The sequence below is a fragment of the Pieris rapae genome, chromosome 19, assembly GCF_905147795.1.
Source record: "Pieris rapae chromosome 19, ilPieRapa1.1, whole genome shotgun sequence".
Lineage (NCBI taxonomy): Eukaryota > Metazoa > Arthropoda > Insecta > Lepidoptera > Pieridae > Pieris > Pieris rapae.
Genome location: NC_059527.1, coordinates 5,813,361 through 5,957,539, shown reverse-complemented (window position 1 = coordinate 5,957,539; position 144,179 = coordinate 5,813,361). Strand labels below are relative to the sequence as shown.

The following is a 144,179-nucleotide window of genomic DNA, read 5'->3' as shown; positions in this document are numbered from 1 at the left end:
AAAAAAGTGTGACGGAGAGTTTATTGCCAATTCTTCTCTTCTACGCCCTTGATTTGAGAACTGACAGTAAATTAAAAATTAGAAGCATTTCATATACACTTCTGATTTAGACGTTCATGAGTGTTCATTATGCTATCTATATGAATAAATGATTTTGAATTTGATTTTTCTTTCACCATACGAGCATACAATCTATAGACAAATTGTACTGTCGTGAAGAGAACCATCTCGAAGGTGATAGTCACGTTCTAAGACTCTAAGTCAGCACTAATCTATAGTAGATCAACTCTGGTTTCTTCATAAGATAAAACTATTTCTATTCTAAGGAGATCTTATCAGAGCACAGCGTTCTGACAAGCCACTAAATTTTATTTTAACTTTTCGAACCTATTTAAAAATTTAACTCCTTACAATTCCGAACTAAAGAAATGAATAGTTTAATAAGTATTTTTTATCTGTAATAGCATTAAGTTTATGTATTCTTTATGTAAATACATGAATACCAGACATAGATAAAAAATAACTTGCCAAAATTAACATATGAGAATATTTTTTAAACAATTTAATTCGATTAGAGACCTAGTTTACAGCGGTCTGCTTTCTTAGTTCTTAGAACATTAGGTGAGTAAAATTGTAATTATGTATAGCAATTTGTGTAATTTCTATAGATCAGGTAAGGCGGCTCACCTGATCTTAAGTGATACTGCCCTTGAACACTTACAATGCTATGGGCTCGTGAGTGCGTTGCCGGCCTTTGAGAAATTGTTGCACCATAGTTGCTCCCCTCAAACTTTAAAATCGATTTTTGTTTAGTTTTTTGTAATTGTTTATTTTTTGTAATGTTTGTTTTGTTCATAAATTTTTTCGATATAAAATATATAAATATTTTGTATGTGCTCTAAATGAATGTCATGTTTGCCTCTAATTGCTTGTCACATTAAAAATTGTATTTTGTGTTTGTTTTTACCAATGTATCAGTGTGCCGAGCGTTGGCAAACTTTATCAATACATAAAAAAAACCCTAAGTGGAATTGGTTAAGTAATACTTAATGTTAGAAAACTGACATACACAATTTTTTTTATAGTATTTTTACTTACTTTTTTTTAGAAATCTCGCTACTGGCCTTGAAGGCCTTTACTGCTCAGCTCGGGCTGTTTTGGTACGGACCTGTCTCTTTTCATTACACCGTAAACACATGTTAAAAATAGACGAAAGGATGCAATTAAATTTACTTTATACCCATATGATTGACAATATTAACACAAGTTGAACTGTGTCAAAAACAAGAATGTTACAGGTTCCGGTTGAAAAATAGTTAAAACAAAAAACAATCGAGTCAAAGATTGATTTGTGAAGGCCACACTGTTATTATTGTATGTAATTTGAATTTTAAAAACAATATAACAATTACTCAAATTGAATGTTTTTTTAATGACGCGTTATATTGTTTGACAATTTATCTAATTCATAAATATTAATATTTTCAGCAAATGAGCTGCGATTAAAAATATTTCAATATTTTATAATAGTTATGTTTATTATTCTTTTGTTTGTTTGTGACATACATAACATATTAAATTATATAAAATATAACTGTACTTTTAACTGAATTAAAAGAACTTTAAAAATGTAGGTACTTAGTGCGACTTGCGTTTTCTGTCAAAATCATAAAATTTTAAATATGTTAATTCGTGTATCTATCTCAATCAAAGGTACCCCAATTTTGCGTCTCTTTCAATATGCCCACATTCGTCGCAGATTTCAGACAAAATGCATTACCCATTACACGAACCCGGGGTAAATATTCTTAATTTTTTAGGTTAAGTTTTTTATAAGTAGGTACATTAAAATTAATCATCTACATAGCACTACCGCGCTATAGTTGTACTGTGTCTTAATTATTTCTTAATTTAAAATGGAGAAGTCAGCTCCATAATACAATTTTCAGTGCTAACTTAATATACTTGAGGTTGAATTCCTTTTTTAAACGCTTCGTTGCTATTGGCTGATTCAACGCTTAAAAAGCTTTGACGCCCCTTCACAGCCCCTGCCCTTTTAATCTTTTTATAGATACCGTTTTTTATCAACATTAAAAAGCTCGTAGGGGAGTGAGTACATATCTTATACTTAACTACATAGCGTAAAATAATACGTATATAAATACATATGAACTAGAAGTTATAATTTTCGTTCATAAATACAATAGTTTTTATAACACACTTTCTAATAAAAGTGCTCTAATTGTTTACGATAATTCCCAATCATAAAAGTGAAAGCGACATAATAGTTAATAAACAAACATAAAAATCGCATTACCGTATTAACTGAATAGGAAAACAATCTCATTTGCCTGCGTTCCCTTTTATAGGCAATAACACAAAAACATCTAGATTTATAACAATAACGGCGCGCCCTGACTTATTTTTTTATTATTAATATCGCATAAACAATAACTTAATAACTTGATCCCCACCCACAGTAGGTCGTTTCGTATTGGTTCTGGTAAAAATAGGCTGTGGGGGTGAGAACGAGATAGATGTATCGCTGTCTTCTTCTCGCACTAGAAAACTCGACGCCGTCTATGTAGAATACTTATCGATGTTTGGGGCATAAAAATTGACAGATTTTTTTCAGTTCATTGTGAGAAGTGGCTTAGATCACACGTAGTCCTGACACTCCCGCGTTGACTTGTCTTAAAAAGAATTGTCTATCGTAGTGTTTTATAGTGAAGTTACTGTTTGATGAAAACAATTTGTGTGTGATTTATATTTGCTGTATTATAAGGGGAAGGTAAGGAACTGTTTATTCACTATTTTTATATGTACGAGTGTGATTTATTAGAGTATTAAGTATTTTAGGATCAACTAAATATCTAAAAATGTTGTATAAAACAATATATATAATAATTTAAATATGAGTAAGCAGTGAGAAAACGTGATCAAGTAATTTTCAATTTTTTACGACATTTTGCAATTTAAGCAAAACATTATTACATAATAAGAGGTTGCGAAATTTCACCTACTTTTAATAATTATGCCTATACAATATTTACAATTCTAAGAATTTTTAATTGTTTATAATACTTATACAATTTTGTTGTGTACAATACTTATAGTTATTGTAATGCTTAGCTATATAATATTTCATATAATAATTCATATCTACTGTAGGTAATGGAATACCCAGTGAGGAGTGTTTCTTGTCAATCAACTCAATTCAAATGCTAACTACTACAATTGAGGTCATATAACATTGTAGGAAGACTATCCCCAAACCTATACCACTAGATGTAATTTAGTATTAATATAATGACTCCAATCTCGTCTTAACATTAGTATTATGATAATACCTACTGGTTTTTTGAAAAACATAATGTTAGTAAGAAATATGGTATCTATGAACAATATCTATGACTAATAAGGATAGATTATTGATACAAAGTTTAATTTTTTTTTTGTTAACAGGTATGCTAAGTTGTGCATCCCCCGCCGGCATGCCGCCAGCACCGCATACGCATACATCTTCGTGGGGCAACATTTTACAACAGCCTCCTATCATTGTAAGTACAATGTTATTATTCTTTCAGCTACAATACTTCATGATGCTTTTTTTAATAGAAATAAAATACATTAGACACGTTTGACTAAAATGTATGATAGACAAAATTTAATTTAATTTCAAAGAAAACCACGAAATTCTTTTAAAATAAACATTATCATTAGTAAAGGTTCTTCAAAAACGATCAACAAATGTTCTACATTGTTTTAAACGATAATTTTATGGCTATTTGTCAATTAATAACATGTAATTAGTCACTTCAAAGAAAGGCCGATGTCGTTGAAATCAAATAAATGCGGCAGTTTTTAGATGCTTAATTAAGATCTCATTAGTTGTCAAGTGACCCGCATTATTTAATTACTTATAAGATAAGTAACCACACAAACAACTGGTTAGGACAATATAAAAATTATTTAAATCTCTAAAACATTCTTTTGTTTTAGAAATCAGAACCAATGGAAGACGGAAGCTTCGCCAAGGAACAAACCAGCGGCTTCTACTCAGAAGGTTTTCATAGTGCATCACCTTCATCTTCAAGCAAGGATTCCAACGGACACTCACCAAGAAGTGTTGGAAGCGGTGGAGAACCTGCATCATTCTACGACACCATGACACTCAAGGCCAAGGCTAATCTCGGTATGCATTTGGATGCTTATCGTAATGGATTGCCTTACAGTTTACTCACCCCTCCTGGTTTTGAGAATCGCGTAGCTGATGAACGCGGAGCTTCACCAAGCTATGAGGCATCGTATTCACCAAGGACATTACCTCACCCTGTCCACGTATCAACACCAATATCGCGGGCAGACGCTACTCCACCAAAATCACCAAGAACACCTTCCTCACCTGACAGAGATCATGAAAGAAAAACATTCGATCGCTTCCAAGATTCTGGATTTGATGGTATGGGCCAAAATAAAAATGACGAGGAAGGTAGAGAAGGTTCTGGATTCGAAGATGACTTCGATGATGAACCCGGCTTGCGTGTCCCTGCTGTTAACTCTCATGGTAAAGTAAAAACTTTCAAATGCAAACAGTGTGAATTTGTAGCCGTCACAAAACTGAGTTTTTGGGAACATAGTAAAGAGCACATTAAGCCAGAGAAAATGCTAACTTGCAGAAAATGCCCTTTTGTCACGGAATATAAGCACCATTTGGAATATCATATGAGGAATCACTTGGGATCAAAACCCTTTCAATGTTCGCAATGCTCTTATTCCTGTGTGAACAAATCCATGCTGAACTCACATCTGAAATCACACTCAAATATATACCAATACCGTTGTGCCGATTGTAACTATGCGACAAAATACTGTCACTCTCTTAAACTACATTTACGGAAATATAAACACAGCCCAGCTATGGTGCTAAATTTAGACGGGACGCCCAACCCTCTCCCAATTATCGACGTATACGGCACCCGTCGTGGACCAAAACAAAAGCCATTAACTAAAATGTTCGAACAACAACCGTGCAGCAACAATCAGTCGCAACATCCACCACCGACGCATTCTCTATTTGGCAATCATTTCCCTGTCAATTTACCATACCTACCACCACTACTACCTCCATCTTTTCTGTTCCCACCAAATAACAACTATGAACAGAGAACTTCACCCAACTTGCCTGAACCAATGGAGATGAGACAGTCTATTTCACCGCAATCAATTCTACAACAGCGTTTGTCATATTCCGAACGCCCGTCGGAGACCAACCCGTCTCCTCCGCCAGCGAAATCTCCAGCTACCTCTCCCCAGACGCCCACATCTCAAACGAACACTCAAGCACAAGGAAACGGTGCTCTGGACTTAACTAACACTAAAACTAGTGAAGCCGGGTCCCCGCCACCAGCAGAGCGCCCAACGCCATTAACACCTACCACGGCTTTGAAAAATCGTCGAAAAGGCCGCGCATTTAAGTTGCAACCGGCAGCGTTAAGACTTCAACATGAAGATAATAAAATGGACGCTGAAGGATCAGATGCAGAATCGGAAGCCTCAAATGAAGTTCCATCTTCCTCCGCCCACAATGCGTATACCTGCCAGTATTGTGACATTACATTCGGCGATCTCACTATGCACACAATACATATGGGATTCCATGGATACAATGATCCTTTTATGTGTAACAAGTGTGGTGAGCGGAGCCCCGATCGCGTGGCATTTTTCATTCATCTCGGTCGAGCCCAACATGCCTAGCTCGTCAAAATGCCGTCTCCTCCCTAGTCAGTGCGTACTTGAGCTTTGTGTATTTAAAATAGGGCTGTAGAAATAAAAATATAAATTATGCTTATCTGTAACCAAAGACAACATTGTCCTATTGTAGATTAAATAGATATTTTGGAATGGGCTAGATTATATGTAGTTGTAAAAAGGATTTGCCACAAATGTATAAACTATAGAATATAGTCATTTATATTACCATGTGTTAAAGTATAGTTTAATATTAATGTAAATTAGGTGAAAGTGACCAAACGTTTACGAAGACTGTGTCTCTTGATAAGTACAAATTGTAGTCACTTTGTGTGATTTTTCTTTAAGCTGTGTACAATGTTAACTACGGTGAAGTTACCTATTAGGATAACGTTAAAATTAACCAGAGATTGGTTCGAAATTGTATTTTAACGTTACGTGTAAGTCTATCAGAGTGTAACTATTTATAGAAGAGATTTATTTTATTAATTTATTATTTAGTGTACGTTTTCTATAAGTTGTTTCCTTGATATAAATGGTATAAGTTCTGTCGAAGGCATGTTAGATTGTGTTTAATTTTCTTTCACGGAAACCATTGTAACCTTTTGTATTTAATAGAAATATGTTGTGTGCTGGAAACAATAAAAATATCGATTTAATTTTAAGCATTTTATTTAAATCGCTAAACGCTTTAAAATCAGTGGCTTCAGCGTGCGAGTCTCATACCTGAGGTTGTTGGTTCAATCCCTGGCTATGCACTACTGCCTTTCAATGTGCACATTTTGCTTCGCTCGACCAGTGAAGGAAAACATCGTGAGGCAACCGGGTTGCCATAAACCCAAAAAGTCGACGGCATATCTCAGGCACAGGAGGCCGATCATTTGGTTGACAAATAATCATGAAACAGGTTCAGAAACCTGAGACCTAGACCTAAAAAGATTGTAGTGCCACTGATTTTAAACGCTCTGAAAACCAACGTCAAAACGTGAAATTTTCCACTTTAATTTTATTACTCAAAATAGTCATTTACTTTAATAGTAAAAATTATGAAAAAGATACCGCATATAATTAACCCAGTTATAATACGCTGGGGTCATAAATTAATTCTAGTTTTCGCTTACTTCAAGAGTATTAACAAAATTGGATTCAGACCTACTTTTAAGAACAAGACGGTAGCGGAACATTCTAAAAATAAAGTCTTTTGTTCCAAACTATATTGTTTTGAAGTCTATTTTTTTAGAGAACAATAAAATTTTTATGTCACCGTTACGGGTAAAAACTGACGATGAATATTCATGAGGCCTGATCGTTTTCCGATGTCTCGAACGTACTGAGAATATTAAAAAAATAACAGCATTGTTGTAGCAAAAAGAGTTGTCACGGTCATAGACAAATTTGAAAATTTGTTTTACAATAGAGCTATCAAATGTTTGAAACTAGAATGAATTAGCAATACGTTTTTTTAATTACTTTACACGGTGTTTGCTTGTATACGATGTAGATTATAAACGCAGGTGTGTATCTATTCCAGATTTAAATCCCATAAAGAAGGGCCCCATTTCTTCAACTATCAATATCGAACAATATTATCTGGTGTCGAAACAATGCATGAATAATGTTAGTCAGAAACGGATTCAATCCCACTTTAAATTCGTAAACTGATCGCCCATTAATTGAACGTTAAATACTTTTACCACATTTTTTTTATAGAACAGGGGGCAAACGGGCAGGCTCAGCTGATGTTAAGCCGCCGCCCATGGACACTCTGAAATCTCAATGCCCGAGGGCTCGCGAGTGCGTTGTCGGCCTTTAAAGAATTTTGATGTCACATATCACTCACGCGGGCAATACGGATAGTGAACAGAGTTGCTATTGAGGTGGACCTATTTGTTTGTACACTGGCTGAGTTCACAAGAGTTGCTAGCTATATTGTTAGTTATGGATAGATAGATTTAGGAATATAAGTTTAATTTTTTAATGTTTTTATCTAGAATAGTTGGTGTGGGATTTTGGAATTCTATCGTATTAGTATTTACTGTTAAGATAGAAAAATGTAGTGATAAATAAATAAATATATATTTATAAGAATAATAATTGAAATTCTCACTACTGTTATTGTTACTTTTAACGTACCAACATAATATACTTATTATTATATATATCGTAGTGCTGTTGGATTATTATATAATAATCACTACGAACCTCTTTGTCTTAGGGTAAGATTCATAGACTTTGAGCTAAGTATGACTGTCGTATGTCAAATCTAATGTGAATTAGCATGCGGAAGTTTTTTTGTTTGTATTTACGAGCGTAATCAACATGTGATACTAATCGTTATGGTTCATACTTCAATAGCCGAGGAATAAATGTATAATATATAATAGCAGTATACAATACAGGCATGATGACAAGTATTAACAGATGCGGTAAAGAATATAGGTTGCCTGGTACAGATCGCTGAAAAGCGATAAGACCGCCAATTGCCCTATTTTTTATTTAAAATGCGAATTGTATTATATTTCTGCAACGATGTGTTTAATAAATAAATTAGACTGCAATTTGCGCACTGCGTAAAGTTTAAATAATAATATATCATAACATAAAAGTAGTCTGGTAAAGTTTGTAGTATTTTATATGGTATCATTTCTCCAAAATAAGTTGGAACTAAAACATGTGAATCAATAATTGGCTTAGTTAATTTATTAAAAGGTTGATAGGGCCCCATGCGAAATTAAGCGTATTTATAATACCACTAAATCTGGTGGAAGTGCAGAATCCGCATCAACACAATCGCTTATTCCCTACGTTAATACATTGCGAAGTGATGAATCAGTTTATAATACTCTAAACTATACATTTTATTCAACACTTGAATATTTGACAGAGACAAACAAGTTTAAGCGTTTCTCGACTCCCGTGTGATGTTTCTTAGTGATGACAGATTATAAATACCTGATAATTGTCATTAAGTTCAACTTGATGACAGTCAAACGAAGGCAGGCACATTCAAATACTGGTTTTATTAATGAGAATACAAATAACACTGATTAAATTTAAAAAAAAATCGTTTCATTTTCTCATTATAAAAATCTCTGTCGTAAAATTGCTCCTATAATATGTGACCTTACAAGATTAATATATCTAAAATATGATAGCTCTACTAATAACATTGGTTTTTGGGTTTCAGCACACGTTTTTTTAATAAAATCTTGATATCTTCAAACACATTTAAGCAAAACTAAGATTCGGAATTTAAATGCGTACCTACCCTCTTCTAATATGAGTGCCTCTCGCCTTATATTATATATACCTTCATGTGAGACCAAATAATTAATATTCCTCCACAGCCTACGCCTTACTATTACGACGAAGAATCCTTGAACCTCATCTACGGCATGTGCGATAGATATTTACAACTTACTAGTATTATACTGGTCGATTACTTGATTATCGTTTGTTTTCTAACATTTTAAATTTTTTGAAAACAATATTTTCTATAATATTTGACACATAATATATTGTTATATATATACGTATTATCTTTCGAATATATATGTTGGTACTATACTACTCGTTAAGTAAGCGATTGACAATCATCCCGTTAATGCAATCATTATATAACTAATACAGTTTTTATGAGATCAGAAAAGGAATAAAAGGAGTGTATCAAAAGCAGTTTATTTCTTCAATCAGTAAAAACATACATAAATTTAGCTTGCAAATAAAACCTTTGCTAAATAATAAATAAATGACGTGTTTAATTCCGATAAGTCTTAATAAATTGAATAATCAGTAATAACCATTGTATTCAGATGAGTCTCTCGTTTTATTTTTTTAATTTAAAAATGGTTTGACACTTTGCCCTTTTGCCTTGATCGAAATTGTTATACTGGTTTTCATGAATGGTGTTTAGTTGACTAGAATTAAACTTCGATTTACTTTTAATGTTTAAATTGCACTACGGCCCTTCATTATAATAATTAAGTATACAGTGAATATTGCTTAATAACTAAAAATTCATAATTTCTATCCTAATTGAGACGTAGGTAATTAAAAAAATATGATAAGCAGCATTTTATGTTAAAATTTTTAATTTTTAAAATATAAATTACTTTTTTATAATTTTCAAAACGTTTAATTTTTATTACACCCTATTATGAATGGTTCGTTAATTTCTAGTGCCTTTTTTCGCTTATTATTTTCGTGCTATATGGTAACGTTTTTGTTAAGCCTACGTAAATTCAACAACAAAATGGTTATAAATGTTTAATGTACAAAGTTCTTTTCAGATAGAATCACATTTAATTATATAGAGATATAGTATGAGACTTTATATGATTTAAGTAAAATCAAAGTAATTAAAAGAATTCCAAAAGTACTGGTGACCCTGGTTTGGTGCTTTCCTCGCTCAACGAATAAGTATCGCAATACTGCAAGCAATAAAGGTACACAACCACAGGGACCAACTTTTTACATTTATTATATTACTAGTGACCCGCCCCAGCTTCGCACGGGTGCAATGCTGATGAAAAGCAGGTTTTCATTATGTATTGTTATTTCCGTCGCTGGAAAACTCCGATAATATACGCGATGGTATACATCACGGACTTTTCTGTAGACCTTTTCAATGTGTACAATACTTAGTACATTATTTTGATAAAACTCGTAGGGTTCAGCCTGCGTTTGCAATGTAAGCGGACAAAATGTAATTATTTACGACATCACATTAGAAACCTCAAAAATAACAATACTTTTCCACTATTTAATGGATGTTATTATACATATAAACCTTCCTCTTGAATCACTCTATCTATTTAAAAAACCGCATCAAAATCCGTTGCGTAGTTTCAAAGATTTAAGCATACAAAGGGACATAGGGACAGAGATAGCGACTTTGTTTTATACTATGTGATTATCACTCAATAAAGTCATAAAATCAGACAATTAACTTACTATTCACTAAAATTTTAAGTACTTATGTTTTTAGGCCGTCATCAACTTTGTAAGTTAAATTAATTTTAATAGAAAACTTCATTATGGTTCAGTATGGTCTGGTAGTGGTGGAACTTATGGGTTACCATACCAAGATGTCTTGATCATGATGTTAAGATCTTTATGCCAGCACCAATAGTTCCAAAACTGATACACTTTGTCCCTAAGGGTATTATTTAGTACTCTGAGTAAATGTTAAAGCCCATTTCTGTATGTATATATGCCTTTTTCATACGTGGATTGTAATAAATTTATATAAGCCAGCGGTAAAGGTCTACACTGCCATTGGGACCAAACTTATTATTTTTATTAGAATATAGTAAATGGTATATGGATATTTGTGTGTTGGATATAAATATTTATTTTAAATACATCCTTGTTCTTGTATGACGTGTCATAATATCGACTTGAGCGCAAACAAATATGTCAAACTTCATAAAGATACAATCGTTTTAAGGTTTTCGTATTAGTGACGTCTTAGCGCCTTAGTGTTATAGATAAATATTACGCAATGCGAATAAGAATTACTTATTGACAATCGAAAAGGCCACAATTTTTACAAAGGAATAGGTTTGCGTAAAAAATCGACTATCATAATTCATCAAGAGGCGGCGCCAAAAATACCGATTAGAACACAAATGATCACTAATTTGCGATTTTTCACACACACCCACGAAATAAATGGCTTTAAAAAGAGACGATCAATCAATTCGCTAAAAAACTTTAAGATCCAAAAAAAAAAATTCTATAGCTATTTTCTTTTGACAACAAATTTATGTTCAATAGTTAGTATGTCAAAACCCAAATTATTCGTATCCTTTTACAGAAATGACTTATCAGTCTGATGACGTTATGAATAACTACGTATTTTTTAAAGCTATTAAAATCAGTTTAATATCTATGTTTTGATTGATAGATACCATTTTCAGATCAAGACGATCTGTTAGACCAAGACTTAATAGTATCTATCATGTTTATCAATTATGTTTACGATGCTATGAAAATTAATACATGAGTGTTTCAATTTGAACCATCTCTAAGGTGCAGCCGCAAAATTCAACCTTGGAAAAACATTTTTTAGCATTCTTTTCGATGTACGGTGTACCTAATTTAAATTACTTATAAAATTCGTTAGATTCTAATCAACTACTGCGTCAAATAGTGCACAGGTATAAATATATCAAATACCTTAGCCCTATTTAGAGGTACTTAAATGTGTAACAAAAGCCTTCATAAAACGTAGATTAAAAGCGGTAAACCTGTATTTTAATTTCAACAAAGGCATATGCTCTGTTGACCGCGCTCCCGTTTCGAAATAAAAAGTTAAATTGCAAATGTTAAGGCGGTACGGAGGCGGCACGCTCCGACCTCAAATGTACGGAATTTTTTCTTCAAACTTTTTTCGATGACAGCTGCTCGATGACCACTCATAGTGTTCAGGCTTTTTGTGGAACGGATACGTGATACCATGATTGAAGAGGTCTTAAGATATTGGCAGCTGGTTAGCCGCGTTCATAACTAAAATAGATAAAATGTTGCAAAAGAGATACAAAAGATAAATCCTTTTCGTCTGAATCACCGGAAGCATGAAAACTTATAAACTATTATTTTTAATTACAGCGCTACAAAATTCCGTATGTTTAAACGGTTATTATTCATCAAATAAGTGCTATAAAAATGTTTTAACAAAAGTAGATTAGTATTCAGTTGTTTTTTTCCATAATTTTTTTAGGTACGCCGAGACAAATCTAAATCGGATTCGTAAAATCTATGTTTTTGTTTATATGAATGTATTGTTTTGGTTATATGAATAAATAACTACAATTGGTGATAAATCACCGAATAAGTAAAACTAGCCAAACTCGAATATATTATGTAAAATTAATATTCTTAATTCGTTATAGTTAATAAATCTTAGCTATTGTCTATTATTACAATTCAATTAAACTTTATCTTAAAAAAAACAACCTAAATATTGTTAATTTTCTAAATTATCGATTATTCTTCTAGTATTTCCCTATATATCTACTCATATACTAGACAATTACCTAATTGTCTAGTGTAATTGTACACTGTTTTTTAAAGTTCAAATATCAAAATAATTTAAATCAGCTTAAAGATATCTGATGAACAAAATGTCTAAAAATTTAATCCTCTAAATAAATGGGGACCATAGATTACATTTGGTTTTCTGGGAAGCTTAGACACTTGCTTAATCTGTGATCAGCCACATGCATTATTTGGTGACACGTGTTTCGCGTTCGGTTTTTTAATTTCTATAGAGATTTTTTCACGTGCTTTATGCACAAGCAGGTGTGTTTTGGTTAAGAAACTGTTTTTGTGTATGTTTCATTTGCTATTCGGATATGTATTGGTTCAAAACAAAGTAACTTAACCTGACTAAAAATTAAAATAACCTACAAGTCGAATTGTGTACCGGAATTTCGATGCATGTTGTTTTAAAATTCGATTCGAATCATATTTAATTATATATGCGTTTGACCTATACGATAACTCGCAAATATGTGAAGTTTAGCGATAAAATACTAATAGTTAAATTATTATTATTACTATGTAGGTTAAAAATATTGGGAATACTGTATAATACAGTGAAACCTAGTTAATTGGGATCTCAAGGGACCAACAATTCTGTACCATTTATTGAGGGTTTCCATTATTCCAGTTTTCCAAGCAGGGTTAAAGTTAAAGTTGTCTCATTTACAGAGGCCCGCGTCTGTATAGGTCGAACTGTAAATTTTTAGACGTGCAAATGTTAAAAAAAACTCGTATTTTAGGTTTTCGCAAATTATGTGCGAAAGACATTCAAATGTTTGTAAATAAACGTATCAAAATCAGTCCCAATCTTTCTCACTTATAGAGGGATATAAACCACAGAATCCCAACTATCTATATTGAAACAATTTTCAAATTTTCAAAATTAACCAGTTCCGAAAATCACTGGGATGAGAGAAACCTTCGAAAATAGGAATTCTCAATTATTTTTATTAATTCATCCTTAGAGAATATATTCTCTCGTTGCTTTGCTACTGCTCGTTGCGTTCTGTCGCTGGAACACATATATAATCCCTAAAAAACTGTCAACGATCACATGTTAAAGAGGAAATAAGAGTAAACTGGCACATAAAAAAATCTGATCTGTTTAGAAACATTTTTATATAACAGGTGAACCAGCCTACAGAACAGCATTATAAGGCAATGCATAAAGATGATGCTCTTTTCCTAAAACTCTTGTTTAAAAAATAAATACATTAAAATCTGCTATGTCTGAATACATATATCTAAAATATAAGCAGTAGGTATATTTTTTGTAGATAACACGACCTCGATACAAGACCCCTCGTCCGAATGTTAATGTCCAGATTGGAAATTCAAATGAGACTGAGCAAATTTATGAGATGCCTCCCATCCATTACTCCCCCTTGTGATGAATGTATCATAAGGAAGCCCATTTGACCAAAAATATTCGAAAATTGGAATACTTCTATTAACTATATTTTACAGAAGGCACGAGTTCTCAGAATCACATGTGAAAAAGGCTATCATAACTTTGTACGTATAGTAATAAATTTAATCCCATTTTCATATAAAATTTTATAGAGGCATTGTTCCATATTTAAGTAAGTACTTCTAAGTATGACTAAGATTTATTTTTACATGTTGAACTATTTGACACAATGGTTGATTAGAAGGTAAGGAATATTATAAGTAATGTAAATTATGTCACCGTATATCTAAAAGAAAGCTAAAAAGCTTCATAAAACTATTACATAATTAATATGATTGTGTATTCACGTCAGGAGAAATGTTCTGAATGCGTCCAATTAATCACTCGAAGCTCGTAGGTTTGAACTTCAACGAATTTGTATTTTTATGAATAACCCTTTGTACTAATTGTAATGTATTGAAAACCAATTGACCAATTGTATTATGATTCATCGTCTTCTTTAGAGAACTTAATATGTAATCTAATATTTGAAAAAGGAACATAGCGAAATGTAAAAAGAAATTACCAGTTCCTTCGTAAACAAATCTAATCCTTTGGAACAAATTTTAAATCTATTTCGAATTTGGAACGCTCATCTGCATCTGTAACAAATGTTAAAAATCTCTGAAGCAAAAAGCTACATCGCAATTATTATTTTAAGATGAATCCCTGTCAATGTCGGATTATTTATTTAAAAGAAAGTTTTTACTGTAAAAAGCAAGGAAAGGAAATGCAAAAACCCTTGTACCTGCGTATTGTCCCTTACACATGCGAATACCAAATATAGCAATCGATTAAAAAAAACGAAAATTTTTGCTGCGTGAAAAAATTCTTTGTGATACGTCAAATTTCTTTGTCCGGTGGGAGAAATTTAGAAATGCAATCTAATCCTTTTATCATTTATGTAGAAATCATTGAATTTATGAATGATTGTTCGACAGATGTTTGAAAAATCTCTTTTTGGACATATTTAGGAATTATAAAAAGTTACTACAATACATTGATTTGCAACGTTTGACATAGCACCATTTTTTTTTCTTTTTCCAATTATTTTATAAATGTTACTAGTAAAAAACCACAATAGACTGTTTCAACAATGACATAGTTTCACAGAATCCTAATTTCAATATTTACATTTTATTACTTAACCCTTTAAAAACGTGCAATAAAAATAAGTCCCTAGGTTCGGCATCGGTATAGGAGACAAATGCAAAAATCCTGTCGTAATATGCAAATAGCTGACAAAGGCGACACCGGCCGGTAATAAAAAGCTTAAGAAATTGTTCCAAATATTCAAATTGTTCCAAAGCAACGGTATATTGTAAAAAAGGGTAAGATTTTTTGCAAACGAAATCCCTTTAACTTGATTAATGGACAATGGTATTAATTTTTGTACTGTTTGGTTAGGCTTTCTAAAATGTAAATAATGTAACCGTACAAAACCTTTATCTCGCCGATTGTGCTTTGGAAATTAAAATATTGGAGAATTTAAAAATCGAATTCATATTTCGAATTTTATGGCTAACTTCTGAGCCTAGTTTTTTATTTCTTACATATGTTTTCGAAGGGATTAAACTACAAAAACAACAAATACATGAGAGCACAAATAATAGGTATATAAAAAATATAACACTGTGTTCTATAAAACTATGCAAAACACCTGTAATGCAGACGGTATCGGTAATACAAATGACGTAATATGTAATTCTAATGCGTTATTTAAATTAAAATTCGTCTACAACAGAAACAGTAATATTTTAATGATTAATTGTAATACATTAATTCCGTATATTATAAATGCATCAACAAGGTTGCTGCTGTTAGGGTCTGTTTCACAATGTATGGATAAGTACCAAATAGCTATGCAACACATCAATTATTCGGAAGATAAAAATTTCATGACGAATACCGCTGACAGTCATGAAACGCAACAACAGTGTTTATCCTACCATAAGTAATAAATAGCGTAATTGGACATTATGAAACAGACCCTTAGTATGAGCAAGTATTAAATCTCTACATAAGTTTAAAATCTCCTCATGACAGCCTGGGTTTGACCTTTTACCACATAATCACCTAGACTCATTTATTACTGAATAACACCAAACGTAAAATGTCTCCCTTAAAGACCCCAAAACCGGCAAGACACGCGCCAAAATTACTTTAATAAGACCCCTTAAAATTAAAGAGGGTTGCACAATACAGGAAGCACGCTTGACAGTACACGCCCTGTACTAAAAAGCAACACGCGAACCGCAAAAAACGAAAATGAGCTTGTTAAAAAGCTCCCCTATTTGTTGCATTTTTTATGTGGTTTTGTAACCAAATCGTTTAGGTGGTTAATTTCATCGTTATTAACGATATTTTGACATGTATGATTCATATTATTTATATCTGTGGTGCTTTTCTAATTGTTACGTGTAACACACATAACAGATTATTCTGTCTTAATAAATAGTTATTCTAACATAATTTTAAATACAAATAAATAATTCAGTGGCACTTAATTCTTTTTAGGTCTAGGCCTCAGATTTCTGTATATGTTTCTTGATCATTTGTCAATTTAATACGCAAGTCCCCTGCCTCCAAAAGTTGCAGGGTTATGTGGGACTAGACCCACACCAGAATATCTGTTATACATAAACTGAGTGGGCCACCCTCTGAAACCTCCAGTACCTAGAAAGCCGCGTCACAGAGGCTCCGGGACCTCAACAGCATCTTACACTTAAAAGAGGGCTAGATTAGGTAGAAAATTACTATTTAGATATTTAACAAAATATATCAATTGTTTGCTTTATGCTTTCGAAATTAAATAAATTAAAGAATTAAATCTAAAAAATTAAAGACCTTACTAGACATTAGGTCTAGAGTAAGGTCTTTATACAATTTCGAGTTAGAATTAGTAACTGAATTATTATGACATTACGGTTCTCCTAGTGCTCAGTTACAAGAACTCTAACACCTAACAACAATACTAACAATTTAACACACATTAGAAAATGAAAAAAATAACTTAAAAGCATAAAAAGCAATAATATCCGTAAAACCACAACACTGAGATAAGGATTATTTTACCTGCAAAAAGTCCGTGTGGTCCCAGTTTTTTACGCAAATCTACATCATAAAATAATTCATTGTTTAACACCTCACCTTCATACTTCCGTCAACATACCCTCATTTTAAACTTTTACTAAAAAAGGGCAATTAGGGTGTGGTTTTTCAAATAGGGTTTTTTATTTGTTCGCGTGTGTACTTTTTTATTTATTTTGACTTTATTGAAATGTGGGAAGATGATTAAAACAGGTTTACTTTACTTTATTATATAAGTCTTGATTTCTACTAAATTACACTAAATACATAATTATCTTAAATAAAAAGAATTAATAAAACACGTTTATTTTGGAACATAAGATCATCAAGGTATCACTTATTCCACGTCATTAAATTTGAACCTGTAATCCCTACTTATCGGCAAAGAAGACAGAGGGTGTAGGCCGAGAGAAAAAGCCGGTGTAAAAAACTCTCGATACTCTTTTAAAAATCTTATACACTATTAATTAATTCAGTAGTGTCTGCGGCGTAGGTAATCCCCTAAAATATGTAATATCAATTACCAACCACATCAAGCATCAGCAAGAATGTTATTACTCTGGTTCATGTTGAAAACACATATGCCTGAAAAGAACAATCCTCCATGTAAGACCAAGACAGGTTGCAGCAACACGTGTCTTGGTTATTATTAATACGAGAACTTTCCTTACTTTCTTTTGTTTTTATTTAAATTGCCGTTTTATAAATTGTACAAATATATATATATATTTTTTAAATTAAATAACATTAAATTAATACAATTAGTACTAAATGTTAAAGGGATTGAAATAAATCAAAAATCTGTTATATTTTTTTTCGACATACCTGTTATAGCAGCCTTTTTTTCATAAAAGAAAACATAATTTACAAAATACAATAAATGACTTAGAATTGTAAATTATTAACCGTTAACCCCACTTCCTGTGCTGCTAAAAATAGTTTAAAATGAAAAATTCTGATTGATTATTAATATTTGCAACTATTTGTTATAAGTATTCCAGTTATTACTAATCACTGTACAATTTATATAGATTTACATACTATATATAGAAAATTTACAAAAATCGCGTAAATGAAAACCTTTCGATTATTTATTTAATTATAAGTAATCTTACAGCTTATACGTATTACAAAACAAAACACTAAGGCAATACAGAAAGCCAAAACATATTACATAGATAAAAAACATATGTATATGAAACAGAAAATAAGCAAGTACATTAATAGATAAAGATACATTAAAAAAAACTAAAGTACACTGAAATTTAACATTTGACAAATAATACTTTGAATTTAAAATTACTACTTAAACAAGAGTCTTCTCACTTCTTCAAGTACTTTTTGACATCTTATATTTTTGAGGTGGAAAAAAGTTAGTTTATATGAAAAGCTTTCAATTCGTTTGAGATCTTCTTAAATTTCGTTATCTGGCATCTGCCACGAGCCAATTGAACGCCTAAAATCAATTTCACGAGCCATCAAAACTAACGATATCTTCATACAGATTCTTATCAAATATCAAGCAAGTTAGCCCTCATCCAATGCCCACCGTTATTTTGTACAAAACTACTCGGTCAGTCAACAGGGCTTTGTACCTTTTTTTCACTTCCACAATACAAAATAATCCCCAAAAAGTGACCCCAAAGTGCTTAGAATCGCTTGTCGAAAAAGTTGAAATCGCTTCTTTGCAAATCGTAGTATAGGGTGTTCCAGTTGGTCGATTCAAAAAAAAATGTATATTGTTCTACAATAACACGATATTAAGCCACACTTTTATGCAATTTTTAAAGATATTAAAGAATGATAAACTTTTATAAATATTGTCTGTTTTTTTTTAATAAAATGCATTTGGGAAGAGTTTAGGATTCATAATTTTTTTAAATACAAGTTATACAACTTGTATTTTTTTGTCTTAGTTTTTTATAAACAATATGTATCTACATATTTGTAGCTAATTATTGTGCCGTTTTAAAGTAAAGGTACCATAACACTATTTTCAATTCCCCCTGTATACACACAATGTGTATGATGGGTGCTGAACAGCTTGTCCTATGGACATAATAACATAAAGGATGGACGTCGTGCGCCGGAGTCCACACACCTGCTTAGAAAAAAAACCTAACAAATCTGTTCTAACATAGACGTGAGCCAAATTTTAACATTACGAGTATGAAGGTAATTATTATTAAACCTTTATAGCTGACCACCAGTATAATATAAACACTTGTTTTAATAACATAACCTTACTTAATCTAATATATCAGATGTGCCGGTTTTGGTGCGTCATCAGCGTTTCCTGTGACAACGTAAGCCTGTTCTGGAAGAGAGTTCCATTATTTTCTAATGTTAGCTCTTCTTGTCCAAGTTGTTTCTTCTGTTATCTTTATATTGTCTGCCCATCTTAGCTCATTATGAAGGTGACTGACTGATGAACCTATCTACCTATATAGCTTTCTCTTAATACTCCATGTAAGGTAGTTTTAGTTCAGACATATTATATTGGACTAAATATAATAATTATATTATTTATCTCCCTGGCGACTGATGTAGTGAGAATTGTATTTCAGAAGTCTATGATTTTCCACTTACTTTTATAGCAATATCGATAGTTAATTATAATAATTAATATGTATAAATCATGAAACAAATTATATTAATTTGTAAGGTAAGTTAATATCAATTTACAATGTTTTATTTTACCTATATTCTACATACATGTAACGTAGGATATTCCACATCGCCATTGTTGTAAAAAATGCAGATTTACGCAATCTCCTAGCACCGAGTAGTCCATCAAGTGGAGGAAGGAAATATTTTTTTACCTTATCTTACCTACCTCTTTCACAAACGTGAAAAACCACGATGAAAAACAACCACTTACTCAATTTTAAAAAGCAATATTTAAATTATTTTTGATATTTTAGTACAAATCCACATTTCTTCTACTTGAAGAAAATTTGCTATTCGTTCTTCTACAGTAGGTACCTATTTGATAACCGCGATAAAAATCCAAGAAATTATTTCCAACGCATAATTTGGAGAATAAACATCTTTATTTGAAAAATATTATAAAATAGGAAATAATTTTATTTGAAGGCGACTTTGGTAAACTAAAAATGTATACAAGAAATCATATTACAAAAATTTGACGTCACGGTCATAGCAAATTCTTAACAAAAAATAATTATGTAAGTATCTGCTTCCTTAATTATTTTCATGGAAACATTTCTCTATTTTTTACATAATTTTCGTATGAATACCTAATTACACACGTTGAGGAACAATAAATATTCTTAATACAATTAGTGCGTATGCCTTATCACGACGATTTAGCAAAAATAAAGGAGGGATTTTGTACCAATATATAACTATAATTGTAAGAAGAATCTAAATAGTTTCAGTGATACAATTATTTCACAATGCCAATATATGTGTATAAATAATATATTTTAATGTTTAATTGCAACATTTCTATATATATATACATTATTTATACAATAGATTCTTCATATTCACATCTAGAATCAAATTATTTCATTTGCAAAGTGTCAGGTTAAGATCTACAATGTGTATAGATAAACATATTATTATCTACCACAGATGCAGAGAATATACTTTCCGTACCAAACACCTGAAATTTTAAATTTATATAAAACAATGTTGCAGTTTACGCGTAGTGATTTCAGCTTATGTGTCTGATGGAGTCGTCTGTTTATGAAAAAGTTGATGATTGATGAATTGAATGTGTCAGGCACAGAAGGTCGATCTCCTACTTGCCTGTTAAAAATCGCGGATCAGCTACGCCATTGGTATTACTACGGTTCAATTTATCAACCCGGTTTGATTTTTGTTTTATTATATAACAATATTAATATAATAATAAATTATTATATTAATATATAATAAATTATTATATATTAATATAATAATTTATTATCATATTAATATTGTTTCTTATCATATAACAATATACTACAACTACTTAACTTAGCTATTAAAAAGAGTGGCGGAGAGTTTATTGCCAGTTCCTGTCTTCCGTTCTACGCCGTTGATTTGAGAACTGGCAGTCAATGTAAAGTTAGAAGCATTTAATATATATTTCTTTTTTGACGTTCATAAGCGTACATTGTTTCCACTATGAATAAATGATTTTGCATCAAATTTTTAAACATTGAATATATAACATTATATGACGGCCGTATTTTTGTAAAGAAAATCAGCTATAATGAACAAAGGAAAAAAAGTTTAACATAGGCTCATTTATCAAAATTCATGTTTAATGCATTCGCAATAAACCTATCAAGAAAATTTTTTTTAAGTTTATATAGTTTATATATATAGTTATCGCCAACAAAGTGCCTGGATCAATATCAGTCGTTTCATCACGTCGACGGGAAAAGAGGAGAAAAAATACATAACTTTTTAGGGGTTCGCCTCCCTCGCGTCGTCTCATCCTACGACCCTCCCAGAAAAAACCTCCCGATGGCGCGTGCTTTCTTTATCCTATATAGATGAGGTAAATGTTACATGTAGGGGTAACTTATAAAGTACATTTACTATATATAGGTATATACTTTTACAAATAATAATAACTTTTTAACGATTTCGAAATTTAGTGACGATTAAGTAAGTCGTCAATATTTGTTTAATAAGTTCTTCTTGCTATTTTATTTCCAATACTAAGTTTGTAATCATAATTAGAAATATCTTTGTTTTAAAATTTCAGTGAAATTAGGAAACGAACATTTAACGTGTTATTTATATACACGAAAAGTGCAAATTATTATTTATGTATTGAAATATAATACAAATGACATAACTAAATGAAAAGGAGGGTAACTGGAAGCCTTATTGCTTTCAAATGATCTCTTCCAGGAAACCACAAAAAGAGGAAAAAGAAAATAAATTAAATAAGAAGCAAGCAAGATAAAAAATATATATAATAATACAAAAAGTTATTTAGACAAAACTTAAAGAAGAATAAAAACACAAAAACTAAACTAAAAATATTAAAAAGAAAAAGTGCACATGAATCATATATTATATCAATAATTTTAGATCAGTTTCACATTGGTTGGTTGGTACGAAATTTAGGGATAAGATGTGGACAGTCCACTAACATAGTAATTGGCCAAAACTCACTACTAAATATAAGTTGTAAAAATGTATTGAGAGCTGAAGATATTAATCATACATAATTTCTATCGTATATTTATTTATTTACTTCCCAAGCAGTGTTGCCATTTACCTAACAATATTTCGTCCGTTTATTAAAAAGAAAATCCGTAATTATTATTTCATATCTTCTTGTATAAATAGAGAAACGGATTGTTTATTTATGAGCACTTTAATGATGATAGGTTGACTCTTGAGTATTAAACAGTATTGCAAACTACCTTTTATTGAATGTATTCATATTTAGACTACGGTTTATTTTTTTTTTCATAAAATGTACCTATAATAGTGCCAATTATCAAAACGAAACTGAAAAATAGGTCCCAGTGTTATTTTGAGTTGGCGTACGTCCAAACCAATATCAAGTTTTATAGCTTTTCTCTTATGAAACCTTTTTATAAAATGAAACGGTTCAAGTTGCAAGAAAAACCTTTAACCAGTAATACATGTTTAGTTTATGTTTTACTGATTCTCCCAGATCTCTGTGATCCTATCCCAGCTTTCAACGGCATGAGAGGCTTTCATATTTTTAATATTAACGAAATAAATAAAACCGATGTTACTCAGAGATAATTTAACATATTAATAGTGAAATAGTTTTTGGAACCGGTCCAGTAGTTTTGAGTTTATTCAGTTCAAAGAAACGTAATATATATCTTTTCGTTTATTATATTAGTATAGATATAAGATAAAATAGATATTTCGTGAAAGGTTGCCCTATCTACGGCTAACCGATATATTATGTAGTTGAATTCTTGGGCAAGTGTTTTCTTTGCATAATAAAATAATATATATTTCTAAGAGATTAAACCTCGTTTATTACATGTTACAACTATTCATTTTGGTGGTTGCAACATCGAAACCATTTTAATTTTTATTTAGTGTCTCCAATCATCATCATCTAAATGACATAGACAACAATTACCTAACCTCTAGTCTATGAAAAAAGATGTGTCTGCGCGTTACACTAAGCGCTTACTTTTTGTGAGTCACACTTTAAAAAGTCAGATTTTTTGTCGCATAGTTCTTGGTTTTAGTTGCTTAATTTAAAAGCAACATTATATGTTTTATATTTCCATTGAATTATATTGTAGAAACTGAAAAAAATTCTAATTTTGAATAAGGATGATACAATTGTTTCTCGTGTCAATAATCAAACGAACCTCGAATATCTCGTTGGATCATGAATAGCCATTGATGCTCAACGGAAACCTATCTCCATCACAAAGCGTTTTGGAACTTAAAATACATTGTAATTTAGAAAAAATATCAACATCTGGCCATTGTCTAGCGTTCGCGGGGGAGTCGGTATAAAATAAATAGCAAAATGTCGCCACCGCACGCGTCATTATTCAAGCGCGATTGACAGCCACTTCCATAGGTCGGACCGGGGTTGGCGAGCTCAATAATACGCCTACTTATACTAACTGAAACGAACTATAAGAAGTTTTGATACTTTACTTAAACGAAACATGTTCAAAATTAATAATAAATGAAACATAACTATTATTTTTCAGTGTTTAACGTCATCGCTTACAATATTAGAACCTTTTTGATACTAAGAGAATATGACAATCAGACTTTCTTTTGATTGATAAATACAAGGAAAAGAAAAACAAACATATTATCAATAAATTTCTTCTTTTATTAACGTCAATACTTTAAATTTATTCAACCCCTTTTTACACAATAAAATAAAACATTTATACGACATATTTTCTAAGTATATATATAATGTATAACATATTACATTTTCCTTGAATCAACAAAGTATTTTAATCGTGTCGTCTATGTTAAATCTTCTCACGCACATATTTCATAGACAATAGAAATGCAAAATTAATGCAATATCAATAAAAAAATACCTAATCTATCACAAAGTACATTTCTGTGCGTACGTGACTCCATTGTTCTAATGAACTAATTTACGACTAATTAAAAATAGATAGTATTGCATTGTTTAAGTAAATGATGGTCCAGACATCACAAAACGCACGATAGTTATCCAAACATTTGCCAGTTGGCGCCTATAACGATATGCTTCGAATGAAAAACAAACATAAAATAATAATAATCAAAGTCATTAAGCAGTTTACCTTTTCGATAAAGATACAGGAATTGTAAAATTACACGTAGATATATTTTTGTTTTTAGGCAGCGCAATGTAGTTTTCTTGAAGAAATCTCTAATTGACTTCTATATGTTAATGAATTTTGGAGATTTAATTTGCACATCTGTAAATTAAATATATACTATTACATAAAAGGTTAGGTTAGGTCCAAAGGCTTTTAGAATAATTATGAGTGTCTATGGACAGCGGTTTCACTTAACATCAGGTTAGCTTCCTGCCGCTGACCCGTGTTATATTAAAAAACCTTAATTAATATACATTCTTAATTAACGCATTATTTATTGTAATAATATTAATTCGACTGTTTTGCAAATACCGACGCAATATCAATCGGCGACATCACGACCGCTGTATAATCGTGTTTTTTTAGCGTTTAAAAATAAGACAGTATTAGATTATCGATTTTAGTAATTATGAGAAAATTAACCAGATGCAAAATTAAAACATCAAAATGTGTTGATCCATAACTCAAAATTTCTTAGACGCGTGTCCTATCGTTTTTGAACAACGGTGGCGAATCGAAGTTCATGAATATATTCGATATTTCTTTTGAATAAATGTGTCGAATAAAAAAGCGATTTATCAAAAACTTCTGTTCATTCAGTCGCGTCTTTTATATCGTTTAAATAAACATCGTTTTTCGAATGACATACAAAATGGTGCGTACCGAATTTAAAAATTCTTTATTGAAACCATTTTTAGCGTGACAAAGAGTACTAATGAGTGGAGGACACCCACGCTACGATGATACTGCGATTTTATTATCAAATTTGAACAATGTTTGCGAAAGATTGGGAATTTTGGAAAGGTAACCCACCTAACTTATACAAAGACAAAATATCATACAATTCCTTTTTCGAGTGAGCATTTATGATCTTTAACGCTCAATTTGTAAGAGATTAAAATATGTTGTGTTATCGACTATTTCTTTAGTCCCGTAATATCTCTTACGTTGATATCCTTTAGATATGAATAAACCAGTGGTAAGGTCTGCTATCTGGGCTGGGCTGGCTGTTTATGTAATAAGAGAGAATGAATATAATAAATATAATTTATGTATCTCTAAGCCTGTTAGACGCCGCAGACTTTTTAGGTCTAAAGCAAGCGGAGAAAATCCCTGCGTGCAATTCCGGTGTTCGAACCTACGATCTCAGGAATAAGAATCGCGCGCCGTAGAGCCTAGACAACACTGCTCAGCTCGCTATTAACAACAGTCGTTCATTTAATTTAATTAAAATCTTTCTTTATTCACTGAGTACATGTTCCATAAATATGCCGCGAATACAGAAACCGTGAATACGGAATGGTAATTTATAGGGGACAAAATAATAAAACAAATACATCAAGAAATTAATTTAATATAAAGGTTTTGACCATATTTATTGCCAGTTCTTCTCTTCCATTCTACGCCCTTGATTTGAGAACTGGAAGTAAATGTGAAATTATAAGCATTCAAAGTATATTTCTTTTTTGACGTTCATAAGTGTACATTGTGTTACCTACATGAATAAATGATTTTTGATTTGATTTCATATTCATTTATTATTATCTTCACACATAGCTAATGATTTAAAGAATTTAATAGTTTTTAAAAGCTCCTTCAATTCAAACTGGTATTCATCAGTGGCCTGTGACCTTAGCGATTTGCCTCTTAAAAATTCGACTTCGTTTCATAGACGAATAAAAAAATCATAAAGCTTATTAGCCATTCCTAAGATTTTTCAAATTAAATGACAATTTAACATTTTCTCTAAGTCATTTTTCTATTCAAGCAATTCCTGAACGTTACTTAATTCTATAAGTTCGAAACCATCTCTTGCTATTCTATCTCGTTTCATAGTCAAATATTCAAGTCCGTTTTGCGGAGTGTGCTGAAGCATTGTCGTGGTAAAAGAGGATCCTGCTTCGAGAGCGCTGCTGTCGAATTTTTTCCAAGACAACAGGCAGACAGCGCTTGAAATAACATCTGCAGTAACGGTCCTACCATCTCCTAGCAGCAAAGTCGAAATTACCTTTCCGACCAAAGAATGAGGAATTCATCTTTTTTCCTTTACTTCTTACTTTCTTTACATTAGTTGGCCGATCCTCGAAAGGAAACACCTACTAAGCTGATTGGCTTTTGGTTTCGGGTTCCTAGCAATATAACCAGCTTTCATCACCTGTGACGATGTCATATATAGCATTTGAGTGACCTCATAGCAATGCCTAAGCTTCTACGTCCACGCATAAACTCGTTAAACCAATTGTAAATAGTGGCACGAGATGTGGCTGCTTTAAATGCTTATCGCAGCCTATCATAGCTTTGTTGTAGAGTAAGCCCACAACGAAAGTCGTAATAAATCATTAACCGAAAATTTTCTCGCGTTGGGTTCATTTTCATGTATAAAAAGAGTTTTATATTTCCCGCCAATTCACAAATACAAATGAAAAATTAATCAATATTACCAAATTGCCATTAGGATACCAAAGAGTTCTAAAATTTAAATTCTAACAAAGTTTTAATTAGCAATGTTTCTAAAACTGGCCAGCTCAAATCATTTTCAGTGTTACCCACGTATATATATCCGGAAAAAGAAAGAAACCCATAGAGTTCCGTTCTGTAAGGGGGCGTGCGAACCCTCGCACATTAATCGAAATAAGGGTGAAGGTGTCGAGATGTCCGGAGGTTGGTAAAATATTTGATAATAATTATTATTATTTATATTGATAATTTCGATCTAACACACCAATGTCTGCCTAGTAGGTTCAGTGTGCGACTCATGGAGTCAAGGATGATCCTTGAGATCGTAGATTTGACCCCGGCTGTGGAGTAATGGACTTTCTGTCAATGAGCACATTTAACATTCGCTAGAACAGTGAAGGAAAACATCGTTAGGAAATTCGATATAATAGAATAGGAAAAAGGTTCGGTTTGCCTTCCTGCAGAGGAGGCAGATCATCTACATGCCGCTTAGATTGACAAACAATCACGAAACAGACACAGAAATCTGAGGCCCAGGTCTAAAAAAGTTGTAGCGCCTCTGGTTTTGTAAACCTAACACACGTAAATATTAATAATAATAATAGTATCTAATGCTAAAGTATCTCAAGTAATATCACCTTTATAGGAGTTGGTAACACTAGGTCTGTGACGTTTGACAGCTTTCGACACTTAGACTGCAAACTGACAACTGAAAAAGCATTTTCGACAGTTGATTTATAACAAAGTTGACATCTGTCAGATAGTTGTATTATTTGCTTGGTGCAGTGACTTTCAAAATTTTAAATTAATAATTGAAAAGAATAACAACAATCATGTAAGTAACTTCGTTTTGGTTTAATCCAACATTAAGGAACAATCTTTACGTTATTATACGTTTAATGCACTAGACAACGTATGTTAATAAATTTTATTTATAAATTCATTCTTATAAGGTTATTTCTATATTTTTTTAGTAAAACAATGGCCGCATCAGTAGTAGACACTTACACTGACCCTAGCATGAGCTGGATGAATGCTCCTCACAGTACGGGAACCTCAATCATGGCCTGTGAGTTTGATGGCGGAGTTGTGATTGGTGCCGATTCCCGTACAACAACCGGCGCCTACATCGCTAACAGAGTTACGGACAAGCTGACAAAGATCACTGATTACATCTACTGTTGTCGTTCGGGATCAGCTGCAGACACCCAAGCTATTGCTGATATTGTTACTTATCATCTCAGTAAGTACCATTCTCTTATAATTTCTGTTTCAATTTCAAAATCAAAAGACAAGGCCTTTATATATCATAAAGGTGTACGTCTCAAACAAGAGAATGTATGTAGAAATCTGTAGCTATTATCTGATGACTGTTTGTGATCAAAGTTTACAAAGCATTTAACTATTTTGTTTAATAATCATTCACCACTTATCTTACAGATTTCCATAGGATGGAATTGGGTGAGCCTCCACTGGTGGAAACTGCAGCAGCAATCTTTCGTGAACTCTGCTATAACTACCGAGACTCTCTTGTAGCTGGAATCCTTGTTGCTGGTTGGGATAAGAATAAAGGAGGTAAATATGGATTGTATTGTAGCTAGCACACATTAGTGACATGTATTTGAAATATTTTGATAATTATATTTAAAATGCATGACATAAAAATCTTTTTGTGGACATAAACATAATTAATCTTTTGCACTCTGGGAAGTAAACTCAGCACTTCATTCCCGAGGTACTATAATACATGGTACTTCTTATTTTAAAAATATAAAATAAGTCTAAAACCTGCAGAATTTTTTTTTTCTTTCCCTTTAAGCCTAAAAACCTTACTAATTACTTGAAACCTCAACCCTCCAGTAGTCAAAATAATTAGTGAGTACCTGCAAGCCATTTTGGTTCATATTTTTCTTATAGAACTCAAAAAACATAAATTGGACCTCACAAATTTAGTAATATTCTATTTTAAAACAAGAAACAAAACAAGTCCCAAGTCATAATCCTCCATAAGTTGAAAGGTCTAAACTCAATTTTTTGGTGTTTCATCAATAAAATATATAATCAAAAATTAATGTATCAGTTAGATAGATATGATAATGTATTAATTTTAATAATGTATTTAGTGATCTATTATATTTTTAGGACAAATTTACTCTGTACCAATTGGAGGTATGGTTCAGAGACAAGCAGTATCTATTGGTGGTTCAGGTTCATCTTATGTTTATGGTTATGTTGATGCTAACTTTAAGCCTAAAATGAGCAAAGAAGAAGCTGTCAAGTTTGTTACTAACACTCTGACCCTCGCTATGTTGAGAGATGGTTCCTCGGGAGGTGTTGTAAGGCTTGGAGTGATATCTGAGGCTGGTGTTGAGCGGTCAGTTATCCTTGGAGATCAACTACCAAAATACTATGAAGGTTAATTTTTGTATGAATAAATTTTTAAGCATATTTTTGTTTTTTAATATGTATACATATTTAATTCTTAAACCCTAAGTGTGCGTCCACATCTGGCGAATGTGCAGCTCGCGAGCAGTTTTGCCAGATGTAGACGCACCCTAAAGGTGGCGACTGACATTTAATATTCGCTTGAGTGACCTGTGAGCATGTTATAAGTTGAATATTCGGCATGTCAGTACATTAAGTTGATATGCTGGGATATCTATATGATATGGAGGGATTTAGCGCTGAGCTAGAACTAGGCTGTCGGTTATTTGGCGAATCCCTTGGAATGTAAATTAATAAACTAATTACAAATCAGTCGCCACCACCTCTACGTCCGTCATTTTGACTGCAACTGTGGATGGGATGGAGCACAGGCGAATCGCGATAATCAGGTGTTGTGAGCATGCTCAACTATTTTTAATACAGTTGCGAAAAAATTAAGCAATTTAATAAAATTATGTATTTGCTTTTTTCTCTCTTCTCTCCAGGCAATAAATTCGTTACACGTAGATATGTAGCGACTTTCCGGTAAAATGTTCTCGGAAGCATTTTGTGCGAGTTCGGGTGGTATTAATTGAAATAAAATATCGTCGAAATTACTCATTTGTGCAACAAATAACTCAACTCGCAAGAACATTTTTAGAATATGGCGCCAACCGTCAAAGAGTATGAGCAAAGGTTTTTTTTCTTCACCCATTCTGGGTAGGCAAAGGGAATTTCGCCCATACAGCCTGGTCTTCAGTAGAATATTTTTATGGATATGAAATGAAACCAAACCTAACTCATTGAATCCAATCATTAAATCTGATATTGAAACAAATTAGTAGCTTCTTTTTAAAATATGTATTTGCATGAATCATATCTAATTAATTTAATAATTATAAATTATATAATCTTGTGATTTTTTTTGTAAAAACTTCGTGGTTGCTTTTATCTTTTTAATATTTTTTTTATTGATATGAAATGAAAAGAAACCTAAACTAACTTATTGAATCCAATTATTAGTAAACTTTTTAGAAATATGTATTTGTATATGTCATAAAAACTTCTATGAATTTTGTTTAGTAAACTTACTTCGTGGTTGGTTCTCCTTTTTAATAGACATTGTTTTGACAGTTGGGAAAGAGAACGCATGAGTGCGGGAAAGGCAAAGAAAAAGCACGAGTGTGTAATCGCCCCATAAGCCCACATCTCGAACGCTATACGTCCCTGCAATATGCCACTTTTTGGGCAACTGTATTAAAAAATTATTTAACTCTATAACCTTTGAAAATGTCTGTAAAAGAAAAATTCAAGTAAAATCACATCATTGCTTTCATTATATTTTTTAAAGCTTTGCTTTATTCAATTATAATACAGAAAAATCAACCTAAATCTACAAGTTTTATAAAATCTATGAATTAAAAACACTATTTCAAGTTATAACCCCCAACTCTTCCATAGTTTCAAGATCTCGCATCAACATTTGAATGGTTTGTTTTGTTCGTGGGAAAAAGTCTGCAGTTTCATCATCTTCAAATGAAGGATCTTGGGATTCCAATTCTGAAAAAGAGCGATTAGATATATCATCTAAAAACTATTTTTTAATATATAATTTGAAAAACTACTTTGTAATTAAAGCTCTGAAATAAAATATCTATTGTATGGTTTAAGTCCTATAGTATGTACTAAGGTATGTCATCTAAAAAAAAGGAAAAACTACATACCAGCAACCTGCGCTTCAATAGAGTCAAGTCTTGCATCAATAAGCGCCTGACATCTTTGTACATGTCTCAGTAATCGTTCGCGACAAACATTATTATCAATCGGTGCTTCAGGCTGTGGGGCTGACACACGGGATTCTTGCTCTACAAATAATTTATCACTATGAAACTAGATATCCTATTGTCTATGGTTGAGTCTGTGCATTGTGCAAATCTAAAGAGCCATCGTGACGGCAATGCAAATTATATTTTCTTGCAACGCGTTATTTAAAAACATATTTTTACTATTACGTAATTATTCCTATCAAACATAATTGAAGTAGCAGTGTTGTCATAACAAAAAGATTTTAATTTAAAATTTAGCACTCCAGATACCCTCAAATCGGAGGGTCTTTTTTCGCATAGACGCTATAAAGGATTTATAGAATAATATTAAGGCTTTATCACAATAATCAAAACAAGCAATAAACTCAATTATAAGAATTAACTGACATATAAAACTAATTAGCATATAAATATCTAGGGTACATAACATTCTAAAGAGACAGAGGATTGGAGTTGTCATGTCATGGTAGTCAAGTTATTTTGACGTTTTATAGTTCGACAATGAGCAGTAACATGACATGGAGTTTGGATAAAATTATTAATACAACTCGATAAATTTCTGCCCAGTCAGGATTATAGTTTTGATAGCTTTTAATTTTGCATTTACTAATAACGTTTTGGGTATATTTGTACGCAATAAATCAAGTTTACATCAATAATTTAAATTACTTTATGACTAATAAAACATTCATCTAATTTAAGATTACCTTGTATAGACCTGGCCATTCTCTCCAATTCCGTAGTACTAATAGGAAAGTCCAAAGGCACTCCAGGAATTGATCCAGAGAGGTTTAGAAGTGCCTCTCTTTCTTCATCTTGAGTTTTAACCGGCAAATTCTCTTTTCCAATATTATTTATGATAATGTTGAGATCAGAATAATCAGAATTTAATCTCTCTTGTGTGAAATTCAATTCAGCGTTTTCCCAGTCTTTGGCCCAGAGGTATAGTTTTGGATGGTTCTTTTTGCTAAAAAAGAATATTTTTTTACAAACCTAGTATTATACCTAGTAGTATTAAATAGCTATTGAAAAACACAACGCAAGTTTATCCCTCTGAAAATACATGTAACTTTTCATTCCTATTGCAATTATTATTATATGGAAACGATTTATATGGTAATGTTTTTTTTTATTGCAAAATTATATATTTAAATCTAAGAACCGTACAGATTTTTTTTTAATAAGTTAAATAACTCACGTTGCGACATAGTACTTGACTCGCATGGCATGTAAAGCGTCCTGTATTCGCAGCAAATTTCCAGAGAGCTCATGAGAGCGACGCAGGAATTCACAGGGCTTAGCCCCAGGGAGTAAGCCCTCGTACAGTCTGTCTTGATCGTGCAGGAAACGCTTTGACCGACGACCGCGTTTGGGATTCAAGCAAATGCTGCATGTATACTTTTCTGGTACCTGTTAAATTTATTTTACTAGTATATCTACTATATCATATGGTCTCCGGTTGATGATTTATATTCTTTACATAACTCGATTTCTTTTTTCTCATGAACAGCGATTAATAGAATTTTTACAAATGAGACTATTCTGCTTTGATGTTATGAAATTATTTGAAGATAAGCTATATAAAATAAAAATATTAGTTTCTAAAAATATGTACAATAGTAGTCGATGTCGTTATAACAGATTTCATTTCAAGTCAAACTTATTATATTTTTAGTGTTTGTTTATATATATTTAATTTTTGTTAGCTGTCTGGTTACGGAATAAAAAAAATTAATATCTTTAGTATATTAACATAATATATATATTAATTATTGATTTTACCTCTCCCTCAGTGTGAATATTATGGCAAAGCGCGTGTTGCCAGCACAAACAAAGTTCGCATTGTACCATTAGTCCATCTTCTTCCCGGAACCCGCAGTGGCAATTTATTATCTCTTCACGCTTCATACGCTCGATCTTAATTCGTTCACCGGCTGTAAAGTTTCATACAAATTGCTTAATTTTCCTATAAATTGGTAAATTTCTATATAAATTGATGAATTTTTATACAAATTGATACATTTTCATATAAATTGGTAATCTTTTACAATAATTGTTTCAGTAGCTATGACTTCATACGTGAAAATGTATTGAAATTTGTCTCGTTTCTGAATCCTCGTAGTCAGGTACCCTTAAGTTTCTACGAGGAGGCTCAACAGATGTTAGTTGATACCGCCCATAGACATTACTAGAGGTCTTGTGCATTGCCGACCTTTAGGTTTAGGTTTTACACAAAATGTAAGTGTGTGCGAGTGAGTGTTGTTGTGTGCCAAATTTGTAAGCCTCGTTAAGAAGTCACCAAAACTTAAATGATATTTATTTTAGACAGTGTTTGTATGTTTGTTGTTAAAAATATTTCATAATTATTAAAAATAAAACAACCAATAACGATCCATAAATAAATAAATGTGATACTAATAACACTGTCTGTTGTCTGCTTGCGTATCTTTGGAAGGTAGCTTGTGTTTAGCTTTTAGCATGTGCTCAAAAATATTTAATTTTGCACAAAAATGTAATTGCATTGTTCTAACTAAAGTACTCTTTAGTCTCTTTGTCAAATTGTATGACGTTATAAATTTATAGTCGCACTGATTTATTTTTTATGACTAATGTTAATGTTTAGCGAGCTGGCAACACAAAAATATTAGGAACTTACTTTCAGTGAACATGTATAGTTCTCCTTCCTTCGCTTCTTCGTTTGACTCTGAAGATACACCTGGGATAGGTGTTGCCACTTTATCCAATATCTTTGAATCCGGAGTACCGGAACCAGGGAAACTGGATCTAGTATCAACATCAGAATGTGAGGGCCATTCTTCATCCTCACTAAAAGCAGGTTTAATTTCTAAACGTTGGAAGTCACCCGGCTTTGTTACTGTATGGGTAGATATGGCAGCCTCGAAATCGACACACTCCAATTCTAATTTATCGTCTTCGGAGACCTCGAGTTCCGGTTTACGAACCGGTAATAACACTTTTGGACGCTTTACCGGTTTTGGTATGAGCGCTTGGCGAAGTTTTGGCGAATCTTCTTGTGTCTCTTCTGTGGGTAAGGGGGTTATGTTGATGCGTATTTCCGGTTGTGGCTCGCTCACTTCCGGTTTAGGACCAACGAGAACATTCGATTTCTGAACTCTAGGAATTTTCACTTTGATAACTTTCTTTTTGATTTTCTCGCCTGTGGGCCTCGTTCGAGCGTAGGCCAAATCTAAGACTTTCGGAGTATTTCCCAACATTTTCTTTAATTCGCGATGATAATGCTTAATGTGCATCTTTAAGAGGGTGTTATTTCTGAAGTTCTTGAGACAACCTTCCGCAGGACATCTCAGTAAGCTATCAATAACTTGGACTTTAAGAGATCCGACGTATACTGTAAGAGTCAAACACAATAATAATTATTAAATTTTTTTTTTTACCACACTAGTAATACATTTTCGGAGGATTCAACAATTTCTTACGTAAAAACCCCAAAAATAATGTTCGAAAAGTGGATCAAAGAGCCTTTAAAATTTCTTTTAAAAAGTTGACATAAAAATGAATAGCGTTGTCAAAACAGGGTTAAAAATATTGAAACAAAATCTTTAATAAGAAAAATGCACACTTACTAAACCCATTTTCAATTGGGGGATTTTGCATATCAATATCCGTTTCTTTCGTTTCGCTAGATTTTTCGGATGGTTCTCCTAATTCTCCTTGTCTTTGTAAGATATACTGGAAATCGTAAAATATATGTTAATTCTAAAATATATGTAATTGTGAACTTATACGAGATGTTTAATTCCTACAAAAAAAAACACTGTCAACAATACTGTAATAATGTTCAAATAATAATGATTGGCTACCATAACTTGTACAGAATTATCTGCGTAATTCGCCAATACTTTGGGTTTCCAAAACAAATTACGAAGATATAGATTAGGCAGCAGGAGTAATTTAGTTTTTTCTTTAAAATATCAAGTTTTCATTTGTTTAAGAGTGCTATAACCAAAATCACTCAGATATTATTTGTTCTAAATATGTGTTGTTTGAATCAAAAACAATAAATATGTATTGATCCTTTACCAAAATTTTAATATACATAGTAGTTTTAAAGTTTTAATCATATTAGTATAAATAATGTTCAGCACTGATAATTACAAATAAATACACTTAGGCTAGTTCGAGTAGGTTTGCATTCGCGGTGCTCCATATGGGGCTTCCAGGTTGAATTGAAATGGAATATTTTCCATTCCAGTCCACATATTTATATTTTGATGAAAATTCAGTGTCCGACATACACCCGACTATTTTAGCCCTTTCCTCACGATATTTTCCTTCACCGAACGAGCGAGTGTTAAATGCATTCATAGTCTACTATCTATGGTGCAGAGCTGGGGATCGAACGTACGACTTAAAGGAAGGAAACGTGCGTAAAAATCCCTATGGCGCATTATAAATTTCTAACACGTGCGGGATTTAAACTCGAGACACCTTACAAACTTTTCTATAAGTATTTGTACTAATATTTTTAAATAAGAAATCAGTTTAATTTCGGTCATAACTAAAACATCGTATTCTCTTAAAGCACTTACATTTGGTTTCCGTATCTTCAGCCTCTTTTTCCCATCTTTAGCACTCAATTTCTTTCTGATGACAAATGGTGAAACGTTCGAAACGGGAGCATTCGAGGGACCAGTGTTGGTGACCCATCCCATTCTTCGGGACAATTTCAGATGAACACCAAAGTCCAATAAAGCGTTTTCGTAAGCTTTAAACTCGCCTTGAGTTTGATCGAGGTACGTTCGCATCTCTTGCTTTGTATGGAATCTCTTTTGATCCGGACTGTAAAGGGAGATTGTTTTTTATTCCTCAGTTAAGAGGATGATATAAAGAAGTATAATAATACTAGCGGATCCGACAGACGTTGTCCTGTCTACACGTCTTTAATTTCAAAATTTCAATTTTTAATAAGCCATTTTGATGAAAATTACTATTCAAATGTAATGACAATATCTAACGATCCAGCACATGGTCACACACGATATAACACAATGATAACAAAACTTTTTTTAAATATCGGGACAGACTAAAATTAAAATTCGAATATTATTTAAAATTTGACACTGCGATGGTAGCGCCGTCTGTCGGATCCAATGTAAAACATTCCAAAATCAACAACAACTAATAAATTGAAAATTAATTAAAAAAACATTGTCCAGCGGACAAAATTGTGAATCTAAACCATTCCCAGATCCCCTTGAACACACACAAAAAATTTCGTCTAAATCGGTCCAGTCGTTTAGGAGGAGTTCAGTCACATACACACGCACACAAGAAATATATATATTAAGATATACACGTATGATAGCGCTAACCAGATCCATGCAACTTCCTTAGCAGTATCGCAGTACACTACCGAGGGGAAGTTTTGGCTCGAAGAAGTTGCATATATTTTGTACGAAAACTAATCTAACTTTGTATTATGCTTTTGTTTTATTAAAAAAAAACGTTGCTAAGATTTTTATAACTTAAAGCTTTATATTATAGAAGCGATCTAAAATTTTCCGAATTAAGCGATTAATTATATTGATACTTTTTTTAAATTTAAACATAGTAGAAGTAGCATTTCTAAATAGAAAACTAGAAACCTACGTAGTTCCTCGGAAATTTACTAATAAAAAAACTAACCTAAGACTATGATTAGTTGAACAAAATATTGTTTAAATACCTGAGTAAAACAACGTCCCATTTTCCAGCAGATTGTCCCAAACTCCTCCTCACCATAACTTTCTTCCAACCTTCCGGTAGTCGTTTGTCTTCCACCTGGAAATATAATGTAATTATTATATAGTATAACTCGAAAGTGGGATTTGTCTGGACTAAGTGCAGTCCATTGAGCGCAAATCGACTTCTCGAAGAAACTGCTGAGTAACGCGCTCTGATTGATGCATTAGGATGAAGTCTTCGCCAACAAATCCTGCGTAGGGCACAACATGTTCCATATTCCTCAAGACACCGTCAAAAAATTAATAAGGTAGATGAAGAACCGACTACGGGCTGTAGATATAGGGGCATAGACACTGAGCCAATAAATTTTATACTTATTAAGAGAAACGTGTTTTACTAGTGTCAATTCAGAACACAACTCCATCTTCCCCCATTTAAGTAAAAACACCAATATTAAAAAAAATATACATGGATATTAATAAAGATCACGTCTCATAAAAGCTGAAATTTTAAGCTTTCAAATGACATATCATTTTTATTAAAATGTTGTATAACTTTCACTTAAAACAATGTTTGGATGAAGAGGTAGCGCTTGAGTCGATTTGGCTGTTCGCGCTAATAACTTTTAGCCGCGACTGATCGTATCTTTAGAAAACATTAAATCGATATTTTTTTTAATGGTGGTTATTCCTCTTAACCTCATAACTCATTGCTAGTTCTATTAAAAATTCCAATGATTTAAATCGCTGACCGCACTGAAAATTTAAAAAAATATTCATATTTACTTACGAGCACAGTGCGTCGTGGCAATGCAGGTTTTTTCGTGTCTGCCCTGGGCTCAACCGTCTCATGAACTTGTCCCACAGGTTCACCATTAACCCACCGACAACACCACTCACCCGGCAAGAGGAAACTCACTGGCATTTCGTTCTGAAAGTTTAAAAATCGCTTGAAATCATCTCTTCTTAAATTTTAGTACCAATTACGTATGAGACGAATATTATGATAATTGAATGAAAATAAAGAATTTAGAGCAATAACCATTATTCAGTAAGGGTAATATAATCAACGCTTACTATTCAATAATGTATCCCGTATGGTCAAACTCTAATACATTTTTGACCTAATATAACAAACTCTCTAAAATCAGCAGAAATTGTATTTTTTATCTTTAGTAGCATTTATGTTTAACATAATAGTCATGTATTTTAGAAATAATGACATATACTGTAGATATAGTATGACATAATATGATGTGGTAAATTTTAATTAATAAGTACTTAACGCTCAGAACTCATTAAAAATGTAGCAATTTTAAAGTCATTATAGAACTATTAAACTACTAGCAGACTCGGCTAAGCGTTGCTGTGGCGAAGGTTGTTGTTATGTATAGTAGTAAACTATTCAAGGGAAACGTTAGGAGATCTTATGTGAAAGGTAGATAGATAGCTGTCTATGTCTGTGAAACGTTGGTAAACCATCTGTTAGATGTGCTGTGATAAAAGTACCAACAAAAGTACCAAAAAAATTAGCAATAAAATAAAATTGCGACTATAATTAAAGATCTAAGCTATCCTATCTCTTAAGTTGGACCAGATTGCTGACGGTGTGCCAATTTAATTTAAATCGGTTAAGTAGTTTAGGAATCCATCGCGGACAAACATCGTGACAGGAGATTTATATATATTAAGATTTAATCAACTATCAAATTTTATTATTTATAACACGTTAATTAATTGTATATTGTTATACTGTTATTAATTGATAGTATCTATTATATCCTATGGCAGTTTAAATATCGAACCTTGCTAAATTTTATATTAGATCTACAAATAACCTATACATTAAAAATATAAAATTTTATATTAATTTAATAAGAATACAAGTCTTTATAATTTATCTAAAACTAAATACCTAATCTGAAAACAAAACAAATCTAAAGTACATACCGTTGCCGCACGCTGCTGTTGATGCGTAGCAAGTTCTTCTGTCTTCTGCAACATTTGCTTTCTCATTTCCTCAACCTGCTTTTTCATCTCTTCCAATTCATTCTTAACCTTCTCAACCTGCTTTTTAACCTTTTTCTCCTGTAACAGCCTCAACTTTTTACTCTTCTTTACTTTGGATGCTAACTTCTTCGGCTTCTCTTTTATTTTCTCCTGTCTATTTACATCCATTGTTGGTTCAGTTGTTTGTTCTGTTTTGATTTCATCTTTAAATATCGGTACAATTTTATCTATTTCTTCCGTTTCTATATCAATTTCCACGTCATTAGGATCGACTTGTATAACTTCAAGATTTATTTCTGGCTCTGGTGTATCTTTTACGTCTTCTTTACTTTCCACTTTATTCAAACCATCTTCTAGTTTACTGATTACTTCTTTCATTTTATCGATTACTTCTTCGTTTATACTTCCGTCGTGATCATCAAATTTTTCAAGAGTATCTTCTTCATTAGAAACCTATATTATGAGTTAAACTTGAACAGGTTTTCTTTTTAAAGAACCAAATACAAATAAATTAATACTTACAGTAGTAACTGTATTTCTCTACAAATTGATTATATAATATATCTGTTTTAATTCTTCTATAAGCTATACATAATAAATTCTACCTATTAAAGCTACTGCTACAAAGCTAAATACATTCAGATGAAAACCGCACTTACCGGGTCTGAGCGGTTAGCAGCATCAGAGTCTGACAAGTACGAAGCTTCATCCTTTGAAGTAATCAAATCATCCAAAGTTATTTTTTCACCACCTTCATCGTTGCTTTCAGGTGATTCTAGTTTTGTGTCTTCGAGCACCTTACCATCTACAGTTCCAATAATTGATGCGACTGCGTCTGAAAAAACATGTTTGGTACCATAATAAAAAACTAAGACTAGTTAGTTACAGTCAAACTTAAACAGTCACTTAGCCAGGACCACTAACACAGTTCTATCTGTACAAGAATATATTAGGATAATTTCTTTAAATTTAATGTATTTAAATACTACATAATGAAATCACATTAATGATATCGCAAAAAATTAGGCTTAAAGGAATGTCTTGTGTAACTTTTTAAATATCAATCAAAATGGTTTAATGTGCTACCATATGAAATTATTTTTTATTAAAAGTGCTATATTTTCCCTTACCCGGTAATTCCTTCTTAATTTCCAAAGGTTTAGGTTCAATTATTATTTTCTTTTTTACACTTTTTGGTTCAGTGTTTTCTGGTTTTATTTTCCGCTTTTTCTGACCGATATTAAATATTTCCTTAATATTAAGTTTTCTTTTCATTTCACGACGCTCGCTTTTGGATCCTAAGTAGTCTCTAGTGGGATCAAAGAGGTGCGTATGGAATGCCGGCTTACTCAGCGGCCCTATGCCTGGTGACTGCGGAGACAACGCTGAAGTACTTGGTGATATTGATGTTTCTACCGACAGATTCTCAAAAGGTTTTCCGGAAGAATCTTTCAATTTATGCAACCTTGTAACTGAACACTTCCACTGGAATCCATCATCAAACACAATTTCATATTGACCTGAAAAGTGAACATATTCAATCCCCAAAGCTAGTTTGCTTTAAGCTAATTTAAAATTATGTACAAATAATTATAAGTTTAAATATAATAATACATATCTATAATCCGTTAAAAAAGTGTTTTTCTTTTAATTGCTTTATAGCTGTTTGTTAGGCTCATTTGCTTTATTATCAGATAAAAACAGTATTATTAAACTTTTAAGTGACATTTATAATAGATAATATAAATAACATTTACTATGGCTAGACACAAAGCAAAATCCAATGACAAATTATTTCAATTTGAATTTTAATAAAATTAAAACAGACTTAGACAGAACAATTTCGCTGAATTCAAAAGCTACAATGCATGACTGTGACCTAAAGAAATCTGAAATACTTGCCATTCCCCAAATCATTCTGAATTGTAGCCATAAACCTTTTATTGTCTCTCCAACGCGCTAAACACCTCTCTCCTTCAATAAAAGTTACTTTTTTCTTTTCTTCCACCTTAATTTCATCATTAGGAAGAATTTCTGTACTCTGTCCAGTGGTCTTCGGCGGCATATTTGGCGCCGCTACTTCAGTAAGCCAATTTGGTTTATAAGGTCGCAAACGAGAACTCCTCACGCTTATCCATTCATCTTGCCTAAAGTTTTTATTAAAAATTAATCTAATATTTATTATAAATAAATTCTATAAAATAGAATTATCTATTTTATTTATAATATGAATGATTTATGTTTTTTAAACCTTTCAATATAATGACAGATGTTCATAATTTATTTTGGAATGTGGTTCCAAATTTGAATTACAGAAAAGAAGACAACTATTTTCTATGAAATAGTTTTTATAAGCAAATTATGTAATAGAATCAAATATTTACTGTATGAACTTTAATTTTATACCTTACATATACCTTAGATATACCTTAACATTTAAAATACTAACTCATTGGTAAAAGTTATTTAAAGTATTAATTAAAAATATCTGATAATGCTTTTGATAAGACATTGCTCTTATCTGTAAATTATATTAAAATGTTACTATTTTTTTTTAATAAGTAGCCACATAGTAACACATGGTATACATACATATTAGTAGAATTTTCATAATGAACTAAGACCTCCACCTCATCATAATCAACTTCAACTATAGATGCAGCATGCCACTGACCACCAAAGTCTTTTGCTTCCACTTTACTGCCAACTTTTAATGACACTGTGCCTGATAAGTGATTAAGGTAAAATAAATATTTTATACAAAAAATTGGTTTAAATATAAAGGCTATTAAATATATTAAAAAACACCAGCATACCATATATATATATTAAAATATATAAAATAATCTGCATTATGCAGTTGCATGTTGACAGTGCTGTTCTGACTGTAATTAGGAATCACCTTATTTATAAAAGAAATGGGTCTAATATCACCATTTTAGCTAATGTTGTTTCTTTTTATAGAACATACCTTTTTTTTAACAAACGTTTAAATTTAAATGTTTTATATAAAATTTTAATAATTTAGTATTCTAGAATATAAATAATCTCACCCTTATCACAGTGGTTTACATTATATTGGATTTCTTCTTTCTTTTTTACCTTTGCATTTGAACTATCAATAATCATATTCATAACACTATTAGCTATTATAGGTGTCTCTTGGGACTTGTGTATTACATCTAAAGCTGTTACACTTAAGTTTAAGTTGCTTAAAGTGTTCAAATTGTCTTCATTCTCTGTCATTTTATGATGTTTATGTTGACCTTCAATGAATTTCTTTATTGATTCTATATTCTCTGGGTCTGATTCTTTGATGCTATTAGATGTATTTACATTATCATTATGATCATCTTGAAATAAACTGCCAATGTGAGCCTCGGAAAAGTCATTGCCTTCTGCCATCGTCCAAGGAAATATTGATGGCAATGCTCCTGAAAAACATAATTGTCATTAATCAAAACATTATAAATATGTTAATATATAACAATCTACTGAAAGTACACAATAGATAAATGCATTAAAAACAAATATGAAATTAAAGATGCAATAACCAAATAGAATTAGCTAACTACTTTCAAAACTAATTAAATATAAAAATATTTCACAAATATTAATTATACCTATTTCATATAGCTCTCTAGTAAATAATCATACTTTGTATAAGTGTATGATTATGTGAGATATGCAATGCAATACAACAAGATATTGTTGTTGTTGTATATGAGATATGATAGATTAGCAGAACAAAGAACCTGAGCAAGCAAGTATCCATATACTACACTTCTACAAAATGTCTATTAACAGATACCTGACTTCAGTACATATTTTGATTCTTGATACATTTGAAAATCACTTTTACAAAAATGCCTTGAACACACATACAAATTATTGTCAGTGTTAGGTCTTGTATGGGTAATACGAATCCAACTATTGTAAATATTTAGATCTTTGGGAAACTTATGATAAGTCACTCCAACGTCTTCATTTCTTGATGATGAGGAAGTACAATTTTCTATGCAACACTGTTTTTCGGCCATCCTATGTTATGTAAACAACTTTAGAACTTATTACTTAACGTTTTATCATGTACGACAATACATGGGTATTACAAATTAATAATTAGCAATTACCTTAGCCAATATACCCCTTAGAATATATTAAAGGTTGCGAGTTACGACATACGAGATACAATCAACGCAACACTCAGCAACTAACAAATAAACTAGTTTTGTAGCAATATGAACGATTCAATGAGAAAATACAATAAAGAATCGCTTAGAAGTCAAAGCATTACAATATTTACAATGGATTTTAGGCGAAAAGGTAATGGAATGTGTAATTTTTGTAGGAAAAGTGAGTCTAATAAACAAATTACAAAGCCATAATCATAATTCTTAGTTCATATCCCTACTCCGGAGTCCGGACTCCCTTCACCCTTGTTCATACATATGTGTCTATGGTTTATTAACTACTATATTACTATTGTCTATGACTATACTCTATTAATAAGACTATATAAAAAAGTCACTTTGCTTAAATTACGTAAGTAATCTAATTCTTTATTTCTATTTATTTGTCACATATATAAACTTGGCTTTAAATGGGAAAACTTCGTACTTTTTATGTGGTCATCACGAATAATTAGATTTTGCTTTGATCGAGGTAAGCCCTAGGATATAGATATATTTGTAAAGGGGCTCTTAGACGGGTGATTGTTCTTTTGATTGGAGATCTTCTCTAGTAAAATAAAAATAAAAGCCTATGCAAGATGTCACTAGTGACGTTTCACACTCACTAACAGCACTGATTTAACATGGTATCCAACTATTTAAATCTTGGGTCTACCAATATTTCAACTTCGATGACTGCAATTCAGGCCGAAGTTGTGCGAAGGTTTCTTGAACCTTAATAATGTGTAACGTGATTTCCACCTCCTCCTGTTTCAGATACGACGCTTGCAAGGTCTATTAATGATCGCTTTCTCTACACCGTTCATTACGCACCCAGACTTCATGTTTGCTCCATGGAAAGCTCACAATTAGTGCTTTGCTTTCAATTTTTGTATCACCACCATGACGATCATAATATTTTGTTTCTTAATACCTTTGAGTGTGGTATTAAGTGCCTTGTTAAAGTCATTCTTGGCCTCCTCCACAGACGTGGGAGCCTAACATTGCACCATGGAGAGCTTTTGAGTTGAAATGGGCCTAGATGATTTGGTCCGAGATTGATTTCCAGTCTACAAGACTTTTCTTTGCGGAGTAAGAGAGAACGAAATCGATACCATTTTTGTGGTTGTCCTCTTCATTTTACTTGCCTCAATAAAGTTCTCAATTCATCGAAACAATTTCTATGCACTTCGCTTAAAACAAGTATAAGCAAAGTGTATATAAGCATTTCTGGTTCAGCTTGTGCTACTAGAATGTCGTTGCTTAGTGTTTTGTTAATTCTAAGAAGCTATTTGTGTCCTTTATTGCCAAAAGGTCATATACCATATATGATAAAAAAAAATATTTTATTTATTTATATAAGTTCTGTTTATCACTGTGTCTGGATTTATAAACAAGCAGGAGATTATGTAACATACTATCCAAATTTAGTGGGGCTGCCACTTTAGGGTTTCCAGTCAAGAACTTTAAGGTTTTATACGAATTTCTCCTTAGTGTGTCGATTCTATTTTGAGGCACAGAATATTTGTATGTCCTCCTTTTAGATGCAGCACACACAGTATATAACACAGCAGATGGATTTTTGGCTCTTTATGACCATGCCCTGACTTCGAACCCTCGCAACATAAAAGGTTTCTTTGATTTATAAATATTATTTATATTGATTGATTGATGTAATAGATGAATAAGAACGTTTATTATAGTATATATATAAATGTCAATGTTCTATTATAATATTAATTTATACTCTGCGCTTTGGTACAAGCGCCATCTTAATTATTCAATAATACAATTTACAAATAAAGATCTAATATAGATACAAATAGTTCTTTAGAAAATAAGTGTCAATAATCTTATTTTTTGTGGAATGGTAAATTAGTGAACATGGATATAGCGAAATCTTTATTTACTTCGCGTGACCACGTAGGTTACGTTGGTCGTGAAGAACATGAACGTAAGTTAAGTGCTGCTCTAGCAGATGATGACCCAGAAGATGTAATAGATGCAATCCGTGGTATGAATGTAGCTGATGAACTTTTACCAGCACCGGGAGGATCATTTTCAGCGCTTACACCCAGTATGGTGCCTCAAGATATAATGGCTAAACTTGCACAACCTGAGTCAGAAGGTCATGGTGGTCTTCCCGACTACAGGTTTGACGAATTTGGGTTTTGTGTTGATGAGGAGGATGGACCCGAGCAAAGTTCTAATAAATTACTTGCCTCATCATTTATTGAAGATGACCAACATCGCCTTCAATGGGAATTTTTTAGTAAAGAGATTAATTTCTCTGAAAATGAAAATAAAATGGAAAAAACAGATAAATTACTAAACATGGTTAAGGATGGAATACCACACTCGCTTAGACCACAAGTGTGGATGCATCTTTGTGGAGCTAATAGAAAACACTTAACAACAGAAATAACATATCATGAAATTGTTAGAGCATCAAGTGATGATGGTTTGGTCACAAGTAAACAAATTGAAAAGGATCTGGTGCAAATTTTACCAAACAATGTGTGCTTTTCCCATCCAACAAGCACTGGAGTGCCACGCTTGAGAAGAATTTTGAGGGCTCTTGCTTGGCTTTACCCAGATATTGGATACTGTCAGGGAACTGGAATGATAGCTGCATCCCTTTTGTTACTCATGGAAGAAGAAGAGGCCTTTTGGATAATGTGCACAACTGTAGAGGACCTATTGCCAGCATCATATTATTCTTCTACTTTAATAGGTATACAAGCTGATCAAAAAGTTCTTAGAAGTCTTATATCATCTTATTTACCAGGAATTGATCAAGTTTTAAATGCTCATGATATTGAACTGTCTCTTATTACTATGCATTGGTTTTTAACTCTATATGCAAATGTTGTTCACATAAAAATTTTACTGAGAGTTTGGGATCTTTTCTTTTTAGATGGTTCAATTGTACTTTTTAAAGTGACGCTAGCTATGTTGAAAATAAAAGAAAACAGATTTACAGAAATATCAAATTCGGCTCAAATCTTTAATGCACTGTCAGATATACCTGGTGAAATTGATGATGTGGATCTTTTAATAAAAACTATTGATGAGGTTTGTGGAGACACATTAAGCCCTGCACTTATAGAAACACATAGGAGAAGACATCTAGCCTATTTAATGGCTGATCAAGGAGCTTTAGTTGGAAATCCAAATGCTGTCCCTAATCTTCCAAAGCAGCAGTTACAAAGACGTCAAATCAAGAGAAGTAAATCAGTAATCCAAACCATGCTCTTTGGAGATGATACTAATAATGAAGATGCTGTATCTAAGAATGTAAAACAAACAGAAATTCTTGTTGATCTTAGAGAAGCTATTTTACAAGTTGCCAGGCATTTTCTTGCCCTAGAACCACAGTTAACTTCTGAAGTTCAGCTCACAGCTGACTACAGCATGCAAAGCCATGCTGCTGATAGGGAAAGGTATGTTAATGTTTCAAGGAGTAAACGGAGAAGGGCTAAAGCATTATTAGACTTTGAAAGAAGAGATGGCAATGAACTTGGCTTTAGAAAAAATGATGTCATTGAAGTTATAAATTCACGTGATGAACATTGTTGGATAGGTGAATTAAATGGGCTAAGAGGTTGGTTTCCAGCAAGATTTGTAAAATTGTTAGATGAAAAAGGGGTTAAATACAGTAAAGCTGGGGATGATTCAGTTACAGAAAAAGCTGCCCATTTAGTCCGAGGAGTACTTGCACCTGCCTTTAAAAGAGTATTACTTCATGGTATTAAAAAGCCAAGCTTTTTAGATGGCCCCTGTCACCCATGGCTATTTATTGAGGAAGCTTCATCCAGGGAAGTTGAGAGGCACTTTAATTCAGTCTACAGTCGTTTAGTTTTATGTAAAACATACAGATTAGATGAAGATGGTAAAGTGTTAACTCCTGAAGAATTATTATATAGATGTGTCCAAGCCATTAATTTATCTCATAACAATGCCCATGCACAGATGGATGTCAAGTTGCGGACTCTTATTTGTATGGGATTAAATGAGGAAGCATTACATTTGTGGCTGGAAGTTCTTTGTTCATGTGTAGATGTTGTCCAAAAATGGTACCACCCATGGTCATTTATCAACTCCCCAGGGTGGGTACAAATTAAATGTGAGTTACGCATATTGTCACAATTTGGCTTTAACTTAAATCCAAATTGGGAACTTCCTCTTAAGAAAGATACACAGAATCAGCCATTAAAAGAAGGGGTCAGAGATATGTTAGTTAAACACCACTTATTTTCATGGGATTTGTGAGCTTTTTCTCTAGTTTATTAAAAAATAATCTCACTACTGTACATACATGCTTTATATCTATTGGATTAGATTTATAATAAATTGTATAGTATTTTGTTTGCTGTTACAATTAAAAAAACTATGTAGGTAACTTAAATAAAAAATGTGCAAAATTTTAAGTTTTTTTGATGTGAAACATCTATAGCCGCACGTAAAACCGATTTATGGCGTGGCGACGCATGCCGTGGCGACGCGTCGCCACACTATATGATGTACACATCAAACAAGGTACAGTCTACATGCAGTAGTAAATTTCACATTAAAAATATTTAATGAAAATAATGTTTATTCAACAAATAGTCGTCGTTATCTGGAAAAAAATCGTAATATTTTATTTTATCATTATGACATATTTACCACGTTCCTATCACACTCTGTTCTTTTCTGCATATTACTTTTACAAAATAATGTCGATGTTTCACATCTACCAGGCGTCCCGTGACGGCTCACATTTTTTAAAATTGATTTTAATAAAAACATAAAATATTAGTTATATCTTGTAATTTTATATTTGATGAATTTAAACAATTTAGTTTTTAACAAAATAAATACTCTTTTTTTCTTTTCTATAAATATACTTGTCAATAGTTACAATCAATTGTAACTGCGCCGTTTAGTTAAATGGCTAGGTTGTTAATTAAACGGCTAATTAAGCTAGTTGGCTGTGACATGTATTTTATTATATAGAATTCTGTGAATTAATTGTCTATTTTGAAAAGGACAATAAAACTTTGAGTATATCACTTGCTCATTACTGTCATATATTGCTCTTAGTTATATAATTTATTCTTATTAAATATTCAAAAGAATCTGAAACGAGGTAAATTTATATTAACACATGTCCAGACCGTGTAGGGGAAGAACCACTCGCGATATACTTTTGAACTTATTTTAAACTACAGTACAGAATAAAAATGAAGCTATAACGCTATATCATAAATAACGAACCGTTGGACGACTTACACAATATAGAAGCCCACAAATAAATTCTTGCAAGACCCCTACCATGTCGCAAGCAAAAAACCAGCGGAACTACTACTACTAGCTACTACTAACTAGGGAAACATTCGCTAAAACTTTTGCCAATGGAATGTAATTTCAAACCGGTAATGTCGGATGTTGATAATAATACAAGGGCATTCGAAAATAATCGTAATGTAATTCCAAAAATGATGAATGCATTATTAGTTACCTATATTTTATTATAACGAAAACGTATATCAAATAATATAAAATGCCCTGCTGACTGTCAATAATAATGCTCGAAAAAAGGGCATTCCGTTAAAATTTTCCGAAGCGCTTTCAGAAAATCAAGATAATTAAATAATAAAAAGACAGGTACTAAGTTTTTTTTCACATAATTTATAAATATGGTTATCGTGCAATGGACGACTATAGTTCTGTAATCTGTATGGTAAAGTAAGTTTAAAAGTAATATACTGTATACGTAAAACCTAAATATAATAGTTGTTGTTGTTGTAATAGGTAGTTTTCCAATTACAGAGCATAATGCGACTCGTGGCGCACAATGCCGAATTATGCTGAAGCTTAATTGGAACGTGAATTAGTTTTCAAATGCATCAGCAAAGTGCACTAAGTTCAAATTTTTTTTAATGAGTTTTAAGAAAATTATATACTTTTTAATTGAATCATCTTATCCAGATGATAGTGATGACGATGATTGATCGAGTGCTCCGAGTTTAAATCAATCAATTAGTTCATTTTCAAGTGATATATTTATCTATACTAATATTATAAAGAGGAAAGGTTTGATTTTTTGTTTGTTTGTTTGTATGAATTGAATAGGCTCCGAAACTACTTGGCAGATTTGAAAAATTCTTTCACTGTTGGAAAGCTACATCATTCCTGAGTGACATAGGCTATATTTCATTTTCAAAAAAATAGGCATCCTTACTAAAATTACGATAACATTAACATTTGTTTATTATTTGATACAATTCTAACAGATGGCGCTGAGTTAAAGGTAGTAGTTTGGCAAGACGACGTTTGCCAGGTCAGCTAGTTGAAAATATATATGATAATGAAATTTAGACGAATTTTAAAATGAAAGTGTATTCATATTTTAAATGTGGAATATAAAAACAAAGTAATAATTTATACCTTCATCCACAATTATATTATTAATGTTTTTTAGCAGTTTGAATTAACTTAGATTATTTCCAAAATATACGACGAAACGAAAGCCTTACAAATTTTTCAACAAATAATAGTATTACTAACGATAATATATAAACAAAATTTCTAAGCACTTCAACCCCTTGACCTTAGCTTACATGTTTCTTTAATAATTTTTAACTAAATGCAAAAAAACACGTAGCGTTTGAATTTTGTTTATCTTTAGACCGTAAAACATAGTGTTTCTTACCGAATCAGGGTTAGAGCTACCCAATTTGATAATAGTTTTTCTGTGGCACGTCAGAACATGTTCTGTGGTAGATCCATTATTTGATGATAATTGACATTTTGTGGTATGACAGTCGACAGGTCACATCTATTTCCTCTAAATTTTTGATACCATATTCTCTTCGAATTGGGAAGTCAAACGTGCTTGTCCTCTTCGAGCTAAGGCCACTAGGCGACTTGCACTTTTATAAACAAAAATGGCATCAAAGGCTGAATTAGCTTGTGTTTACTCTTCTCTCATCCTAGTTGATGACGACGTTGCCGTAACTGTAAGTAATCGTAGAATAAGTCATTCAATGCGTTTAGCGAAATTACATATGATATTTTAAGGTTATCCTTTATAAATATCTACTTCAATCCGCATGATAAGTCGGTATTTGTATTTAAAAAGTTAAACAACTGCGTTTTGAATGTGTATTACAGAGTTGCAAAGTTATATTTCCTAACATTTGTTTTAGGGCGAGAAAATCTCAACTATCTTGAAAGCGGCCAATGTTGACGTTGAACCATACTGGCCGGGTCTCTTTGCCAAAGCCCTGGAGGGCGTTAATGTTCGTGATTTGATCACAAACATTGGATCCGGCGTCGGAGCTGCGCCAGCAGCTGGTGGAGCTCCGGCAGCAGCTGCCGCAGCGCCCGCTGCTGAGGCCGCTAAGGAAGAGAAAAAGAAGGAAGAAGAACCCGAGGAGTCTGATGATGACATGGGCTTCGGTATGTACCATTCACATTTTAAAGTATACGTACGTTTACAGTAGAAAACTACCGTATCATACTGTATAATTAATAATCTGGTATATAAACTCTATTCAAATACAAATCACATAAACAACATTCAAATTATTGAGAAAACTACATTTTACTGGTTGTGTACATTTACTCAGTGGACTGTAGTTATGGTATTTTCACAATTTTTTTCAATGATGTCTGCATGTATTAGCTTCAGATAATGATGACTGAAAAATATTTTACCCTGAGAATTAATTTAATTCAGGTTTTACATCTAAGTATTTAATTTAAAATTTATAATGATGTTTTTGTTTCAGGTCTGTTTGACTAAAAAGCTTTATTTTCAAAGCTTTTATTCCATTAAGCTTCATGGAGCTTAGAAATAAGAAAATAATTTTTATAAATGTATAAAAATTACCTAATTTGTTTCATTTTGTTTCTTCACCCAAATTTATTTCCTTATATTATAAACTTAATATTTTTAACACAAATATAATAATTGTAGTTTGCTTAAAAATGGATACAATTGTTAATTGTAAACCCAATAAGTTGACCTGAGTTTAAAAAGACTGATGATAACACATGCACAGAAGGCCTATTAAAACAATTTTTTTTTATAAATAAAAAGTTCCACGATTTATATGTTACTGTATGAATTTTAAATGCTGTGGTTGGTTAAATAATTATAATATTAAGACTGGCTAATTTTACTACCACTGGCACTTGTCATAATATTAAATCAATTATTTTAATACATTCCTGTCCAAATTATACAAGTTTTCCTATTCTATAGTTATGTTAAATTTAATCTGAAGTTTTAATCTTAGACTATCTTAATTCAGTGAATTATCAGGTTTATTGAAATTGTAATTTTTCTTTTTTATCATACATATTTAAAAAATCAGAATCAGAATAAATGGGATTAATGCAAATTAAAGAAAAAAAATCAATAATGTCTATATTAACTAATTAAAAGTACTTTTACAAAGCTTAACCCCACATAGCTCTTTGAACTCCTGAAAGTTTATTATAATCGGCAAGATGTCTCCAAACAATACGGCTTAATCTCCATTCTTTAACTACGCCTCTAGGCCTGAAAATATGAGAAATACAGGTAAATAAAGTCAACTTAACTACTAAAAACCATGTGTAAAATACTTTTTGTTGGTTGATAAAAGATAACTGTCTCATTGTTCTAATTGTGCCAAAGGCCAATGCCAAAATAAAAAAGTTTCTTTCTCATTTTACTAAGATTTGAAGTTGCTGATGTTTGAGCAATGTCATTGTTTTGGAGGAGCATATAAAAGCTATGAATGCTACACCAGCATTGGTACCACTGTAGTATGCAAGCTATAAAGTGAGTCTTATATATAAATAGGATATAAAATCAGATGCACATTTGCCAAGGGTTGGAAATGCTTACTAACTTTTGCCAAATGTTGCTCTACAATGATACATATTACAGTATACTTTGTGATAAGTAAAGTAAAAATTATACCTTGAAGTGACTGCACATCTATTATTTATATGTGAAGGAGTAGCATTCAGTTCAAATTTGTTTATCTCTTTGTCTGCAATCTCTCTTATTTCTGTAGGCAATACAGTGTTTCGCCGCATAGCATTAATCCGTGTTCTCTCTAAAAAGTGTTCAGCATTTAGTCTTCTCCGCTTTACATCTCTAATCATCCAGCGGTTGGCCCATTTGTTCCTGAGCTGTTGAAACTGAGGTAGACATTATATTTATTAAAAAATGTTTAGCTACTAACTAACTAGCTAGCCGAAATGTGAAATTTTGTGGTTGTGTGTATGAACAGAAACATGGTACAAAAGCTTTTATTGGTTACAAAATAGATAACTTTAGGATAATGTATGTATTTCTGGAATTATTTATTAATAAATAAATAAAACTTCAAGGCACACCTATGTACTGAGGAATGTATTCTAATTTCTATTTATTTTTCTGTAAGGATGTTAGTACAGAATTACATTTTCATACCCCAAAACCAGGAACTTCCCGTGATCTCCATATGAATTTTGAAAAACTTGTTACGCCGTTAAGAATCATAATTGACGATAGCTCTATACTGATATTAAAAAAGCTGACGCCTAGCCAGAAACAAATCTAATTAAAAAATAAATACAAATTTGATCAAGGCCAGAATTTCTGAAAATAAAATCAATTTATTCAATTTGCTCAGACTAAAATACCAATCTCTAAGATTTAGTTGCCACCGCCCACCAATCACGATTTGTGCTAAACCAGTTGTTTGAACTATTTATATTCTATGCAGTCCACAGAAGTTATAGTCTTTTATCTCCTGTGTAAACAAACAATTTGTATAAGTTTGAATCTTATAAGTTTCAAGACTGTATAGTGTAACTGATATTTAAAAACTTAAGATAAATATAGTACGAATTATCTCTAAAGTAATCGTCATATTTATTAATTTCATTAATAGTTATTGAAATCCAAATATGAGCCAAAAGCGACAGTCGCAAACTAGAAAAGTTAATTTAAATCCAAATCAAAACAAAAAGCGCAAAAGTGATAATTCTCAACAACGGACATACATGAGAACAGTATTCGAAGAAAGCGGTTTAATATTGAATTTACCACCTGTAAAGTGCGTAAGTACATTAGAATCCGTTCATATTATACGAAATCTAAAAAAAAATCTTCAAAAACATCCGGATTATCCATGCAATGTTTCTCAGTTTTTCACAAACTTACAAAAAGACTGTGAGGATCTAAATGTTTTTAAACATTATTTGTACCCTAACATTATACGATCAACTACTGAAAATAATGACATAATTGTTAATGATAGCATTATTAAAATTCTTCTAAGCATTCCAATTATTCAAACAAAGTTAATGGATTATATTATTGAAAAAGCTATAGATTTGGCAACTGATGCAAAATGTGGCCCTTGGATACAAATGATATTAAAGTGCTTTTCAACATTAGACAATCTGTTAGATACAGAGAAAATGTCGACAAATCTTATTAATTTACTAGATATAGCAACAGAAAAAATGGTTCGTTTGGAAATAATAACCTCAATCCCTGACATTATTGGAGATCAAGAACACGATAATATAGCAAACGAAATGGGCAGGATTTTATCTGAAGATCATGAGTTGATTCCAGCGATTCTAGACTGTTTGTCTTACCTATGCTTGTCAGATGAGCAATATGAAAAGTTACAGAAAAAGACTTTAAATATATTGATGAGTTTATCAAAATGTAATTATTTTCCAAATTTTGTAAAGTTCCTTCTTATGCCAGGTCGCATGTCTGATAATAAATATATTGAAATAATACATGACCTCAGAAACGCACTAGGATGGCCTTCATCAATTGCTAGACCGCAAGATATCGCCTCCAGTCAAGTGCTCACAGCAACTGCAATAAGAAATTCTATGGTTTCCTCAAAAAGTATTAGCAATGCCTGGTTTAAAGTTATTAGCAATTGTAAAAGCAGTAATGATCAAAAACCTATTGATTTTATTATAATGTTAATACTTTATTCAACATCAGAAGAAAAAGAAAAACTAGTTGAAAACTTAATACATAAACAATCTAAATTTAATATAATAAATGAAGAATTCTTTAGCGAGGCTTTTGATAAGTTTAAACCAATATTAGAAGTTAACCTGAAATGTTTAGTAAACCTTACAAATTGCCTTTTAAAAACAAAGTCAAACCTTATGATTCAGACTCTGGCAGTACATATTTATACTTTAATGTTTTCTGAACTGAAAGAATGCCGACAGACAATAGTTGCAGAATTGCTTCAACTTGGACTAGACTGCAAACAATGTGTGATGAATATGTTAATTATCCTTAATAATGTTGCAGTAAAGGATGTTTCTATTCTCAGACCACAGTGTGTACAAATGTTAACATTATTAGACAGAATGGATGATATGAATTTAATGGAAATTCGAGCTGCCATGAACTTGTTATGTTGTCTTGCATATGCGTCTGAGAATTCTGTAATTAGAGATGACATACATATGATAATTAGAAAAGAATTAGGAAGTTCAAACCCTTCTCTAAAAGTTCAAGGTATTATTTCTGGGATTTATGCCGTAAAGTATCTTATGGCACCTAAAACAGTAAATAACAATACGCAGCTGGGAGACTCTCCTATTGGAGACTCTGATCATTTAAAGAAAGGAGATTTACAAGAGGCATCTCAAATAATTGAACTCATAAGTAGAAGTACAAGACAATGTCCAGATATGATTGTATTTTTTTATGAAGAACTTTGTAAAGTGGTTCAACCATGTAATCCTATGAACGAACATTTCTTAGTTTGGCTTACTGAGGCTGTGACTAATGACTTACAGCAAAATTTTATGGTTGATGATTTTGAATCTAAAAAAATTGGCAACATTCAAATAAATATGCAGCATTGTTTGAATAGCGACAGTGAAATAGATGAAGTTATCGCAATAAATATTGGAGGTTTAATCCTGCAAAAAAAGGAAGATGTAAATATATGTCTCTTGTCTCCACTATTTCAACTTGTTCAAACATTACATTTAAGACAGCATAAAGGGTCTTTATCCAGCATAGATGCATTATTAGGATGTGCAATTGTAATGCCTTGTTTTGATGTGGAAGTTATTGATGATATGGAATCTGACAATATTTCTCTTATACTTGACTGCCTTGTACATTGCGTAAACTGGATTCGTGAACTAATTAATGCATTTTCGTCATATAACGATACCTCGCTAGTATCTAAACTTTTTAAAAGAATATCTCAGGTCCAACAGTTGGAGACCATTATTGGTAAAATTATAGTCAATACTAATATTTCATATAAATTTCCCACAAATAACTTCTATATACACCCTTCAGAATGTTCAGTGAATAAAGTTACAAAGTTCCAAAGTAATAAGCATAGAAGTCAAAAGTCTACAAGTAATGACGAAACACTTCCGGAAACTAGTAGGACTCAGGGTACGCAACGGAGTAATTCATTAAGAAATAATTTTGATTATATTCATAAACTAAAATTTAGGCCTTTATCTTTAACTATCAGTAATTTACTAAAACATGATTTATGCGAGAATGATGAAATAAGTGATAGTAATCCTAAATTAACTATTGACATTTTGAAGTATATTTTAAAAAACATTTGTTGTACACTTGAACCTGTATTAGTTGCAAAAATTAAACATTTAACCTATCTATCTAAAGCTACTGAAAATGATTTAGTGTACGACAAAATAAAAGCAGAAGAATATGCAAATTATGTAAATAGTTTATTGCCAAATTTGGCGATTCAGTTGAAATTGTTAATTTCTTACTTTGAAAAGCATGCTGTGAGTGGAAGTCAAAATGAGAGTGGATTTATTTATCCTGCTAAGAAATTAGACATAATCCTCACTATTGAAAATGTTTACAACTTGTGGTCAATATACTTAAAATGGATAGGATTTCACAATAATAATAATATTGCTTTATTAAAAACTTCTCTAAGAAGCTTAGTAGCACCTTTAGGATTAGCTGATCATTCAGCAACATTGAGAGATTTATTAGTTGCTGTAGCAAGACGAATACAGGATCATACGAAATATTGCTTACAACTTTCTACAGCTGTTGCGTTATTAGAAGTTTTGAAAGCTCTTCAAGGGTTTTCTTCCCACAGTGATATTTTAAAGATTGTTAGAGATACTGCTAACAACTTTTTATCGAAACAATGGAAATCTTCAGATGGTGTAATAGAAAAGGGATTACTATTAAATCAAAGTATTGATGGTTTTGCAAAAGAGTTTTTAATAAACAGTGAAATTCTTCAACTAAGACATATTTCCAGTTCTATAGTTAATGAAATAGAAACATTAAAAAATCGTAATAGCACACTTATTTCTTTCAAAAGTATTACCAAATCCAATTTTCCAGTATTTTTCAGAAATTTAGGGACAGCCCTCACTGAAGTTACAAAAAGAAAAATTAATACAGGACTAACGAACTCGGAACATTTAGAATTATGGAAAGATGTTACTTTCATTCTTAAGTGTATGACTGATATATCTAAGAATTTTGATAGCAGAAATAATCTATCAGCATTTTTCAAGAAATCTTTACCTCTAATAAAACTATTTTTAACGCATGGAATGCCAATCATAGAATTGCAGTTCAAAAGCGAAACGCAGGAAGTATTAGAGATATTGAAAACTCTTCAGCAAACTACAAGATTTTTGCAATCTCTTTGCTGCCATTCTAGATTGAAGAAAGATAGTGTGCTAATGAGCAAAGTTCCATACATGAGGCAACTGCTAGAGACACTAATTTATAAAGTTAAAGCTGCATTAACTGCTAACAACTGTTCAGAAGCATTTTGGATGGGTAATCTTAAAAATAAAAATATTCATGGAGAAGTCATAGCATCTCAACAAAGTGTTGATGAAGAATCTGCTGAAGATTGTGATGATCAGCTACCAGGTGATGACGAGAGTGATGACTCCGATGATGACATATTAAACCCCGATTCAAAAAGTTTAAGTGATATTGTTTAAGTTTGGTATATATTTAATAAAAACCTTGATTTTTGAACAGCTGAGTGTTTTTATATTCTATCAAAGTTATTAATGTAGTGAAATAATTTTATGATATACATTTTCCTAATCTGTGTTTTTGTATGTATGTTTGTAATCTTTTTATACAAAAATTACTGGACCGATAAGAAAACTTCATCTTCACTGACTGACATAGGCTATATTACATTATCAAAAAAATAGGCATCCTTAATTAAAATGAAATAACCCAAGGTATTATAAAAAAATATCATCGCGGGCTCTGTGGAAACTATTGATAAAAAATATTTTAGAATGTATCAATCTCTTCAAATATGTTTTACCCATGGTAAAATGGATGTTGGTCTATCCCGAGTAGGAACTTCAGAATATCAAATTATTTTGCTGCCACTAAACAAAACTACGTCAAATATTGTGTATAGAGAAAGTTCTATAAATAAATCTTTAATAATACATGAGAAAATTATATATGCTGAATTTTTGTTATTTTTAACAATTTAAAATACCTAATAAATAAAGATTAGGGACTGAAGAAATCAAGAATTGTTGAATACCTGTAGAGTATTTTTAAATTTACTAATGTCGGACATTCTACATAAATGATGTTAAGAATTTATTAGATATATATTCGTTGTGAGGAAAAACTGTCTGTATATTGATAATATTATGAACGTATACACTATGTAGTGTATGTTATGTACACTATATATAATCTGCACACAAATAATTAAAAACTAAGTAAAATTATATCTAGTCCGACTTTCCACTACCACGAGATCGATATCTACGCGAATGAAACCGCGGGTCAGTTGTTACGCAATAGAAAAATCCTTAAATTAAAATTGTAGGTATACACAATTACAATGGCATTTAATCATGATGATCACGACTGCCTATGATGTATTTCTTTTGCTCAAGGACAAGCTTAAGTTAAGATAGTGAGGTATACTTACAGCTTGTTGGTACATTTATTTATTTATTACAGACATGGCTAAACTCACAATAAAATAGACTATAATATATACAATACAAAAATCGAGAGTAGTCGAGGAATGGGAGCTTGTTGACGCTGGACAGTGCGAGCCGAACGCACAGCAAAGAGGTTATGCCTCCGGCAGCGGTAATAATTGTCCGGAACGTACAGTCTGATGATTTCCCCCATCAAGTATGCGCTTTCCGTTTCGTTTTTAATAACGTTTAGACCAAACCTTACCACAGCCAAATCCCTACGAAGCTGTAACGAATTGTACCCCAATACCCCCATCAGGAACTTAGTAGGGTAGAGGTAAGGAAAAAAATTGTACCTTCGTTTGTACAGGATTCTCAGGAACTTCTTTTGCACCCTTTCAACCATATCCCCATAATACTTTTCATAAGGGGACCATATGACGCAACTGGTTTCAAGAATTGGCCTTACCAAAGATGAATATAGTACCCTAGTGGCAGTGTCCGATAGACCAACTGAATTTCTCAGGACAAACCCCAACCTTCTAAATGCAGCATCCGTTATCATCCGAATATGCTCCGCAAATGAAGGGTCAGGAACAAACAAAACACCCAAATCGCGGACTCTGTCTACGCGCCTAATAACTTCAGATCCTATGCTATAGTCGCAGAGTATTTCATTCAGAGAGGCACTAAAGGTTATCACTTCACATTTGTCATAGTTGAGATGGAGGTTATTTAATTCACTCCAATGTAGCAGTTCATCCAAATCACGTTGCATACATAGACAGTCATTGTCAGTCTTAATCTTTTTAAAAATCTTTACGTCGTCGGCTAATAATAGCACTTTGGAATATTTAATACAGCTCGGAAGGTCGTTAATCATTATCAAAAATAGCAGCGGTCCCAGGTTCGAACCCTGGCTGATACCAGAACTTGTTGGATAAGGTTGTGAGATATATTGTCCATATAATGTCCACATTGAAAATTGTGGGACTGATCTTAGAAAAATCACTTAATAACAGCACCCTGTCGTTTAACAATTAATTTATAATCTCATGAATAGCATTTGACATTTCGTAAAATTTGATGCGAATGGTAGAACATAATACATCTATACTAATATTATAAAGAGGAAAGGTTTGATTTTTTGTATGAATTGAATAGGCTCCGAAACTACTTGGCAGATTTGAAAAATTCTTTCACTGTTGGAAAGCTTCATCATTCCTGAGTGACATAGGCTATATTTCATTTTCAAAAAAATAGGCATCCTTACTAAAATTACGATAACATTAACATTTGTTTATTATTTGATACAATTCTAACAGATGGCGCTGAGTTAAAGGTAGTAGTTTGGCAAGACGACGTTTGCCAGGTCAGCTACTATTATATAAAAAAATACTGTATCGGGGGCGACACCTCCCGCCTATTATTAATACACGATTCAATGTGACTACAGCAGAAAAGTACTGTTATCGCTCGCTTATAGTGTTTGTTTGCCCATACATGTTGTATATGCAGAAAAAATGCAAAGAAATGTCAAATAATGTATTTTTTAAAATTAATACAATCTTTGGGGTGGTCCCATTGTAGATTTCATATGAAGGGATCGGACATTCTGCCAGTGTTTCTTCAGGAGGGATACCAGGAAGTTGATTGATAAGTGCACATTTTGAGCCAGCTCATCAGGACTCATACCAACATGTCCAACTGCCACCGACAGGCAAAGTACCTAGAAGAATGTACAAATAACATTTTATAATCATAAAAAACATTAATTTATATGATAAATGTTCAAACTAAATAAAAGTAACGTGAAATTTGCACTACTATGTTACATACTACATAATAAAAGGCAGTGCCTTGTATAAATGAAACAGCAATTGTATCTTGCCCGCTCTTCACCCTTGACTTGTGAACTGGTAGTAAATGGAAATTTACAATTGCTTTAATTGGTTATTAATATTTAATAATCTTAAACAAAATATTTTTTTAACTACACAACTATACAGGAGCATCACAATGTGGGCAAAATACTTTAAATAAATGGGTTTAACAAAAGTAACATTTTATACCTTCTTCATCTGGAACTTGATGGTTGCCTTGACTTCATCAATCTTCTGAGTCATGGATTCCTGATGAGATAAGAGACCAGGAAACTTGCCAGCCTTGTTCAAACCAGGACCTAACAGACGAGGGATCTGCTTGATTAGCGATTCCGAAGCGAGGAAAGCATCATATCTGCAAATAAAAAGAATTTACTGATAACCTTTTATATACACACACACAAGCGCATGCGCACACCTAATTTAATTTTACATCTCTGTTTGCAGTGTTTTTCTTTTAGAGTTTACTTTTTTCTTCTATTGTATATATACAATGTATATACAATGACCTATTGTACGTGTTTCGGTACGGTGGTGGAGAGGCTGGCTATCTGTCACTCAGGTCTCCTGTTACAGAGACCAGTCTCTCACATACACTTTCAAATGTTATCTTAGTTTTAATCGTTGTAACCTTGTATGTATATGTGAGAGAAGAAAATAAAGATTATTATTATTATATCTTACAGAATGTTTTAATTAAATTTACTGTATCTAGGAGGGATATTAGTTAAATCAAGTATAGTACAAGTTTGCAAATGTAACCGAGAAAGTAAAAAAAAATCAATTATAAATATGTATATCTGTAATTGAAAAATAGGAATTCCTCAGAATGGAATGTTTAACCTCTTAACTTACTTCTTTGCAAGTTTCTTAATGAGCTTTTTGTTCTTGTTCAGTTTCTTTAAAGCTTCAGCATCCATGCATGGTACATCTAGGCTCTTGGCCTCATCACAATGCTGCTGGTCACCAAGCACACACACTTGCATTTTAGGCCTGGGGATGTACTTGAGCCTGAAAACAAGATAAACAATTAATTAAAGGTACAACATAAACCAAATCATCAAGTTTGTATCAAGTTTGTTTCAAGTTTTCAGATTGAAGTGTTCATCAATATCAGATAATACATGCAATTCAATTAAAAATCATCATAAACTTACAAGTACAACAGGGTTTAATACGTAAGTACCAGTTATTGTACATCCAAATATTAACAAGTAACTGTTTAGTAAATAGTGTTCATATATCAATACCAGATAATATATTTTATTGAACTACATAATGTAATAATTGATCCATCTTTAAATTATATTTTTAGATTACAATATATATTACTATTTAAAGATAGATAAATAAACTTAAATTTATCTTACCCACAGCCAAGTTCTAATGGTATTGAAATAATCGGTAAGCCGAAGCAAACCTACCCATTATTTTAAGACTTCGGGTAAAGTCCCGTCAGAGGAAACTGACTCCCTGTCCAGGACAAGTTTTGTGGTGGAAAACATATTTAACATAGCAACTATAGGCTTTTTAAAAAGCACATATGTAGTTCAGTAAATTACACCACAAAATTTGCCTATTCAGGTAAACATACTTGACGGTGCCGGAGAAACGCTTGTCCTTCTGCGGGTCATAGTTCTTCAAACCAATTTGGATTTCCACTGTCTCTAAAAAGTTACGCTTCTTCTCCTTAGAAGCATCCAACACAGCATTTACGCATTCGTATAGGGTATCACGGGATACCTTAGACCTAAAAAAACACGTTGTATGACAAAATTGTGGAAATATACTTTAAATAGAATTGATAGCGTTCTAATAAACTTTAATAAGCTGCATTACTTATCATTAGTAAAAAGATTTTAGAGATATTTTTGAATTAACTTACATTTTGGTTATAATAACCTCCTGCTACGATAAATGCACAAACTAAAAAGGAATGTATGTGCTCAGTGCTCTTGCCGCTTAGATAATTGATAGCTATGTCAATGTCACTTGATGTATGGCATTTGACAGATAATGCTAAGAGCTGACGTATAGGGCAATCAATCCCAAGGGTAAGGATCATTTAAATATTCGTCAAATTTATAACGATCTATTAAATAAATTTTAACGAAAGCTTTGAATGTATTTAGTGATAATTCTCTAATTTTGCTAGGGACTTTGTTGTAATAACGTACAATTCTAATATTTCGTTATCTTCTGGAGCCTGGTTGGTCATGCGCCTAAATTAGTTATGTTTCGAGTATTATTCTGGTGAAATTCACCACTTAAAATCGTTTATATTTTTGTACATGCTACAAGGCTTCAAGAATATATTGAACAGAAAGTCACATAATATTTATATTCTTAAACTTATTTCTTACGGTAAGAAATAAATTTGGGGAAATACTACTAATACCCCGAACAGCCCAATTCTGCAGCACGTATAAGGATTGATGCCCTACAGCAGCACCCCACAGTAGGATACCGTAATACGTAACGCTGTGAAAGTAGCTATGAATCCAATTTTAGCCGTGTAACAGTAATTTGTCTAATTTTCTTTACAGCCTATGCTGCAGAGGTCAGTTTATTCGAAATCGTGTCTATGTGTGGGCCCACTAGAGTTATGCCTAGAAATACAGTTTTATCAACAATGTTTAGTTTACTGTCCTTAACTTTCAGGTTTCCAATATCTCGCTTTACGCTAGTAGTTCTAAATCTAATACATTTTGTTTTATTTTCGTTAAGGAGTAACGCGCTAACTCTCTTTCACACTACCTCAAATATTTATCATCTTTAACCGCCAGCAACCCTTATTTGCGGCCAGATATAATTAGGCACCCTTATATGAAAATTAATAGAAAAAAATTAGCTTCAATTTGACATATAATTAATAGATATCCGTTACAAACGTATAAATATATCGAAATCATACCTGTTTACACTTGGCTGCAAAGAAGTGCGGCCATGTGCGCAACGGCAACCGTGATTTTTTAGAATCTTCATATTAATTACCGTGATGTAGACGTTATTTTATTTTAAAATTAAATGAACGTAATCTTTTACCAAAAATCAATTCAAAATAATTTAATTAAAAATATTGGCGGCCAAATTTTGATAGGCAACCTAGTAAATATATATTCTCCTAATTATAAATAAACATAAAAATTTGGTTTTAAACAAAAACTCGATGAACGCACCAATCCTGCAGTGGGATCTCGGACCATAAGTAATTTACATTAAACCAGTTAACTAATTACGAAAAATAGAATGGTTTACATCGTCCAAATTTTTATGTTTCAACTACATAATATGTAAATATGAATATATTTGTATCAATTATGCATTTTTTTTTTTTTTTTTTTTTTTTTTTAAATAATTTTCACTCTACTCCCCTGCCATATTGTCCAGGGACTTTATATTTCACTGATATTATTTAACGCGTCGGGAATTACGCCCCGACTACATCGGTAATATTCTTATTAACAATATTCATGGGCGAGCCGGGGCGCAATTCCCCGCGAGACCCGCTCTTTCTGTTTTATTTGCCGCCTTTATATATACAACTATTTTTTCACAGAACCGTTCCAGGCACGGTCTGTGCTTTATTAATATGTCCTGTAGGCCGTTACGGTCTACAGTCATCTGTATTTGTTGCTCCAGGTCGTGCCTGGACGATGCGAATATAGGGCAGTGTAGAAGCACATGTTCCACTGTTTGCTCTTCATCACTGCAGGCACATGTTGGGCTTGTCCTAATTTTAAATCTGTGCAGGTAATATGCAAAGGCTCCGTGCCCTGTTAGAATTTGCGCCATCTGGGGTGTGAAACGCTTCTCTTTTACCAATTTATACGCAGTTTTAACATTGCCTATAAATAATTTTGTAGTTCCAGCTGTTTCACCCCCCAGGTAGCGCTCATTCCATACTTCCAGAGTCCTTTGCCTTATCTGATGTTTAATATATGACAGGGGGTATGCAGCGTATTCAGGTTCTGACCTTAGTTTTTCCGACGCTTCTTTTGCTAATGTGTCCGCTCTCTCGTTCCCCGGCGTACCAACGTGCGCCTTTATCCAGAAGAGGCTTATATGAGTTCCTGTTCTCCGGCACTCTTCCAGGCTCCGGCGGATCTCGGCTACCTGGGGATCGAGAGATCGTCCACTCACAATAGCATCTAGTGCTGACTTTGAGTCACTGTATATTTTAACGTCGCGCTTGTTTTTATCTACGTGGCTAGTCGCGTTCCGTAGTGCCATCAGTTCGGCTTGAAATACTGTGCAGTGGGGCGCCATCTTCATTTTCTTGCTGTTTATTTCCATTCCATCTTTCCATTCTGTCCAAGCGGCGCCCACTCCTGTACTTGTTTTGCTGCCGTCCGTATAGATTTGTGTGCCGCCGTGTCTTGCGATTTCTTCCGGATTTGTGAGCATCTTATAGTCAAGTTTTGTTTGTTTCGCCGGGTGTGGGAGATCCACATATCGCACTCTCTTCTCTAATTCCTCGCCCTCCTTCAGTATCTCCGTGCTGACTCCCCTTTTTATCTCGTATAAGGCAGCGGCTTCTTGAATACGTAGGTCTAGAGGAAGTATCCCGGCCAGTAGGGTTGCCGCGTGTAACGATGTCGTCCATCAATTATGCATTTACTTTGATACACCTGTGTGTGTATTTTATTTGTGTAGGTACTTTTTATCAAGCTTCTCTTCACTCTATATTTATCCATCGTCAATACTTTTTCTATTGTTCTTATCATTTATATAATTTTGTAAATTATATATATTGTGAAGTTTAAACTTTTATTAGGTAAAGTTATGTAACATTAGGAATATACTTAAATCAGAGTCAATATGACGGAATAAGGTGCTACGAACACAAGCACATTACTTAAGCAGTACTTAAGCAGCTCGGATCTTTAGCGGTCGAGTCGTAACATGTTCCTTGGCTGTGAACCGAAATGTTCACACCCAAGGAATATGTTACAGTATAATTACGTAAAATTGGTAGTATATGTAGAAAATATTTCCTTACTGATACGGCTAGACCCACCCAGACGGTTTCTAAGAGGAGTGAGCAATGAGGCATGAGCATTAATGTGTGATTTTTCGTAGGACGATGACGTCAATATGAAATTTCAATTTTTGACGTGAAACATCTATAGCCGCACGTAAAATCGATTTCTAGCGTGAATATGATATACACATCAAACAAGGTACAGTCTAAATGCAGTAGTAAATTTCACATTAAAAATATTTAATGAAAACAATGTTTATTCAACAAATAGTCATCGTTATCTGGAAAAAAATCGTAATATTTTTTTTATCATTATGACATATTTACCTGGCTCCTATCACACTCTGTTCTTTTCTGCATATTACTTTTACAAAATAATGTCGATGTTTCACATCTACCAGGCGTCCCGTGACGACTCACATTTTTTATACCAATTTAGTTTTCGACTTTTTACATACACTACTGTTAAGGGAGCTTGACTGCCCCCTGTAGTCCAACATAATATTAGACGTCATGTCATTACGTAAACGCATGAATAAAATTATATTGAAAGTTGCGTGTGCTTTGTGTTAGAAGCAAAAATAATTTAGGCAGACGTTGCGTATTCGATTGTATTGTGTTAAAGCTACACAAATATAACACGGGAAGCCTTACAACAAGAGTGTGCAGTCGTAATTTACATTAAACAAACATAATATATTATTATTTTATCTTAGTTACTGGCAATCCAAAAGACGTAATTGGCGTAATAATTGTAATTCTGATCTATTTCGGTACAAAAGTAATAATTCTATTTTCAATTTACGGGCTATACGAAATAGAACAAGATGAACTTATATACATTATTTTATTAAAACAATGTAGCATACTTATTATTTTTACGAACAATATCTAGAATAAGGGTATTTGGAGAAGCTGGTTGAGGGCGTCGCGGGTCTGTAATATACCACGAAGTGTTTAATAAAGCAGGGTCGTGCTGCCACCACCCATACTGAAACAATATTGAACTTTAAAATGTGTCACTAAATAATTGGCAGTAAATTAAAGTAGGTAACACTTACATCAATGGAAGTTGTGGCAGGAATTCTATACATATCTGCTGGACCAACAGGCTTTATAACACCTTTGCGTTTCATTTTTGTGAATCTTTGGGCCGACCCATAAGCAAATCCGTTGACTCTTCCAATATAACAATCGATTAATCTAATAACATCGATGTCATTAACATTCTGTAACGTGTTAACGATATTATAATCAATAATGTACACGGTGTTATTAATTTACTCCCAATTAACTTTTATTCGTTTCATTGACTGATCTATTGTCTAGTCAGTATGATATAACACAAAACAATTTACAAGTAAGTTATTACACAAATGATTCAAGAGAAAATTGACGAGCTACGACTAAAATGTGTGTGACTCGGGCTTACAACATGACCATATTATTCTATATATTGATGACTAATTTTGAAAAACCAAATAAAACTAAGAAATTTCGTGTTGAAAGTAATACGTTACTTTTCCCTGAGCATTTAAATCTTTTTTTATTTTTTGTATGAAACAATCTGCTTCTTCTTTAGATACTGGTTCTTTATAATCACATCTTAAAGTGTCTTTTATATAATTTTGCGGTCCGAATAGAGTAAGTCCAAAGAATTCCATTTTAGCAAAAGACTATAAATGTTATATAAATTCAATTCAATACAGCATTTACTTTTAAATCATTTGACATGAAATCATCACAGATAACCAATATTAACTGTTCCAATATTGTATTTCATCCGCATTATTTTGGTCTTTATAAATAACGCTTTTAATCAGTTTTTGGGGCACCAGTCAAAGAAGGCGAGATGAAATCACCACCCACACTCTCACGCATGCTTCCTTTGCACTGTAAAGACGCGCGTTTTTTTATCGTGACAGAGTGCAGTAACGACTTGGGTATCGCTTTTACAATTTAACTAAAGATACTAATGATTTCGCTTCCAGAAGTGGGATCGGATAAGCAATGAATTAAATATAATATACAGCTGTTAAACACAATATTAATGGCGACGTTTAAAGGATACCTAAGATTGAGAAAGCTTCAAATAAATTATATTTAAACCGACATGATATTAATTTTTTTATTGTTTTTGTCATGAACGAAAGACATTATTATATTTTTAGGGACATAACATATTAACATTTCAGTCATCGTAATAATTTCACATCCATCTTGTAGTAGATGTAATAAGCAACGAAGGGCAAGCCATTCGTGCATCCTAGACTCGCCAATATAACGTTTATTAATGACGCCTCGCGACAATCTGGATCCAGCTTAACAAAAAATTTACCCTTTTCACTCAATCATTTTTATCCAACTTCTACAAGATTTTTTCTGAGTAACACTGTTTAATATAAACAAAATCTCACATCGTATCTTCTTTGCCCTAGTCTGTGGGATTTAGAACTCACGTCACACACATTTGTATGCTGTCTAAAAATTACCAATAGAAAAAAAAAATAAGTTCGATTTTTCCGGGTGACGAGCTGTGGCCGGTGGCGTTTTGGTTCACTTATTTGATAATATATCTGTAATTAGTCAATTGTCTTTCTGCTTTCCACGTCGAAAATAGTAAAATTGTGTAGTTGTACTTAAATATCAGTTTTATGAATTAGGTTTATATATTACATATTTGATTTTCACTTATTAGTATTTGGAAAGGTAATTTCTCTACAAATTTTAATCTTAATAATATTACAATTTTTCGAGACATTTCTATCGACTCTAGTTTTTAGGTACATTATGAGGAAGCTTAAGGGACCAGTTAAAGAAACAGCAAGACAAAAACGTGAAAGGAAACAAGAATTTGCTAAAGTTCGTCAGCAAATTAATACAATTGTTCTTCCAACTGTAGCTGTCGTTTTTATATTAATATGTGTCTACGTGTATGTGAAAACGAGGCCAGCAACGATGCAGGTGGCGTAATTTTTTTACGGATATCTTTGTAAATATTTAAGTAAATTTATAAAAATCTAGCTATGGTTGTGAAATTTACATTTGTATAGATGATATTGTGAGTATCATTTATTTATTACATTCCAACATATCATAGACCAATAAAAATAATAGTATATAACATTGTTATTGCAGGAATAAATATATTTATTCATATTTTACCATAAGATGTTTTATTTCCGTTACTATCTTAAATTGAAGAATACTGGATGTTGCATTATCAAAATACAATAATTATTAAATAGTCTTATTTTTGAGAATACAGTTTTAGCTCAGTTTTTTTATGTGTAAACAACCTTAATAAAACAACAAAAATGCCACTATATATTTATATCACAGTCTACATATTATTATCCTTAAAAAAAAAAAAACAAAAATACAATTGTACACACTAAGGGTTTGTTTCACAATGTATGGATAAAGTACTAAATAGCTATGCAATACAAATTATTTCGAAGTTAAAAGTTCTGAATAAGAAACTTTGCATTTCATGATGAAAAGCACTATCTGACAGTCATGAAATGCAACAAAAGTGTTTATCCTACCAATAAGTAATAAATAGCTTATATATAACTTTTCCGGACATTGTGAAATAGACCCTTATACTAATAACTTGATAATCCTTTGGCTAAAAATATATTTAAAAGAATTGACATTCTTTTATTTAATATTCTCATATATTTTATAACAAAGCCTTCCACATGCCTAACAGAAAGGATATCATTATCAAGGGATTATGAGACAGAAGTAGTCTAATAAATTCAAAGCACTGTACGATCAAGGAAAACAGCTTTAAATCTGTTTATTTTAAAATGTATTGTTTCAAATACATACAAAAATAATATGTATCACAATCTACTGATATTAATGTGTCCTACTAATCAAAATAACATACTTTTAGTTGTTCTTGGTTTGATTCTTGTGTTGATGTAAATATATTAATTATTTAAATAAAAAAAACTTAATTTTAATCCAGCTATGTACTAAATAAACATATCATGTAGGTATTAAGATTTCTCTTTTACATAAATTATCAAAGAAAAAATGCTTTCTACACTTTCAAGGCCTTATATTATAATTAAAAACATTGAAAATTGATTACATATTATACATAAGCATGAATCTTAATACTGGTTTAAATTAATACTATGTTTCTGTTTAAAAAAATAAATTGTGCAGCCCAGTAGCCATAACGAGGCTAGTAGTAAGAAAAATCCGCTTATGAAATAATATTGAGCTTGAATTGGTAAATCTAGGGTTTGTATTAGGACTAAAGTCAAAATAGACTGTAGTCCTGTACCAATAACGGTGTTGATACCAAATATCAGTCCAAAACAACTTTCATCACTTAGTTGGCTTGCTATTTTTGCACTGAAAAAAAAAATTGTTACACATAATTAAAAGATTTTATATGATATACTTGATGTACCCTGGATTTTATTCCCAGGATTTTTATAGACTGGAACAATCCGACACAGGATCAGCCTTCATTGTCTGACACATGTTGATGATTGAAATGCATGAACTATGAGTATGTATGAGTCACTTGCTTAAGCCAGTAGATCAACACTATTCTTTTCTTGTTCTATAATCATAGAATAGCTTTATATGAGATTTGGCTATTATGTGTCAAACATGTTTTAGTCCTAATAACTTGAATGCATTAGTGAATTTGAAATATATATTCAGCAGATTGATATATTCTTTAAATTACACACTAAATTTTTTGGAATTTTTTGGTTAGGTTAGTTATATTATGAAATGTTTTTCACTGCAGTTACTTTACTATCATACTTATTTTACTATTTACCTGGCCAGAGTAATTGTATAATGAAACAGCATGCCCATAACTATGTAGCCAGTATACGATGTGGAGATATCATTAACATACGTCGCAAGGAACATGGCAACACCCTGAACCGCGGCGATAGGCGCCGGCAAAACAGCGTAGGTCCAGTATGGAGCTAGGAATGCACCGGCCGCACCAAAAGCCGTTTGGAGTGCCTCTACTGCCCCATTGTATAGCACCTGAAATAAATTACGTCTTAGAATGGTCGGCCCAAAAATTTAAAACAATATATATGTAGTTTAGGGAACGGATCGTATTTATTTTCTCTAAAATGTCGTTACTATGAGTAACTTTTAAATAAAATTAGAGCTGTCACGGGACGCCTGGCAGATGTGAAACATCGACATTATTTTGTAAAAGTAATATGCAGAAAAGAACAGATTGTGATAGGAACTAAATATGTCATAATGATAAAATAAAATATTACGATTTTTTTTCCAGATAACGATGACTATATGTTGAATAAACATTGTTTTCATTAAATATTTTTAATGTGAAATTTACTACTGCATTTAGACTGTATATCATATAGCGTGGCGATGCGTCGCCACGGCATGCGTCGCCACGGCATGCGTCGCCACGCCAGTAATCGGTTTTACGTGCGGCTATAGATGTTTCACATCAAAAAAGTACCATTTTTTAACCTTTTAGGCTTAAAATATGTCAAGCGCCCTTTTGCATTGTGACTTTACGCATCACGTTTATTTTTGTGCTGCTTGCTTTTTATTATTTTAATTATGACACAAATATTGTATGGAGTTAGGCAATTGTAAAATTTAAGAAATTCCTAACAGGTCTTTGAAGAGTAAACGTCGCATAGACAAGCTTCTACCTACTGCAGCAAATACTTTAGAAGAGATTACTTTTATTTCTTTCTATTTTTATTTGGTAATGATCTTCAGCCTCTGGAGATGTCTCGTTATACTTAAACAAAGTTTTCCATAGTCGTTACGTTAATTTCTAACAGCACAAAATTCAAATACACTAATAATTTTGACAGCACATGTTTTCCATACAGACATGGGTATTAATTTTTAATGCCTTTTACGTGGTGTTTAACTCACAATTTCTTCGTCACCAACGCGTATCCTCTTCCACAAAAGTTGTATATAAGTCTGTGACTGTACAAAGAGTGCGAGTGCCACTGCGTACAGGGCAGACCAGGCTACAACTTTGGGTCGGGAGTATGCGCTGCGTGCGTGGCGATATATTAATACAGTCGCATCGAAAATTTGGGATCGGTATGATTTCTGAAAACAATTATATTTTTGACAAGGTCTTTCAATTATTCTTTGGAACGGAACAGGATCAGTTTTAAGGACTTGGTCTCAGCCATCTGTATCTTTTTCGTGATCATTTGTTAACCTAATAGCCAAGTAGGTGATTAGCCTCCTGTGCCTGACGCCGTTGAATTTTTGTGCCTAAGGCAAGGCGCTTTCCTCAATATGCCGCGTACTTCACGGTTCGAGTGAATGTTAAATGCGCACATAGTAAGTCCATTGGTGTCATAGCCGATTATCGAATAAGAGAAGAAGAGATAAGAGTCGCACGCTGAAGCCACTAGGCCAACACTCCTGTTACCTTAGAATTTTCTGTCGCTTTCGAGTCCAAAGCTGGGATAATTATAACAGCTTTATTACAAAAACAAACTCTCAATATCAAATACTCGGAAACTTGCGTAGTTTGTAAAAACAACTTAAAATTAATTGTTTTTTTTTTTCTCAAAATTATATCAAATAAAAACGTAAGTCTTATATGTTAAGGAGCTATATTGTTAGAGCAGTTAGGCTTCCAGGTACGCAACTAACGATTTTTCTTATTTTGAGAGCTTGCATACCAAGAAGCCATTACTTACAGCATCGTACCCGTTTTGTGGTGGTTGTTTTTCGATCGGTATATCCGATTGCGTAGTACTGGCAATTGACCGCCGATGAAAATATATTCCATATGGGACTGGAGGCAGCCAAAACGCCCAAAACGTTGCCAGAATTTGAGCTGAAATGCATATTTTTCATAAAATTTGTAGAAAATAAACTCAGTCAGTACAATTATTGTGTTATATTTGAACGGTTACTGATAATCTATGAATCGCATTACAATTACTAATTCTAGAGATTGCTATTAAACATTAGTAAGGCTTTCTCGGATGTGTAATCGATTAAAAAAATAATCGTGAACGGAGGGTACAATTCCTGTTCTGTAGATGCTGTCTATGGGAGTGCTAACGTGGGGACAGAGACAAGGACCTACCCCCGTAAATTTGGAGGAAATCAATATGCCCTACTGGTGCCCTATTAGTTCTAGATATTCTGTAAGAGTTCGCATCACTGGTCAATGGCAATTGACAAGATTATGGTGGCTTAAGTTTTGACCGTTTTGCCTAAGCATTCGTTAGCCGGTATTTTATTTATTAATTATTTACATATTATATAGAAAACAAATACTAAATAGGCTTTGAATTTAGACGAAGGCAACAAAAATTTAAATGCTCAAACGTAACTTTGTTGATAACGAAAAAGCATATAAAAAGTAAGTACATTTATAAAAATCAGAAGCGGCATTTAAGAATTATAATTAGAAGCCAGTTAAAAATCTTCAATAACATTATTGATATATAAATGTCGTCAGTTTATTAACATACTTTCATGAATAAGATGCATTATTTTAAAATGAGTCATTTCAAGTCATCGTAAATTAGATATTAATTAGTTTACTGATTAAACCTCGTTTAGGAGGAACGCAATGATGCCCACTAAAACTTCGCAAAATAGTTTAGTTAGGAAAAGTACGCAAAAACTACTTGTAATTGATCGATGACAAAAATGGTACGGGTTCCTAGAAACGAAACGGAAATTTTAAGGAAGAAGCCAACGTCGGGCGACTTTAAAACTTATATATTTAAATTAGAATTCATCACTATATATATAATGCTGGACCAAATTCAAAATGTATTCAGGTTCATGCGAGAATAGTTTATGTGATTTTTCTTAGACACCTGTCTGCCAATCCGCTAGTTTCTGAAGTAAAATTGAATTCAGATGAAGGCAGAAAATCGTGTGTTAAAAAGTATAGAATAATTATTTAACCTTAAACCTATTAACTACTTCTGTCAAACATTTGAATACGTACTCAATTTAGTAAATAATTTTGTCAGAGGCGCCTAAAGTGATGTATTCTTATAGGTATAGTATTACAGGCGTTACATTTAATCCAAAATATACGTAACACAAAAAAAAATCACAAATGCAGTCAAGTTCTCTGAAAACGCATATAAAAGTGGGCAGGACACATAGGTTTCAAGATGGAGATGGTAAAACGAGTAACATAATGGACCAAAAGGTAAACGACGCAAAGGGCGACGGCCAAAAAAAATCGGCCTATACTGGATGGCATTCTTTGGAGACTGAACCTGTGAAGAGATTCCTACTAAAATCAACCTATTATTTTTTTATGTTGTACTATGTCGCTTATCTTGTTGGAAATTTCTTACCTTCTTTATTTATAAACCTTCTAGAATTGGCAAAGAAAATATGCAATTGGTAAAAATCCTTTTCCAAAATACATAAAAACTGATTAACGATAAGATACGAATGAATTAAACATGCAATACAGATAATATATTAATTGTCTAACAATTACATTAGACATTAAACAATCACGGAACACAATTAACACTGTTTGTTCTAATTGTGAAAGGATTTTCATGTTAATTGTTATAATCTAGCTGTATTCAACTTTGTACTTTCGTACTTTTGTACTTTCAAAAACCATGTTGTGTGATTAAAATATTTTTATATGTATCAACAAATCTAAAATAGATCTAGGCGAAAAAATACGCTTACTATGAGAAGTATCAAATAACTTGTATAGAATTTCAACTGCGCATATTACACACTTAGCAGTGTCATCATAAGTGTAATGCTTACAGTATTTAACTATGATGATGTGAATCTACTAATTAATTTGAAAAAGTACCATAAAATATATCATAGATTAATTGTTTATATATATTTAAATTATTATAAATCATTCTCAATACTGCTTTTTATACAATAGACTTTTTTTATATTAGGTCGTGATATTACTGAATGTCCTGTAAATTATTTGTATCATCGTACGTAATGTTAACAATCATTTAAATCCGTTAAAAAAGTTATTCGATAAAAATAGTAGTTTTCCCACAATTTTCCACGGGGGTTGCATTTTGTTGACAGTGCGCTCCGTACATACAATTTTCTTTTTTTTATTGTTGGGGTGACGTAAATACAATTTTCTTTTTTTTATTGTTGGGGTGACGTAAATACAATTTTCAATATGAATCGCTTTGAATTATAGAAGCTTAAATTTACTCACAAAAATCTACTTATGAATGGTATAACGATGAGCGATAATTTAAAATAATTAAGGATATTATGTTGCAATCGCTTTGATGGCATTTACTCGTTTCAACGGTTTATTACATCAGATTCAGATATTAACCCTTTCAGCGGAAATATTTTTGCAAATCAAACTGAAAATTGGGTCGTCTATACATTACGCTTTCTTTTTGCTCTGTATTGTTTTAGAGTTTATTCGCAAGAGTCGTAAGGCGTCTACACATCTATCATTACGTTTTAGTAGTAAAGGTAATATCAACTATAGCTTGAATTAATTTTATGTGGTAAACATAAACCAACCATAAACAATAATTAACTAAATAATTCCTCTGTATTTATCCTATATTATATATATATATATACATATATATAATTTTTGCCACGTTATCATGAACAATTGCTTTGCCGGGAACCGAATGTAGGTTCTAACTATAAATATTTCTAAGCCGCGATAAAATAATTCTTAAAAATAAACACCTAAATATAGAAAAGTTTTCAATTACGACTAAACAAGGTCAATTAGGTATCAATTGATCTCAGACATTTATATAAACTGTTTTGAAATGTATGTTTGGTGTATTTAATAAAACTATAAATTTATTGGAAAAGCTGAACCTAAGTAAAGCAAGGTAATATTTTAAAAGTGACTTAAATGCATACAAAGATGGAAGCCACCTTGTTGATGACAAATAATACTTAAGGTGTAATACAGTATATAAGCAGGTAAAAAAAGGAAAGTAAGGCAGGTAATAAAGGAAATTTTACTGAGCATTATATGATCAGCTTTTAGAGCTTTCATTGTTATAAGAATTGGGATTTTTGTTTTCTAATGTAATTTCACGTAAAACTGTTACATGTATAAATAGTGCATATATTTAAAAAAAATCTTCCATGTGCAATACTGTAACATTATATTTTTTCTACTACTCATGTATCTGTTTCATTCCTTACAAATGAATAATCTACAAGACTCACAAACCTGTAAGTGTTATGTAATTAAGGTCCCGAAGATCCATGATATTAAAGTGAATTAATAATTGGGAACTCACTCCAGAGAGAAAACGACCAGTAAGTGCGGCCATCCGAGTGTAGGATGAGACTTTAGGGTACTTTGAAGAGTCCACCTTGCAAGGATATACAATAAATTTAAATATAAAGTTATTTATAAATTATGTAGATGTTTATCAAACTCAAAATCAAGCTGAGCCTAGCTCATAAGCATACAATAGACAAGGACTTAAAGTTGACCTTTTACAAATTTTGTGAAAAAATAGAAAGATGCTAAAATAACAAACCTTCGCATAAATGTATGTGAGGTATGCCACTTCTGTTGCCATGTAAATTCCATATAGAACTTGGGACACTTGAAGCCATTCTAAACTTGTAGTCCATAGTAATACTGCATACACTGCTATTCCACTTATACCTGAAATGAAATATGTTGAATAATTAAATTTATTATTCCAAGCTCGGTAGACAAATAATCTTTTAAATAAGATCAAAGTTAATAAAAAATCTGTAAACTTTTTAAAATTATTAACATGAAAATAAGAACAAATGAAGGTTAAAGGTTACTTATAAACTACACAAGTAAAATTAATGAAGAAAAAGCAATATTTTCATATCAAATAGATAAACATAATTCCAAATATTCATATTTAGATTAGATAAATATTACGTGACGAGATGCTTATAGTGATAAACCAGACTGTTTATGTACCTGATTAATATCAAAGAATCATGTGATTATTTTTATTCAAACTAGAATTATACTTACCCGAGAGAATTATGACTGGTTTAAATCGTAAGAAATCTGTGATTAAAAAAACGATGACTAAAAGTCCTAGATAGGAATATGTTCCCACAGGATAAACATCACGGTTCAATTGAGATTCTGTAATATTTCTCCACTTTCCAAGCAAAAAATCAGTTACAAAGGGTTCTGAGGGACGAATCTCTCTTAATGTGCCGAATAGGCATAATATAAGAGTAATCTTTATCCAACTGTGCATCTTGAACGAGTTCTAAGAAGAAACTGAATTATTTATTAATGATAAATTAAAGTTTTCTCACGCCTATAATCAGTCAAAAGGATATCTCCATAAACGCTCTGTCATTAATTGAGAGATAGGCATAAAACCTACTAAAAATACATTACTTTTCACAAAGGACATTTTTTTTCGATATTTCAACTTACGTAAGTTAAAACTTTTTGCAAAAAGGGCGCAAAATTAATCGCCTTCTCACGTCGTGATAATAACAAAATCACGGTTAGCCTAGGTAAGTAATATGTTATATAAAATAAAACACGAATTAATTAGATAAATCAAATGTCTTTGTTTTCATCTGAATGTAAGTTATGAAATAATTGTAATAATTATATTTAATATTAATAATTATATATTAGGTCTCTGACAGCGTAGATAAACATGTCGAGTGTTGACACTTGACACTTGACCGGCGCGGAATCCGGCGGCAGCCGTCAGTCGTCAGTGTGATTTCATCAATCATACTACTATACATATACATACTACATAGTATAAAACAAAGTCGTTTTCTCTGTCCCTATGTCCCTTTGTATGCTTAAATCTTTGAAACTACGCAACGGATTTTGATGCGGTATCTTTTTTGACGTGACAACGTCTTATAAATTGGTTTGCCGGGTGACACTTCAAGAAACTGCGTTACGCTCCGCTCATGTTATGCGCTCACAATGAGAGCGAGTGAGAGGCACGCGTCCCTTCCACTCGGGCATGGTTAGCCCGCCTAAGAGCGAGAGAGACAGACATATGAAATTCAGTGCGAGATTCTTTGTATAAATTAATGTTTTAAATATAATTCTTTGTATAAATAAATGTTTTAAATTGTTACTATTATTTCATCCTTCTTCCTACTATACGAATGAATATTCACATTAAAATTATTTTACCACTCAAAGTCGTTGTCACGTAAAACTTTCGCCCGTATACCGACTTTACAGGCAACCAATTTTTTTATCACTCAAAGTCGTTGTCACGTTAAACTTTCGCCCGTATACCGACTTTACAGGCAACCAATTTTTTTTTAATAGATAGAGTGATTCAAGAGTTTTTTATATGTATAATAACATCCGTTAAATAGTGGAGAAGTATGTACTGTTATTTTTGAGGTTTCTAATGTGATGTCGTAAATAATTACATTTTTTCCGCTTACATTGCAAACGCAGGCTGAACCCTACGAGTTTTATCAAAATAATGTACTAAGTATTGTACACATTGAAAAGGTATACAGAAAAGTCCGTGATGGTATATGTCTATCTCTTATGGATAACCCAATTTAATTTTATATACACAGATTTTCTGTAGTGTATTTAGTATCAGCATTGCACCCGTGCGAAGCCGGGGCGGGTCGCTAGTTTGTCAAATAACACAACAATTTAGATCATCTCGTAAAGTTTTACGGTTAACATAATATATACATTTTTTTAGAATTGAAGAAATGTGAGTTAATTATTACTTTTATACATTTTCACATATTTTAAATAAATAATATTAAATTACATATTATTTTATAAACTTTTATTTCCATTTTAATAAAATCATAAAAAATGAAAAGAAGCAATAATGTCATGAATTTAATTTATATACAAAGTAACAGATATAACATCTTGCCATTATATTGATCAAATGTGCAATTCACACATGGTAGAAGTGAAACCTTCAAAAACAAAGTTTTAACAATTAATCATATATAAATTAAACATTTTTCACTATCGAAATGTATTAAATTTTCTTTAAAAACAGTATATTTTAATGATAAATTTTAATTTATAAGTTTAAAATAAATCTTTAATTTGGCAAAAACTAAAATGAAAAACCGGCAGTAAAAAGAAACTGTATAATGCCTCCTATCTCATTTACTCCCAAGTTAAATCTTATGAATGTATGTTTCTGTCTCTTTTTACTGTCGGTTTTTCCGTTGCATCCGGTTTGAAATGTCGATTCTAAAGAAGTTTCTCTATCTATCTCATTTCCTCACACGTTAAATCTTATGAATATATGTTTCTATCTCGTTTTACTGTCGCTTTTCCGTTGCAACCGGTTAGAAATCACAACGATTCTAAAGAAGTTTCACTTCAAAAACACATAAGTTGTCTCAATTTCATTCACCCATACATAGAAGTTAAGTTATATTTAGGGTAATTTTCGAAATATCAACAAATTTCGAAGTATCTACCTGTATGAGTCCTTTCTAGTAGGTAATTGATTGAATATCAGCTTTGGATCAAAATATTATCATTTATGGTGTTTCTATGGTTTCCTTTACATTGGATAGTGAGTAATGTCACATGAGAAATGATTTAATACAGGCTTGTGTAAGCTGTAAATTATTTATCTACATTCTAAAATATACGAGACAGTGATTTAGGATCTAGATTCTATCATCTATGCACAGATTTCAAAATTATCATGTTAGATTTATTATCACCATTCACCAGTCACCAGTCACCAATTATGACTTAACTGCACCACTCACCTGTTACTTGTTAGAACACACAGCAGCAAATAGCAATGGGTTGTATTTTTAGCTAACAAGCACTCAATGCTCAAAAATTATGAGTTTTAAGTTACAGATCAGAAAATGTAATTTTTATTTATCGTCGTGCTAATTATTACTCTTTAAAATAGTTAATTTCCTCAAAATACTTGATAAGGCGCGATAATTTTGATAAGCTTAAAGTGATAAGACGTAATATGATGACAATCCCTATTTTGATTCCATTCGATCATTGAGCTTTTGTGTGACGAGACTAAATCCGCAGAAATTTTTATATTGGGTTACAATTTTCCATTTCTAATAGTATTTTCCAAAAAACTATGTTTGCGTGTGGACACTGTGGTAAAGAATTTAAATATGAGAGTGAAAAGAGAAGGCATGAAATAAGTCACAATCCTCAATTTGAGTGTACAGAATGTTTTAAAAAATTTAGTTTTATGTAAGTTTACAGATCTTACATTTGTATTAAATGTTTTGTTACTTTATTAAATGAATTAACATGAAATTTCAGTTCTGCTTTGCGGCGTCATCAGAAACAACACACAAGAACTGGCATAGTCCAATGTTCAGAATGTAATAGAAATTTTAGAGATGAATCCTTGCTTAAACGTCATATTAAATACGCTCATAAAGGTGAGTACTTTTGCCACATGAATTCTTAAATCTTAGTAATGTTTATTTATATGCATTATATTCAGCTAGTAGCACATGTAAAAATGTTTGTTGTTTACCTGTGCATTGTGTGCTACATACAGAATTGATATAGAGTGAAAAAAGTTCTAGAACTTCAAGTGGAAATTATTACTAGAAACAATGTAACAATATTCTTTATGATATATTTAGTACATTCACCCTATGTTTAATGAGTTAATTAAATGACAAATATTGTTTCAGAAACACATATTTGCTCTAAGTGCGAAGCAAAGTTTAACAGCCAGCAAGCTTTGTTGTCTCACCAGAAAACTCATAAACCAAAGTCAGAAAGAAGATATCAGTGCAGTTACAATGGTTGTGATAAAACATTTAACTTTGCACATCATCTTAAACATCATGAACAAACACACTCAGCGGAAAAACAACATTACTGCTCCAGTTGTGGGAAAGGTGAGTAAACTCTAAGATTCATGGTTTATATGTAACCTCACAAAAACTTACGACTAGGGTCTAGATATCTAGTTTCTATTTGTAAAAGATAAATTTTTATGTTTGTTTGTTGTAGTGATGATGAAAACTAAAAATGGTTATAAAAAAGATATATAAATATTAGTCATTATTATCTTTTTTCACAATTGAAAAACTGTGTTTCTTATCAAGTAAACTTTATGTATCACTAACCAAATTTTTTTGTTTTTAACTCAATCTTGAATTGTTTATAGGATTTATTCAACTGCATCATTTGAAAACACATTTGAAAAAGCATAAACCAAATTCTTGGCTAAAATGCAATTTACCAGAGTGTTTGAAGATATTTACAAATGATTATGCATTGAAGCGCCATCTGGTAACACATAGTGAGTGTTTCATCATTTCTTTGATTTACTGTATAACTTGATACAGTGGCTTATAATAATTGTTTTTAAATTTATCTCCAATTTGAAATTTGTTTTTCCAGAAAATTTGATAAGTGCAGATGACTATGAATTATTTTTTGAATATAATAGCACCACATCACCAACTTTATTAGAAGGTATTGCTTTTGGAATTTTCTAAATATCTACTTTGTATGTAATTGTTTTAATTTTTTTTTTTGTTTTCAGACAAACATAATGATTTAGAGCAGATATACATGGAGGATGAAAAGGAAACATCAGAGTTGTTTAAAAAGTACCAGTTGCTTGAAGATTTATCATTTAAGAAAAGTAGATTAATTGCTGAGAAAATAGATGATGTACCTAACTTAGTTACTTATAGTTTTGGTGATAGTGAAAATTTAGATATTAGTGCAAATAAAAGTGTTGATGCTACATGTAAAGGCTGTGATTGTGCAAAGAATAAAGAGACTTTAATAAATGAAAATATGCCAGAACTTAAATATAACAGTGATGGTACAATAAAAATAAAAGAATTTATAGATACTGATATTACAATGGTTAAAAATGTTAAAAAAGAGTATTTTGAAGATAAACATGACTTCAGTAACTTTGATATACCATATAATAGTTGTAAAGCAGTTTTAGGCAAATGTATTGTTTCTGGTACTGGTACAATAAGTGAGAATTGTCTTTGTGCAAAAATGGCGTTTGATGATAGCCCAATGATCTATCATGAAATTAGTGAATTAACACCAATTCCAGTGTAATAACAGTTATCGTTTATAAAATATATTGCATTGTTGAAAGTTTTCTGTTTCTGTTAAAATCCTAAACATATTTAATATAAGCTAGCAGATGAATATAATTAGAGGCCAAACAAGCGTATGGGATATAGAGTAAGAAGTCAAGGTTTTATTTTGATTAACTTTATTTACAACATATTTCTTTACAGATTCAACCATATTATACAAAATATACCTTAGTTAACAAGACCTACTATAATTATTATTATTTTACAATCAGACCTCACTTCCAAAATATATCACTAATTTAATATTCATATATATATTATATATGTACTATGTGGAATGTGTATTATAAACTTATTATTTATCACATAACACAGTACATGACAAAGGATTTTAATGTTTATCAATGCTGCTTTTAACTGCCCATATAATGTTTCATTTAAATAAAATTAATATCTAGTTATGGTAACAAATTTAAATGATGTTATTCTCATTAATTTATATTCTTTTTATAACAATAGAAATACGACGAGTAATAATTGACAATTTTATACTTTTTATTATAAGTTAAGCAGAAGTATGTCTTAAATTGAAGCAATAAATAATCTAAAATCGAGATAATCATGACTCTCTAATTTGACTAGTCTAACAAAAGAAAGATTTAAATTATAATTAGTATCAATACTTGTCAAATTAATGAAAATAATTGTTCAATGTACGATTATAATATTTTATCGTAAAGACGACAGATGGAAGATAGGCAGATTGCGCATTTGCTCGACAGAAATCACAGGAAATATAATATTACAATGTACAACCTTACAACTTTAATATTAAAACTAGTTTAATTTATTAACTACGCTTCATTATTTATTACAGAGTCTTCGTTAGTCGTATCTATTGTCCTTCTATCACTTTTTTTTGGAGAATCACTAATTGAATTTAACTCTTCAATATTTTCACTGTTGTAATTTTTCTTTAAAGATTCCTTCTCAAATATAGGAACTACATTTAAGTATTCAGTTGGTGAGTTGTTACTTAAAATATCAGATTGAGTCGTCTTAGTGTCATCCAAATCGTCTGTATCTAAAAGAAATGTTGAAATTGGTACAACTTCAAAACCCTCTCTTTTAGTTGTAGCATCCAGATCAATATCTTTCAGTGTAGCCGCATTTAATTTTGAAGTCGTTGTGTCTTGGTGACGATTTAGTAATTCGTTAAATAAGTTATCATTTTCTGTTGACTGAGGTACCATTACGTCTGGATGCATTACTTCTGCCGTACCATCATCTATATGATCTTGAACAGCAGTTGCTACATTGTGCTGCTCATCAGGGTTTTCGTTTTGGGTTTCATTTAATCCAGTTGGTTCAAGATCATGACCTTCTTGTAGCTTTTTTACAAGAATTTTATTATTTTCAACTTCTGGGAGGAAAGGATTCATTTCAGTTTCATGGTCTTCATATTCGTTAGCAGAGGAGTGAATTGCTTTTGGTGGATTTGTTGTTAGGTTATCATTGTGACTAGGTACTTCATAGATTGTTACACCAATGTTGGTAACAGGTGAAGAATTTTCGCTTAATTCGGGCATCAATGTTGGGTTGCTCGTGTAATTTATGACTGTTTCATTAGCTATTTCTTTAATAATTAGTCCCTTTTGAGTGTCATTTTCATAGTTTTCCCACACAGGTGCGGGATTGCCATTAACAATCATTGAAGGTTGGTTTAATGGTGATGCAGTTGTGACAAAGTCGGTTGACATATCATTTAATGCTTTTTCTGCGGTTTTATAAATATATTCATGAATCGTTGTGGTTTCTGCTTTTACTATTTCAGGTATAGGAGTTGTTAATTCCGAACTAATAGAATCAGCTTTTTGGTTTGAATGTACTCTCTTAACTCTAGAATCTTCAGTGTCATAATCATGAACAATGCCGTATAAAGGCATATCTTGATCAGACATTTTACTATTGTTGCTACCCATATTAGTTAAGTAATCTGGTTCAAAATCATCTTTATGTAATTCTTTACTAACTGTGTTATCGACTGTAGTATCGACAGGTAAATCAGTAGTTTCCTTTATATTTGAGGTTTTCATCACATCTTCGTAATTAACTTCGGTTACTGTTTCTGATAGCCAATCTGACTCTGTAGTTCCTTCTGTTACTTCATTCAAATTTTTATCTATTTTCGTGGTTTTTTCATGATCAATACTTTCGTCTTCAATTGACTTAGATGAACGATTATAAAGTGCATTTAGTGTGTCAAAAGTTATTTCATCGTTTTCGTGTTTTATATCTCCTTGATTTAATTCTGTAGTCGTTGCTACTTGAGATATTTCTGGTTCTGTTACCTTCATAATGTCATCTATAATTTTGTAGTTTTCAGTGGTCGATACCTTTTCTTGTCCAACCGTAGCCTTTGATTGTTGATTAATTGTTTCTAAAGATATCACACTTTTATCATCATTCATTTCTTCTATTTTAGTATTTTCCTTTTCAATTAATAGTGTTGGTTCTTCAGTGGTCATAGGTTGTAAAGTGGTTGCCATTATGCCCACATCAGTTTCAGTTTCATTCTTTTTATTAATGAGATCGAACGTTATTTCATCATTGTCTATATTGTTTGATTGCGTAGTGCTATCTTGTTCAATTTCTCCTAAAGATTTTGAAGACCTTTCTTCTGTATTTATTTTATCGTTATTAAGCAGTTCTTGAGAGGTTTCCATAGGTTTGTTAGTGTAATAAAGAGATGAATCAACATTATCATTGTTTAACCAATCACTTGTCGTAGTAGTCTCAACGTTTGAACTGAATATGCTTTGGTCTGCCATATTGTTTAATATTGATATTACTTCAGGTTTTGGTTCATATGATGGGTCATTTCTAATATTAAGGTCTGATATTGAAATTCTTGTAGTGGTTTCACCTGACATAGAGCTATCGTTGCTTTCACTTTGCTTTGATTCCTCAGAAGATGAGCTTGCCTTAACTAATAGTGACTTCTCAATGTTTTCGTCGATTTTTCGGTCTTCTTCACTGTTAAAATCTGAATGATGTTCGGTAGTTTCGGAGAACTGATTGTTGGATTCCTCATTTATTTCTGTTGCAATATGAGTGTCACCGTCATTCATGAATGTAGGATCGGTTACCATCTGTGGTATTTCAGTTGAATAAGCGGTGTGGTTTTCATCTGCTGAAGGTAATTCACTTTCAATTTCCGCGCCTTTTGTATTTGTTCTTGACTGTGATTCTGCTTCAGCAACTTGAAAATGGTTTGACTCTGTAGTGATATCAGATTCTTCCTTTAAGCCGGAATTCGTAAGGAATTCTTGTATGCTGTCTAGTTTACTGTTCACTTCATCTTTATCCTGGGAGTTTGGTTCAGCCGTTGGTTCTAATGAAGAATTATTTTCAGTTGTTGGTTGGTTTTGAGGAGAATTTATATCAATCCCTGCATTCGATTCAAGTTCTTTATTATTATTGGTTTCAGTAGTTGGCTCCGGTTGACTTACAGGGACGACTGTGGCCTGAGGTTCTGCAGTTGGCTCGGGTTCCGGTTGGGGTTCTGCGGCAGGTTCAGCAGTCGGTTCTGGCTCAGATTTTGGCTCTGCAACAGGTTCAAATTCTAAAGTTGGATCTTGCTCTGGTTTTGGTTCGGCACTGGGTTCCGATTCTAAAGTTGGTTCTGGCTCTGGTTTTGGTTCAGCACTGGGTTCAGGTTCTGAGGTTGGTTCTGGTTCTGGATTTGACTCTGGCTGACGGTGCGCTTCAACTTCCGATTCTGCACTCAAATTAGGCTCAGCTGTTGGTTCGGGTTCTGCAGAAGGTTCGGCTGTTGGCTCTGGTTCAGGCTTTGGTGATTCCGTTTCTTCGTGTTCACTATGTTGACCAAATATATGTGAAAAGTTAAGATCTGGTTCAGATTCCGTAGTTGTTGTTGTTGGCTGAGAATTTGTATCTTTCCAATCGAATCTATTGTCTATTATTTGGACCGATTCTGTTGTTGGTTTTTGGGTTTCTGGTACCTGCATAGACGGCATGGTGTGTACATGGAAATTAGAATTATTAGATTCCTCAGAGCTTTCTGATCTACCTTTGGTACTCTCCAGAATATTAACGCATTTTTTAGAAGAGTACATATCAGTGATTTGTCCGGGCGGACATGTGCAAATAAAATCAAGACTTGTTTCATCAAATTCACAACCGTGATCGCAGTCATTGTTGTTTACTTTGCACATGTCTAACACAGGTCTTGCATTAACAGATTCCTCAGCTACATGATATACGCTTATCATTCGATTGCTCCTGGCCAGATAGCTGTTTAAATTCGTTCTTAAACTATTTGCAGTCAAAAGATCTTCTGTATTTTCGGAATCATGTTTTGGCACCCAATGAATTCGATAGGTTACGATGACAGATCCATTTCTGAAAAAGAAGAGAACGGGAATATTTAATAAAGCATTTATACATACACAAATGTAAATCTTTATTATAATTGATCTATTTTGATATATTTATTGAATAGATCTGTTTTGATAGAATAGAATCAAACTTGTATCTGGACATACCTTATCTGAATAACTTCAAGCGATATATCATTACTAGATTGCATATCTGTTTTGTCAAGTATTGCTTGTTTGAGTGCATTATTGAAAATTGAAACGAATTCTCGATATTCTTCACTGTCTGGATCCTGTAGAGCGGGTACAAACTCTTCATTATCTATTCTTAATTCACCTTCCACCGTTCGCGGTACTGTGGAATTCAAAGAAAATCGTTAATTTTGCAGTTTACACAAGGAGTATAATATACTTTATGATCTAGATCGGTCACATCGGACATCGATTGGTCTAAAAAAAATAATAATAATAATGCCTTTCCTTTTTTCCTTTCTATAAGATAGATGAACTTTTAAACCGTGTCTTTTTGAATATTTTATTCTTGAACAGAATTTGAAAGGATATAATTTCGTTGTTTTTACAAAATGGAATTTAATGTGGTTAAATATATCTTAATTGACAAATTAATAATAACAATATCGTCAATATATATAAAGGTTATAAGCAGGTTGGTTCCCATTTCAAACAAATGAGGATGCTGCACGTAATTCGTTGTTTAGAGTGGACGGGACGTACCATACATATTTATATCCGACTCATCAGAAGAAATAACACGAGCGTCGTTGTCTGAATCAATCGCCATTGTAGTCTCTTCGTGATGGTGATCGTGGTGGTCATGGTCGTGTGTCGCGTGGTCATGGTCAGAGCCACTGATACCTCCAAAAGCTCGCGCTGAGCTTACAGATGCGTTGTATTGCTCCAGCGGCGTTGGAGAATTGGAAAATAGAATGCCAGCTGAAACATTACAATGATCCAAATTTGTAATACTGTTTGCGTACCATTAATATCATAACTTAACATCAGGTGAGGTTTGCCTGCCTGTTTTATAAAAAAAAAACTTCATTAGAAAGAGACTACGGGGTCTGTCTTGTACAAATAGGTACTATTTTAAATGTCAAAATTCATAACACCTTGATTTATAATTAATAATCATAGGGTAGATATGTTTTTAAGGCATATATTTGCGTACGATATTCAATACTTACTTGCTGCTAACACGATAAGGGCTACAACTGCTGCAACAACTAGCCCTAGAAGAGTCCAGCAAAGAGGCCGCTTGCAGCCAGCTTTCTCGCCCCTCTTGTCAGCTGTCACATATAACTTCTCTCCTCTAGAATAGAAAAAATACGTTTTATTTCTACACAATTGTATTAAATAAGAATGTGTCCGAATGAGTACATATAAATAATCACATGAGTTATTAAAAAACAAAGAACATAAAATTTTTTTTCTGAGACATGCTTACGCTTACATCTTAGGAAATCTTAATAATCAAAGTCGACTAATTGCTAAGCATGGGTTTTGGTTCCGTCTCGATTTTGTAACTTTGCCTTGATATTCGTATAACTACAATGTCTTATTACATAAAGATTGGTTATCTATATTTTTTTAATTCGTTATATATATATTGTCCCAACCCAGCTGATCCCCGTGGGGAATTGGACCACTACCCCCCAAATGTACAACCTTAAATGCAAAAATGGGGGAGGCCTTTACCAGAGGGCACACAGAATCAGTTATCATAGACAACAAAAACAATAGGTATAATGTATATATTGATTCTGATATAAGGCTATAATTAAATAAATAAATATATATATATATATATATATTAATAATATATAATAATATAATATTAATTGTTAAAAATATATTATTAAGTATTTAGTCTCAAATTTAATAAAGACTTTATGTTGAATATGTATTTGGAAGTGTAAAGTTATCTTGGGTAGGGAATGCAATGCAACAAGTAGTACATACAGTCGGAACAAAACCTAAGGGTCAATGAACGGGGTCGACTACGAATTTAGATGGAAATTACATTATTTTTAGGTATATTCAAATATTGATTAAACTGAACTGAATAAGGTGTTGATTTTTTTATCATTCAATCTCCAGGCTGCGTTTTAATTATTTGTATATGCGTTTTAATAAAAAGCTGTCTTAGTCATAGGAGGTTTAAAAACAAATACCTTCAGACAATGAATGATGTAATGTACAATTTACATTTTATATATTAGTCAGTCTTTTTAAAGTATATAAAATATTATGTTTGTATGCTTTTTTTATGGTTTATTTGCTTTATAAATTAACTTTTATGTAGCGTTAATTTTTTGAGTAAGCACACTTTTATTTATTTTAATTGAATTGCGTGTACATGTAGCACTATCTACTAGTATAGAATTGTCGATAGAATATTTTCAGCTTAAAAGATAAATCATGCTAAAAAAAATTAATTGATTATAATGAAAAGCCGCATACATATAGAATTCGTTTGCAAAATTGCCAATTCTCTTGTACATATTTGTCAAACTACGATGATAAGACGTTGTTGTCCAAAATAATTGTAGAGAGTTACTTAAAAATATAAAGTTTAAGTTCCATATGTGTGTAAATAGATATCATTATAGTCTAATATATAGTAGCAATAGCGGTTCAAGTCTCGAAATATCTAAAATTAATTTGAGTTTCCTTCCTGCATGATTTCAACAATTATCGCTGGTTGCTGCATATTGACCAATTCGTTGTTATCTACCATTAGAAATCGGCGCGTGAAATACAGCAACTTTTGGAAATCGGAATCGGTAATTTATTACTACTTTATTATAATCTGTGTACGCATCTGTGAAGAATTTACGTTTGTCTGTAGTAAACCAACTGTTCATTCGTTTTGTTTTTTGGTTTAAAATATACAATAAGTAAATAGAAGTTTTTATACTTGTTCTAATAAATAACTAATTGTTGATTAAGCCATTTTGTCTTAATTTAATTACGCCCTATCTACGCGTAAGATGTAATAGTACCCACTCATATATAAGTCGATTTCATAACACTCATTACGGCCTAATTGGTGAGGCGTGGGGCGTTCTATTATCGCTAATCGAAATTCAGTGCAACAATAGATCTATTATGTTTATATGTTCCCGGATATACCCGGGATTTTCGTCTCCGCTGAACTGTCAACTACGCTACTCACTCATTATCGAAAATGTCAGTCTCTCGGCGGCATATTTTAAAAATCAGTTCTGTGTTTGTGTATTAAAAAAAACGTCATTATTCAGCATTTAGATAAATACTTGGAACACAAACGTTATCAAGGTAACCAATTAATTAATGATATAATATGTTTATCGACGATAATAAGATTTATCATTACGTGCAAATATGTACGCTCAGTTGAACATCTATCAGCAATATCTATTAACTTATCGCGAGAAGATCGGCCAATAGTGGGACAGAAAAATAATGCCATAATATATACCATTCAGATTTTTTTATTGTTTTTTTTTTATATTTAAATTAACTTACTTGAAAAATTACTATACACTGATACATGCCCCAGAATACTTCTGCATCACAACATTAATGTTAATAATATTGCTATTGATGCAACTTCGTCGATATCTCTGTCTAAACACATAAAACACTGTTATACAATTGTAATTTTAATTTAATTTTTTAAAAAAATCCCATTAAAATACTAGTTCAAATAAAGAAATATTTTTTAATTACGTACAAGTACATTCTTTTTACTATCAAATATATAGTATACGACAAAACTAAGTAAGACTAAGAGACTGAGGTGTAACAGCTTGGGTGGTATGAAACTAAAAAGTTTCTTACTTGGAATGTTATAAGTGCAATAATAAAATTTTTCGTTAACTCGCAAACTAATGTCTTTCTAAGTAAATATAGGTTAGGTTTTTTTTAATCTTCGAGGGCACATATCGTGGTTATTACCCTGCAGCAGACGGGGTTGTTGGGTTTAAGAGGGACCTGGACTGATCCCTAAAAATCACTCTAAACGCTTTAATGAGTCCTACAATAATCCAAGTTTTACACTTAATCACTCTTTGAATAATATATAAGACAGTGTGAAAGACTTATTTTGTTGTTGAGTTCATAAAGTTACAACTTTTTAAAGTCAAGTTGTCTAATCATATTTATAACTTATAGGATACGCATAGTGTTCATGGACTATGCGTACAGTTCATTGAGTAACTTTTGACATTATGAATGGGAAATATCACGTTGTTGTAACATTGTCATCACATTATAGTAACTAGGCTATGTCGTAGGTACCATGTTGCGTTTTAGGCAAGGCTCATAAATTACTATTTAAACTTCGTTACCTTATACAAGAACATATATATAAAAAAGCAAGTTACCAAAGTTATGAGGCAACGGGCAAATACAGTTTTAATCAAAAAACTCAGTTAAATTATTGTTTACTTAAACAAAATTACTCAAATTCTAAAATACAAGTTTCCTTTCTGATCTGAACTCTGAATAAGTAGTGTCAGGACTATGCCAAAGAAAATAATGGACTCTGGAATCGGAATTTATCGGAAGAAGGTATTGAAAATTGAACGTAAATTACTACAGTTCGAGTGAATATGTAATAAAAATGACACGATATGGCTTCAAAGAAATTTCTAAATTTGTACAAAACAGAAGCCGAAATTGGCTGATATAGGAAAATAAAACAATAAAAGATCATTACGAATAATCAACTAAAACTGCAATGTTTCAAACATATGAATAATATGCTTCAATTGTAAACTGGAGGTCGAGATATTCTGAGGATCAATGCGGTACATTTGATTTCCTTTGCTGCACGTGCGATGAATGATGCATTTGAACAAATCATGTGAAATGCGTCTGAGGTATAGGAGTGCGATTGGACTTAGACATAATAACACATAGATGTTTTCGTATTTTTTTAAATTAGTTACCACATTTTCATTCCAAAAGGTAATAAAACTACTTTCATCACGTGTCATTATGACTTAAGAATAAAATAGCTAAACAAACTTCGATTTGGAGCAATCGAAAATGATGGGTAAAATTGTATGTATTAGTAGACTATTCTCAACAAGTTCTAAAGTTCTCTGTAGACTGAAATCAAGAAGTATTCATGGACCGTAATACATACTAATCTTTATAGCTTTTTCCCGTGGCATTTGTCTGTGCTAGCTGTCTAGTAAATAGGTCGTTAAGCGTAAATAGTAAACCACCTAATTTTTCGAATACAGCAGTGATCTTAATAAAAAAATATAACATGGACTTAAAATGAGACTACGTCAGTGTTGACAAGATAACGTGGAATGTCAGGCGCGGGACAAATAACAGTCGCTCAACTCATCCTCTATTGTTAAAATTTCTTTCAACAGAATCCTTTGTCTCTATATGAATATGCAACGGCTTTCTAAATATTTGTAACTGGAGTCTTTAGGGGTCCTGTAAAAATATAATCCACCAGATTTCTTTCGGATACGACGGAATTAGACGTGGTTCCTTCATCGTCGTTATACGCAAAATCCACTGTATCTTTGAATTGGATTGTACTGTACCGATATATTTGTAATTAGGGTTTTAGTAAGATATAAAATAAATAAACAGATCATGATAAGCAGCAAATTGATTTGCGATTAGCTAAATAATAATTATTGTTATTTAATGAAAAAGTTCCAAAGTTATAAAAATTCCTTTTCGAAAATATACTTATTGTTACTATTCTATTGTTAATGTCGTTTTTTTGATGAAAACGTAAAATATTTTTTTTTTGGAAAGATTTTTACAAAAAGTATAACTAACGATTGTACATAAGTACACACAGATTTTTTTTATATGACTCCTAGATAGTAGCCTATCCAGCTAGCGATCTGGCAGCTATGTGGCCGAGAAGCTAGGAAGCAGGGGAGTATTAAACCCGTTTCCTAAAAATGGACTTTATATAGTTAAAAAAGGCTACAACTATCCGGAAATAAGAAATTAAATTGAATTCATAAAATCTAAGACTATATTTTTAAGTTGGCCCTTAATTTATTTTGAAGTTGACCCTTTATTTGCTTGCCAATAATTTTATATATTTGTAGAATTGATTTTTTGTAAGTTTCTAGTTTCTTCTGCCCAGTAAAGTTATAAATTACATTTTTACAGTGTATAATGCGTAAACACCGTATTTAACGGTATGAGGTATGAGAAAAAATCGAACACGTACTTGACTAAAAGCAACACTTATTCAATGACAAACGGTAACTTTCAGCCGGATTTTGGCTAAACAAAAGCTTGTTGAACGATAATAATTAGCGTTTACTGTATTTTCTAAAGGCTAACGTTTTGTGGAAATTTTTCGTGATGTGTGTGACATCGTATTATGTTACGTTTACGAGAAATAAACTTCCTTTTTGCTACCCAATTATAACAAAGATTTATTATGTATGTGTAACTAAAGTTATTATTTCTCCTACATAAGTATGAATAAAATATGAATGTTATTAAAAATTTATTTAAAGGCGTTTCTAAGCTTCGATATGAGCAGCACAGTTGGCTCTTATGAGAAACAAATTTAACGGTTTAACATAAAGTTATTTAGTCAACATATCAAATAATCTAATATCCATGTCATAAACACTATTAATGCTAAGGTATTACTTGTATATTGAATTATGGCACTATTATTTCTAACCTTACTTCTATAAACAAATAGTACAAAAGAAAAAATGGAGTCCGCTTTCAGTTTTGAAAATCAAAAATATTGAAACAATGATGTTTTGTCTTATAAAGCGACACTAAGTTCTATAATAGATAACTCAACTCAACTCAAAATATCTTTATTCATATAAGTAAACTGTTACACTTATGAACGTCAAAAAATTAAATTTATAATAAATTTACATTTACTACCATAGACAGTTCCACTTCTTCGTAGGCCTTTATCCATCATCAAATTGTACATGTCATAATCTATTCGTATGATTATTGTTACATAGATTATATCTTCGTCACTTATTCGCAAGCTCAAGGCAATTGGACATTCCGCGCGAAGTTGTCAGTTGGAACATACATGATACGAATTTGAAATCAGCATGTTTGCGAATCTTATGAACCGTTGACATAAAATTTTAACAAAGCCAAGGCCAGCGTGTATTTTAAGTCACCTTTACGCCTTTACAAAAATTGGTAACACCTTCACGCTTTTGATAATCACCTATGAGCGTTGACGAATTTAAGCATAACGCTCGAATGTATGGAAATAGTTTTCGCCCGTTAGCGATAAAGCCGCCCATTGTCTGCCTAATTAAATCAGTTTTCCAATTGTTTCATAACTAAGATATGTTGTGTTTAATTAATATTCACATCAATCAAGGTAATAAAACGAATTATACGGTAGTTTTGTCGGTACAGATTGCGAAGGTTAAGGGAATTGATGATGATAGAGGACAAATCTTTGTTTTAAATTTATTTTATTATTCTTGGTTATTCAAGATTTCATATGGAACATGGTGTAATGGTTGCAGCTCCTTACAAACGTTGTGTAAAAAACTTGGCGATCAAAAACAGTGGCGGAGAGTTTATTGCCAGTTCTTCTCTTCCGTTCTACGCCCTTGATTTGAGAACTGGCAGTAAATGTAAATTCACAATTAATTTCATTTTTTTGACGTTCATACTTGTTTACCTATATATGTATATAGTATATATGTTTGTTTAAGGTTAAGAAATTTTAAATTTAAAACTTAGGAAAGTCCACAGCAATATACGGATTCAAATAATATCTCGTATTATTTTCGAACTGTTACTTGAGTGACGATGCGACAAAATATTTAATCGATTTGAGGTTATATTCATAAATGAGGATATTTCAATAAATTCTGTAATTCGATATTATTGATTGGCTATTTGACGACAGTTAGTAGAACAAGGACTTTTGTATTGAATATGAGTATTGCGGTTACAATCAATACAAATTTGTTTTGAACTATCTAACCTTAACATAGATATATATGGAAAGACAAGTCAAAATAATTACTATTTATTAGTAGCCTGTGGGTGAGCAGCACATGATTAGAACCAAAAGGCGACTCAATGGATTACTCCATCTATGTTAAAAGTGTTTTCCTAAATACGGTGAAATGTGATATATGAATCTGTAAGCGCGTTTGTTGCTACAAAACAAAACGTTTCCCAAATTATACACCCTGATTTACTGTCTAAATTTCTTTGACAATAGAGATAGTTCCTTTATTATTATTTATTTTTATTTATTAACACTTCGTTGCATTACATAAAAGGAAAATATTAAACATAATTTATTGAAAAGCAACTGGCGGCCTTATCGCTTTAGAGCGATTTCTTCCAGACAACCACTTTTATTAATTAAACTAAAAAATAGTAAGCAAAAAATGTTATCTATTTAAACATAAGAAACGTAATCAATCGATCAAGGGAAAAAATTATCGTAGCTCTGAGATCTAATCTAAAATAGATCAATACTGTTTAGCGTTATTTTAAAGTAATTATAGGCTATCTCACCTATTATCTATACTTGAGTGTTATCACCGCGATTATACATTATAGTAAAAAATATATTGATTCATTAACAAATGTTAATCTTGCTGTAAAAAGTACTGTAAAGTCATTGTTTTGAACAACAGCAACGTTTTTGTGCTTATCGTATTCCTTTTTTGTTGTTAAGTAATTTAATAAGTAACAAGAACATCACGCACCAAGATTAGCTGACATTTAAGCTACCTCACCTCATATATTTCCTGTGCTCGTTCACTGGAACGAAGTATTCATCATACGGGTTGGTTGTATTCATGTCCACTTCCACATCTTTTTTCTTCGCGCCGTTCTTTGGTGTCAAGTTTATTAGTTCCAAATTGACGGCTTCCAGAGTTTTCGTATCCCCATTTGCTTTGTGGCCGTTCTGTGGGAGGGTTGACGCGAAGGAGTCGTTATGGTTCGGGTCTTCGTCGTGCTGGTAGGCCCTGTTGTCGAAGCCTGCGGGGGAGGGGGGAGAAGGGGGTCGATGTTGCGGCCGTGATGGCTCCCGCGGCGAGGCGGATCTGCTGTGGTTATCCATTAGTTTCGGAGCTGACTGACATCTGGAAGAAAAAGGTTTACCTTTAATACCTGATTTAAATCACCTGACGAATGAAATGAAACGAAAAACAATGCGTATCAAAAGCTTAACTAGTTGAGGTAAATCACAATTGCAAAAAGGGGTTTTTTTAGAATGAGCAAAGTATATTTATTAAGATATTGTTATGAAGCACTTGTATTTCGTTCGTCTGTAGTAAATACTATATAGATTAATTTGAACTTCTATTTTTTGTCTAGACTTTTACTGCAATCCTAAAGTGGATTGGGTCGATCTCGAAAATATAGGTATTTCAGGGTATGCCTATAAGGAAAAATCATTATTGTAATAGTTGTATCAGTAATGGGACTTTAGGTGAAAATAACTATAAATAAATTCGTTAATAACATGTTTCCTATACGTGTCCTTACACTCAGTAGGCCACAAACGAGGCAAGCAACCTTTTACTGATTCGAGTTATGTAAATACTCAATTATCTTTCTTCAACTTTAAATCGCTCAAGATTTGTATTACACACACACATATGTATAATATTACACCGCAGTTAAAAGTTTAAATAACTAAACCTTAAATAAACTAAATTAAGTAATTTGTTATTTTTGTAAAATACATTTATTAAACATATTAGTTACTAGTCGATGCCCACGACTTCGTTTACATAGAATAAAGTTTATTTTAAGGTAAAAAAATATCTAATTGCTTTTCCATTTATGATATTATAAACTACCTTTAACTCAGCGCCATCTGTTAGAATTGTATCAAATAATAAACAAATGTTAATGTTATCGTAATTTTAGTAAGGATGCCTATTTTTTTTGAAAATGAAATATAGCCTATGTCACTCAGGAATGATGTAGCTTTCCAACAGTGAAAGAATTTTTCAAATCTGCCAAGTAGTTTCGGAGCCTATTCAATTCATACAAACAAACAAAAAATCAAACCTTTCCTCTTTATAATATTAGTATAGATTAGTGTAAATCATACACTTAGCGCTTCAGTAGGTATACAATACGTTTTTGACATATGTAAGTCACACTTAAGTCTCGTGTCTGAATCTCATGATTTTAGTCTTTTTATTGTAAGTCTTCAATAAACCCGATGTAGAACCTATTTACGAATAGTCTTGCCTGTGTGATATTTAATCCTTCATACAAAGATAATCCACTTCAGTAGGTATACAATACGTTTTTGACATATGTAAGTCACACTTAAGTCTCGTGTCCGAATCTCATGATTTTAGTCTTTTTATTGTAAGTCTTCAATAAACCCGATGTAGAACCTATTTACGAATAGTCTTGCCTGTGTGATATTTAATCCTTCATACAAAGATAATCCATAAAACCATCGACTTAAGCGGCATATTTGCGTAATGTATTGTAGAGATGCCTCAAGAGAATGGAAGAAGCATCAAAGGTTGTAAATGTCAGATTCCTCACGAGGGCCAAGGGTCAAGGATTGTTTTACTTAACCAATCAACGAACAATATATTTTTTGTTAGATTTTATTGAACACTGCAGTAAACTTTTTCTAGTCAGACTCAAACATTGCCGAAATTTTTGATCTTTGACCAAAAAACAAAATCCCTTGGTTTATATAATAAAATTAGAGAAAAACAATTTAAAAATGATTATATTTTATACCTTATCCTTGCTATATCCCTTCTTCTACTTAATGGAGAGCCTATAATAGACCTAGTGTAATAGTACCGCGCATGCGCAGACCTAGGTGTCCGCGGTGTTTTCCTATATCGCACATCCCTTACTAGATTCCCTCCACCAATCATTTTCACAGCTCACAGTTCCGAAAACACTTGTTTATGGTCGTGGCGTTGACATTTTTCTTTTTTTATGGAGGGAATTATCACAAGCCAGGGTTGACGTCTACGCGATCCGACAAAACACTCCAGTTTCAGTTGACGAAGACAACAGTTATGAAAACATTTATTGTTAGTATTGTTTACAAGACACGGTGTGTTCCACTGATTATTGAAATATTGCATATTTCATTTCTATTTCGTGATATGAATATGACATGACTTAATGGCAAAATTTAAGTTTACCTATAGTTGAAATCCAAATACGTAGAAACTTTTACTGTATGTCTCAATCTGAATCCTATTGTACATATTACTAAACAAATTAAGAATTTTATTATTTATTATTTTATTATTATATGTATAGATATAAATTCAAAACGCTCAAATAACAATTTAAATGCAAAACGTATTATGCCATGTAACCTCACTAACACATTCTCTTGAGTTAAATAATCAGAATTCAGGATGTCGATGGATCACAAAGGTTATATTTTGGCCTTAGACCAAGGAGATTATTCAATGGCGTAATGTTTTTTTCTTAAAATAACCAATAGGATATGTGGGATTGTGACCCTGCTTAAAAATATGTATCACTTTTTTTTCATGTGAAAAATCCCAGATATTAAAGAACATACGCAAAATATTCCGATTAAGAGATCGGCCTGTATACAAATAGTTTCGTGATGAACAATCAATGTGAGAAATAAACATGCAAATACCGCTATTCAATAGCATTACTAGAATAATATAGTAAATACTAATAACGTAATCATTTGCAGGAAATTCGGACACACGATTACTCTTTTGGTAATGCTAAGCGCGGGAGTGTACTTCAAATTCGAAGTTTGGAATTGGACATTTCTCATTCCGGGTTTAAATGTCTGTTTTTAATCTCCTTATCAAAATAATATGTGTTTGGTATTAGTCTACGATACTCATTTACTTAAAATTGTGGCAGTATAAATAGATATTTTTATTGACTTTTATTATTATTAAATTCTAGTATATTTGTGCCGAGAAAGGTTTTATAGTAAATAATGTACATGAAGTTTTAGAAAATCATTCGATAAGGTAAAAACTACATATTCACGTTTTTATTTAATTTAATATATTATTTTTTATAGATATACAAATCTTTGTATCATTATATGTATATCATTAAATAGAAATGAAAAAGTAATCGTATTTATTCACTGTAAAAACCAGGCTTCAACAAATCAAAATAACTACGTTATGCAGACATTCCAGTCATGTAGTCTAGATGTGAAAGGAAACCTAGCCGCATACTAGACCAACGGCATACTGCTTACCAGTTTATACAACCTTAAAGGACGGTAATTATTTTTTTATCATATTATTTATATACCGTATTGATTAGCAAAAACGTTGATCAACTAATATATGTTTTAATACTGAAGTTAAAGTTTGTTGGATTAATTTCTGAAGAAATTTCGAAAATTCTTTTACCAAAATAATGCCTCGTTATTTGTATCGTAGACTATGTAATCGAAATCGAAAGGACTTTCGTGGTAGTGGGATTTGGAACGGTCGAACGATATACCAATTCATAACCTTAAAAAAACATACGATTGAGTTCTGGAGAAAAGTTGTAGAACTTGAAAGCGCATCCAAAAAATTATATATCTATTATATAAAAACGTATGCTTCACTATGTATCTGTTCGAGATAAAACCTAGAACTGTTACATGGAATTGACTGTCTTCACCAATAACGGGAGTGATTCCTAAAGAAAGGTTTGGGTATTTTTTTCAAGTCTGGTTACGTTGCGAAGCCAGGGTTCCATTTAGAAAATGCAATTAGTTAAATTACATTATTTATATGGCTCAATGCAATCAAAGGTAAACTTTTTAATTAGAATTGCCGATTATATTGAAGAATTGAACGATACGGAATTTGCATAGTTGTTGGGAGAGATTATGAGATTATACGTTCTAGACAATAATCGCCGCTGCCCAACATAACCTTTTTGTTGTGCATTGGACCCGCACAATCCAGCGTCAAAAATATTCCATTCCCCGTTTTCTCTCGCAGCTTAAAAGGTTTCTCGACTCTTAGCTAGAGCGATGTAAATGTAAAGGGTATGAGAAAAGCTAATGAATATGGCAATTTTTTTTGGTAATTTCATAAATTAAATTTATAATATTTCTAGAGTTGTAAATAAATTATTATTGAACTCGTGTAAGGATTACGCACAGTTCTATACAGTCAAAAGTAGCTTTGTTGTGTGTTGTACTAAATTTTTGTTCATTCATTCAAATTCAGGTCTACCTATGACCACATGCAGCTCAGTATTAGAGTTACAGTATTAGCAACAATCAAATTTCAGTAATACTAAAGGCCGACTTAGCAACTATAACAAAAATGCATTACCAAGGTCATTTTCTTTTAAATAACGAAACGATTATACTTTCACCGTCATAATAAATTAAATTATTTACCGGATTCAGGCTTAATTTGGATTTGAACGTACAAACTTACTTAGATTTAAACTTGAAATTGTTGAGTATTCATCACCGCGCATCATTTTTTAAGTACAAAAGGTAGAAAAGCTCTGTCATTTGCCTATGTAATACATTCTATAAAACTTTATAAAATATTCTTATTAAACCAGTCCACATTTATATAGAAAAACCTTAGCCGGGATTCAAGTTATTTTGTGATGCGATAAGAATACTAATTCTATAGGATGGCACGATTAATATGCTAGGTTAATAATAAACTGTAGGGGTGTCAACGTAAACGAAGTTAATCGAAATCTAGTATGGCATTTATCCCTTCAATAATAAAATATAAATACTGATCATGTCCATATATTACAGAGACGTTATTTCTATACATACGTACGTCCTATTTATTTGATATATCACGTGTTTATCCTAAATTTGTAAATTAGAATCTTCAATTTATTAAAGGTTCTCTTTGACATTTTCTGATTTACCATTGAACTGGTAAACGAATAGCAATCGTATAATAAAAGATTTTCATGCAGCTGTTATTGAATTGTGCATTATTAATGAACTTAGGTTACTCGAAGTTGATGGCAATTAACAATTTCAAAAGAAAATTTATGCACAAAAGCGTCGAATGCGAGGCCGAGTATTGCAACCAATAATTGTTAGTCAATGCATGTGTGTTGATAGTTTTAAGGTCTAAATTTGCATGAACCTTGTGCTAAGTACCTTTCAAGTGACCACAATCAAACATTCAGAGCGAAGCGTGTTGCAGTATTCAATATTAGGTAATTCCGATCATGCCTGTTACTTACGTAACCGAACAAAATCTGCATACAATGTTGACTAACTAGTTTTAACATACGCTTAAGTCGAGTTAATTAAATTAACAACCTATTAGACGTACAAGAAGGAATGTGTAGCCCACATAGAATCTGAAGGTTCTACGGAAGTGTGGGAAGCACCTGAGCCCTTGAAGCTTTTTGGGTAGCGATCCTTATATCCAGCGCGTTTAAACGCCTAAAATACTTGCAGGAAATAGAAGACAACCAGACGTTCTCAAGTCAATCACACATTGCGTAGCGTGGATAGTCAAATGCTATCTAGGGGGCAGTTAAAAACACCAGGAAAGTCTCATTGTTCGTTTGTTTGATTTTTTTAATAAGGTATGTTTTCAAGCATATTTTCAATAGAAAAAGCAACGATAAAGGGTAGGGGACTGCATGTACACCTGTAGTATATCCTGTACTCTGAGATTTTAGCAAAAAATAAGAGTGAACGAGCTCAGCTACAGTGTCATAGGCATCATTTAACATGCAACTAACTTCCGTCTCCGTCCTGGATAAAAAACCGGAACTTTTGTTCATTTGATCACAAGTTGTCGTGGTAAAAAAGGTTTCTTAAAAACTTCTTATAAACCAAGCTTCTAAAACGATTAAATTATTTAAATAAATTCATATTCTCACAGTCTTTGTGTAGATTAGATAGTTTTGACCGTACAATTAGATGAATAACTAATAAACACGTCTATGTTTTTGGTCTTAATAGAATGAATCGCGTTCAATTTGTCTGCCGAAAAAATCAAATGACGTCATATGATGATGCCATCAGTAAAAGTAATTCATCAAAGGTTAAGTTGTATGAAATTCCTCCCATACTTCACGTGGGTGTGTTTGAATCATGAGCATATGCAATACAGCCTTAAATGAAAACTATTGTATTCATTTGTTAGGTGTTAAGCGCAATGTTATAATTGCTAAATTGTTATATGTGGGCTGATAGTTCTTGATTAGAAGAAAGTTTGCTTAGCAAGGAAAAGGCTTTGGGTAGAATTTAGATAGATAAATAAAAAATTACAAGCAAAACAGCGGATTAGGTTAGGTTAGGTTAGCAATGTTTTCTTTAAAACTGATCAGCCTACTGCTGAATAAATTCAGATCCTAAGTACTGTTTAATCCGTTAAAATCGCGTAGAATTTTAAAAAGAGGTTCCTGAAATACTGCTATATATATAATAATATGCTCGTTTTCGAAGAAGGAATTTGGAAAATTTTGATGATTTTAGACTAAGTAAGGGGACGACAATTTTAATGTCCCGTAAGAGGTCACTGCTCTGTACTTGATTATTTAGCAATTTATAGAATAAAGTAGCACCTTACTTAATAATTAGAGTGATATCATATTAAATTTCTTAAGTCTTGATTGTACGGTGGTATATGTGAAAATCCTTTATTAAAATTTTTCCTTTAGTCACTATAAGTTCGACTATAATCATGAATTGAAAACTATTTATACAAATTGATTAAATACAAATTAAAATTATAACACCTAAAAGACTTCCTTATTCGTCATCTAGATTATCCTTTTAATTCAAAACTGGTTTGTTAGTCACTGTAATATTTTGAATACCAAATTGTGCACCAGCTGAGCAAATTTAAACACAATATATTCGTGACTCACGTGGAATGTACCTCGCATCCGTGCTTGTAAGGGATGTCAAATATATAAACTAGGCTTTATTTGATCGTACAAGCATATTTCCAAGCTGTTTATATCGTAACCATTTTAATGAGTTGTAAAATTGTGTAAAAAATGAGTAAATATAACTTTAGAGTAACCAAAAGCTAGGCAGAAAACAATTATAGTACACATTACTAGAACGCTCACAAGTGTGTTGCCGGGCTTTTAAAGCTTGATAGGCACTTAGACTTTTCTTTAGTCGTAAGTAATTTATATTTTATTGAAAGCTTTTTGTCAATTTGATGCAAGTATATATCGATTGTCATGCTCGAGATGCGCGAAAAAGTGGCTTTAATATCGTAAAGAAAATGTATCTTTAAAACGTTGCATTTGGCAGGTAAGTGAAATAAATTGAACAGGTTTCACAATCCGCCCTCGTGGTGTCGTGACACCAGCTGACCTCGTTCTGACTTTGAGTTTAATCTGAACTGAATTACAAATAGTCAAAGGCTTTATGAATTGGCCATCAACCAGACTATTGTTGACAAGTTTTAAATGTGTACGTTAGTACTTGTGAGTCCGTGGTTCGATTCTTATATATCTTATGTAATGCATTATATAGGCTTTAGTTCTAAATGAGTAATGCTAGGCTCTTTTTTACTTGTCTTGTTTGTTATTTAACTGTTAATTTTTCGTACCTTTCTGAATTTATCGGTCTTAATAAAATGGTCGTCTACTTAGAACTGAAAACTTTGTCAGACTTTGAAATTTATTTTTAGTTTGACATTTTAAGAAGCATTTAGACAATTGCTTAGTAAGGAGGTTGGTTAAAGTGCCTATTTGAAAAACAAACTATAAGCTTTGGTTTGCTAAAAATAATTTGTAACATTCATTTATTTACACCTAACATAAATTATAACTAAGAAAAACCAATTATACTAGGGATTAAAAATATTAAACACATTTAACTAAGTAATACCTAAATCGGCTGTGTTGTGTGATGGTGTGAAAGTGAGGGTAGGTAGGTGAAGGTGTGTATTTGAGGTGTGCTCATGACTGAGGTTATTATGCGCGATGGATATTCTTAATACTCCTTTGAAGCCTATTCCGCGAGAGCTTAAACAAGTCGAGCCTAAGTAGTGGTTGTAGTAATTAATTAGAATGCTATACCAAGGTAGGAGCAAAAAATTTAAAAGCATTCTAAAGATGGAGATTTGTAATTATTGTTTTTATTTTATTGTAATCATAATTTACATTCTGTTAAAATACTGTAAATCTTCCTAAAATGCAATAAATAAAAGGTTAGTCTTGATGTCTTTTACTTTAAGTTTACCGCTCTAAATGTTATAATATGACATGAGCGCATTGTCCTATTGTCCTAATTGACACACAATTTACGTTTAGAAATACATATACTAATAAAATGAGCACAACTTGCTGTAATATGGCACGAGAGTGTTTAGAGTAAACCAGATTAATTTTGACTGATTGTTTCTATTTGACGTACTTATCGAGTTGTGATGTGCTCTAGAATTCGGTATTATAACAACAGACTAGTCCATCATTAAATAATTACTGAATAGAATGGTCGAAATTGCTTCGTGCGAAGGACAAGCACGTAAAAACATGATTGATTATCATCATCAAGCCGATGTTATTTTGGCTTTGATTCAGATTGAAATGCAAAATGGCTTCAAGGAAGATAGAAACAGCCTTCTTATCTTTACATTGGACATTATATTGGAGAAAGATTTGTTATTACTTAACAGCACATTTTGTTGTAAGACAACATTTTGTGTAATTATCATGTTTATTAATTATTAGATTTTTTGTAAATTAAATTTAATATTAACCTACCCCAACTCTGACTGCAGCGTATTAGGAAATTATGGAAAACATTCATTAAAGATAACCACAAACCAAACTACTGAAACATTAACGAATAAAGAACTAACCGAGGCGAACCTGCCAAAGGCGAAAGTAACGTCTAGAAAAAGTGGTAAATGAAATCATTTCGTATTTAATGGCCACTACTCTTTTTATTATTTTGCCTTCAAAAAGCTGATAATGCACTTGCGCGTAAGCTATTGTCGTTGGGTGTCTATGGATTCTGGTTTATAGAGTCACGGAATAGCTAGCTAAAGAAATACTAACATACAGAAATACAGCTTACGCTGGTGACGAGAGCTTCCTTGCCTTATAGAATAATAAAATTAATTGAAATTGGAATTCAATAACAGAAACTAAAACCTTATTACATATAAAAATTTCATACGGATAGACATCATCTGTGTTTAGAAATGTGTTGCCAGCTCAACAAGTGCAATTAAAACACAACATTGGCTTCCTTTGAACCATTTTTGGTGGTATAACTGTAAAGATGGTGAGTGACCATCGTCACTAAGGTAAATGACCTGTAATTGCGTGGGTTTATTGGCAATTGCTTGAACCAAATTGCAACGTTTTAAGATCTAATGCACGTGGGGTTTATGGCGTCCTAGTAATCGATTTTATGTGATTTCATTTGATATGTTTCGATAACAGGTATGTAAGTTAATGCTTGATATTATTTTTGATTTTGTTCTGAAGTTTTTTTATTATTTCTACTTAGTAAGATTAAGATTGCAAAAAATTAGGTAACTTAAATAATTAGGGAGGCAATGGCTTTATGGCTATGCGCCCAGACAACACTAGCAAATTTAATTTCGTTATATTTGTAACTTACATAAAGATAATAAAGATAATAGTATTAAAGAAAATGCGGAAACTTCGCCCATGAAAAACTCATAATTGAATGAAGGTTTTCACCCAAAATATATTCTTTCTTATTTTGTTGTTAATTTTAACCAAAATTCGGATTTCCTAGAGATTTTTTATTACCGATGCGACTGCCTGTATTACACTGTATCAATACTCGATTGTTTTGTTATTATAGTGAATAGCAGAAAAACATATTTTCCTGGAACTTTATCGCTCAACATCCACACTAGCACGAAGTAACACAGTTATTATTGTGACAAAGATTCCGTTTCATTAAGGGTTGTGGGATTTCTTTTTACCTGTCCGGTAAACCCACTCGTTTACTGGGAAGTCCGATTATTTCTGCTTATGAATAAGATCACAGGTAATCAATAATACGTATTCGGTAAATAATTGTTGTCCGGTTTAAAACAATAGACTATCGTAACAAACGCTTTAAATGGTGCATTTTTCCCACTTTATAACTGATTCATAGAATTCTGATTTTAATTAGAGAAATCCTAGACGGTGAGAAATGTTGTATAATATTTTAACTAGCTTATTTACGGGCAGAATGTTAGATTAAAATTATTTGTTTTACATGTGTAATAAAATATATATATTCTTTGTATTATTTCTTGTATTTATAACGGTTATGTATCGCATACCTACAGATTACAACATAAATTACCAGCAAATCGATATATTTAATGTGACTAAAAAATTCTTAAAAAAATATTTTAAAAAATTCAGGTAACTTTTACCAATAATGGCTTTGTTTGTTGTTTCATGTTGAATATATGTTTTGATTTACCGATCTCGATTCTGTGCTTTGTAAAACTGTTATGTTATGTTTCTGTTTATATGTGTATTCCGTTTTGGCTTTTGTGTGTAATGTAATTGTTTGGTTATTGTTTAATGTATTAGCTGTAGGAATACTTAAATAAATAAAATAAATAAATAACAATTTTATTATTTCTTCTGAACAAGAGAAATAAATAATAAAAAATACTAACACAGATATTTTTATAGGAAGTAATACCAGATCCCCAGATGAATTCTCATCTACCCTTTACGGGCCTTATCTGACGCTTTTCAGAGGACATAGGCTGAAATTATACCAACAACGCCACAGGAATGAAGAGCGTGAATATAATAAGAAAAAGGACAACATATTGGAAGGAATTTTAAAATATCACATCATAAACACTATTTAATTTGGTTTTTTAGCTATGTTCAAGGAACGGACGATAAGGATAAAAAATTATTGATTATTGATTAGTCACTATGCTTACTCTGTGGTTTTAAGAACGCGGTAAAACCTTGTTCTTAAGGCTGATTATATTGTTCACCTTTTACTTGTGTTATTTATTGCTATATTATAAGGTTGAATAGAAATAGTCATTTGCTAATAAAGGAAAACTGTATAATGATGTTTATTATTACTGTTACAAAGTCAAAAATAATCTTTTAATTATTTTAGTGAAGTCTCGGAAAGTGGTAATACATTAATTATACTTAATAAATTATAAGTAAAAGAATTTTTTAATGTTATATTTTTTGTTTTAGGAAGTCTACTACTGTTGCTAACCAGCAAATAATATAGTCGGAAAATAATAATATGTTCCTACTGCCTATATAGTATACAGCAAACAAAACACTAGACTGGCCACGGTTGTGAAGGCTTTGCGGAAGTTACATATCTTTACATTGAAATATAAAAGAGTTAGCAATGACAAATATTTTAATGACTTGGTGACATGAAACTAGTCAGAAAGAATTTAGGCGTGGCGATCACGCCTTACAGACACAATTGTATTGAAGTTGTTTTAAATATGTAATAACTTGTTGCAAGACTTCAGCTGTGCCTCAGTGACTCATAGTTAAATTTAAGAAGTTATGGGATACTTTTTAATAAACTAGAATACTTGTCAAATCAAATATACAACTTTCTTTAAAATATATATCTTTCTTTAAAGTTGTAACAACAGGAGCTACGTTTTAATTACATTATCGATTGATTCATTTGGCATTTAGTCCGACTTACTAAAATGGTTTTGAATAAATACAAAATTTGTTTTAAGGAAACATAACTTATATATATGTAAAGTTTTAGGTGTAACGTATATTGTTATAATATGTGTAATTAATTGTTGTTTACTTTAAATTGTTTTACTAATCCAGTTTGTTCAGATATTTTAAAAATTAGTTTAACGTATCTACCGCTGATCATAAGCTGATTGCTGTAAGCTAAACATTTACTTACTTTTAATTCAGGAAAGTAAATTACCCTGACACATAATCTATAAAAAGGAAAATGAATCGCAAAATATATTGCTAGGCGCAGAACTCGAAGACGGCTCGACCAATTCAAGTAATTTTTCTTTATTCCTTAAACTCGTAGGAATTTTTTTGAAAGATTTTATGTAATTTTTCTCAAATTAGTGATTTTTTTAGATTAAAAGAAAATATAGTTTTTTAGGTTTCTCTGTGGAATTTCTATAATTGTGAATATAAACAATCTATGCAATAGCATAGAAAAATGGTAATGGTTGGTAAAGGAAAAAAACCTACAATGAAGGAACGGAGTTTTCGAGGGTGAGCTAATCAATAATGACTCCCATAAAACCTATGAATATTTTAGCTATTTCTTAATTTCTAATGGATACGTGTAACTATAGAAGCATCTTCCTAAGTGCAAACTGCAAATTGTAGAGAATATTCCCATATCATTAAACAAGTATGTGAGAGTGAAACGATTATCCATTTGCATCGCCTAACTTTCATTTCAGAACCTCTAAGTTCCACGACTCGTACGGACGCATGAACTGTAGAAACGATGAAGCTTTAAGTAAGAATCGGAGTCGAGACTTAGCGCTAATTAAGAGTGGCGTTTAAAACGTATACAAAGAATAGTTCACACTAAGTATCTATTGAATCTTACCATTAGGTTGAATATATTGTTTCGTATTGAGTAAAAAGAAAACGATAGACGTATGGAAAACTCATCAACAACAACAACAACTCACTGTGTTCGAAAACGTGTACTAAGTTAATGTAAAAACATTATTATTTGAATGATTTTAATTCATACGTTGAGTTTTTACAGCGAAGTTATTTTTTAAGTTATGTGTTAAACGGATATTTTTCTGAAATTTTCGAACATAAGGAAATTCCAAGAAATGCATAAACTTATTATGAAAACATAATGCGATTTGATAAAATCAAGAAGGTTGTGTGTATTACATCATTTGAAAGAAGTGTGTATATATACATTTCAGTGTATATATATTATAATCAAAAAATAATTCTAAATACCGTGACTTTGTCGAATCGAATTTATTATCACTTTTGATCCAGAATCAATAGATGGCGTTGGCTCTACCTACAGCTGTTACAATATTTAAAACACTATTACGTGATGTTTATGTGTAAATAGCCTTGATTTCATCTTGTACTATTTACGATTATGAAGATTAGCAAATTAGTTGATGATTATACAAATTAATTAGGAATTTGTTAATTAAACAGTAATTGCTTACTGTTAAGAAATAGGCGGTTACAAAGTTCCGCAATGGCTATGTTAGTAACCTAATTACCATTGAGTTATATGTTTTCAAGTAAAGAGGCAAAAAAGGGGTATGAGGCAACAATTTGTTTTAACACATAATTATTTACAGTTATACAAATTTTTTATATATTTTTATAGTTTAGGTATTTCCCATATGAAGATTAATGTATAAAAATAAATGGTTTATGATATTTATTATATAAAAACCATTAGTTTATATGTATATAATCTGTAATATTTTTTGGTAAAATTTGACGTATATTAACTAAAAAAATATGTATGTAATAATTAAAACATAGAACGCTCAAAATGATTTAACTATTTATAAATCTAACCTGACGCGTTTTTTATATTTCAAAATAATTTATTTTAAATAGTAATCTAACTTTTGAGTAACACACGAAAATTATGGTCTCTAAAAGTTTGTAGTTAAGTTACAAAATAAATAAAAAAATAAAAATAGTTATTCAAATTATGCTAAGAATAAGATTCTACGAGTGTTTATTCTCCTTTTCTTTAATACTAAAGACACATCACTTTATTATTATTTTTAGTATTAATAAGGTACTCGGTTGACGGTTCATATTTTAGGGAGACAAATACACACGTAAAACTAGTTATATTTAGTCAATGGCATTGTTCAACTGTTACTCAATAGGTGAAGAGCCTTGCAAATTACTTTCATTCCACGAAATTCGTCAGGCCAAATTCAGCTTTATCAACTTGATATAGAATCTATTCTCATGCTTACACATTTGGAACTATGCAGTCGAGCTGAACATCAGTATAACATTAGGTGTTAAAGGCAGAATTAGGAGTATATCGTTGTAACGGTATTTGTCATCAGGTCAAAATTACATTGCAAAGCTTTTAACTGCTTTTTATGAACATATGCTAAGTACATCCCGTATTTCCGGTGTGTCTTGGTGTGGTATTAGGTGTGTGTATTATCCTAGTTCTGACATTTGAAAGAAAATTTTATAAACTTGCGGTTGGGCAGCCAATGGCTCCAAAACTGGTCTTGCCTTCAGATTTCTGAGTCTGTTTCGTTCATTTCTTATAGGAAAGCCTTCACCCAAACTTCTGTGCCAGACACATGCCCACGAATCTGTTGTTATAAGGCATGCTCGGTTACCTCACGATGTTTTTCTTTACGCATATGATGCACACAAAGACAGAAAGTCCATTTTGGTGCAGAGCTGGAGATCGAACCTTGAGTTGGCGATCGAACGCTTGATGAGAGTCTCAAATTTAAACCACTTGGCCACCATGCTCAGGTTGTACGATTTTTTTGAATAAGGATAGGTGATTGGTAATAGTGAAAGCCTTCAAACTTTAAATAAGCAGAAAAAGCTTTTCTAAGCCTGATGTGATACTCCGGACATAACGTCAAGCATCAGATTTAGGAAAGAAAGAGTGGTTTTCTATAGTCTAAACTCTGTTCTAGCAATAGGCAAATTTGGAGAACTGTCATTTATTACGCTAAAGGATCTGTAGTGACTCACTTACTGACATAAGAACGAGTAACGTAGAATCGATAATCTAAAGATCTTTTCTTAAATCATCGCCATTTCTAATATATTGAAAATTAAAGTCACGACCACAAATAAAAGACTTTCCGACGCGAGATAAAAAGTATTAGAAAAAGCGCGGGTCAACGACCGATTATACATCGTGTGCTTCATTAGAGATGATGTCACTTCTCATTGAGATAATACTGGAATTTACTTTCGAAGTAATAATCCTAATTGTCTTCTTAGTTATGTTGATAAGTCTAAGTTTAGAAAGTTCGTAAAACTATTATTTATACATAGTTATTATACAAAGCTGTAATTATATAGGGAGCTGTGCACGTAAAAAGCTTGAAAACATAAAATACCCTGCCCTAAAAATACCCTTGTTTATTTATTAGTGTGTGATGCAAACTCCTACAGAATACTCCTATATATCGATCAAAAACCCTCTAAAGTTATAAAACACTCGGTTTAAGAGATAGTTACGGTTTTTGATATTTTAGTTTTTAATTAGTTCAAAGAATCGTGCGTATTTTATGAAATAATTGTTTAAATAATTTTAATATTTATTTTTTAGGTTAGTCGACATCACTGGAGGCCGAAGAGCTGGCAGCTACCTCGGACAAAGAGCTAGTCTAGCTATTCAAAGGGGGAACGCTGCCAGTATCTTCTGAACCTTGGCTAAAGGGACTCCTTTTAATAATAGATTTTAGTGATTACATTTTAAGGTTAGTTATTATATTAGAATTATTTATAAAATAAATATTTCTAATAAATGTATCCCTCCCTCCTTATATAAAGGAAAACCCCTAACTTGGCATTGCTGAGGTCAGTATCTCATCTCTTAGCATCACAATCAGTAAAAGTAGCAGACTATCTTTCACCAACGGTTTCTGTATTGCCTCTCTTATTGCCGTGTGGAGTTTCGAGGACACTATTTTCTGTTTCACCACCTTCTGTGTTACCAACCACGATAACTTCAGGTTCTTATCGCCTCTGCACATTGTATGGCTATAATATGAACTCTTTCGTATTACCTTGTAACGTGCTAAGGTAATTTTATGATTTAATGGACCACTTATAATCCAACTACATTAATAAGTAAGATTTAAAGTTAATGTAAGAACATACGTCCTCATTTAATGATATATTCACGAATCATAAAATAATTTACGATTGTAAGGTTATTTCTAATGTCTATTTCATGTTCACAAAAATATAATTCGATTTTTGCGTGATTTCAGCCTATTATCATATTAGTTAAATTATCTAAATGGGAAGTATAAATATATGATTGTTTTTTTTAATGTATCACGAATATAATTATACATTTTTAAATTAATTAACCAATGAGTACTTATAATATTCTTAACCCCAATAGTTATAATAATAATTAAAAAATAAAAAATTGTAAAACAAATTCACAAAAGTTTGGTCCGTGTTAATGCTGTCACACTGTATTGTGATACTTATTCGATGAGCGAGTGAAGCTCTGATATTACCCGTACTCCTAGGCGCCAACTTAAACCCACGGCCCCAGACTCTCTACTCCAAATGAAACAAAATATATTTTTTGAATCTGGTATTTAATCTGGATTTTTCGCTTACGTTTTTTTCTTTATTGTGCATGACAAACCTGACATTTTAAATGTTTTGTAACTATAACGAAACTGATATACATATATTTAGAAATACTGGTTATTATAACTAGTATTATTAACAGCTTATAAAGTAGCACTTAATTATACAGGACTATAATAAAGAGATTATACATATAACCTACACAAAATATACATAACGCAGCATGCAAACTTTAATATACCTAATTGGAGCTTCAGCCTATAGCCACTACTTGTATGAAAAAATTTGCCCAAGTTTGCTATGTATAACTGTACATGCTTGTATAATTAAAAACTGTTCTCAGGGCCACAAGCACCCACGACAACTCTCGATTTCTGCTATCGTGTTTATTCCGATTCTTGACCTCACATAAAAAGTATTAGCCTTAGGTAATTAGTGTAGGCGTTCTACCGCCGACTAATGCATAACGGAATATCGAATTTGTTTTTATTAAGAATAAACGAACGAATTAGTATATGTACATACTGTCTAACATACGAATTGTGTACGTATAGAGTATAGAGAATTATAATATGACAAAATGAGTCGATAAAGTATCTTTCTTTTGATTTTAATGAAAGTTCATACGTTCCGTTGTCTAGATGATATTCGAGATAACTATGTTAGTCAGTTCTCCTTTCTTCTAATATTCTTATAACATGATTACAATTCGAAAGACCAATTTATAACTCACAACAAAGTATTTAAAAGCTAATTGAGTGACTCTGCCATATAACAGATATTTCTGTGTATGTGTCTCTGTTTCTTAGTATGAACCGGAAATCGCAGGTTCGGTTCCTGACAAAATTGTTTCAGATTAAGTGACAACTTGTCGATAGACAAACTTTCGCTAATAATATTTTGGTGCAAAAGTTTATATAATATATATAACAAAGGTGAGAATTACATAACAATGAATAATAAACTTGCATTTTGTCTTTCTCTGGTGTGAGAATTGTCGTAATGGCGCATGTTGAATTTCTCTATGTATGAAATTCGTAATGACCATATATATAATATAGTTGAGTAACACTAATTAAAATTTGCTCTCTCTATCGCTAACAAGATAATCTGAATTAGATTCCTGGCGTTACAACAGTTTCGAGTTGTTCACCAGTCCATTATACACTACCTTATACCAAGCTTTTCACTCTTCCAGGCAATCCTACTGTGCCTTACAAAGATTATTAGATGCACAACAATTAATAGTGCTACATGTCCAGTGTACATTAATTTCCTGGAATGTAACAAACAGAACATACACGTTTTTAAGCCGTATTAATTTTTTAAAACTTATACAAAACAGATAAAAACTAAAGTTATAATTTTGTGAAAGGATTAACACTAACAAGATTTAACAATGAGGTAAACTACCTGGGAACTATGCAATCTTTAGACGAGATTTGCATTTTCGAAACAAAAATGTTTAGACTGGTTCCTGCGCGATGTTAGATATCAATTATTACAAAGTAGTAATAACCAAACGTTTTCGGAAATAGCAACCCATTGAATACAAATAGACAATCAATTAAACATATTACGTAACTTGGACTTTCAAAGCTCAACTATTCGTATCCGGTTTGAGAAGTAACGGTTCAAATGCATCTAAATTCACTGCGTACGAAAGGCAGATATTTTTTATACGATAACAAAACGAAAAACATTCAGTTTATAATTTAATTTGTCTAGCATTAGTGAAGAATGTTGCCGCCAATTGCTCGGAGGTCGTACGTATACCCCATGTATATAAACATTTAATATGACAAATTCAAAATTATAATCAAATATAGGCAGTTTTAACATAACAGTACTTTGAAGCTAATAATTTAGGGTACTCACTGTATGACTGGTTCACGTTTAACAAATGGGAGGTATTATTTGCATACAGTCTATATAATAATGTCATAATGTCTAAGTATCTCATTTCATACATATACATGCTTGAACTTAATTTTTTTGGACTCCGTTCCCACACTTGGCCCTGGGTAATTAAGCCAGCCTTATTGCTTTTCAATGGTTGACTGATTCCTCTGCGCTGAAATAGCCTCTGCAAAGACTGTCTGTTGCGCCAAGAATAAAGTTTACTAAGAAGACAGAGGCTCGTAATTGTCTCTATCATTGTTTTGACAACAAGTTTAAGTATTTGTAACTTTGCTTACAATATTAATTTAAACCGTGATTATCTCTGACCGTCGTTGAAGGTTGCATACCAGCTGGTAGTATTCAATGCCAAGTAAAAGTTGTAAGCTTAAATGTGCTTACTCAGTTTATTGACGAATTGAAAGTTAGATTAACAACTGATATATAGCTTGTCAAACTTTCGAAATTACGTTCAATTAATTAAGAGGTTTCTTAACGTGATCGTGTTATATTAATTGTGTTTAATTAGTTACGAGCGATGTTAATAGGGAATATTTGATATATAATTAATTCTATACTAACGTTATAAAGAAGTTTTTGTAACGAATTAAATCAAAAAATATTAGACAGATTACAAAATTTATTGACCATTACAATTCTACATTATCTATAGTTTATTCTTATATTTATGCTTGCACTTTCATTGTCTATGGATACCTTGCGTGTCATATTTTCTAGGTATATTTTTAATTGAATGACTTAATAACATCCTATCGTTTATCATAATCCTATATCGTTTATCCAATACTAATCGTCTTGCGCCATTTTTAAATAAACTAATAAACAGGAGTTTATCTGAAGCAAATCATTGAATTTAATCTCATTATCTGAAATCATAGCAAGGCGCTACAAAACACATTAATTGTTTCTTTCATTTGTTTCATGATTAAAACCCTTTGTTATGCCTACATACATGCCTCCTTTCCTTTCGTTTTTTATACTTATACGAAGGGAAAACTATAATTTAATATAATATAAAATAAAAATACTACTACTCAAACCAAAATTACTTTAATAAAGATTATATTACAAGTTTATAAATTATTTTCGAAGACCACATATAGCAAAATAATAACCAGGCTTTAACAGTTAAATAAGTAGTTACATGATGTTATTATTGTCTCACGGCTGTCTAATTATACACCGTTAAGGTATATTTAAGTGACATGGTTTGAATCAAAATAATTCTTAGAATTGTATACCAATTGTGATTTTACCAATGTTACACTACTTAAACGTTGTTTTTTGATAGATATCTGCTTATAAAATATTTTATAATATATTATTTATAAGAAAAAGTGCTTCCGGGTGTTCATCATCCAGCAATTGGAGTCAGTAAACTATAATTTACGTAGGAAGTTTGAATATCTGCGAAACTTTTAAATTTACGGAATTTATAAGTAAGTGATGACACTAGTCTCTGCGATGTTGCATATTTTTTTTATAACATAACGAAGTGATCACGAGCTGTCATCACGACCTAAACAGATGTTTGCGATTTCACTGACGATTTGCATTGACGGTAATGATAGTGAAACTCGCTAAATATTGGTACACGAGGTGTCGTATGAGCTGACGCAACCATCGGGAACAAGTTTAATATTGAGGCTATTGACAATCCACCTCAACTATTCATGAGGCTGATTGGGGTAGATTCATTTTCACAACTACAAATGTAACGTTATAACTGAATAGATTTTTTTTATACAGGCAGGTATATTTCTGCTTTGTTGGCCAGTGCTGGCGTAGTTTCATGTAAATAATCGTCTAATTTAACTACTATTGATCTGGATACCACAGATTCTTCGTTATTTAAATCAGGTTAGGTAGATAATTTGAAAATACATTTGGATGCACTGTTTTCTTATATCGAAGCTTGTGCTTAACAACTAACTAACTTAACTCAACCAATGGGTGGCATAACAATGAGAAGAGTATTTAAATTATACTTGTGTCTAATAATTCCTATATAAGGGTGCATCCACATCTGGCGAATATGCCGCGAATGTCCACGCGCGCCTTTTACGAGCCTTGCATGTGTTGCGCTAAAGAGGTGCACCAAACCTTTGGCGTGACAGCACGCGCGTAGCACGGAAACGGCTCGCGAGCTGCATTATCAGTAAATAAATTCAAAGCCCTCGTTAAAAGTAAATTAATTAATAAAGCCTTTTATAAATGTTACGAATACTTAAATGAGCTTGATTTGATCCTTGAGATTGATATAGTCCAGTTCAAACAATTTGTATTAAAAACTTGGCGATTGAAAAGAGTGGCTGAAAGTTTCTTGCCAGTTCTTCTTACCCGCTCTACGCCCTTGACTTGCAAACTGTTTGTAAATGTAAATTTACAATTAATTTAATTTCTTTTTTTGACGTTCATAAGTGTACATTTTTACCTATATGAATAAAGATATTTTTGAGATTTGAGTTTGAGTTTGCACATTCACGGCATATTCGTCAGATGTGGAGGCACCTTTAAATTGTTAGCAAAAAATCTTATACTCAAGTATTTGCACATCTATAATTTTCACGTTACGAGATAACACTTTATTTAAAGCGAAAGGAAGATTACTTGTTAATTGCATCTATTAAACAAATACACAATATAATTTAAATAAACTTCAAGAATATTATAGTCACGACGTTGCGATTATATGTCTGTTGGTTTGATTGGTAAACTATACATTAAGAGGGAATTACGAAGCATATTATGTAATTATTTACACTTGCCAAACGCGGTTGCTATGAAACTTCTTCGGTTTCTAGAACAATCCTATTCTTTTGAATGTTAGCCTCTAATACTACTTTAATCCACATACATACACTTATACACACTACATCAAAACTCATAATATTCAAGTCCACGTTTAAGTGTGAAAAGTTTGATTCTAACTTACATTCGCAATCTGCGAGCAATCGACTTTATGTGCATTTAATATTTGCTCGTAAAAGAGAAAATATGATGAGGAAACTCAGCTGATCTTGCTTACGAGTAAAAAAACAAATGACTACGAAATATAATAAAAATGAGGCCTAGACGGGCGTAGCGCCACTTCTATGTTATTTTATTAAAAAACATACGTGAAACAAGTTTAAATACCTTGATTTAGCAGTAATTATAGAAAAAAGCCTTACTTGGTACGTGTTAGTTGTTAAGAGTGTACCTCTCCATCCGTGTGCAGTCATAGCAATTAAACTCATAAACAAATAAATCCGGCATCTGACGCCCACAAAAAATAAGGAACATATGTCTCATACACATTTATAAAGAGGAAACGCGAGGACAAGGGCCAAAGTAGTTCGCGTATTTCTAAGTTCGAACATATTCGAAACAAGCATTAATATCGAAATCCAGTATAGTTTCCCTTTCCAAAGAACTTCAAAGCTCGGTTGATGACCAGACATAGGAAAGCTACCTAGTGCCATAAACGGCATCAAACTCTTCTGGTTCCTGGTGTCTTGGTATGTTACTTCATATCATGAATACATATTCAATTAACAAGACGTTCTTTTAAATTATTTAAATAATAATATTAATACTCCTATAAACGCCAGATTAATAAACGTACTTTTCAATATATTACACAGATTATTATTATTAGTACAGAAGTTGGATAAAGTAGTCTGTAGCGCTCGTCTACCAGAGTAATGTCAAATTATTTTCTATTAAATAGATGATATGTGAACTTACTACATTTCATAAGGTTTTTTTCCAAATTATATAGGTACAATTAATCTCAGTAAAATTATGTGAATGAACAGTTTAGAAGCAATGTCGAGGTATATATTTTGATTGCCTAATTATCTCGCAGCATAGATTTCGCGAGAACTTACTAATTTAAACGCTTTCGATATTAAATACCATTCGAACGGCTTTCAGTGTCCCAAAAACCTAATTAGACTTAGACTATCGATTCGTTTACAAATCATAAGTTTTTTAAATATTTTAGAACATAGTAAAGTCGCGTTAAATCACGACGTCGCTCGTTGCAAATGGCGTCATTATTTTTTGTCACACGTACGAGTATTTATCATTTTGATGTTTTTAAAACTTTACTAATACATTTCTTGAGTTAAAAATAATTGTTATTTATTATGATAAATTGTTAATCAAACACTTTAACGCTAGCTAATTCATCTGTCATGATTGTCAATAGACATATTATATTTTTAATCTGTGACTTCTGGCTGTCAAAACTCTTTTGTAAACACGTTTCGGTTTACAATAAATTTTAAATGGTTTGTGTAAATAGCTTCTTGTAACGACGAGGTCAACGTTTGGATTTTTGTTAATATCTAATATCCATGAAACTGTATCATTTAGTGTAAAATTCAAAGAGGTAGATCGTCGACTTTAAAAAAGAACAAAACTGTCTATGACGCTTTTAGTCTAAGTGTACTTACTGATTTATTTTTGATTCAAAAGTTGTTGAATAATATTTTATGACTATCCTATTTCTTCTGTATAATTAATATTTTAAAAATCATAAATCACTAACATATAGATAACCAATACAGGATATCCGCTTATACATTAATCTATGACCATTCATAGACTGCATGTATAATACAGAAAAACTGAGATACATCCAGTTAGACACACCCAAACACTTTCTCTTAACCAATCCCTTAAAGGTATTACGTATTTTAGGATTCATACAAGTGCATTACATATGGGCAACTTTCTCAAAATATAACTAACGAGTTTTCACTTATTGAATTGTTATAATATTCCATACAGACAGCAAAGTAATGCATCCAAGATAATTGTTTGATTGTATTGCAGCTTTCGCGGCGCAATATTCTTGTAATAAACACATCATAAGTACTTTAACTATGAACCCCAAGGCTTCAAAGAACAGGAAATTCCTCATAAGTTTACATCTGTAAAAAATCTCTAGTAATGTAATTATTGTCAATTACATTTAAATTGAAAAGGGATCACAAATGATGATGTAAATCATATTAATTTATTATTGGATAAGCCACCAACTTAGTACACAACTAAATATACTTGTACTTGAATTACAATATATTTTAATTTTTGTAAAAGTAAACGCATATTATCGAAAATCTAGTCGACTTAAACCGAGTCTATGACGAAGCATGTATTATCCTCGTAACCCATGTGAATTGCGGGTAAAAAGCAGTGGTGGTTGTCAATATTATTTTGACTGGTTTTATATAAATATTTAATATCCTCAATTAAAACTCGTTTTGTCCGATGTTCGTGACATTGAAAGAGCATCCGGATCAGTGACAGTGAAACTAAGGGGAAATAATAATTCCGAATTTAAAATTTGTTTCTGTCGGTTTCATTCATACCAAAACTAAAATAAACCGATTTAAATAAAGCTTTACCATCGTTTAATTTAAGGAAAAATAAACATAACGGTTATAGGTTTAAAATTAATAGTATAATTGCAGTGTATATATTACACGAAATGTCATTTTTTTACATGACAGTTCATGTATCGATGACAGATGTAATAAACATCATCTAGATGCGATGCTTATTCAAATTTTTGACACGCTTTTCTAGAAAATAAAGGGAAACCTGTCCCCAGTTCCCTCGGTGTTTGAGATTTATTAATCGTGCATAATTAATTTTAATTAATCGATTAACAATGAAACTTTTTATGGATTTATCTAAGATCTCCGTTTCGCGTGAATTACAGCCTTGTTTGACAAGTGACTATACCGGCGATGAAACATAAAACTGTCTGGCTTGTTTATGCATAGGCAATATCAAACCTATATTAAAAACTAACAGCCATATTCGACTCGTCCATTAAACTATGTTGCATATACCGACATATTATTTTATATTTGTACCACACAATGCGTAGGGGCAATGAGAACTATTAATATATTATTGGGATATAATGAGCTACTAACTATATACCGTGGGTGGCTTAATTTAAAAAAGGATATCGTGTTTGGTAACTCCCAAGATGAGAATAATAACACCAACAAGATGAACTGATCTATTTGCCGACTTCATCATAAGATGTATGGTTTATAGAATAAATAAGATTAAAAAAAAGAACTGATTTGTCTTATTATCTGAATTATTATTAATAATAATCGTCCTTGAAAATGGTAGATCCAAATAAAAAAGTGAATAGTATTTTAATAATTATACAGTAGTTTACTAACAAAACCAAGTTCTCGGATAAGTACGAAGCATAGGACAGTAAAAGATTTCATTATTTATCTTATGTTCGGTGAACAAATTTAACTTTAAATCTTTACTAAATACCTGAAATCGAACGCTATAGAGGTAAACCGATAGAGGTAAAGATATATAATTAAGAGTTTATTAAGAGTAAGTTAAAAAATTGTAGAAATAAAAATGCTTAGACGCTGATTATGGCCCATAAATTTTGTTCTTATCCTTTTCGGTTGTACTATTGTAAAATGAACATTTTAATACTTTACATGTGTTGATACTATGATTTAAACACAAGTATCTTTTGCAACCGATTTCAAATATTAAATCATATCTGGTTATGAAAGAAAATTACATTTTAATATGCCACAAATGTGGACATGAGGTAGGTAGTTTAATGAGGTTGCAATTTGCGTGTTTCGCTGATAGAAAATTGTTGTCCGGTTGTCATCAAGGTCACTCTAGTTATATTTTCTAACATTCTGGTTATGATCGAACTCTGATTCATATTATACACTTTTTATATGTCTTAGTATAGAAATACAGAAATGCAATACTCGCAATCAATGTTTGATTAGGTTTCAATAGACTTTCACTTCAGCGTATCGAAGAGAGACTGTTTTTAATTTTGAACCCTGTAAACCTTGACCATTTATACACGTACCACTGCATCACTCTATCTGTTAGTGAAACTAAAAATCCTTGCAGTCTTTTACTTTATCGCAGAACAGAGAGTTGCGATAGAAGAATTTGATTTATCTCTCTCTTCATTCGGTATCACATGTCTGAGCATCGTAGCCTAAAAGGAAACATCTAGAACGGCCAATCTGATCCACTGGTATCTGTCCAGCGCTTATCTCATTAGTTTGTGGTTGGTTGGTGATCGTTGCCTTCTGTGTTTACGATTAGTTTCTCCAAGTTCTCCGAGAAATAAAAATGCATGACAGTGACAAATAACAGGTGATGATTATAATATTACTTCCGGGCATACTGAGAAGGTTCCGCGTTTGTTTATGGCATTATATTTATTTCGTACTTTAGAAAACGGAACGTCGCCGGCATGTCTGTACCCCATTAGGGTGCTTCTTATAAATTAATTCTTAACGTTTCCGAATTGTGAATAAAAGTAAAAACAGAAAGCGGATGTCATAACCGGTCCAATAAGCTTTCCATTGCATTCAAAATTATTTTTGTCGTCTGATGCAATTCAGAAAGTTTTACATTTTTAATTCGGTTCAACCTTAAAGTTATGAAACTGAGAATACCTATGTCGCAACTTACAGACACGTTATTTTTATAAAGTATTTATCATTTAAGACATTGGATGTAGATAGTTAATTATTATATCATTACGTGAACAGCAGTTATTTATTCATTCAGCTAAGGTTGTAACTCAGTGTCGACAATTTGCGTCTGTATGTCAACAACGTATTAATTTTGACATGTCATATTTAGCGTAAGGACATGATTTTGACATTTATAGTTTACGAAAAACCATTCGCAAAACCATCGACTTTTTTTCTTACATTATTGAATTTTTTCCCTTCATTCTTTTTAATTAATATGGCACAGGTTATAGGAATAAAGGAATGATAGTATTACAGGAACAATGAACGTATTTATCTATTTTTAATACTATGTAGATTAAGAATGTTGTAAATACTTTATGTTAATGTTGTGATGATATTGATAGAAATTCCTCAATTCATTTTTATCAATTAGGACTTTAGTAAGCAGTATATATTAAAATACTTACCAAGAAGAAGCCAGAAGATTGAAGAGCCTGGCGTTGGAGCAAAGCACTTCACTTAGTCTATGGTTTATTCGAATCTCCACTCGATTTGTTGATTTCACAATGAAAGCATTTCGATATATCGAATATTCGTAAGTTTCGTTCGATTACGCGATTACAGACACTGATCGCACCTCACTATCTGCAAAAGAAAAGATTTATATAAAAATTCTCTCATTTTCCGTTTAATAACGATCAGTGGCGTAGCGTGCCTTGTCGGGGCCCCGTATAAAAATTTTTTTGGAGGCCCTTAGGTATATGGAGGTAAAGATTTTTCACAAAAGAAAAAAAATATTGTGAGAAGTAATATTTATTTATCACATAATTTACCCATTTTACAAATAAAAATCGAATTTTAAATATTCACTCTCCTTGCCTTTTTATCGGCAAACTGATTTATTAAATCATTTATGGCTGATGATGATTTTAGTTTTTCTAAAGTTTCTGCCTCTATGGACAATCGAACGAATCGAATCGACATCGAAGTTCTTAAGTAATTTTTTATTAGTTTTAATTTTGAAAAACTTCTTTCTGCCGTTGCGGTTGTAACTGGAAGGGCCAAGAATAAAAAGCATGCTGTGATTACCTCGGGAAAACTGGATGCAAGACTATTGAATTTTACTAGCAATAATTCAATGAGTTCTTTAATTGAATAATTTTTTTTAATTTCAGAATTTAAGCATGTTTTTAGAGCCTTTAATTGGTCACAAAGATTAAGTGAGATGTCTTTACTGTATTTAGCAGACCTAAATAGTTCCTAACGTTAGTACCAGGCAAACTAATAATTTCGTTTTGAATCGTAGGGCTTAAATAATTTATTTCACCTTTCGGTTTTAGAAAAAGTTTTTTTTAAAGTTGCATCATAGTTAGATAGCAGACGTGAAATTGCCATAAAATTGCCAGAATCAGAATCATGCCTCCTCAAAGGTAGATTACAAGATACTAAAGTAATTATAACATTAATTATACGATGCAGTACATCTCTCCAGAATGTAATTTTACTATCGATTTCACTTTTCAATAGAGTATCGATGGTATTTCCTTGCAACCAATTATTATAAGAGAGTGAGCCAACTTTTGAACGCACGCTTAAGGCGGGAAAAAAAGGAATTGCTTTATAGAATTTTGTCATTTGTAAAATAAAATAAATTATAAAGTTTTTATTCTTTTTCCTTACACACTTTGGGGGCCCCCGTGGCCCGGGGGCCCCGTATAATTGATACGGCAAATACGGCGGTAGCTACGCCCCTGATCACGATATAATTGACATATTATATTGGGAACGTAATAAAATACTTTTAAGTAAAAACGATTTATTTCAAACATCTGAAAGCTTCAAGGCAATCTAATGTTCGTGACTTGTTACTTATAAGTTGTTATCCGTGTACTGACTTTATTAACAGTAATGTATTTACAGCATACAAGAATTCTTATTGTTCAGCTTATATGGATAAAAAAATAACATAATGATAACTAAAGCAAGGAGTAGATGTTGGCTAAATTTTGCATTTGGACTATGGAGATTCTTGGTCCGATTCCTAAGCAAACATTAATATGAAAAATAATCTAAAAATATATTTTGTTTATAAATAACACGTAAAATGTTTATCTATGTAGTGGCATTAGGTACCTTTTGCAGAATAAACTTTGTTAAACGTGTTTTTCTATATCCGTTGCACATCATCGTGTTGCAAGCTATATAAATATTATCCTTAAGACAACAAACATGTACAAATAAAGAAAATTGCGTAAATGCTTTATTCGCTCGGTGAAGTTGCTTTGTGAGAAAAAACAAAGGTCGATCACTGTGCTTTGTTATTGTCTTACTTTGTGTTTAATTAAACCAAGTTCATTAGAGCAGTTTTTAGAGGTTGCAGTTTTGCAATACGTTTTATTCTGTACAGCGTGTTTCAGTAAAATTCATAGAAAACTAACAAAATAAATCTGAAATTTTAATATGTACTTGTAATTTATGTGATTTTACTTACGTTTTTTTATAAATCAATATTAATCATTTGTTTATGTCATCGATGGTAAAAATGTTTTTTTACTCTTAATAAGTCACTCTTGTTTGACTAAATCTAATTGTAATTAATTTCTTTATATGCCAACTAGTCATTGATAAAACCTCATTATAATGTCTAAGAGTGCTGGCCTAGTGGCTTTAACGTGACTCATCCCTTAGGCCGTATGTTCGAACCCCGACTGTGCACCAAAGGACTTTCTATGTGCGCATTTTAGCATTCGCTCATACCGTCAGAGAAAACTAACTGAAGAATCCTTAGACATGCCTTAGACCAAACACGACGGCGTTTCTCAGGCACAGAAACAATTAAATGATTATGAAACAGATTCATCATACCGTCGCCAGTATGTTATCTAATATACTTTGTATTAAGAGCCATTTAGTTCATTTATATTCAATAAAGATAATTTTTTCCGCATATCTGAGGTAATTGTAAAAATTATACCCAAGGCTTCATCTAGATTATATTTCCTAGGTTTTGTTTTAAGGACCTTTGCGGTTTAAAAACCTTGTTTAGGATATTTAATAGCTTTTATCATGAACATCAAAACACTTTCCTTATGATTTTTATATTAACACGATGCCATTATTAAAAAATATTTAATTATTAAACATTATTAAAATTTCTACAACAATTATAGTTTTATTTATAATTTTATACACAACCTTGACAAATTATATATATTTATGTGGAAATTCTTGTTGTTTTTTCTTAGCCTTTTGCGAACAGGTGAACAGAGTTTTGCGAATGAGAAATTTGATTTAAAAAAATTAATGATAAAAGAAAGAATCATTTCAATCATTCAATACACACTGATAATAATACATTTAATTAAAATCTTACGATCAGTCTTTATTCTAAAAATGTAGTGAGTAATGTAAATAATTACTCAGATGTTTTGCGATCGGAAACTATATAGAACTGTACGAACTTGCATAAAATTTATATTAAAACGATTTCTTCTATTTTAATATTTTTATTTAGGACATAAGGTTTGAGTTTATTACTATTAGGCGTATTATCTATTTTATTTGCCGACTGGTAGATAATACCAGGGAATGAATGAACCTAGAGCCGCTCCGTACTTCGCTCAACAAATAAGTATCACAATAAAGCGAAGAAATGCTGACAGCATTAAAAGTACACTGCCACGGGGTTAATGCTTATAATATAATATTATGCTTTAATTGTCTAATTAAACGTTTTCAATTATTATTTTAATTCTGTTGCAAACTCTTTTTAATTGTAAGTTGTAAATAAATTTTTATCTATATTAACATTTTTTCATTCGATACAATATTGCTAGTAAAGTAGCAAGTACTTTTTTATAAATGTTTGGTCTCTTGAGTTGAGCCTTTCATCTGTCTTCCGTATAGTATAGTTACGAAAGTTCTGAATATGGTTAATCTTCGAAACTACGTAAGTCAATTCCGATGAGCAATATAAATGTCAAACTGAGCTGTTGACCTCGACTACCGATTACCAAAATTTACGTAACACGTTACGTATGGGTTATATGATAGATGTATGTTAAACTAATAGAAAATACATGATTTTATGAGGACGTAAGAGTTATCACGTGTCTCATGATTCGGCAATAAGCAGATATCAAGCTTTCGAAGGAATATTGGCACTGCCTAAGAGGCGAAAGGCTGCGAAACAATTGAGCCATTCAACATTGTTTATTTTACACCACATAGTAATTACACTTATATACGCCAGGAATGCCGAGACATTTATTATATTATATCCGAGAGTCGAGTTGTTGTTGCTCGCATTACCTCCAATACCTTAGATATAATTTTTACTATTTTACAATTGTCACTCTTAAGTAAAACTACCAGTGAGAGTTCCCAGCACTTCCATAATGTAACTATTAAGACGTTATAAATGTTATTAAAATACACTTTGAAATAATAAACGAACAATTATCAGAAAGTTAAAACTAGAACCCATATAAAAATTAATGAATAATTTTGTCATGCAGAAATATTTCTCGAATTTTGCACTAAGCAAGCGTAATTAGATTTCTTAAAGCAATAAACATCTTATTTAATTGCTAATGTATACGTAGTAAGCATTACTTGTGTAGTGCATGTATAATTAACTACTTGTGTCCTCGTGTATAAGTACTCATAGACTAAACATACCTACTATATCCATCTATACTCTATACAGTATACCCTACGCAACTTGACACATATCAAGAGTCAACTGTCAGAATAATTATGCCGTGATCGATTATAATGCAAATTGCAGGTTATTATGAACCTAGTCTAAGTAGCTAAGTTTTTTAGATATTGCAATTATTAAAACAAATAAAATATGTCAAATTTAGGAATGGCCCTGCCTTTTGTATTTTTCTTTTTTTTTTTTTTTTTTTTTTTTTTTTTTTTTAATAATAATTTATTTATTGCACGAATATGGTATAAAATGTCAAGGTGGTACAATTGTCAGTCGTTCGCATATTCTGCCACACACAGTGGCGCGCAAATTTATCTTAGTTTAGATTTTACATTATTAGTCAGATTCATATCAATTAAGTCAATTATTATACATAATTAAATTTATATAAATTACCATGTCTCACACAAATAATCGTTTATTGAGTAGTACGTTTTTTCTAAAAGTAATGCACTAAGTCGCTTTTTAAAGATTCTTGTCGGAAGATCTTTAAGTTCTTTCGGTAATCTATTGTAAATTTTAATTGCCATACAGAAGGCGTTTTTCCGAAATAATTCTAAATTTATTTTTGGCACAGCCAATTTCTCCCCATGTCTACTACTTACTACATTCGATTTAAAAATATGTATATTTCTGTGTACGAACAGGGACATTTCTAATATATAAATACATGGAAGAGATAACACTTTGAGTCTCTTAAATAGAGGCACGCAACTATCGATGCAATTTGCTCCACAAATTGCTCTAATACATTTTTTTTGGGCCTTAAATACCCTATTCACTTCGACTGAATTTCCCCAAATTATAATTCCATATCTAATTATAGATGCAATATATGCATGATAAGCAGCTAATACCGCAGCATGGTTAACAGTTTCCCTTAGTCGTTTTAACACAAAAACAAAACGGTCTATTTTGTTCTGTAATTTTTCAATATGTGATTTCCAATTACAAAATTTATCTATCGTTATACCTAAAAATACACACTCGTTCATTATGTCCAGTTTATTGTGTTTATATTGTACGTCTATTAGTGTTTTAGAGTTATATGTCTGAAAATGAATTATGTTAGTTTTGGTCATGTTTATTTGTAGGTTATTTGAATTCATCCAGTTGATGGCGTCGTCTAGAGATTTAATTAAGTTGTTTTTTAAATCTTGGTAGTTTTTGCCTTTTATTATAAGTGTAGTGTCATCAGCAAATAGTATACAGTTCTGGTGTATAGCATCTGGGAGGTCATTTATGTATGTTAGAAAAAGTAGTGGGGCCAAAATACTGCCCTGAGGTGTTCCGTACTCATTTTTCTTATAGTTGGATCTATAGGTTTTTTGTTTTAGTTTACAAATCTTTGTTATTTCCACATATTGCATTCTATTTTCAAGGTAACTTTTCACCCAGTTATAGGCATTACCTCTTATTCCGTAGCATTCTAATTTTTTTAAAAGTCTTTCATGGCATACAAAGTCAAAAGCCTTTGTCATGTCTAAAAAGATGCAACCTACAAGCATTTTATGATTTAAGCATTCAGTAATTTGTTTAACTAGGGTAAAGCACGCAAGGGTAGTGGAACGATTTTTCCTGAAGCCAAATTGTTCTTTTTTTAGAATATCGTATGATAAAAAGAAATTCTCTATTTTATTATACATGACTTTTTCGAAAATTTTAGATAATATGGGAATTAAAGTTATTGGTCTATAATTAGTCATTTGTGTTTTTGCTCCTTTTTTATGTAATGGTTTGATAATTGATATTTTTAGTTTTTCAGGAAAGATCCCTTCTACTATCGATAGATTAATTATGTATGTCAGTGGATCAAGTAGGTATAATGCGCATGATTTAATTGTTTTGGTATCTAAATTATCGTATCCTGTAGATTTTGTATTTTTCAACGATGTAATAATTTTTAGTATATCCGTGTTATTTATGGGGGAAAGAAAAATACTTTTATGGTTTAGAGGGATTTTAGCTTCTGGCAAATTGTTTGTTTTATTTTTAGTAGGCAGTGAGGTAAAATAGTCATTAAAAAAGTTGCATATTTCATGCGGTGATTCATATGTTTTGTTATCGATATTAATTGCTTCTATTCCTGAATTAAATGTCATGTCTCGTGTATTAGTTTTAATTACATTCCAGGCTGCTCTAGTTTTGTTTTTTGCGGAATTTATGTATTCTGCATTATTAAGTTGATGGGATTTATGTATACATTTTTTTAAGATAGATGAGTATTTATTATATGCAGACTTATTTTGTTTTTTATTGTGCTTATTTAAATGATATTTTAGGTATAACGTTCTTTTTCTTATACAACATTTTTTTAGCGCTTTAGTAAAGAATCTATTTTTGATAGGCTTGAATGTATTTTTGATTTTTAAGATCGGAAAGCACAAATTGTAAAATAATGTTATAGTGTCATGGAAGTTATCGAATGCTTCATTTGTTGTTGTGGAGCTGTATACGTCCGAGAAGGTAAGGCTTGATAGACACCTCATAAATGTATTAGTGTTTTCTCTATTGAGTTCTCGTCTGTATATATACCAGTACTTTGGGATATCTTTCAAGTTTTCGTTTTCTTCGAGTGTAAAAGTCAGCGATTGTGCGGTCTCATGGTCTGAAAGTGCCAAGTAGTGGAGGCTCGCTTGTGTGTCATTTATGTTACTTGCTATTAAGTCTAAGCAGGCGTTTTTACGTGTTGGGCGCTTTATATGATTTTGTAAATTATTATTTTGAAGAATAGAGATAAGTTCTCGGGAATTTTTATCATTTTTTAAAATATCAATGTTCCAGTCTCCACATAATATTAGTTTTTTGTTGCGTTTCCTGCATAGGTTACTTAAAAGTTGTTCTAAATTATATAAAAAAGGTGTTACATCTAACTTAGGAGTCCGGTAAATACATATTATTATTAAGTTGTATTTACTTATTTCAACGCCACAAAATTCGAATTGAAGAGGTATTGCGAGTCTAGGGTAACAAATTTCCTTGTATTTTAAATTGTTTTTTATTAAGACGCACGAACCTCCTCGGCGTTGGTTAGGCCGAGAAAATGAAGAGACTAATCTATAATTATTTATCTTAACGTTGGATTCACTACCTTGTTTAATAAAAGTTTCTGTGAAACATATGATGTCTACATTTCCTAAATTTCTTTGCAGGTCTATGATGGCTATATTAATCAGATCTTGTTTGTTAAGCAACCCTGCTATATTTTGATGGATGAGTCTTAATTTATTTTGCTTATTAGTTGCAACGAAAAAAATTCTCACCGGAAGGCTGGTTTTTATTTATAATATTGGTACTTGGCATTTTAAAAAAATTTGTTATTTTTAATTGTACAGTGCGAGTTGAGTTTGTGTGACTATGGATGGATTTATTGTTGAGATTTGTCTTATGCTGTGTATAATATCGAATGTACTCGATTTCCGCGTTTATCTTATCACATAAATTGAAGAGGTGTTTTGTATGAGAATAGGGTGTGTTTTTATCGTATTTCGAGTGGCGTATTTTTAAGTAGTGGCAATATTTATAATTAGATATTATAGATTCTAAATGAAAGTTAATTAATTTTACATTTAAGTGAGTATTATACTGTACATTTGTTATAAACACCTTTTGCTGTCGCAGTTGGTATAGCACATTACACAATTGTGCGATGAAGGCATAAGGCCGTTTATCATTTGCACCTATTACCAACATTACAATGTCCTTGGGCTTAATTATGGACTTATTAATCTCACCAATACAGCTACTAAGAATCTGTGCACTAGTAGCATTGGGCTTTATAAACGAAGTTATTTTGTAATTTTCCTTTTGCATATTTGATCTTGATTTTATTAGTTTATGTGTTAAACCACAAGCTTGCTGATCCCCAAATATTATTATTTTGGGTTGATTTTCTATTGCTTGACCATTTACCGTCTTGACATTGTCGTATCATCGTAGTCATCGTATAACATTCTGATAGTCGTATTAACTTTCAGAGTTTATCTCTGATATTACTGAATAAAGAAACTTTGTAGATCTGGGCCTCAGATTTCAGTATGTTTCATGATCATTTTAATCTAATAGGCATGTAGGTAGGTCTCCTGTGCCGCACAGACACCTTCGACTTTTTGGATCTAAGGGAAGCCAGCCGGTTTCCTCACGATGTTTTCTTTCAAACTATCGAAACGTTCACATAGAGAGAAAGTCTCACTCCGGAATGAGAATAGCATGCTTTAGTCCTAGCTAGGCCAACACTGCTCTCAATCCCTGATATAATCCGTATTAATAACTTCACCGGTATATGCCGTAATGGCATGAGAGTAATATCTAAAACTAGCTTCATATTAAATGTAAATGATTTTTTTACGGAGTACAGTGCTTTTTAATTACATGACTTTATGACTATTGTGTGAATAAATAGATTTTTTAAATAAATTGTATTAAACAGTTTATAAGACACATTGACTGAAAACAGAAATATCAAATGGTTCCTCATGTTTGACAGTTAATATTTATAAGTCTTTACTATACAAATATTTTTCAGCCTTACAAAGTGTGAGCAGAACATACGTTTTAGCATAATCATGTCTAAACAAATATTGGGTTACAAGCTCGTTGAAAACAGGTTGTATTAATACCGTGTAACGTAGGAGCCGTTAATTCTGTGGAATTTAAGTGAAAATTATTTGATAAGATGTATATCGCTTACAAATCCCTTGCGAATAAATGTGATATTATATTATCTTGATAACTATTTCACGAGTTTTATATTTGAAATAGGACTTTATAATCCTTAACGACGCCAAAATCGTCCAATTCATAAAATGCAATTGGTTCAGGTGATTGAGTCATGTACACCGAATGGCGGATAGGACACCAAGGTCCTTACTGAACTTATAACCTGCTCGCAAGAGATATCGCTGAGTTGGTGGGATGGAGTTGTCAAGTACCTCTATACAATAGGTATTCGAAATATACTTGAGGAGGTTGAGGCCCATAAGAGGCTGTATAGTCATTGGTGATGATGATAGTCAAGATGTTTATTGACTAAATTAATACATTAAAAAAAATACTCTCATAAAAAGCTATAATACGTAATTTCTCATGCAAATATTATATAAGACATATTTTGAATATAAATAATTATTTCTAAAAGCATTATATATAATATAATATAGCATATTTAGTGAAATAGTAAATATAATAAAATAAATATATACGCAGAGGCGTAAATATACATTAGATATTTACTAAATAGTGTCAAATTATTATTTGTTTGATCCCTGATTTGATGAAACGGGCTTCGTATAAGATGGTACTTCTATGGTAATATTTAGCCCTGTCTCACCTCCTTCAGCCAAGCATAAAGGCTGGCGAGGCCGTAGATAAGTCGGAAAACAAAAAAACGGCTTAAATATAAGAGTCATTACTCCAACTCTGATTTTATTGGAGTAGAGCTGAGTCCAGAGCTGATGCTTTCCTCACTCAACGAATAAGTACCAATCGTACTACAGCGGGGAAATGTCAGAATTAAATCTACTCGGACCAAACATCTTAAATTGGTTTTAATTTAATATTTTTATTATTACTATGTAGGTTAAGAATATTGCAAATACTTTATATTTCTGTGTCATTTCAAATTGACATATTAAGATAGCAAATCGTGAAATATTTTCAAGTTACCCATAACCAATTAGGACGGTAACGCAAAAAATATATTTGGCAATTGGAAGGCAATTCATTAGAGTAGTAAATGGTGCCTGACTGGTGTTTGTGTCCGAAATAACTCTTGAAAGTAAGTGGCGGTTGTCGACCGGTCGCGCGAAGGCCAACCGCCGTGCGCTTTGTCTAATGGCATAGCAAGTCATATGCGCCAGCGGGAAACACGGTATATAATCAAATTGGAATTAAACCACGGGATGATTGTCACGATATGTACCGATCGTTTTTAATTAAAAAGGGATCGGATGACTATATTAAATTCAATAAATAGTGTGTAATTAGAGATTTAAAACTACGTTTGTAGGATTCATTCATAGATGGTGTGGATTCTATTGATAAATTAAGATGGATGGATTTATTAGAATGATGTTTTAGACCTGGTTTTAAACTTATGTTAGGTAAGTGATATTTTATATGATATGAGGCTAGGAAGAAAATACCTAATAATGGTATAGAGAGAGCATTGTTGACCTAGTGGCTTCAGCGTGCCTCCTTCGTGAGGTCGTATATTCGATCCCCAGCTGTGCACCAATGGTCTTTATTTCTATTTGTGGATTTCACTTTCGCTCGAACGGTGAAGGAAAACACCGGCTTGCTTTAGACCCAAAGAGATGACGGCGTGTGTTAGGCACAAGAAGCTGATAAGTCTTGCGTATTAATAGAAGATTTATAATAATTGACATATACATGTTTGCTATGTAGATAAGAAAAATTAAAAATCGGCCAAGGCCGTCAATAACCTTGACAGCTGTGTAGTCAAGTCTCTTCCGACATTAAAATAGAACGAGTTTTTTTATGTTATCAGGTTGAATTAATCTGACCGTTACGATATATTTGCATTAAAATTGTTATATAACCACCAACTATACCAGATCTCGTAATATTTTGTTTATTAAAAATATACAGAACGACATATTATACAAATATTCTACACAGATTAATAAAACTCCTCAAAAGAGCTTACAGGTAAAACGTAGCCATGGTAACGGTAGCGAAATTTGAAAATGGAATCTATCGCTAATCTCACATCACTGAGACCACAACAAAAGGTGCAGAAATGTTGCAGTAAAAACGCATACTGCACCACTCCTTCCATCGATGTGCGTATTACTTGTCCCGCTCATTCCTAAACAATACCTTCTCTTTCTATCAAAGGAACTTTCCGAATACAGATCGTTCACTCTACGTTCTACCAATAATGATTACGTTATTAGTATTGTTTTTCAACTGAACAAAATAAACGAAGATAGAAGTAATTTAAATGTTTCATAAACATACATACCGTTACAACAATATAATGGTAACAGACTACTAAACTGTGAATTTCCTAGTGGCTTTGCATTTGTTGCATACCCATACAAGTTTTTTTAGCTCAGGTCAGATCTAGAGAACAAAACATCGAGAAGAAAATAATAACAATAAAGTTAATTATTATTGTTTATTTAGCTGTCAGAACTGTAAGTGAAACATATATCACTAAAGTGAAGGCAGCAGTTGAAAAACACTTTTACATTTGACCGTTTTTTCTCTCATCTTCAACTATCACGGAAAAGTATTTATCTAAAAGTATCTATAATACTGGTAACGTGGCTTTCCATGGGTAAAATAATGTTTAAAATGGGTTTATTCGACCCAGAGTTATAATATTATAAATGTAATTAAACATTGTAGACAGCTTACGATATATAAAAGTGAATGTTAAGTTGTCAAGTATTTATTATGTCGATACAGGAACTCGAGGGGGTGAGTCATGAGCTTTTAACCGACGCACATACTGATCTATTGTTTCAAATGCCCATTCATTTCAGATTTTATTGAAAATATTACCATAATAACTTATGGCTTCGTATAGAAAACTTCGTGATAAATTAATTTTACGCTTGCATAAATACATTTGGATCTCTTGGATTTATTTATTATAACGAAATTATCACGCTTGAAAATACTCTTTATCGAGTATTGTTATGGAAATATTATTATATAGTACGAGAGCCGGACAAATTTTCAATAAAAATTCATTATTTTTAGTAAATACGTAATTATTGGAATTAAACATTTGATTGTGGCAGTATAAAACGTTTTTGTTCCTATATATTGAATTTTCCAAATATTTGTTTTTTACGTTAACACAAGAATTTTAAAAGCGCTAATATTTTAGATGTTTTATTGGGATTTCCATTCGAACTTTGCTGTTTTAAATGTAGAAAAAATATCAATGTAACGAAGATTCTGTTGTATTCGAGGATAGAAGGTCGAACAAAACCTGTTTGTATTTGATCCTTCTTCGAATTAGCAAATTTTTCATTGAAATGTATTCTTCGATTTGAGACAAATAACGAAAAAAAATTTTTTAAAACATCTTGAAGATCGCGCGTTTTACTAACGATAAATAGTAATAGGACGTGATCATTGTATTTTCTGAGAAAATACAGGTAATTTAAAAATTCGTTAAAAATGTTCTGTTTTGAAAGAATTATTTTTAGCTTATATTTCGTGTTTAAATTAAAAACATAACGAATGATTTAGTGGCTCTATCAAATAGAAGGAAAAAATGATTTTCAGTACTTTCGCATTAGTTGGATAATCTTTCTACCAACGGTAGATAATATTATACATGTACATGAAAACAATACATTATACGTATATGAGTCAATAAGTCTTTGGTTATATATTTTATTATGTATATGTATATAGCCCACAATGAAATAACAATATAATCGTATGTTTATGTAATATGTCATAAATAAATTGCAGATATTAACTAAGATAAACCGAAGCGACCGCTTAGTAAATTATCATAAAATAATTTATGTAAACGTTATTAATGTGCAATAGTTTAAATTGTAATAAAATACTTAGTGGATTCTTGAGAGGAAAATGGCTGTAATTTATAGAGTTATCTTCTTTTATAGCTAAATTTATTATGACAGTTTTGCACAGTTATTAAACTGTAACTAAAAATGAAATTTGACTTTTGATGAAGACCTGTTCGGGTCCGATGTATTATTGGCAAGAAGAGCTCTGACATCTGAATTCATTAATGATAAAAGTCACTGCCATAAGTAGTTAATTATTTCACTAAAGAGTTAAACTTGAGTATGCTATACATATATTTCATTAATATTGAATATTGAGACTGTAAAAGACAGAATTATAAAATATTAAAAATATTTCTAGACGATGCGCTCCTATTATATACATATATTGATTGTATAAAATTAAAAAAAATATAGATTTGATTTTGTATATTTTCATACATTGACACAGGTCACTTGAAAGAGTACTTTTCAATTGTTTCTATTAAATCCGTTTATTACGCAATAAAAATGTTTTACCAAATAGTTTTCAGTAAGTTAGCCAACAAGACTGCAATCTTTGTCAATTGAATTGATAATTGAAAAGTCAGTGAAAACGTGACGATTCTATGTTTCGTTATCGTTTAATTAGGTAATATTACATAAATTATCTAATAAATGCGAAACGAAGAATACATTATACATACTATCTCAGCCGATGACTTCTATTGCCTAGTAAAAACAAAAAGTGTGGCTTCTTTCTTGGGATCAATTTTAATGGTAGATACTTTCTGCAGCTTTATTATATTACTTACTCAATAATTTTCTTGAAACAGTTGAGTTGCCAAAACACAATTTTTATGCTTGAAATATCCTACCTTTACTTATGTATTATTTCAGAATAATGTATCTATCTGATTACATAATAGTATATGTAATCGGAAAGATACATTATTATGTATAATTTACTAAATTTATATATACGATTTAAATAACAAACAGTTGTGAACAGAAAACTAGTATGCTGGAAATGTTCCAAGTTTATTTAAAATAGCTATTATTATAAAATAAATATCCAATTGAAAATGATAGAAACAAATTGAAAATAACATCATCAACACTAAACAAGATTTATTAAAAACGGATTACAAGATTATGTCTATCGTAGCATTAAATCTCGATTTGGTTTCTCTTTTCATGGAATTCTTAAATAATTTACGGCTTCCCTATTCCCTGTTTATGTATATCTTCTTAATTGTAAAAAATATATACATTTGATATTATAACGTCAGTTATTTGAAAGATGTAACAGTTTCAAAATAAAGCCTCTGTTTTAGGCTTTGAGAATTTCTTATTTCGGGTTATATATTGTCTGGTCTCTACAACTTAGTCACAGATTAAGGGTTTAGTAAAACTATAAAGTGAATGGATCACTAAGGATTATAAGAACACGTCACGATTTTAAAATCAACGAAATCGTTTTAAAATAAAAAGCGGAAAACAGATCCCAAGACTCTAAAAAACCAGAAGTGAGTTACAAGCACCAAATGAGGTATAATTTCCTGAACCCATAACCATTATTTAAAATGATCCTTAATATTTGGATTTAAAAATGTAAACTATTAACCTAAAGCTCGTTGAACTCTTTTATTAAGAAGATCGATTTAACCTCGAACAGATAAGTTATATCTAAATTGACTATTACTTGATTTTGTGTATCGAAACGGACATTAATTTTTTATATATCGAAATAATACAAAATCATAACCTCGAAATCGTCTAAAGAAGCCCGGTTTTGAAACGCAGTGTTTATGCAAGAACAGTTGAACGTCCTGTTAAGCCCTCAGGAACCGGAACAAAAGGAATGGATGTGACAAAAGAAAAACAATAAAACCAACCTGTTTACGTAAGTAACACTTGCACAAAATCCAATTTTGTTCCACTAGCACTTAAACAAAGTATTGGAACGCAAAATTCGGTTAGACGTTTGAATTTCGAAGCGGTTAGGTCCGCGGCGCGCGCACGAGTGGCGCCCGGTCACGTGCACCGGCCGAACCGCCACCTGTAACCCTGTCAAGTTGGAAAGGTAATACGTCACAGTCTTACCTCTTCCCGGTCTTTGTTCCTCTGAATCCTTACGACTCGTCTCACCTTTGAGGTTATTTTAATTCGATTGATTTTAAGTATTAAAAGTAGATATCCCAGAGATTTAAGTTACACCTGGCAAGTTTATTTGTTATTTGTTTATTAGTATGTATTTAAATGTTTTCTCGATGAAATCATGAAGGGAACTGAGACGACGGCGTGTGAAAAATATTTAAATTATCGGAATAATTTATTTCTGGAAATAAACAATGGATTGTAAGAGTAAAATGATCTGGTGTTATTAAAGTAATTATTGCATTTACACAAAAAACAAGGCCATGATATTGATTTAGAAGGAAGGAAGTTGACGTTCACTTCTCAAGATTCTAATTATAAGAAAGAAAATATTCCTTTTGATATTTATTCATTAGGTTTTATTACACCGTTACTTCAATAGGTATATTCTTTTTTAAAGAAAAAAATTAAAACACTCTAATATCATCGTACATGCAAAGCTGTGTTTTTAATATGAGGGTTATGGTAGTTATTAAATAAGATGCAGGTAGCTTCTTATCTTTAATACTCAGAAAACACAAGAGCAAGCGCTGATATGGCAAGATTTCACACGCTTTCATACAAAAATAATGCCTGTTCTTTTAATATGTTGCACATTGTAACGTATGTCATTGTTAAGTCTTGGAAACAGAGTATCCTAGTCGTCCAAGTTTAATTTCAAGGACCGAGTTGACATGTATTGGAAGCTTCCAATAGCGATTACGATTCCCGTCTTCAATGTTAAATTTTTGTCTGCAATCCTAAAGTAGGACATCAACGCTATGGATATTGAAAGAACTATGTATATTGAAATATCGTTTATAGTATAGTATCGCTATTGCTGCTAAAAGTTACATACTAAGAAAGACTAGACTAATTAAAGACATTTTACTTTCAAAAAGACGCTTAGAGTTTTTACTGTTGCTTATAAGTAAAGAATTAAACGTCAGTACAATTTTGAAAAACATGGACACCAAGTAGTATATTTTTCCCTCACGTAGCATAGGACCTCTAGCAAGTAAACCCCTTGTAACTCAAAAAAATATACCGGACATGAGATTTATCACATGAGTAAGTTTAAAAAAGATAAATCCCTCGTTTCCTCACGATGTTTCCCTTCACCGTTCGAGCAAATGTTAAATGCGCACATAGAAAGAAACTCCATTGGCGCACAGTCGGGGACCGAACCTACGACCTCAGGCCAACACTGCTCCTTGAGCTCCATGAGTAAGTTTACCTAAATCTATATATAACTATAGGATATAACAAAATATATGTGCTTAAGTAAACTGATGCATGTTATATTGCCTTATAAACCTCATGTCCGTAATATTTTTTTTATAATATATTTATTGTAAAATTACGTGTATAACAAGATTTACGCGAATTCGATGACTCACATATGTCCAAATAAAAATAACAATTTTATCATTAGCAAGGCTTTATGACATCAGCTAACTTAAATAGTGATTCCGATTTCTATTAATTAGTTGTTAAGATATCATCATTTTGTTTCATTAAAGTAGTACGCAAAATTTTACTCTTATTAATTTAATTTTAGTAATTTGTCATTAACAAAATATTCTATATTATATTGTGATTACAATTATTACATTATTATATATATAATAAGTTAAACATTGTAATCGCTTTATACAGTAGCGAGGATGATTATTATTCACCCGGTTGATGCAAAACTATATCAAATTATATTTTTAAGGTCATTAAATCTATAAATATTGCCAAGATTGCTTGACGATATTATTTATATAGTTGCGGAAGCATTGCTAGATAGGCGTGAAGCAAAGATGAGTTGTTTCTCAATAACCTTGGGTCATCGATAAATTATGAAATTTTAATATCCATAAAATATTCTTGAAATATTCACTTACATTGAAAACAATAAACTATATTATGACTTTCCTATTGTTATTTAAGATACCCTATTAAGAAAATTGCTTTGTAGCTAGATAAACCTTTAAAGAAAAACACTTTTTTACGGATTATAGTTATGTATTATTGTATTTAAACTTATAATTATTTAAACATAATTTTAAATTTAACCGACGTTTCGTTTTACGTTTTTTAGTCGATACCAACTCCGGGGAAATAAATACAGATAATACAACATTTTCTACAGCTGTGATACTTTTTGACATTTAACACCTTTGTCTTCAGTCACCGTGACGGGTGACCATGCACGCTGTAAAGCACGTGAAACGTCGGTTAAATTTAAAATTATGTTTAAATAATTATAAGTTTAAATACAATAATACATAACCATAATCCGGAAAATGTGTTTTTCTTTAAATGTGTAAAAGTTATGTTAATAAAAGACTATATTATTTGATAAACCTTATTTGTTTAAGTATAACATAATTAAAAGTTCGCCCCTCATATATAGGTCATATACGGCGACCCTCACCGTTTCTTAGTAATAAAAAATAATAAAAAGTAATCCAAAATATGATTGTACAATTAATTAAGGAAATGATTTGCGATGTCCGGTCGGATATAAATATCTCAAATACGACAGGAAGCCTTTTGAAAGTAAATCCTATACGTAAAGAAAGTGAAAAGTTTGATACTACTTTTAGAAATACTACTTTTGCAGTTGTCGGAGATTGGTGTAATAACGAGTGCATTACACTTAATTTTATAAAATTTAATATTTATGTATCATGCTTTGATTATTAGACATGTATGTATATTCTTAAAATTAACATAATATGGAGTTTTTCGAATCAATAACGTCGGTATAGTATATACAATTTAAACAAAGATGTCACTTAAATAGTTTTTTTGTTTCTATATGTTTGTCCAGATCAGAAAGAAGTCATCAAAATCTCTATAAAATAAATTCGTTTATCACAATTCAATAATTTATTTTATTGAATTGTGATAAACGTTCTTAAGTGTACATTATGTAGGTAACATAATGTACACTTAAGAACGTCAAAAAAATAAATATACATTAAATGCTTCAAATTTTATATACTGCTCAAATCAAGGGCTTAGAATGGAAGAGAAAAACTGTCAATAAACTCTCAGCCACTCTTTTTAATCGTCAAGTTTTTTTACACAACGTTTGTAAGGAGCTGCAACCATTACACCATGTTCCATATGACATCTTGATGAAATATAAAATGGTCTAAACGTTTCGCTATTATGCATTATATTAATATTTTTATTATATAGACACAAAGAGGTAATTTAGTACCAGTAAGAAAAGAGTCACAAATAAAACTATTCATCCCAAAACATCTTCACGAGGATAAGAGTTTTAAATACAACCCAATCAGAGGTACCCCATAAGCAGAAAATTTCATTATCCCTCGCTATTATCGCTTCTATATAATAATATCATGATTGTTATCCATTTAAACTCAGATAGTTAAGAATTGTATTTCCATTATATATGAAATAGTTATGGTCTGTTTCACTCGATTGTCGCAAGTGCAACGATAGTGTGATAACATTTTTGTTAGATAAACCTGACTTTTAACTATTGTCCAATTGTTATATTGTTATGTGATTCATAATTTATTCATTTGTTTCTCTCCGTAGGTTTTATCATGATTTCTTATCAAATTAGTTAGCATGATTAATGGACCTAGTCCATAAATGGTTTTTTGGGTACTTTATATGGATTTGTAATTAGGAATAATTTTAAAATAGCAACGCAGGACGGTACTTCACTCCGGGCCACCGCTTTATGAATCGACGACAACCAATCCTTTTCCGAGCGCCATGATCTTTTGTTAGAGATGTGGTCACTTTGCATCTTCTACCGCATTTACCATAGAGAGTGTTTAGAGGATTTGCTCGAATTAATATCTGCAGCTGAGTTTCATCATCACAGATGCCCACTAAAGTATTTTCGAACCAATTCGACTCAGAGTCCTTTGAAAAGAAAAGAGCAAGAATTAAACTTTGAGGGATTGTAACAGTGCCAATTTTTAAAAGGCCGGCAACGAAATCGCGAACTCTCTGGCATTGAGGGTGTCCATGTGCGGCGGTTTTACTTAACATTAGGTGAACCTCCTGACAGTTTGCTCCCTGTTCTTTTCTGTTTGTGGCTTTACGGAAATATTAATTTACTTTTTGTGTATTTAAACAAAAAACTTTAAAAAAAATGTTATATTTTTATTGTTTGTGTCTTGTGTTATCAGATAGAGACCTATTTCTTTAAAGCACTCAGTCATGAATATTTTTAATTTACGTATATACTTTAGAGTTTTATTTGTAATTCGCGTATATTGACAATATTTAAAAACTAACAAAAGATCAGAGGTTTTTAAAGAATTTTCACGCAAAGACACGGGTCTTAGCCAGACGTATATCATTCGTTATCTCCGCATTCCAAGGCTTACAAACAGAGCGTAGCATCCTTGCTATAGCATTCACATCCTTTCATTGACTCAGGTAGACTCTATTGTGATGTTCTTAAGATTTGGGCCACTATTCGCTGACAATTGTATTTCCTGTTTACCTACTTCCGATATAAAAATTTGAATATTATGTTGTAATACGATTTAATATAAAACATCTATAGTGTGAAATATATATATTTTGCTTGGATCTTAATTTTAAGTTATAATATTAATATTGCATTCTATTGATTTTTGTTTATATAACTAGCGCAATTAGATAAGTTTTTCTGTGAAATAAATTTGAAATAAATTATTGTTATTATTTATTTACCAGGCCTAACTTTCTTTGTAGTCTTGAAGGTCGTGCTGTCTTAAGAGCTGTTACCGATACGACTTGCTGCCCCCACACTGCTTTATCATCAGCTTATCTTAGGGCTTTAAGATGAAATTACATCTGAAGTAGATACCAATAAACTCTATCAAATAAACAAAATAATACGTATTATCTTTTTACATTCACACAGTCGAATTCAACCAAAACGGTATATTTGAAATAAAACTAAACCGAGAATGGTCTTTCCTTTTATCAAATAAAATCAAATCAAAAATCATTTATTAATATAGGTAACATAATGTACACTTATGAACGTAAAAAAAAATAATCTAATTTTACATTTACTGCCACTTCTCAAATCAAGGGCGTAGAACGGAAGAGAAGAACTGGCAATATACTCTCCGCCACTCTTTTTAATCGCCAAGTTTTTTTTACACAATGTTTGTAAGGAGCTACAACCAATACTAACACTACACACTAATAAGCGAGTTAAAGTTTGTTACAATAACACTTATGTCCAAAAGGTTCCCCTCTGTTTATTAAAAGTTTATAAATTGGTCTTTTCTTTTAATTCTGTACAAGACATTCGACCCAATAACGCATGTTACGCTCGAGTGCCGCCCCACTTGTTTACCCCTATTTCCTGCCCATATCACGTCTCCTAGCTTGAAGCTACTTGTTGTCAGATCACGTTGCTAATCTCAGGTTATAGTGACACTATTCTCAGGCTAATAACGTTTTATGTATTTCCTTCTCAGTGCGGTTTTATTGAATATTGCTAGATAATTTACATTCTTATAACGTAAAGTAATATTTAAACTCACTTATTAAACATACTGTCTGAAAAGTATATGAAATACAATATATAGGTAGGAAGGTAAATTCTTTAAAGTACCTAAATTTACGCTTCCATTAATATTTTATAAGTCGTCGTTAATTTACGAATATTTTTCGCTGAATCATTAAATCGATATGTTTAATTTATTTAAACAGAAAGTATTTTGTATTATATTAATTTTTTTTTGTCTCCGAAGAAGAATGAGATTTTAATTTGATGAAACAATGCATTTCTTTTCTATTATGTGTGCTGAGGGACGTTGTAAAATGTATCTTTTGTTTAGCAATACGGATGTATCGAATATGGCTACGAAAGGCTTTTAGTTCTGAATTTTATGTATGTTTTATGAGGAAACTCAAAAGGAAAATAAACTTGGTTATATTGTATCTCAAAAGTACATATGATATCTCGATAATTAATATGAAAATTTAAACCTAAATCTTATACAGCACAAATAAACTCTATGTCCTTACGATTTTTTTGCGATGGAAGCAGTCTTAACGAACCAGTGATAAAGGCCGATGTAACTATTATAATGTTTTTTACTATTGCTTTTTTGCAAAATCGTCTGTTATTTTGTGAGTACTTGATAAAAAATATTGTTAATTAGGTATATTGTATAGTTTAAAGGGGTATCGTTCTAATTTTAAGTTAGTACTAGTCTTCGAAGATAGTATGCCTCTCTTAGCGAAAACAGTGTTTGGCGTATACTCTACCATATACTTCATAACTTCCACGCTAATATTGTCTCATAAAATGCGGCAGTCTCATGTGATTGGACAAGTGCACCGAATGGCGGATGGTAGAACCTCAAGGTCTTTACAGAACTCACAACCTGGTGGTCAGAGAAAACCCGGTAGACCGAGGCTGCAGTGGTGGAATGAAGTTGTCAAATACCTCGAAACAATTGAAGTTTGAGCAAGATGCACGAGATATATTGCAATGGTAGACATTCATGACGACGATGGAGTAGTAGTATACTGTATAACAAAAATTATAGTAGTACAAAAAAACGTACTAAACTTTTTTTGTAAGGCAATAATAATTATTACTTATTATTAAATGAAGGCCGGTTACGTTGTATTAATTAGATAAAGATCAAATGTTGATCAGTCCAAAATAACAACAAATTATTCCTTATTCCTTAGGAACACTCAAACCACGTGCAAAATTAATTATGGCTTATGTTATTTGACTGATATAAACATTATAGTTAAATATAATATATGACACGATTACGTACTCATTATTACATAGTTTGTTTGCAGATGATACGTCCTTGATTTTTAAAATCAAAAGACAAATAACCAATTTTGACGATGTGAACAACGCTCTCTCTTCGATTGTCCATTGGTTTAGTATGAATAACCTTCTGCTTAATGCTAAGAAAACGAAATGCATTAAATTTTGTGCAAGAAATGCGAGGGTTATGGGTACTAGACCAACTATAAATAATGAAGAATTGAATCTGGATGATACAACTGTATTTCTTGGGATCACCTTGGATTCAAAACTTCAGTGGTCCCCTCATATCAACGGATTGGCGAAGAGACTTAGTTCTGCAGCTTACGCGGTTAAAAAAATTCGCTCACTGACTGATGTCGATACAGCTAAACTTGTTTATTTTAGTTACTTTCACAGCCTAATGACTTATGGCTTATTGTTATGGGGTCACGCTGCTGATGTCGAATCTGTTTTCATTCTGCAGAAGAGGGCTATTCGTGCAATCTATAATTTAAAATGTAGGGAATCTCTCAGAGATAAATTCAAGGAAATTAATATACTTACCTTTCCCTCGCAATATATTTATGAAAATATTATGTTTGTATACAAAAATAGTGATAAATATACTAGATTAGAACATACGCACAATGTCAATACTCGGAACAAACGCAGGCTGCAATTTCCCCGTACTAGACTGTGTAAAGTTAGTAATTCTTTTTTGGGGAAAGGGATACTCTTCTTTAATAAAATCCCAGAGGCTCTTTTATCTCTGCCTTTTAATAAATTTAAGAAATGTATTAAAGAAAAGCTGTGTAAAAAGGCTTACTATAAAGTTATTGATTATCTAGTTGATAAAAGGGCCTGGGACTAGTGCTGGGCAGGCTGCCTCTAATTAATTTGATATATTTGTTTTAAATATTGTTTGATGATTTGCTTTTTTAAAAGAGTACCGAGAGTTTTTTACGCCGGCTTTTTCTCTCGGCCTACACCCTCTGTCTTTGCCGATGAGTAGGGATGCCTACAAGTTTGAATTGATTGACGTGGAATAAGTGATACCTAGAAGATCTTATGTTCCAAAATAAACGTATTTTTTTTTTTTTTTTTTAGTATTAACCAAATTTTCTACTATTAAACACTCCATGTCTTAATGAACTGCGTAAAAAGTTGAAAAACAAGACAATTAATTACACTCTAGTAACCATTTCGCTGACTTCACAGCGATGACTCACCCATTCAAGGCTCAGATGAAGCAGAGGTTTTTGTGATCCATACAATCTATATCAATTACCTTAACTAATATTTTAATTATTAAAAAAAACCTAATAACTATTTAAATTTATATTAATGTTGAGTTTTTTTCTCCAAAATCAAACTTTAAAGTGGACTTAATGTCCTATAACCCCTCGTTGGGGCAGTTGGCGTCTACAATGAGTCGCAATCGCCTTTCTCGGCAATAGATGGCCCGAATACGTGAAGACGTTGACGAAGACTAGGTGCGAGATGTCGTAATTTGAAACATTAGTGGCCTACTGGCCTCAGAGCAAACGTTTTCTTATTCAGTGTTGTTATTGAATACTATTTACTAGTGCCTTAACAGATTTTTATTTAATTCTTCTTCTTCAAGTGCCTCTCCATTACTGGAGGTTGGCCGTCAGTGTCAGTTTTATTTAATTAATTCTTATTTATTCAACAACATACATAAAATGACAATATACTAAACGTAATAGCTATAAGTGACCAAGTATGTTGTATTTATGTAATCATCATTTATTTATACCTAGATTTATAATATATATGTCATACAGAAATGCGTATATGTATATTTATCAAAAACTATAGAATCGATTCTAATAAAACTTGTAC

General features: G+C 31.8%; 14 protein-coding genes across 22 annotated transcripts; 7 read left to right on the top strand and 7 right to left on the bottom strand.

Moving 5' to 3' along the window:
- Window positions 1–2,627: 2,627 nt before the first annotated feature.
- Window positions 2,628–6,404, top strand: LOC110998552 (protein hunchback). Its single transcript, XM_022267253.2, has 3 exons — window positions 2,628–2,791; window positions 3,466–3,560; window positions 4,003–6,404. Exons 2-3 carry the CDS (start codon window positions 3,468–3,470, stop codon window positions 5,755–5,757), a joined length of 1,848 nt encoding a protein of 615 aa, XP_022122945.2. The 5' UTR covers window positions 2,628–2,791; window positions 3,466–3,467; the 3' UTR covers window positions 5,758–6,404.
- A 21,435-nt stretch (window positions 6,405–27,839) lies between these two features.
- Window positions 27,840–29,553, top strand: LOC110998538 (proteasome subunit beta type-6). Its single transcript, XM_022267233.2, has 4 exons — window positions 27,840–27,940; window positions 28,080–28,348; window positions 28,546–28,680; window positions 29,248–29,553. The coding sequence occupies exons 2-4, from the start codon at window positions 28,087–28,089 to the stop codon at window positions 29,523–29,525; spliced, it is 675 nt and encodes a 224-aa protein (XP_022122925.1). The 5' UTR covers window positions 27,840–27,940; window positions 28,080–28,086; the 3' UTR covers window positions 29,526–29,553.
- A 1,292-nt stretch (window positions 29,554–30,845) lies between these two features.
- LOC110998534 lies at window positions 30,846–43,494 on the bottom strand. Of its 2 annotated transcripts, XM_022267228.2 has the most exons (18): window positions 43,204–43,494; window positions 42,882–43,111; window positions 42,124–42,504; window positions 41,663–41,795; window positions 40,973–41,217; window positions 40,201–40,590; window positions 39,730–39,905; window positions 39,011–39,523; window positions 37,851–37,991; window positions 37,063–37,157; window positions 35,927–36,176; window positions 34,961–35,066; window positions 34,012–34,725; window positions 33,138–33,289; window positions 32,554–32,765; window positions 32,063–32,322; window positions 31,254–31,394; window positions 30,846–31,089 (listed from the first exon to the last, which is right to left on the bottom strand). In XM_022267228.2, exons 2-18 carry the CDS (start codon window positions 43,108–43,110, stop codon window positions 30,962–30,964), a joined length of 4,266 nt encoding a protein of 1,421 aa, XP_022122920.2. In that variant the 5' UTR covers window position 43,111; window positions 43,204–43,494; the 3' UTR covers window positions 30,846–30,961. The 2 variants fall into 2 exon arrangements, with proteins under 2 accessions (XP_022122920.2, XP_022122921.2); XM_022267229.2 differs by lacking the exon at window positions 42,882–43,111 and having other exon boundaries at window positions 43,204–43,493.
- Window positions 43,495–44,976: 1,482 nt separating this feature from the next.
- LOC110998541 (small G protein signaling modulator 3 homolog) lies at window positions 44,977–47,598 on the top strand. Its single transcript, XM_022267237.2, has one exon. The coding sequence runs from the start codon at window positions 45,127–45,129 to the stop codon at window positions 47,512–47,514; it is 2,388 nt and encodes a 795-aa protein (XP_022122929.1). The 5' UTR covers window positions 44,977–45,126; the 3' UTR covers window positions 47,515–47,598.
- A 2,467-nt stretch (window positions 47,599–50,065) lies between these two features.
- LOC110998548 (60S acidic ribosomal protein P1) lies at window positions 50,066–51,120 on the top strand. The gene is made up of 3 exons (XM_022267248.2): window positions 50,066–50,246; window positions 50,436–50,688; window positions 51,021–51,120. Exons 1-3 carry the CDS (start codon window positions 50,175–50,177, stop codon window positions 51,032–51,034), a joined length of 339 nt encoding a protein of 112 aa, XP_022122940.1. The 5' UTR covers window positions 50,066–50,174; the 3' UTR covers window positions 51,035–51,120.
- Window positions 51,121–51,649: 529 nt separating this feature from the next.
- Window positions 51,650–52,920, bottom strand: LOC110998544 (28S ribosomal protein S14, mitochondrial). The gene is made up of 3 exons (XM_022267239.2): window positions 52,700–52,920; window positions 52,202–52,425; window positions 51,650–51,796 (listed from the first exon to the last, which is right to left on the bottom strand). The coding sequence occupies exons 1-3, from the start codon at window positions 52,766–52,768 to the stop codon at window positions 51,694–51,696; spliced, it is 396 nt and encodes a 131-aa protein (XP_022122931.1). The 5' UTR covers window positions 52,769–52,920; the 3' UTR covers window positions 51,650–51,693.
- A 108-nt stretch (window positions 52,921–53,028) lies between these two features.
- Window positions 53,029–57,277, top strand: LOC110998542 (Fanconi anemia group D2 protein). Its single transcript, XM_022267238.2, has one exon. The coding sequence runs from the start codon at window positions 53,179–53,181 to the stop codon at window positions 57,238–57,240; it is 4,062 nt and encodes a 1,353-aa protein (XP_022122930.2). The 5' UTR covers window positions 53,029–53,178; the 3' UTR covers window positions 57,241–57,277.
- A 2,460-nt stretch (window positions 57,278–59,737) lies between these two features.
- On the bottom strand, window positions 59,738–62,090 carry LOC110998545 (60S ribosomal protein L10a). The gene is made up of 5 exons (XM_022267240.2): window positions 61,975–62,090; window positions 61,684–61,839; window positions 60,945–61,100; window positions 60,279–60,444; window positions 59,738–59,935 (listed from the first exon to the last, which is right to left on the bottom strand). Coding segments are annotated over exons 1-5 (651 nt in total). The 5' UTR covers window positions 61,977–62,090; the 3' UTR covers window positions 59,738–59,764.
- Window positions 62,091–63,560: 1,470 nt separating this feature from the next.
- LOC111004132 lies at window positions 63,561–64,496 on the bottom strand. The gene has a single exon (XM_022274997.2). The coding sequence runs from the start codon at window positions 64,494–64,496 to the stop codon at window positions 63,561–63,563; it is 936 nt and encodes a 311-aa protein (XP_022130689.2).
- Window positions 64,497–65,873: 1,377 nt separating this feature from the next.
- On the bottom strand, window positions 65,874–67,137 carry LOC110998549. Its single transcript, XM_022267249.2, has 3 exons — window positions 66,594–67,137; window positions 66,135–66,302; window positions 65,874–66,064 (listed from the first exon to the last, which is right to left on the bottom strand). Exons 1-3 carry the CDS (start codon window positions 66,735–66,737, stop codon window positions 65,924–65,926), a joined length of 453 nt encoding a protein of 150 aa, XP_022122941.2. The 5' UTR covers window positions 66,738–67,137; the 3' UTR covers window positions 65,874–65,923.
- Window positions 67,138–67,624: 487 nt separating this feature from the next.
- On the top strand, window positions 67,625–68,181 carry LOC110998540 (single-pass membrane and coiled-coil domain-containing protein 4). 2 transcript variants are annotated; one of them, XM_022267236.2, is made up of 2 exons: window positions 67,625–67,782; window positions 67,850–68,181. In XM_022267236.2, exon 2 carries the CDS (start codon window positions 67,864–67,866, stop codon window positions 68,044–68,046), a length of 183 nt encoding a protein of 60 aa, XP_022122928.1. In that variant the 5' UTR covers window positions 67,625–67,782; window positions 67,850–67,863; the 3' UTR covers window positions 68,047–68,181. The 2 variants fall into 2 exon arrangements, with proteins under 2 accessions (XP_022122928.1, XP_022122927.1); XM_022267235.2 differs by having other exon boundaries at window positions 67,626–67,782; window positions 67,857–68,177.
- Window positions 68,182–69,119: 938 nt separating this feature from the next.
- On the bottom strand, window positions 69,120–76,675 carry LOC110998547 (thiamine transporter 1). 6 transcript variants are annotated; one of them, XM_022267244.2, is made up of 8 exons: window positions 76,499–76,675; window positions 76,079–76,336; window positions 75,597–75,727; window positions 75,281–75,425; window positions 71,781–71,920; window positions 70,990–71,175; window positions 69,887–70,104; window positions 69,127–69,447 (listed from the first exon to the last, which is right to left on the bottom strand). In XM_022267244.2, exons 2-8 carry the CDS (start codon window positions 76,311–76,313, stop codon window positions 69,201–69,203), a joined length of 1,302 nt encoding a protein of 433 aa, XP_022122936.2. In that variant the 5' UTR covers window positions 76,314–76,336; window positions 76,499–76,675; the 3' UTR covers window positions 69,127–69,200. The 6 variants fall into 6 exon arrangements, with proteins under 6 accessions (XP_045488336.1, XP_045488337.1, XP_022122936.2 ...); XM_022267245.2 differs by having other exon boundaries at window positions 76,079–76,325; XM_022267246.2 differs by lacking the exon at window positions 76,079–76,336 and having other exon boundaries at window positions 69,134–69,447; window positions 76,499–76,670.
- Window positions 76,676–78,813: 2,138 nt separating this feature from the next.
- On the top strand, window positions 78,814–81,175 carry LOC110998537 (zinc finger protein 37 homolog). Of its 2 annotated transcripts, XM_022267231.2 has the most exons (6): window positions 78,816–79,276; window positions 79,349–79,470; window positions 79,732–79,941; window positions 80,214–80,348; window positions 80,450–80,524; window positions 80,595–81,175. In XM_022267231.2, the coding sequence occupies exons 1-6, from the start codon at window positions 79,158–79,160 to the stop codon at window positions 81,134–81,136; spliced, it is 1,203 nt and encodes a 400-aa protein (XP_022122923.2). In that variant the 5' UTR covers window positions 78,816–79,157; the 3' UTR covers window positions 81,137–81,175. The 2 variants fall into 2 exon arrangements, with proteins under 2 accessions (XP_022122924.2, XP_022122923.2); XM_022267232.2 differs by lacking the exon at window positions 80,450–80,524 and having other exon boundaries at window positions 78,814–79,276.
- Window positions 81,176–81,297: 122 nt separating this feature from the next.
- Window positions 81,298–135,454, bottom strand: LOC110998535 (filamentous growth regulator 23). Its single transcript, XM_045632343.1, has 7 exons — window positions 135,307–135,454; window positions 120,664–120,841; window positions 94,280–94,630; window positions 86,726–86,850; window positions 86,256–86,474; window positions 85,689–85,875; window positions 81,298–85,545 (listed from the first exon to the last, which is right to left on the bottom strand). Exons 3-7 carry the CDS (start codon window positions 94,606–94,608, stop codon window positions 81,975–81,977), a joined length of 4,431 nt encoding a protein of 1,476 aa, XP_045488299.1. The 5' UTR covers window positions 94,609–94,630; window positions 120,664–120,841; window positions 135,307–135,454; the 3' UTR covers window positions 81,298–81,974.
- Between the last annotated feature and the right edge of the window lie 8,725 nt (window positions 135,455–144,179).

Excerpts from the sequence above, each read along its gene's own strand:
- LOC110998552 (XM_022267253.2), top strand. The coding sequence starts at position 3,468 with ATGCTAAGTTGTGCATCCCCCGCCGGCATGCCGCCAGCACCGCATACG. Across the intron at positions 3,561-4,002 it reads TACAACAGCCTCCTATCATT|AAATCAGAACCAATGGAAGA; the intron begins GTAAGTACAATG and ends CTTTTGTTTTAG.
- LOC110998538 (XM_022267233.2), top strand. The coding sequence starts at position 28,087 with ATGGCCGCATCAGTAGTAGACACTTACACTGACCCTAGCATGAGCTGG. Across the intron at positions 28,349-28,545 it reads TATTGTTACTTATCATCTCA|ATTTCCATAGGATGGAATTG; the intron begins GTAAGTACCATT and ends CTTATCTTACAG. Across the intron at positions 28,681-29,247 it reads TTGGGATAAGAATAAAGGAG|GACAAATTTACTCTGTACCA; the intron begins GTAAATATGGAT and ends TTATATTTTTAG.
- LOC110998534 (XM_022267228.2), bottom strand. The coding sequence starts at position 43,110 with ATGGCCGAAAAACAGTGTTGCATAGAAAATTGTACTTCCTCATCATCA. Across the intron at positions 41,796-42,123 it reads TGTAAACCACTGTGATAAGG|GCACAGTGTCATTAAAAGTT; the intron begins GTGAGATTATTT and ends ATCACTTATCAG. Across the intron at positions 33,290-34,011 it reads ACTATACATGTTCACTGAAA|CCGGTGAACGAATTAAGATC; the intron begins GTAAGTTCCTAA and ends GAAACTTTACAG.
- LOC110998541 (XM_022267237.2), top strand. The coding sequence starts at position 45,127 with ATGGATATAGCGAAATCTTTATTTACTTCGCGTGACCACGTAGGTTAC.
- LOC110998548 (XM_022267248.2), top strand. The coding sequence starts at position 50,175 with ATGGCATCAAAGGCTGAATTAGCTTGTGTTTACTCTTCTCTCATCCTA. Across the intron at positions 50,247-50,435 it reads ATGACGACGTTGCCGTAACT|GGCGAGAAAATCTCAACTAT; the intron begins GTAAGTAATCGT and ends CATTTGTTTTAG.
- LOC110998544 (XM_022267239.2), bottom strand. The coding sequence starts at position 52,768 with ATGATTCTTAACGGCGTAACAAGTTTTTCAAAATTCATATGGAGATCA. Across the intron at positions 52,426-52,699 it reads GGGAAGTTCCTGGTTTTGGG|TTTCAACAGCTCAGGAACAA; the intron begins GTATGAAAATGT and ends TGTCTACCTCAG. Across the intron at positions 51,797-52,201 it reads AGATGTGCAGTCACTTCAAG|GCCTAGAGGCGTAGTTAAAG; the intron begins GTATAATTTTTA and ends TCATATTTTCAG.
- LOC110998542 (XM_022267238.2), top strand. The coding sequence starts at position 53,179 with ATGAGCCAAAAGCGACAGTCGCAAACTAGAAAAGTTAATTTAAATCCA.
- LOC110998545 (XM_022267240.2), bottom strand. Across the intron at positions 60,445-60,944 it reads ATTAAGAAACTTGCAAAGAA|ATATGATGCTTTCCTCGCTT; the intron begins GTAAGTTAAGAG and ends TTTTATTTGCAG. Across the intron at positions 59,936-60,278 it reads TCAAGTTCCAGATGAAGAAG|GTACTTTGCCTGTCGGTGGC; the intron begins GTATAAAATGTT and ends ACATTCTTCTAG.
- LOC111004132 (XM_022274997.2), bottom strand. The coding sequence starts at position 64,496 with ATGCTCACAAATCCGGAAGAAATCGCAAGACACGGCGGCACACAAATC.
- LOC110998549 (XM_022267249.2), bottom strand. The coding sequence starts at position 66,737 with ATGGAATTCTTTGGACTTACTCTATTCGGACCGCAAAATTATATAAAA. Across the intron at positions 66,303-66,593 it reads ATTTAAATGCTCAGGGAAAA|AATGTTAATGACATCGATGT; the intron begins GTAACGTATTAC and ends AACACGTTACAG. Across the intron at positions 66,065-66,134 it reads CTGCCACAACTTCCATTGAT|TATGGGTGGTGGCAGCACGA; the intron begins GTAAGTGTTACC and ends ATATTGTTTCAG.
- LOC110998540 (XM_022267236.2), top strand. The coding sequence starts at position 67,864 with ATGAGGAAGCTTAAGGGACCAGTTAAAGAAACAGCAAGACAAAAACGT.
- LOC110998547 (XM_022267244.2), bottom strand. The coding sequence starts at position 76,313 with ATGCACAGTTGGATAAAGATTACTCTTATATTATGCCTATTCGGCACA. Across the intron at positions 75,728-76,078 it reads ACCAGTCATAATTCTCTCGG|GTATAAGTGGAATAGCAGTG; the intron begins GTAAGTATAATT and ends ATTTCATTTCAG. Across the intron at positions 71,921-75,280 it reads TAATTACATAACACTTACAG|CTCAAATTCTGGCAACGTTT; the intron begins GTTTGTGAGTCT and ends TATGCATTTCAG.
- LOC110998537 (XM_022267231.2), top strand. The coding sequence starts at position 79,158 with ATGTTTGCGTGTGGACACTGTGGTAAAGAATTTAAATATGAGAGTGAA. Across the intron at positions 79,471-79,731 it reads TATTAAATACGCTCATAAAG|AAACACATATTTGCTCTAAG; the intron begins GTGAGTACTTTT and ends ATATTGTTTCAG. Across the intron at positions 80,349-80,449 it reads GCGCCATCTGGTAACACATA|AAAATTTGATAAGTGCAGAT; the intron begins GTGAGTGTTTCA and ends TTGTTTTTCCAG.
- LOC110998535 (XM_045632343.1), bottom strand. The coding sequence starts at position 94,608 with ATGGATAACCACAGCAGATCCGCCTCGCCGCGGGAGCCATCACGGCCG. Across the intron at positions 86,851-94,279 it reads GAGCACAGGAAATATATGAG|AGGAGAGAAGTTATATGTGA; the intron begins GTGAGGTAGCTT and ends TTTCTATTCTAG. Across the intron at positions 85,876-86,255 it reads GTCGGATATAAATATGTATG|TACCGCGAACGGTGGAAGGT; the intron begins GTACGTCCCGTC and ends TGAATTCCACAG.